This window comes from Lissotriton vulgaris, chromosome 10 (genome assembly GCF_964263255.1).
Source record: "Lissotriton vulgaris chromosome 10, aLisVul1.2, whole genome shotgun sequence".
NCBI classification, from domain to species: domain Eukaryota; kingdom Metazoa; phylum Chordata; class Amphibia; order Caudata; family Salamandridae; genus Lissotriton; species Lissotriton vulgaris.
This window is the reverse complement of record NC_141698.1, coordinates 89,231,258-89,375,436: the sequence shown is the minus strand read 5'-3', so window position 1 is coordinate 89,375,436 and position 144,179 is coordinate 89,231,258. Positions and strand designations below refer to the sequence as shown.

At 43.6% G+C, this 144,179-nt stretch overlaps 1 protein-coding gene across 1 annotated transcript; it reads right to left on the bottom strand.

The window, feature by feature from the left end:
* Nucleotides 1-38,669: 38,669 nt before the first annotated feature.
* LOC147684723 (cytochrome P450 2K1-like) lies at nt 38,670-139,687 on the bottom strand. The gene is made up of 9 exons (XM_086940567.1): nt 139,487-139,687; nt 107,062-107,224; nt 82,177-82,326; nt 79,994-80,154; nt 75,623-75,796; nt 57,921-58,062; nt 48,587-48,774; nt 41,780-41,921; nt 38,670-40,215 (listed from the first exon to the last, which is right to left on the bottom strand). The coding sequence occupies exons 1-9, from the start codon at nt 139,685-139,687 to the stop codon at nt 40,019-40,021; spliced, it is 1,518 nt and encodes a 505-aa protein (XP_086796693.1). The 3' UTR covers nt 38,670-40,018.
* Nucleotides 139,688-144,179: the final 4,492 nt, after the last annotated feature.

Below are 144,179 nucleotides of genomic sequence, written 5' to 3'. Positions count from 1 at the left end.
CTAGCCTGTTCATTCTGCATGTGCACTTATTAATGCCTTTGAAGAAAAAGATCTGAAACAACAGAGGAAATGAGTACAAGAAGTGATGGATTTAAATCACAGGAATGAGCTCTGGTAAACGAGATATGAGGTGTAACATGTGCATGAAACAGTGTATCAAGATCTCTCAGCATCACAGTGCAGGTTCTTAAGGTTTTTGCAACCATGTGAACACACATAATTAGCTATTGTTAGTGTTCCACTGCAAACCGATAAAACACGACAAAGTGAAATGTTAGAGGTATAAAGTTACAAGAAGTGCTTGTTATCCTACCTCTGTGGAATGTGATAGTACCACACTAGGAAAGGCAGGTCACATGCCTCTATAGTTACACTCTGTATGTAGGCATTGAAATGCAAAAGAATTTCTTAGTTAGTATTTAAAGGCTCAGGCTAAGGCAATTCCAGTTAAAGAACCAATCATAGGACCAATCTTAGTCCAGTTTGTGGATAGCTTTCCAATCCAGAAAGCAGAGCACACACTAACACTGTCTATAAATTCCTTTAACGTATTTGGATGGGTCATAACCGACGACAGCAGGTACGTCGGTTACGGCTCCTGACCGATGTCGCACGGACCTGAGTCTGTCCGACATCGGAATAGACCCCTTAGTGTTGCACACTGACTGGATTTGAAATTATCTTAATTTTACAATGTAGTTGATGTACTAATCTATTGCATGACAGAATGCACAGTTACAGGAGGTCACAAAACCTTGTTCCTCATTTATATTTATGAAGCAGGCGGAATTTTCCACCCTCTTTAAATGACAGCAAATTCAGGCACAGAGGCCTATTAGAGACAACAGACCTCCATCCCTGTGCTGACATGTCTGCATGTGAATTCTTTTTACAGTATTACAGCAACCCTTGTCCCTTAAAGTGAGAAAAAATGTTCAAGTGTATGGGATGACCCATATCTGCTCCACCGAAGGCCACCCAACACTATTTTCAAAGCTGAAGCTGACAATAGTGGAATTTCATAGCTGTTTGGTCAAAATATCTACAATAAAATATTGTGAAACCATAATATTGTGTCAAGAATATCAAGATGTCAAAAATATTGTGGGCAGCAATATCGAAGGTAAGAATATAATTTTATGCGCTTTTAATATCATATTTCATCGTATTTTGTTTTATTTTAGCTGTTTGGTAATTTATTTTTGATTAGTGTGTTTAATAAATTATGTTTTTATTTATGCAAATTATATTTTTTGTAAGTTTTATTAATATATATATATAATTAATGTTTGTTATTGTGTCAAGGTATTGGGATGTTGAGCTTTTAGAGGATAAGGGTGGAGACATTTTTAAAATGTGAATATTCAAATTTGATCTTTTGTTTAATTATTAATATGCAAATTAATAATCTAATATTTTGAAAATGTTAATTTTAATTTTAAAATTAATTAATTAAAATGTATTGATAATTATAACAATATTGAGCATTTAAGGGCCGATTCCGATTCGGTAAACCAATCGTACGACCAAATCGAATCCGTAGCCCTTTCCGTACGACTCGTACAATTCCGCCCGAATCGCGTAGTACGATTCGTTTGAAAAAAAAACGACAAATCGTTGCATATCGTACGAAAAGCAAGGGAAAATCTATACGACACGGACTCTCACAGTGAACCGTACGAATTGTAAACATGCTGTACGACCCGACAAGTACGATCCGGACCGGGGAATGAGATTTGTACGGAAAACGTCGCGTATGAGCGATTCGTACGGAGAGCCACACAATCACATTCGCACCGTACCCCTGCAATCATGGGGTGTACACACCGTACCCCTATGCACCATACCCCGGCAATCATGGGGTGTACGCACCGTACCCCTGCAATCATGGGGTGTACGCACCGTACCCGGGGGGGCCAGTTTCATACGCGGTTCGAGTTGAAATCTGCTTTTCTGGACGTTTTGAGCTACCCGCGTTTGGTTACAACCTGTGTGTTTCTTGGCATGCGGAGTCCCCGGAATCCTCGCTCGTGTGTTGTTGTAATTCGGCTAAGCATGTGTTCCATTGTGCAGCTATGGGGGTTTGTCTTAAACCCAGCGTTTCCTCCTGACTGATAGAAATACCCTCTGCTTTATCCCATGCAAGCAGGGAATGCCGCCATGCCTGCGCGTGTGGTGGATCTGATGCTTTCCATCTTTTTGTGAGTAGTCTCTTAGCCACTATTATTCCCAGGTCTAGAAACTTGGAAGTTACGTTGGTGGTCGCTGTTCTCCGGAACATGTGTAGGAGGTATACAGGCCAGGTGAAGGTATCTCGCGCCCTGTGCAGGTGTGTAGTTGCTCAGCAATTGCGGTCCAATATGCGGCAATTTGGGGGCAGCTCCACAGCATGTGTATTATGTCGGCTCCCACCTCTGTGCATCTGGGGCACGCTGCATATATTCTATTAAAATATCTGTTGATGTTGGCAGGTGTGAGGTAGGCCCTGTGTATTATGTACAGTTGTATTTGTCTGAACCGCATGTTTCTGGGTATGCGTGTCACACTTTCTAACGTCTGTGCCCACTCTTTGTCGGTAAGTGTGTACCCCAGGCCTGTCTCCCATGTTTTATGGAGGGGGTTCAAACTAATCGCGGAATGGACTCTAAATGACGCAGCAAACTAACGTATAAGGTGTCTATTGTGCCCCATGATGTGCAGGTATTGCATCACTAGGTGTATCGGTCGTTCCCTAGCCATGTCACCCCACTTAATTGTTAGTGTGTCTATCAGTTAACGGTGTGTGATAAACTGTCCTGGTGGTGACCCTTCTTCCTCTACCAGAGTCATGTAGGATGTAAGCTCTCCGTCTCGATGTAGGTCCCCTAGAGTTTGGACACCTTTGTCCTGCTATAACTCTGTTGCTTGTGCTGTCAGTGCTGTGTGGCCACTAGGGGTTCCCACCAGTGGCATTGCTGGTGCTTAGGAGGTTACAGACCGTGTGATATATAAACTTCTGCGGAAACATTTGTATGCCATGGCTAGCAATAGTGGCTTAAGTGTCTTCACTTTGGCGTTTGGGTGAAAGAGTCCTATGGCTTGATACAGTGTAATGTAATGTAATGTAATGTAGTCTTGTAAAGCGCACTGCTGCCCTGAGGCATTGTGGCGCTGTAGACCGCTGGGGAACCCGTCCTGGCTATCCCTGTGAGATGGTCCCTACTGGGTATCTCCAAGGTGAAACCAGGCATCCACGGCGAATGTGGGGGGCCGTTGTAGAGATGAAGCAAGCTAATGCCCGTATGGAGACTGTGTAGTTGCAGTGTCTGTGAGATGTCTATCAGCTAGCCACCGAGCTATCCACTGCAATTGAGCAGCTAGATAGTAGTGCTCAAAGCAGGGTGCAGCTAAGCCCCCCTGATCCGTTGGCAAGTAAAGCTTTCGCAGCTGCATTCTGTGTTGTGCTGTGCCCCATATGAAATCTCATATCTGCCTCTCCAGTGCAGCAAAGAAGGAGGCTGGGATATACAGAAGCAAGTTTGTGAAGTAATACAGGAGCTGCAGGAGGACAACCGTTTTGGCTAATGCTACTCTTCTGGTTACTGTAAGTGGGAGTGTATCCCAGAACTGCATTTGCGATCGAATGGCCGTCATCGCCCTCCCCAGGTTTCCGTCAAGCAGATCCTGTGGTCGTCGGTAGATCCGGATTCCCAAATAACGAAAGGCGCCCTCTTTCCATGGCACTACTCTGCCATTAACGGCGAGGCCTGGATCATGACATCCTTCATTGAATGCATATATGCAGGACTTTCCGACATTTACCTGGAGTCCAGAGATGTCTGCGAAATTCTGCAGTAGGGGTGCTAACTGACTAGGGACCTTTTCTATGTCCCTATTGTAGACCAAGATATCATCAGCGTAAAGGGTCACCTGGTGTACTGCATCCCCTAGAGGTATACCGTCTCCTAGTCTAGAGCGCAATGCTTCAGCTAATGGCTCTATTGTGAGGGCGAAGAGTAGTGGGGACAAGGGGCACCCCTGCCTGGCACCTCTCCGCACTGGAATGGCTTCCGAAATGTAAGCTCCCAGCCTGACCCTGACGGTAGGGTGATGTACAGCAGATTGATGAGCTGCAAGTACCCCAAACCCAGATCATACTTCTGCAAATCCTCTGCCAGGTAGTTCCACTCTAGGGAATCGAAGGCTTTTTCCAGGTCTAGCATGAGGCAACCTGCTCTTGGCCAGTGTTGCCCGACGTCCGACACTACCCTAAAGAAATGTCTCAGGTTGAGGGAAGTGTTCCTGGGTGGTACAAAACCATTTTGGTGAGTGTGGACCAACAAGGAGACTAATCGCTCCGCTAATACCTTTGCTAGAATTTTGAAATCTGTGTTTAGCAGAGTGAGGGGCCTGTAGGAGCCCAGTTCCACAGGGTTTTTCTGGTTTTCGTAGGGATACCACGTACGTCTCTCGCATTGAGGGGGTAGTCTTTGCTCTTCCAAAGCTGTGCTATACAGGGCCAGCAGATGTGGTGCAAGCAGATCTCTATATGCCTTGTAAAACTCAGATGGCAGGCCGTCATACCCGGGTGTTTTCCCGGAGGCTAGTGTTTTAATGGCCTCACCTTTCTCATCCAGCGAGAACTGTTCATTAAGCGCCTCCTGGTGTTCATCCGTTGGTGTGGGTAATTGTATGGTCTGGAAAAACTCATCCAATCTTCGCCCATCTCCTCGCCCACAAGCTCGATAGAGCTGCGTGCAGTGTTGTACCATTGCTTGGTGTATTTTCTGTTGGGTGTAACACATCCGTCCTGTATCGGCGCGTATGGTCCAGATGGCAGCACGGGTGCACTCTTGTTTAATCAGCCTGGCGAGTTGCCGGCCAGCCCGGTCTACTGAGGCATGAGTGCGGGACGTATGCGCTACATAATTGTGGCATTTCAGGCGTTCTAGTAATTCAGGATATTCAGCTTGCAGCTGTTCTAAGTGTCGCGGGTCCTTACCACACCCCTCCTCCTCTTGTTCCAGTCATAACAGTTGGGATTCAATTTTCTTAAGGGAGGTGGAGAGGTGTTTTCGAATATTCCATGTGGCTCCCATACAGTGCCCTCTAATCGTCGTATTAAAGGCTTCCCATTCTATTGCAACATTACTTGCTGTGCCCTCATTCAGCTCAAAATATGTGTGTGTTGCCGTTTCTAGTGATGAGCGAAACTCTGGGTCTTCCAGCGTGGGTGTCTGAAGGCGCCATGTCGGTACTGGGGGTCTACCTGCCTCCCACCCAAGTTGCATCTCCAGTGGGTTATGATCAGAGTGTGCCCGTCCTAAGTAGTCTGTCTATTTGATTAGCGGGAGTAATGAGGGTGAGCCTACGATCCTATCGAGGTGCACATGTAACCCATGGAATGCTAAGTAATACGAGTATGCTCTCTCCGGGTTAATGGCTCTCCAGCGATCTCCGAGTGTCCAGTGTGTGAGCCAGTTTGTTGGATGCATTGGATGCAGCTTTTGTTTTATGCAAAGGCGGCAATGACCTATCGAGGTCTATATCTAATACCAAATTAAAATCTCCTCCTATCAACCAGGGGAGTCTGGCCCAAGGAGCTAGATTCTCTGAGAGGCTCACCAGAAAAGATGCTTGGTCTACGTTGGGTGCGTGTACAGAGCCCAGTAGCAATGACTGACCATTGAGGCACCCTTTAACAAATGTGTATCTGCGGTCAGCATCTGTGAAGTGTTCTTCTTGCACAAACGGGACCCCTGCCCTCACCCATATCAATGTGCCTCGTGCGTGCGCCGACTATGTAGTGCCAAAAACCTGACCTCTCCATCTTCTGCACAACTTGTCTAGTTCTGTGTTTGTCATGTTTGTCTCTTGTAGCAGAGCTATGCCTGCCAAGTGGCAATGCAGGTAAGCGAAAATTGAGTATCGACGCGTGAGTGTGTGCATGCCTCTTATATTCCATGTGAGTATATTAGTGTGCGTCATGTCTGGTACTTATGTCTGTTGAGAGGGGAGCATGTCGAGCAGAGTATATTGTGGTATGTGGTGCGGGTTGAGAGTCCCTAGGTTGCCGTACATAACCAAACTTCAATTTAAACATTACCGTACGTAACAACATGGGGCGAACTCTACAGACATGTCCGTCCAAACTTTGTCCAACAGTGACAGAAACTAGTCCAGTGTAACGTCTGGTAGGGGTATGTGTGCCTTGTGTTGGACTTTGTTACAGTTGTTCCCTCCGTGATCAACTTTTGCCACCCGCCATCCAGGTTCTTACATGTGACTTGTGGTGCCTCCACTTATGTGCGACGAGCCCCTAATATGCCCCTGATAGGTAGTGTTGCCGACTATTACCCTATCTTATGTGAAGGGAGATCACCTATTATTTGCCCCTTAACTAAGGGTTTGGCCTGAATTCAGTGTGTACACTTTGGTGCTTGCTGTGTAGCCATCGGGTGTAGGGTGTATTTGGAGGTGTCGGCTCACCAAGACATGTGAGGACCACCTCCCAGTATCGGGCCTGGTGGTGTATGTATTTCACTCTAATGGTTTCCCATCCCTGTCATGTTGGCAAGCGCTGTTGCATCCGCAACTAGGGTTACCGGTCATCTTTCGAGCTATTGCTCTAGGAAGTGTACAATTGTGGCTGCGTGTTACGCCTGCACGTGGGTGCTATATGTTTAATGTGTTTGTCTATGTCTAAGATAGCTATAGTGCACTCAGCAACAATTGAAGTACGTCACTGATAACAGTTTAAATGAGTCTCTACTTGCGTGAAAATCTTCGGTCAGTGTTTGGCATCTGTGGTCTCTCAAATGATGCCATCAGCAGTCTGCGGGGTGACCACTGGCATCTAGGTCATTTGGTCCGGGGGTTGAAGAGACACTGATTGTCGCTGTTTCAGAGGACAGCTCCCCCTGGTTCTCCCGTTGTATCATGGTAGCAAGCGCCGTGACGATCTTAAGGGCTCCTTGTCTCTCCCTTCTGCTCTGTTCCGGGCTAGGTGCCATTGTTGTTGAATTCCAGTGCTCAATCTTCCCACGCCTTCCTCGTCGTCTTGTCTGTCAGCCCGCAGCTCTGTTGAGTTCAGAGTACACGGGCCGAGGCCCAATCCATCGCCCGACTCTTCCAGCCAGTCCCATACTTCTTTGGGCGACTCGTTAAAATGGACCACACCATTTGCCACTATTCTCAGTTTGGCAGGGAACAGGAGGGAGATGGTGATTTCCAGCTCACTGAGTTTTTGTTTCAGAGCTGCGTAGATACTCCTGCTTCTCTGCACTTGTGCTGTGTAATCGGGGAATACCATAATGGAACTGCCGCCTACTTGAAGGTCTTTGATTTTCCCAGTTTCTCGCAGGACGGCATCCCTGTCTCTGTAATTTAGTAGCTTGAAGAGGAACAGGCATGCTCTGGCTCCTGGCAGTGGTTTATGGGCCGGCACCCGATAGGCTCGTTCGACCGCAAAGTGCACTGACAACGTTCCCGGGGGCAGTATGTCTTGGAGCCATCGTTCAGTGTATTGTTCAGGATTGCGGCCTTCCTCTTCCTCTGGGAGTCCCACGACACGAACAATGTTGCGGCGGGAGCGTCCAGCCGCGTCTTCGACCTTGTCTTTGAGCACATGCATGCGGTCTAGGATGACTTGTAGCGCAGCCGTGTGGCTCTGAGTGATTGGTTTCAGTTCCATTAGCGATTGATCTTATCTTGCTGGTGAACTCGCTCAGATAGTTTATGATGGTCAGCACGTAACAGGGAGAAGTCTGACGTGACCTTGTCGATCCTAGATTCAAGGGACAACTTTGTCTGTTCTAGTGTGACCCCTATTTTTTGGACGGCTGCCAACACTGAGTCTAGCTTGACTGCAAGTGATGCCTTTAGTTGATCACCGCTCAATTTCCCTTCTGCACGTGATGCCTCTGTGTTACCAGCCCGCATGGCGCCCTGCCCCGTGTCCGTATCCAGCCGGCCCATGACCAGTTGTTGCGCAGTGCGCATTCATCGATTTCGGGCAATTGCAATGTGGTGACTCTCTTGGTGTCCCGACCTGACCCCTGGGTCTATACTGCGTGGTGCATGTGCAGGAGGCTGTTTAGGAGCGTTTGACGCTGAAGTCACCGTGGGCGTCCAGATTTGTCCCACTGTGTGGTCCTGATATCCCCCAATTGGTGCAGTTCAACTTCAAAAGCGTGAGTTGTCCATGACATGTTACTATTCCTGAGTGCTGTGCCCAGCTATCCCTAGCTAGCGTCCGCAGGTTTCAGGAAAGGTCCACTCATGCCCGATGGGTGCATACACGGGCCACAGGTGAGGGAGCAGCTCTGTTTTCTGTAGTGTCTTTTGGTAATGACTTGTCGCAGTGTTCTTCTCAGGACCTGTCAGTTGTTAGGACCTCCTTAAGTCCTAGATGCCACTCTAGGGAATGCTTCCCTATGAAGTCTCTTTTACTCTCATCACCCACTACGGGGTGGGGGGATTTTTCGAGTCTCTTCTGGCCGGTGTGGCGCTTGGATCGTAATTAGTACCTTGTGCGTGTTGTCTGTAGCGTTCGCCTCTCCTGGTTGCTACTTCTCCATTCTTCGCAGCTCAGAAGTGCTCATCTTGAGCCTGCGAGGGCCCGGCTGATCTATTGCTGCTAGTTCGCTGCACCAGCTGTCCGCCAGGTGTACCCCTCAGGCGCAGAGCCTTCTGTAGTGGTTACTCCATGCTACTAGGCACTGGAACTTCCCCAGCCCCCGCTGTGGCCCCAGTCTCTGCAGGCATGCACCTGTTCAGGCCCAGCTTTTACGTCCGTGGCTCCTGCTGCCTTGTTGGAGATCAGGCCCTGGGCTCCACATCCGCTGCGACTTCCGTGCGTTGTGGCTACAGCGAGCGTTGTCCCTCTGAGGCAGCAGACAGAGAGATCAAGTAGGTTGCTGCAGGGGTAGTCTTGGGCCACCTAGTAGGGTGTGTGGTTTTAGAGGTGTACATCAGGTTTCCCGGTTTGCCTGTCCGCTGCTCAGACGTTCGGCACTAGGCTCAAGCGGGCATTGTTTCGTGAGGTCCTCCCCGGGCTCCGAGCATGGGGGATGGTGGGGGTGGACTAAAGGCCCAGGAGGGGCACTTGCACAGCGCAGGTTAGGAGGGCACCTATCGGTGTACCTGTTGTGAAGGTGCAGTCCACGGCAGAAGGTCGCCATTAGTGTTGTCTTGGGCTGGTTCGCGCCTTGTCACGCTGTCTGGTCCATCAGGCCCGTTCACCACTTGCAGCGACGTCAGTACCAGATAAGTGCATCTCGGCATTTGGTTTCGCGGCAGTGAGCAGCTAGGATTGCCTCAGTGATACAGGCCCTGGGTTTCAGAGATGCGCTGCCTCAATTCAGGTCCTCACAACAGCCAGGCCCTCACTGATCGGTGTCTGCTCCCGTTCAGTTACCAGGGTGGACACAGAGCAATCTTCCGGCATTCAGGCGTGTCTTGCCGCAGAATTGGCGCAAGATCTACCTCAACACTGATGCCACGTTGGCGTGGTCGGCATCCGGCGACGTAGGCCTCAGACCGTCGCCGACAGACGTCAGGCTCACTGGGAGGCCCAGGTCGCGCCTCATGGTGCGTCACTCAGGTCGTCTGTGAGACCGAAGGGGCAGCTGCCATCGTCTCAGAGCCTCCGGGCAGCACCCCAGGGGTCGCAGCAGCCGCTGCACTTCAGGTGGTTCGCGCGGCTAACGCAATTGTTCCAGTACCAGGTCTCAGCTCCACCCACGGCCCCTCTCCAGGTAGGCTGCAGGGCGTCTCCCACCGGTATTGCAGCTCCTGTCCAATTGCGACACGCTTAGAGGGTATCAGCGGGGACCGCAGGCCAATATGTATGTGTTCTCCACATTTACCGGATCGGATGGGACAGATGCAGGATTTCAGTCAGGAAAACGAAGGGATGCACTGTGGAGCGTTAGCAAGTTGTGTCCACCATGTTGGCTCGCTAGCCACACCCCCCCAAAATATATTATTATTTTTGGTGGGCGGTTGTTGTTTCTTTTAATTTCAATGTGGTTTAATAGCTCATAGTAAGTGCTACATAGTTTACTAGGTAGTAGGCCATATACGAATGGTATACTTGTGTTTTGTGTTTCCATGTATGGAATATATTTGAGTGAAGGGGTTGGGGCACATTTTTGAAGGTCCCATCCATCATCCATGCAGTGCTTAATTTGTAAAGAAAATAATGGTTCTATTAGGATGGCGATCGTGAAATTACCCCAACCGCTATGGTGGCGAGAAAAGACCGCCCGCCATGGCCGCAGCATAACCGCCTGTCCAATTAATATGCTCTGCAGTCAAAATCCGACTGCAGCGTTACGATCGTGGCCTTTAAAATTGCGGCGGTGGCTGCTGCCAACAGAACCACCGCGATCTCAAAAGGAGCATGTCCTGCATATCCCTGCACTGTGTGGCAGGCACTGAAAACCATGAGCCACTCGCAATTCACAACCCCATTCGGAATGGTAGACCCTCCCAGGCACGGTGGCCTGCTGGGCTCGGGAAACCTCTGTGTCTGGGACTGCTTTTAAATAAAGCATTTCTTTTTTAATGCAGCCCGTTTTCCTTAAAGGAAAACGGGTCGCTGCAACCACTGCCTGCCCTTAAAAAATATTTGCAACTTCATTACCATGTCCATGACCGGTCGCTATTAGGAAGAGAACGCCCCTTCCTAATAGCGAGTCGCAAAACCTATTTAGCGAGTCGCAAATAAATTGCCCATGAGGTTTTTAGCATGCGTAAACAGGTCACAAACCTGTTTGCGCATGCAAAAATGGGTTGTACTACTGGCCCTTGATCCTTTTGCTTCTGGTTCTCCATTTTTGGGTCTCTGTATGCCTAGTCCTCTTTGCCCTGGCCCTCCCGGAGATCCTGCCTCCTACCTTCTCCTAGCTCTTCCAGTTCCTTCCTGGACCTCTTGACCATCATCTGATTCCTGCTACACCAATGTCTGAACCAAGAGCACCCAGGACTAGGGGTGCCCAGAGGACCAGAGCAAGAAGGATGAGATAGACTAAAAGAATCATGACAAGGCGGCCTGAAAACAGAGGCTAGGAGGTCCATGAAGATCAGGACCTAGGTGACCAGGCTCAGATGTCAAGTGTAGTAGGGCAGTCAGCTAAGGTAGCAGGAGCAGGGTGAGGAGGATCATATGTAAGAAAGCCCACCGCGTCAGGAAGACTAAGGTGACTGGTCAGTGGTGGCCATGGGGATCAGTACCAACATCACCAGACTTAGGAGGACCCAAAATAGGAGAACCTGGATCAAGAGGGCCAGTGGATGCACTACCATTAGGACCAAAAGGACAAGGAAAAATCCAGGTAGACTAGGGTAACCCAAGCCATGAGGACAAAAACTAAGAAGGCCGACCTCGCCCTCTTAGTACTTGTTCTGGTTTGAATCTCCTTGGTCCTCCTGTCCTGTTACAAACTAGGTTTGTCCCAGCTCTGTACGAATGTAATTCAATAGTCAGAGCTAAAAAGAAAAGGAGTTACTTAAAACAATCCAGAATGCTAAGAATAGCAAAGAAAAGGTCTTAGCTGACAAATGTCTCCCTTATAAAAATCGGTTAATAACTAGGCCAATGTTCTCACTGAAAAGGTTGCAAAGATCAGAGGGGAACTTATAACTGACCTACATAATCCTTTAGGGCAGGACTTGGCTGGACCGCCATTCTAACTGTTAGCAATAGTCATCTTAGCGCTTTTTACACCTGTCAGTGTGGAAGAGTGCAAAGACCTGGTGTGCTGCAGTAAGACGTCCAGCTCTCTGTTAGACATATGTCCTACTCACCTTTTGATAGGCATCTTCTATTGCAGTCATTAGTTCGCAGTCTCTTTCCTGGCATTCTCTTCGAGCTGGCAGTGATGTCACTACCAGATGATCTAGGAATGTTGCTGGATGAAGCTGGCTCCAAGCAGTGCTGTTGATAGATCTATTGGCTGATTTTGATATTGTAAACTATTGAACTTTGATTCAAAGACTAGCAGAGGTGAGATTATGTGACTCTGTCCAAGGCTGTTTCTTCAGCCTAAGTAATATAGCAGTGGTCCTTTAAGTCTTCCTTGTTCCCTATACATTTTTAATCCTAGATGATGGGCAAGCTTGAGGGTGGCTTTCAAGTTACCACATGTATGTTGATAATACACGGTTAATGGTCAACTTCAAAACTAACTTGACTACCTCAACTCATTGTCTGATTTGGGCTTTGGTGTACATAAGGAGCTAGATAGACTTGAACTGTCTTGGGCATCATAATGAGTGGACTGATAATTTGCCAATATGTGTGATACCTCCATTTTTGGTGCAGTAAACATCTGCAGGTAATGCCCCATGTTATTGGCACAATTCGTAAAAGGTGATAATTATCAAATCTGAAAGATTCGGACCACCACAGCATCATATTGTATTGATGGCTGACAACACTTTTTACCTATCCGGTTTACAGCTGGTTGAGCCACTCAATCTTTCCCCTCGCCAAAGCCTCCAGTGTCTTCCAGTCAATGTCATAGGTGAGGGCATGCCGGAAGAGCCCGACGAGCAGCAGCAGTACCCATGCCATGGCAGGGCGAGCGGTCCTCTGACCTGTACCTGAAGCAGCAGGCGGAGGAAGTGAGGCAAGGAGGAAGCTGAGAGTGAATCAGTGCCCGAGTACCACTTCAGAAAAGCAGATGGGCCAGTGTGTGGAGGAGGGCAGCAAGGAGGAGTTCCCGAGAGGTGGTGAGAGGCAAGTCCAGACACTCAGAGGAGGAGTTGGGATACAAGCTTATATAAATGCACAATTAGCCTTAAACGTTAGACTTCTATGTGTGGCTGCATTGGTGCTCTGCATTGCTGGGACTAGCAACAGGCACCGGCTGGCTAATGTGACTGCTGCCTGTATGTGTTTCAGTCATGTGCACATATATAACCCCTGGATCTCTCTCTCAAGGCACTGGGCTATTCAGACTACTTGCGCAGTCCGTGACGGCTATTGACAATACATCAACAGGCAATTTCTGATGTGCTGAATGCCAATTTAAGTGCTTATCATAGAGACTCTTAAAAAAGCCACCTTCTCTCCCTTCTGAGCTACACTTTGTGTGCTATGGCTTCCTTCTCTCCCATGGCTCACAGAGGGTGAAGATCCATCTTGGACTGCGTGGGAGGTACCTAGACTATTTGTGTTTCCCTCAGGTAGGGCCTGGGCACCGGTGTAGCCACGGACAACAAGGCCACGTTGGCAGCTCTCAGTCGCATTTGCTTGCATGGCAGAGCTTTTGCTCCAGTTTGCTGATGCAGCCTATTAATGCGGACTCTGAATTGAGGTTGTTGCCAAACCTACCAGAGCACCCACCAGGATCGCGACTCAATGGGCAATTTTAGGGAACCTCATTTAGCAAGTATAATGTGAAATCCTCAAAATTACGCAAATTATGGCAGCATACTTTACATTTCTTGCAGGCCTACTTATAAGGTCCTTTTGGGCTAGGCTTGGTCATTTTGGGCTTGGTCTGTTCTCATTGAGCCTTGATGCTCTGGCTGGTTATCCAGGTTTCCCTGATTCCTGTCAGCATGGTCTTGCTACCCCAGTTCCAGGTTCTCCTGCCTCAGTTGGTTCACTGGGTCCTGGTCCCCTTGGTTCCGGCTGCCCAGGTCCCCTTGGTACTGTACTAGGTCCTGATTATCCTTAATCTTCTAGTCCACCTAACCCCCATCCATCTGACCCTTGGTCCTAAATGCCCTTAGCCACCTGCTCCTGATCTAACTAGTTCTCCTTCTTCTCTTCAATTTTGCAATGATACTCTTGGCTCTGGTCCTGCTGCTCTTTGTAAATTCTGGTTTTGAACTAACATGTCCACTACGTCCTGATCCTTCTGGTTCAGGCCATCCTGGTTTAATACAACTGGTTCGGTCATCCTGATTCCTGTCATCTTGGCCCCTCTTGTCCTCCTTTTCCTCCTCATCCTGGCCTTATCTGTCCTGTTGTGCAAGGTCTTGTTCCTCCTGTGACTCTGTGACTTGATCTCCCTGATCTTTCAGGTTATGGTCCCACTAGTCCTCCTTGCCCTGTTCTTCTTAGCTCTCACCCTGCAGGCTGTGGTTGCTATGGTATCTGCTCTTGATCCTCCAGGTTCTGTTCTCTTAGTCTTCCTCACGTTCAGTCTAGTTTACCTATTACTGGTATTTCTGTTTATGGTCCTCACAGTCTGTGCTCTGCTCCTTGGTTTGTGCCCACTAGACTTCATCCTTTTGCTTCTGGTCCTCCATTTTTGGGTTTGTATGCCTGGTCCTCTTTGTCATGGCCCTCTCAGAGATCCTGGCCCCCCTTCTCCTAGCTCTTCCAGTTCTTTCCTGGTCCTCTTGACCCTCATCTGATTCCTGCTAAACCAGCTTCTGGACTAAGGGCACCCAGGACTAGGGGTGCCCAGAGGACCAGAGCAAGAAGGAAGAGATGGACTAAAAGAATCATGACAAGCAGACTGAAAACAAAGGCTAGGAGGGCCATGAAGATCAGGACCCAGGCAACCAGGCTCAGAATATCAAGTGGGGTAGAGCAATCAGCTATGGTAGCAGGAGCCGGGTAAGGAGGATCAGATGTCAGTAGGCCTTTCAGAGTCAGGAAGACCAAGGGGGCTGGACAATGGTGGCCCAGTGGGACCAGGACCAAAATGACCAGGCTTAGGAGGACCCACACAAGGAGAACCTGGATCAAGAGGGCCAGGGCCAGTGGGTGCAATACCAGTAAGACCAAGAGGACAAAGAAACATCCAGGTAGATTAGGATAAACCAAGCCAGGAGGACAAAGACTAGGATGGCCGACCTCGCCCTCTTAGCACTTGTCCCCCTAGTTTGGATCTCTTTGGTCCTCCTGTCCTGTGACAAACTAGGTTTGTCCCAGCTCTGTACGAATATATTTCAATAGTCATAGCAAAAAGAAAGGATTTTGGTGCAAAACAATCCAGAATGCCAAGAATTGCACAGAGGAGGCCTTAGCTGACAAATGCCATAAGAAGCAGTTAATAACTTGCCCAATTTAATCACTGAGAAAGTTGCAAAGATCAGAACAGGTCTTGGCTGAGACCACCCTTCTAACTGTTAGCAATAGTAATCGTAGTGATTTTTTCACCTGTCAGTGTGGAAGAGTGCAAAGACCTGATGTGCTGCAGCAAGCAGTCCAGCTCTCTGTTAGACAGATGTCCTACTCACCTTTTGATAGGCATCTTCTATTGCAGTCATTAGTACGCAGTCCCTATACTGGCATTCTCTTTGAACTGGCAGTGATGTCTGTAGCAGATGATCCAGGAATGTTGCTGGATGAAGCTGGCTCCAGGTAGAGGTGTTTCCAGATCCATTGGCTGATCTTGATATTGTAAACTATTGAACTTTGCAGGGCCTGCTTTAACACTGGTGGTGTCCTGTGCGACAATCAGGCACATGCATCAAGCGATTTGGGAATCGCAAACGGTGCGAATCGCAAAATTCGGCCGTTTGCGATTCCCAAATCACTATTTGGGATGCATCAACGTAAAAGTGAATAAATCGCTATTTTAGCGATTTTTTCAAGTGCGATTGCTTTTAGAAATCGCAAATTTGCGATTCCTTAAAAGCAATGCATGAAACTAAAAAAAATTGCGAATTCGCAATTAGAGAGAAAAAATTACCATGAGGTTGGACCTCATGGTAATTTTGCGAAAAGTTAGAAAAATGCAATTATTTGCATTTTTTTAACTTTCATGTTGTGCACACACATGCCCTTAGGGCATGTGTGTACACAACATATGTGCATTGTATGATTTCAGGGGTGCAACAGGGTGTCCTTTGGACACCCCTGCACCCTTGAAATCGCAATCTCAATTTGCGATTAGCTAATTGCGATTCGCAAATTGAGATTGTCTTCCCATTCATTCCTATGGGCCTCTAGGCCCATAGGAATGAATGGGAAGGGATTCCTTAATTGCGATTCGCAAAATGCTAATCGCAATTAAGGAATTCTAAGAAATCGCAATTTATTTAGCGATTTCTTGATGCATAGGCATTTGCGATTCCTTAATTGCGATTCCTTAAAAATCGCAATTAAGGAATCGCAAATGCCGAGTTTGATGCATGTACCTGTATGTCTGTTGGTGCCCCCCAATGACCACCTCTGCCACGGATTCCCTCACTAGCACCCTTTAAAAGTGCCCCTCATGTCTCCATGACCACTGTTTCTCAGATTCATTTAGTTTTATAGCACAGCTCATACCAGTATGAGGTGTCGGAGCACTTTATATCACACACAATCATACGTGTGTAAATCAGTGCATAGGAAATGTTATATCAGAAAGGACTACAAGGTGTAGGAGTGACATGTCATTGATAATCGTAGGCAATAAAGAGTCCTTATTCTGGAAAAGCACAAAATCAGAATTTAAAACGTAACATCATTGTTAGGAGTTCTCTTTAATAATAAGAATTGTTTTCAACCCAAATGAACCCTTTTTGCAAGATTAGGATGATAAAAGACTGGTCAAAAATACATGTAGCTCTAACATATACCTTGCAGTTTGCATGCAGGCATTTGATGACAGCTAATAGCTCAATGTTCTATATTAGGATGTTGACACACCTGTAAACGTCTTTTACAGAAGAAGTAACCCACTGACCTATTTATATATTATATGCAGTTTGTTATCTGCATGGCACACGTTCTTAGCCGCAGGCATTTTAACCCTCTGCACTACCTTAGGATTATTCAAATCTTCCACTAGCCAAACCTCCGGTCTCTTTCCACGAAGAAAAAAATTGCTGGAAGCCAGGAACGCGGCAGCAGGTGCTTTTAAAATGATAATATACTTGTGAAAATGACACCCCCACCCCAAGTCAGTGCCCGGTGCGGTGGCACCCATCGCACCGCCCTAAAGCCGGCAATGGAACTTTGATTCAAAGACTAGCAGAGGTGGGACTAGGTGACTGTCCAAGGCTGTTTCTTCTTCTTCCTTGCAGATCCAGCATAAGTAGTACAGCTGTTGTCCTTTAACTTTTCCTTCTTCCCTCTCTGATTTTTATCTTAGGTGGTGGGCAAGCTTGAGGGTGGCTTTCAGGTTACCGCATGCATGTTAATGATACGAGGTTAATGGTCAACTTTAAAACTAACTTGGCTACCTCAACTCATTGTCTGATTTGGGCTTTGTGTACATAAGGAGCTGGATAGACTTGAACTATCTTGGCCATCAGAATGAGTGAGCTGATACTTGACAATATGTGTAATAACTACTGTAAGAGGTGATAATGATAAAATCTAATAGGATCCGAACACCACACACAGCATCATATTGGATATAATGTCATAATTACCACGTGTAATGAGAGCCTTTAACTGAACCATGTAAAATCTGTGAGTCACTTTAATCCCACTGAGTCAATATCTGGGAAGAATTTGTCAGGGCAACTGCTGTGCTCCAGTGCAGGTTAAAAGGAATCTTGGAATTTTGATGCATGCCAAATTCAGTTTCAACACGCTTATTGCCTCAGTGGCCAAAGCTAGCTTCCACCACCTCTGCATCTTGAAATTGATATTGCCAATATGCATATTCAAGCACACCGGGATTTCAGTAATCCAGTTTATGTATGGATGCCGAATATGAGCATCCACAAATTGTAATTCATCCAAAATGCAACTGAGAGACTTCTTTTTCACTTAGCTCATTTAGGGCCAGATGTACGACCGTTTGCGACTCACAAATTGCAAAACATTGCGAGTTGCAATTTGCAAAGCAAATGTACAACAGTGTCAGATACACTGTTAGCGATTCCCAATGGGGTCGCAAAATGCGAGGCTAATGAATATTAATGAGCCACTCGCAATTTCTGACCCCATTGGGAAAAGCTGGCCCTCCCAGGGATGGTGGCCTGCTGGGCTCAGCAGGCCACCATGTCTGGGACTGCTTTTCAATAAAGCAGGTTTTTTTTCCAAATGCAACCCGTTTTCCTTAAAGGAAAATGGGATGTATTTTCTTTTTTAAATGAAGCATTTTCGTTTCATTTTTTAAAGGCAGGCAATGGTCCCTGGGACCACTGCCTGCCCCCCAAAAATATTTTCCCCTGCATTTGCAAAGGGGAAAGGGTCCCCTGGGGACCCCTTACCTTTTGCGTGTGCATTACCACCCTCTTGAAGACAGTGATAATTTGCAAGTGTTTTGCAACCGCAATTGCAGTCGAAAAACATTCATACATTGCTTTGGGGTCCGTTCCTAATAGCGACTCGCAATTCCTAGACAGAGAGATGCAAGTAAATTGTGACTCGCCTTTTGGGAATTGGTCATGGCGCTGTGCCATTTTGCATGTGCAAACGGGTTGCAAACCCATTTGCACATGCAATTTAGGGTTGTAAATCTGGCCCAAAGAGTTCTATCTCTAGGGAGCACTAAGAAGGTCCAAGAGCGCAAACGGTTGTTTTATAAATAAACTTAAAAACATAACTATAACTGGTCTTCTTTGGTCACTACAACTTCAACTGCTATGCTACCTGCTGTTATCATTCTTCACTGTAATTTGTGAATTTTAAGAATTTCGATGACATTTTTTTCACAGAAAGAACACATGTTCAGAACTGAGAGACCAACCAAAACAAGATTTAGGAGAAGGAGAAAAGAGTGGTAGTGGTGTCCCTCTAAGAGGAATATCCGCACAATCACAAGCACGTGTAGAGTTGAGAACAGTTAGGAGGACAATAAATATTAAACTAGTATAATAATACTAGCGGATTGCAACAACAGCCCACGTCACTCACTACCAGGGGTGACCAATGTGTTGAGAAAAAATCTCAGCATGTAAGTATCAAAAGAGAACTGGGTTTAAGCGTGCCCCATCCTAAGTAGCAGTAAAAAAAAAATTGGGGAATCTAGTAATCACCATGACTAGTTACACCATACTTGTATGTTGTGTCAACTTTGTACACGAGGTGTTTGAGTTCTACTACCTTCTAGGACATCTATCTATTGTTTTCCTAACAGATGATTCTTGTATGACACTTTGGGTCATTGTTCACTCTTTTTTATCTTGGGTTTTTGATTTTTGGTAATTTTACTCTCACTGTTTCTTCTCTTGGGTTCAGCGTTTTCTAGTTTCTTACATCACAAATCTTTTACTCTGTTTCTTAGTATTTATGATCGATTACTTTTTCCTTTTGTCTTTCAGACATATTTTTATATGCTTACATTATGAAATGTGTATATATTGATTGTTTGTATCTTATGTTACAGCCTTGAGAAAGTTATGGTACCTATCTAGTACCTACGAAACACGTGTCGGCTGTTTTCATTATGATGATTTGAAGAATAAAAAGAAACGAAGATTCTCAGATTCTGAAGGATTTTGACTGATTCTTTCTGTCCTGTATTATTCATTGTTACAAAATATATTGCTTGATGGTGATTACTAGTTTCCCCCAATTTTTTTTTACTGCTACTTAGGATGGTGCACGCTTAAACCCAGTTCTCTTTTGATACAAAATAAGATTTACATCGTATTGATAAAGATCTGTGCCCCAGCAAGGTAAATGCCCAAACATGGTGCACTTTATAAGAAACACAAAAAATTATCTGCACCAAGATACTGACAACAATATTCACATGTCCCATAAGGCACCACGATGTGCACAGTGGTGAAGTGTATTTCAGGCTATCTGAAAGATGACGTGGACAAAAATATTGCCTTGCCAAAATATTGTGGCAAAAATATTGAGGACAAGAATATCGAGAAGGTGAGTGCAATTAACCCCTTGCATGCTGATGACGGCCCCCGTCCGTCATGCATCACGGTGGGTGTGTGCTGATGACGGCCGTCATGAACCCGTCCCACTCATTAAAACAGCCGCATAGGTGCAGAATCACGGACGCGCCCAAGGGGTTAAGTATGTATAGATTTACTGTTTTAACTCCACATCTACAGTGGCGTAACAAAACCTAAGAGCGCCCCCTGCAGGGTAAATAGAGGGGCCCCCTCCGGATTCATCCAGGAGCTCCCAGGCCAGGGTACTGTGCTGAGGGGGCAACCTGGGGCTCGCCCCCCCCCGCACCCCTGGGTCTGCCGGGTCCTATGTCATGTCACTGCACATCTACTCAGCTTAAAGATCTATATAACACTCAAGTTACTTATATGTGAAGTTAATCATAGTAAAACTTTGCCTGCGTCCTAGAAACTTACCTTCACAATATTACTTTCCTTGATGTCTCTACCAAGAAATTATGGGCACACTATTTTATTTTTGATGTTTTTATCAAAAACCGTATTTCAAATACTACATGAACTGGGGGTTTAACCTACATTATATTGTCAAAATCTTTTTTTTTTAACCCCCTAGAGTTTGAGTGGGCTGATAATTGCCAATATGTGTGATAACTCCATTTTTGGTGCAGTAAACATCTGCAGGTAATGCCCCATGTTATTGGCACAATTCGTAAAAGGTGATAATTATCAAATCTGAAAGGTTCGGACCACCACAGCATCATATTGTATTGATGGCTGACAACACTTTGTACCTATCCGGTTTACAACTGGTTGAGCCACTCAATCTTTCCCCTCGCCAAAGCCTCCAGTGTCTTCCAGTCAATGTCATGGGTGAGCGCATGCCGGAAGAGCCCGACCAGCAGCAGCAGTACCCATGCCATGGCGAGCGGTCCTCTGACCTGTACCTGAAGCAGCAGGCGGAGGAAGTGAGGCCAGGAGGAAGCTGAGGGTGAATCAGTGCCCGACTACCACTTCAGAAAAGCAGATGGGCCAGTGTGTGGACGAGGGCAGCAAGGAGGAGTTCCCGAGAGGTGGTGAGAGGCAAGTCCAGACACTCAGAGGAGGAGTTGGGATACAAGCTTATATAAATGCACAATTAGCCTTAAACGTTAGACTTCTATGTGTGGCTGCATTGGTGCTCTGCATTGCTGGGACTAGCAACAGGCACCGGCTGGCTAATGTGACTGCTGCCTATATGTGTTTCAGTCATGTGCACATATATAACCCCTGGATCTCTCTCTCGAGGCACTGGGCTATTCAGACTACTTGCGCAGTCCGTGACGGCTATTGACAATACATCAACAGGCAATTTCTGATGTGCTGAATGCCAATTTAAGTGCTTATCTGAGAGACTCTTAAAAAAAGCCACCTTCTCTCCCTTCTGAGCTACACTTTGTGTGCTATGGCTTCCTTCTCTCCCAGGGCTCACAGAGGGTGAAGATCCATCTTGGACTGCGTGGGAGGTACCTAGACCATTTGTGTTTCCCTCAGGTAGGGCCTGGGCACCGGTGTAGCCATGGACAACAAGGCCACGTTGGCAGCTCTCAGTCGCATTTGCTTGCATGGCAGAGCTCTCACTCCAGCTTGCTGTTGCAGCCTACTAATGGGAACTCTGAAGTAAGGCTGTTGCCAAACCTACCAGAGCACCCACCAGGATCGCGACTCAATGGGCAATTTCAGGGAACCTCGTGTAGCAAGTATAATGTGAAATCCTCAAAATTACGCAAATTATGGCAGCATACTTTACATTTCTTGCAAGCCTACTTATAAGGTCCTTTTGGGCTAGGCCTGGTCATTTTCGGTCTGGTCTGTTCTCATTGAGCCTTGATGCTCTGGCTGGTTATCCAGGTTTCCATGATCCCTGTCAGCAGGGTCTTGCTAGCCCAGTTCCAGGTTCTTCTGCTTCAGTTGGTTCACTGGGTCCTGGTCCCCTTGGTTCAGGCTGCCCAGGTCCCCTTGGCACTGCACTAGGTCCTGATTATCCTGAATCTTCTAGTCGACCTAATTCCCATCTATCTGGCCCTTGGTCCTAATGGCCCTTGTCCACCTGCTCCTGATCTAACTCGTTCTCCTGCTTTTCTTCAATTTTGCAATAATACTCCTGGCCCTGGACCTGCTGCTCTTTGTAAATTCTGGTTTTGCACTAACATATCCTCTAAGTCCTGATCCTTCTGGTTCAGGCCATCCTGGTGTAATACACCTGGTTCGGTCATCATGACTCCTGTCATCTTGGCCCCTCTTGTCCTCCTTTTCTCCTCATCCTGGCCATATCTGTCCTGGTGTGCCAGGTCCTGTTCCTCCTGTGACTCTGTGACTTGATCTCCCTGATCTTTCAGTTTGTTGTCCCACTAGTCCTCCTTGCCCCGGTCTTCTTAGTTCTCACCCTGCAGGCTGTGCTAGCGCTTCTGCTCTCGATTCTCCAAGTTCTGTTGTTTTAGTCTTCCTCACTTTCAGTCTAGTTTACCTATTAGTGGTCTTTCTGTTTATGGTCCTCACAGTCTGTGCTCTGCCCCTTGGTTTGTGCCCACTAGACCTGATCCTTTCGCTTCTGATCCTCCATTTTTGGGTCTATGTATGCCTAATCCTCTTTGTCATGGCCTTCCCAGAGACCCTGGCCCCCTTCTCCTAGCTTTTCCAGTTCCTTCCTGGTCCTCTTTACCCTCATCTGATTCCTGCTACACCAGCTTCTGGACCAAGGGCGCCCTGGACTAGGGGTGCTCAGAGGACCAGAGCAAGAAGGAAGAGATGGACTAAAAGAATCCTGACAAGCAGACTGAAAACAGAGGCTAGGAGGGCCATGAAGATCAGGACCCAGGCAACCAGGCTCAGAATATCAAGTGGGGTAGAGCAATCAGCTATGGTAGCAGGAGCAGGGTGAGGAGGATCAGATGTCAGTAGGCCTTTCAGAGTCAGGAAGACTAAGGGGACTGGACAGTGGTGGCCCAGTGGGACCAGGACCAAAATCACCAGGCTTAGGAGAACCTGGATCAAGAGGGCCATGGACAAGTGGGTGCAATACCAGTGAGACCAAGAGGACAAAGAAACATCCAGGTAGATTAGGATAAACCAAGCCAGGAGGACAAAGACTAGGAAGGCCTACCTCGCCCTCTTAGCACTTGTCCCCCTAGTTTGGATCTCCTTGGTCCTCCTGTCCTGTGACAAACTAGGTTTGTGTTAGACCTGTCTGGCTTTTTGGCGAAGTCCCTCCTAATAATTATTTATTTTGTCCCCTTTTTGCCCCTCATACCCTTATTAACTTTTGTGTCTACTGACTTTTTGTAGGTGTTGGCCAGGGGGATAGGTGTTCTTTTCCCCCCTCATAATCTTTTACCTCAGGCCCAGAGGCCTGTTCTGACAGGAAAGTTGGCACCACCTAAAATGGTGGCCACCAACTGCCCCAACTGTCACCAACAGAACTTGGCCATAGTCTAACATAGGGCATTCCAGAACCTTCTGGTCCATCCTGGACCACTGAGAGGGCAGCCTATATAAGGCGGAATGCTGGACAGCCATTTTGTCTGTCAGTGAGGAGCAGCTAGAGTGAAGGCTGAGGTCTAGTGGGGGTAGGATTCTGAAGGGTGGTTCCCTCTACAAGAGTAGCCCTCTGTCAAGGTTTTTCCACCTCCTTTGTCCTGTTGTCCTAGCCAAGTTAGCTCATCCTGCTGATCCTGGACAGATAGGTTAAGGGGTTAACTTTAGTAGTCCTGGGAGCTGAGCTGAGAGTTCCCCCGTGCCCCTAGTCTGCCCAGTAAGGAGGAATAGGGGGTTGGTGCTAAGAAAGTACAACCTGACTTTATCCTGAAGGAGCCCCCCCCCCTCCCCTCCTCTTCGTTTTGGTGAAGAAAGGGAATAAATCCATTGAACAACTGACAGCATTCCCTACCATTGACTGGTCCTGTGGCGTGTGGCCAACCCCTCTGCCAGCTGAGTAGAAGTTGTGAGGTGAACTGTGACCTTGTTAGCACCGATCGTGCTCTGGGCCAGCACCCTCCCGGGATCCACTGAGCCTGGGAAGCCTGGCGAGGCTTCCCTTTGTGAGCGGGACCCCAGGGGCATCGATCGCGTTGGAGTCGCGTTGCCCTGTCCTGAAGGAACCGGAGGCGTTACTGCGCACGCCCCGTCTGCGCAGCTATCCCCGGAGGGAGGGGCCGTGAGGTGAGCAGGCCCGAGCGAGTAGCGTCTCTCCCTGGAGCAGGACCCGTGGGAGGCGGCCTCGGCGAGAGCGCTTCCGCGCATGCCCGCCGGAGAAGCGGCTGCGGAGACCAGCGCTGAGAAGAGGCGCCGGAGTGTTCTGTGGCTGATTGAGGAGTCGGCGCGCTCCTTTCTGCCCGAGCGCCGCGTTGAGGAGCCGGCCTGGGCAGGGGGGGAAGAGGTAGAAAGGTACCGGCAGGGATCTGGGGATTTGTGGTGCCGCCCTGTCCATTGCCAGCGCGAGTGCAGCGCGAAGGAGTCGGCCTGAGGCGAGGGAGAGCCTCTTCAGCCTTGGTTCCCCGGGCCCTCGCTCCTTTTAACCCTCTGCAGCTGGTGCAGAACTATCCAGCAGTCACAAGTAAGGAGAAAGTGTGGGGGATTGGCTTCCACAGATTATTGGATAAATTAAGACTCTGACTCTGGGAGTACAGCGTCTATGTGGAGTCCCTGTCAGGGTTCATTCTAATTACAGCAGTCCTATAGAAAGGTGTCTGAAGTGGTGCTTAAACGATTCCTTCCTGCACAGGAATAGAGTGAGGACTGTAATGTTATCCCTGTACAAGAAAATGTGTTCTAATCTGTTTTGAGTGCTGATTTGACCAAAAATACAAAATAATACAGTGATAAGAAATGTTATACAGTAAATAGAGTACAGTAGAAGCCTAACTGAGCCCAAAACAAGTGTCAGAGTTACCTACCAGTCTTGGGTTAAGAGATCTATCTATTCTATAACTGCTGGTGGTCATTAGGATTTAGAATTGGGAAGTACTTCTGCTTTATTCCCCACAATCTGCAGTGTAATTGAATTGTGTATCCTAGAGTAAAATGTGTAAGAGTACTGACAATTTGATTGAGTAATTGCTTAGCAGCTTAGTAATATAATTGCTGATACTAAAGTGTCTGGAAATGTTCTGAGCTATTTATATTTGAGAACAGAGAGTATATTATTTTTATATAAAGCAGTACGTATATTCATACATTTTTTGGTGTAGTGTTTTCTTTTGAGTGCTATTGCGTGGAATTACTTTTGGGTGGTCTGCAACCTTTACACTGTGCCTCTGTGATGCTAGTCTTGCCCTAGGCCAGGCTACCTAATTCCAACATATTGGTGCCTAGCGGTGGGATTGCGGACTTGGTTGCAGCTACTTACTAGTAATTTGACGTAATACACCCAACCTACACCAGGAGTTTTCTCCTTGCGGCCCTCCTAATTAGTCTTTTTGTTTTTTCTAAATTTATTCCTGGTGGTGGGTGGAGTTGGCTTTAGGTTGCCCTTGCCACTCTGAAATTTCTGGTGTGTATCCAGGTTTGCCTGACTCACAATGGAGTTCGCGGTGGAAAACCTGGAAGTCTATTCCGTGTACCAATTGAAAATGTTCTGCCAACAAATGGGGGTCTTTTTCAAACAGGGTGCCAGGAAGGGGGAGCTCCAGACTAGCCTTAGGGCCTGGGTGGAGGCACACCAAGAGACGAAGGAGGAGGATGAAGAGGTCGACCAGGACACGGTGGGGAGGTAGAAGAGTTATTCCGCCATGAGGGGGAAAACTTACTCACCGGACCAGTGTCCTATTCCAGAAAGGGCAGTAGCATCTCTGGGAGAAGCCTAACGGAAGCCGAGCTCACCGATAGGAGGGAGAAAAGACAGTTAAGGTGGGAGTTGGCTAAGTTGGAGCAGGAGAAAGAGGAGAGGAGGATGGTCCACGAGTTTAGACTGAAGGAACTGGAGCTCCAAAGTCTGCGACGGGGGTCCTCTCCTGTTAGGAATGGTGGCAGCGAACCAAAGGAGTCAGCCAGGGAGACCAAACCCTATATCCCAAAGGACCTGATAGCGAGCTTCAGTCAGGGGGACGATGTAGCTAAGTGGCTGGCCGCTTATGAGGTTTCTCTGAAGGTTCATGGAGTGCAGGAGAAGCACTGGGGGGGTAGTTTGTACAAGTACATGCCTCCTGCTGGTCGGGACACCTTGCTGGCCCTGGATCCAGAGGAACAGACAAACTACCCCACCATGAAGCTGGCGTTGTTGAGGAAGTTCGGGCTCACCCCAGAAAGGTACCGACAGAAGTTCAGGGGGAGCCACAAGATGAGCACTCAGAACTGGGTGGACTTCCTTGATTACGCCAGAAAGGCCTTAGAGGGTTGGGTCAAGGGCAGTGAGGTAAAAGATTATGAGGGGCTGTACGATCTGTTTTTGAGAGAACACCTCCTCGAGAAATGTTTTCCCGAGCTGCGCCAACACCTGGTAGACAGCAAGCTGACCAATCCCCGGAAGCTTGCAGAGGAGGCGGACATCTGGACAAGTACCCGGGTGTCCTCCAAGGGGACTGGTGGGGAATCTCAAAAAGCCGGACAGGGCGCCCCCCAGAAGAAGGAGGGGGGGAGAAAAAGAAAGAGTTCTCTAAAGGTCCCCAAAATAACTTCCAAGGGAAGGGAGCAGGTTTCACCCCTAGGGCAAACCCGCCCCGGAACCCTCATCCTGGCCAAAGCCAGCAGCCCAGGGTTCTCCACTGTTTTGAATGCGGTGGCGTTGGACATTATAAGGGAGATGTCAGATGCCCAAAGAGACCACCCCCTCCCACCGGAGGAAAGTCACCGGGAGTAGCTAGTGTAGCGCTCGGGGAGGAGTTGCCCTTAGATAAGGGGGGTGAGTGGGCGGGTGTCACCTTAGTGTCCCTGGGAGAGCGGGAGATGGTGCCAAAGATCCAGGTGCCCCCAAATACTACAAAGTATGGGCAATGGGTTACCATCAATGGCCAGAGAGGGGAGGCTCTGAGGGATACAGGAGCCAGTATGACTATGGTGAGAAGTCAGCTGGTGTCCCCAGAGCAGGTTGTTCCTAATGTACTCCACCCGCCGCGATGGCTGATGGCAGAATGGGCCACTATCCAGTGGCTGAGGTTCCCTTTGAGTGGGAGGGGGTTGCAGGTTCACTTCGAGTTGCCGTAAGCCCTGCCGTGCCAGTCGATTGTCTGTTGGGGAATGACATGGAACACAACACTTGGAGAGAGGTGGAATACCGGACGCATTCTGCGATGCTGGGTACACCTGACTGGGCCTGTGTCAGCACACGGTCTGCGACTGCCCGGAGAGGGAGTTCGCCTGGGTTGGAGCCTGGAACAATGGCCCAACCCGCTGCTAAGAAGGGACAGACCCGGAGACAGAGAAAGCCTGCTCCGGCTTCCACACCCCATGAGACAGATCGGCCACCTGCGGTGGTGGACCAGGAGTCCGTGGAGGGGGAAGTAGACTCTCTGGAGGATTTACCCATCCCTGCGGAGTGGCATGTGGAGGGAGGTCCTACCAGAGAGGAATTCTGTAAGGGGCAGAGGGAGTGCCCCACCCTTGAGGGACTGAGGCGACAGGCTGAAGCCCAAGCAGCAGGTGATGTTACGGGACATTACAATATTTACTGGGAGGATGGACTCCTCTACAGTGAACCCAAGGTACCCTCGCCTGGTTCATCGAGGGCCTTGGTAGTCCCGCAACAGTACCGAGCCTTTCTTTTGGAATTGGCTCATGCCATACCCCTGGCAGGACACTTAGGCCAGGACAAGACCTTTGCACGGCTTGTCCTCCACTTTTACTGGCCTCAGATGAAATTGGCGTCCAACACATACTGTAGGACATGTGTAACCTGCCAGGCCAGTGGGAAAACAGGGGTGAAGCTAAAAGCTCCCCTGGAACCACTTCCAGTCGTTAGCACCCCCTTTGAGAGGGTGGGCATCGACATTGTAGGGCCTTTGGATCCACCAACAGCAGCTGGTCACAGGTTTATCCTGGTACTGGTGGATCATGCCACACGGTACCCAGAGGCAATACCTCTGAGGACGGTCTCTGCACCTGTAGTGGCAAGAGCCCTAATGGGAATCTTTACCCGAGTGGGATTTCCCAAGGAAGTTGTGTCCGACAGGGGGACCAACTTCCTGTCAGCTTACATGCGGGCAATGTGGAAGGAGTGTGGAGTGACCTACCGGTTCACCACTCCTTATCACCCCAAGTCGAATGGACTGGTTGAGAGGTTTAATAAGACCTTGAAGGGCATGATCAGAAGTCTGCCCGAGAACCTGCGGAGGAAATGGGATGTCCTCCTACCCTGTTTGCTCTTTTCCTACAGGGAAGTGCCCCAGAAGGGAGTGGGCTTCAGCCCCTTTGAGCTTCTGTATGGGCACCCTGTACGCGGTCCTCTCAGCCTGGTGAAGGATGGTTGGGAGAAATCTCCCAGGAAACCCCCCCAGGATGTGGTGAGCTACATGCTGGCCTTCAGGAGCCAAATGGCGAAGTTGTGGAAGCAAGCTTCTGACAACTTGGAGGCCAGCCAGGCAGTCATGAAGGAGTGGTATGACCACAATGCTCACCAGGTGGAATTGGAGCCTGGACAGAAAGTGTGGGTGATGGAGCCTGGAGAGCTTAGTGCCCTCCAGGATCGCTGGACAGGCCCCTTTGAGGTGTTGGAGAAGAAGGGTAAGGCCACATACCTGGTGGATCTTAAGACCCCTCGACAGCCCCTACGGGTGCTGCATGCCAACCGACTCAAGCCCCACCATGAGAGGCCCGAAGTCATGCTAATGATGGTGACTGACGGGGAAGAGGAAGCGGAAAGCGAACCTCTCCCAGATCTCTTTTCGTCCCAAGAGAAGGATGGGTCAGTGGAGGGAGTGATTCTCTCTCCTACTCTAACTCCTGAGCAACGGGAGGACTGCCGCCAGATCCTGGAGCAGTACTCTTCGTTGTTCTCCCTTGTCCCGGGAAGGACCCACCTGTGTACCCATGATGTGGACACAGGAGACAGCCCACCAGTGAAGTCCAAGACCTACCGGCTGTCTGACAAGGTGAAGGCTAGCATCCATGGAGAAGTTGCCAAGATGCTAGAGCTGGGAGTAATTGAACCTTCCAACAGCCCTTGGTCCAGTCCGGTGGTGCTCGTGCCAAAAGCTGCACCCCCAGGCACCACACCTGAACTGAGGTTCTGTGTGGATTACCGAGGACTGAATTCAGTGACAAGGACTGATGCTCATCCAATCCCTAGGGCGGATGAATTGATTGACCGGCTAGGAGCTGCCCAATATCTAAGTACCTTTGACCTTACTTCAGGGTACTGGCAGATCTCCTTGACAGATGGAGCAAGGGAAAGGTCAGCCTTCTCCACGCCTGAGGGACACTACCAGTTCTGTGTGATGCCCTTTGGGCTCAAGAACGCCCCTGCCACATTTCAGCGGCTGGTGAACCAGGTCCTCTCTGGAATGGAGAGTTTCTCTGCTGCTTACTTGGATGACATTGCTGTCTTCAGTAGCAGTTGGGAGGACCATCTGCAGCATTTGCAGGCCGTTCTCCAGGCCCTGAGACAAGCTGGATTGACCATCAAAGCCAGCAAATGCCAGATTGGGCAGGGGTCGGTTGTGTACCTTGGACACTTGGTGGGTAGGGGGACTGTGCAGCCCCTGCAGGCGAAGATTGAGGCAATCATGGCCTGGGAACCCCCCAAGACACAGACTGAGGTCCGAGCTTTCCTGGGCCTCACAGGATACTACCGTCGCTTTGTGAAGGGGTATGGCACTATTGTAGCGCCCCTCACAGAGCTCACCTCCAAGAAACAACCTCGACGGGTAGTTTGGACAAAGGCTTGTCAGCAAGCCTTTGAAAAGTTGAAACAGGCAATGTGTGCGGCACCGGTCCTGAGGGCCCCAGACTTCTCCAAGGAGTTCATTGTCCAAACAGATGCATCAGAACATGGCATTGGGGCAGTGTTATCGCAACTGAATGAAGAGGGCCTGGATCAACCCGTAGTCTTCTTATCCAGGAGACTGCTTCCCCGGGAACAGAAGTGGAGTGCCATTGAGAGGGAAGCTTTTGCGGTGGTGTGGGCTCTGAAGAAGCTGCGGCCATACCTCTTTGGCTCGCACTTCCTGGTTCAGACTGACCACCGACCCCTTCGTTGGCTGATGCAGATGAAGGGGGAAAATCCCAAGTTGTTGAGGTGGTCCATCTCCCTACAGGGAATGGACTTCCGGGTGGAACATCGGCCTGGAGTGGACCACGCCAATGCAGACGGTCTCTCCAGGTATTTCCGCCTTAGTGATGAGGACTCCCAAGGGGTTGGGTAGTTCTCCCCACTTTCAGCTGGGGGGGACACGTGTTAGACCTGTCTGGCTTTTTGGCGAAGTCCCTCCTAATAATTATTTATTTTGTCCCCTTTTTGCCCCTCATACCCTTATTAACTTTTGTGTCTACTGACTTTTTGTAGGTGTTGGCCAGGGGGATAGGTGTTCTTTTCCCCCCTCATAATCTTTTACCTCAGGCCCAGAGGCCTGTTCTGACAGGAAAGTTGGCACCACCTAAAATGGTGGCCACCAACTGCCCCAACTGTCACCAACAGAACTTGGCCATAGTCTAACATAGGGCATTCCAGAACCTTCTGGTCCATCCTGGACCACTGAGAGGGCAGCCTATATAAGGCGGAATGCTGGACAGCCATTTTGTCTGTCAGTGAGGAGCAGCTAGAGTGAAGGCTGAGGTCTAGTGGGGGTAGGATTCTGAAGGGTGGTTCCCTCTACAAGAGTAGCCCTCTGTCAAGGTTTTTCCACCTCCTTTGTCCTGTTGTCCTAGCCAAGTTAGCTCATCCTGCTGATCCTGGACAGATAGGTTAAGGGGTTAACTTTAGTAGTCCTGGGAGCTGAGCTGAGAGTTCCCCCGTGCCCCTAGTCTGCCCAGTAAGGAGGAATAGGGGGTTGGTGCTAAGAAAGTACAACCTGACTTTATCCTGAAGGAGCCCCCCCCCCTCCCCTCCTCTTCGTTTTGGTGAAGAAAGGGAATAAATCCATTGAACAACTGACAGCATTCCCTACCATTGACTGGTCCTGTGGCGTGTGGCCAACCCCTCTGCCAGCTGAGTAGAAGTTGTGAGGTGAACTGTGACCTTGTTAGCACCGATCGTGCTCTGGGCCAGCACCCTCCCGGGATCCACTGAGCCTGGGAAGCCTGGCGAGGCTTCCCTTTGTGAGCGGGACCCCAGGGGCATCGATCGCGTTGGAGTCGCGTTGCCCTGTCCTGAAGGAACCGGAGGCGTTACTGCGCACGCCCCGTCTGCGCAGCTATCCCCGGAGGGAGGGGCCGTGAGGTGAGCAGGCCCGAGCGAGTAGCGTCTCTCCCTGGAGCAGGACCCGTGGGAGGCGGCCTCGGCGAGAGCGCTTCCGCGCATGCCCGCCGGAGAAGCGGCTGCGGAGACCAGCGCTGAGAAGAGGCGCCGGAGTGTTCTGTGGCTGATTGAGGAGTCGGCGCGCTCCTTTCTGCCCGAGCGCCGCGTTGAGGAGCCGGCCTGGGCAGGGGGGGAAGAGGTAGAAAGGTACCGGCAGGGATCTGGGGATTTGTGGTGCCGCCCTGTCCATTGCCAGCGCGAGTGCAGCGCGAAGGAGTCGGCCTGAGGCGAGGGAGAGCCTCTTCAGCCTTGGTTCCCCGGGCCCTCGCTCCTTTTAACCCTCTGCAGCTGGTGCAGAACTATCCAGCAGTCACAAGTAAGGAGAAAGCGTGGGGGATTGGCTTCCACAGATTATTGGATAAATTAAGACTCTGACTCTGGGAGTACAGCGTCTATGTGGAGTCCCTGTCAGGGTTCATTCTAATTACAGCAGTCCTATAGAAAGGTGTCTGAAGTGGTGCTTAAACGATTCCTTCCTGCACAGGAATAGAGTGAGGACTGTAATGTTATCCCTGTACAAGAAAATGTGTTCTAATCTGTTTTGAGTGCTGATTTGACCAAAAATACAAAATAATACAGTGATAAGAAATGTTATACAGTAAATAGAGTACAGTAGAAGCCTAACTGAGCCCAAAACAAGTGTCAGAGTTACCTACCAGTCTTGGGTTAAGAGATCTATCTATTCTATAACTGCTGGTGGTCATTAGGATTTAGAATTGGGAAGTACTTCTGCTTTATTCCCCACAATCTGCAGTGTAATTGAATTGTGTATCCTAGAGTAAAATGTGTAAGAGTTCTGACAATTTGATTGAGTAATTGCTTAGCAGCTTAGTAATATAATTGCTGATACTAAAGTGTCTGGAAATGTTCTGAGCTATTTATATTTGAGAACAGAGAGTATATTATTTTTATATAAAGCAGTACGTATTTTCATACATTTTTTGGTGTAGTATTTTCTTTTGAGTGCTATTGCGTGGAATTACTTTTGGGTGGTCTGCAACCTTTACACTGTGCCTCTGTGATGCTAGTCTTGCCCTAGGCCAGGCTACCTAATTCCAACACTCCTGTCCTGTGACAAACTAGGTTTGTCCCAGCTCTGTACGAATATAATTCAATAGTCAGAGCAAAAAGAAAGGATGTTGGTGTAAAACAATCCAGAATGCCAAGAATAGCACAGAGGAGGCCTTCGCTGACAAATGTCACAAGAAGCGGTTAATATCTTGCCCAATTTATTCACGGAGAAAGTTGCAAAGATCAGAACAGGTCTTGGCTGAGACCACCCTTCTAACTGTTAGCAATAGTAATCTTAGTGATTTTTTCACCTGTCTGTGTAGAAGAGTGCAAAGACCTGGTGTGCTGCAGCAAGCAGTCCAGCTCTCTGTTAGACATATGTCCTACTCACCTTTTGATAGGCATCTTCTATTGCAGTCATTAGTACGCAGTCTCTATACTGGCATTCTCTTTGAACTGGCAGTGATGTCTGTAGCAGATGATCCAGGAATGTTGCTGGATGAAGCTGGCTCCAGGCAGTGGTGTTTCCAGATCCATTGGCTGATCTTGACATTGTAAATTATTGAACTTTGCTGGGCCTGCTTTAACACTGGTGGTGCCCTGTGCGACAATGTCTGTTGGTGCCCCCCAACGACCACCTCTGCCACGGATTCCCTCACTAGCACCCTTTAAAAGTGCCCCTCATGTCTCCATGACCACTGACTCCCAGATTCATTTAGTTTTATAGCACACACAATCATATGTGTGTAAATAGTGTATAGGAAATGTTATATCAGAAAGGACAACAAGGTGTAGGAGTGACATGTCATCGATACTCGTAGGCAATAAAGAGTCCTTATTCTGGAAAAGCACAAAATCTGAATTTAAAACGTAACATCATTGTTAGGAGTTCTCTTTAATAATAAGAATTGTTTTCTACCCAAATGAACCCTTTTTGCAAGATTAGGATGATAATAGACTGGGCAAAAATACATGTATCTCTAACATATACCTTGCAGTTTGCATGCAGGTATTTGATGACAGCTAACAGCTCGATGTTCTATATTAGGATGTTGACTTATAAAGGACAAGTTACAGCAGCAGTTAACATCTTTTACAGAAGAAGTAACCCACTGACCTATTTATATTATATGCAGTTTGTTATCTGTATGGCACACATTCTTAGCCACAGGCATTTTAACCCTCTGCACTACCTTAGGATTATTCAAATCTTCCTCTAGACAAACCTTCGGTCTCTTTCGACGAAGACGATGACGATTAATCACCAGAGTTATCTCGATGTTTTAAGTGATGCCTGAAAATTGCTGGAGGCCAGAAACGCGGCAGCATGTGCTTTTAAAATGATGATATACTTGTGAAAATGACACCCCCACCCCAAGTCAGTGCCCGGTGCGGTGGCACCGATCGCACCGCCCTAAAGCCGGCCATGGAACTTTGATTCAAAGACTAGCAGAGGTGGGACTAGGTGACTGTCCAAGGCTGTTTCTTCTTCTTCCTTGCAGATCCAGCCTAAGTAGTACAGCTGTTGTCCTTTAACTTTTCCTTCTTCCCTCTCTAAATTTTATCTTAGATGGTGGGCAAGCTTGAGGGTGGCTTTCAAGTTACCAGATGCATGTTAATGATACGAGGTTAATGGTCAACTTTAAAACTAACTTGGCTACCTCAACTCATTGTCTGATTTGGGCTTTGGTGTACATAAGGAGCTGGATAGACTTGAACTATAATCTTGGCCATCATAATGAGTGAGCTGATACTTGACAATGGGCCACATGCATCATCGGGACATTTTGCGAATCCTTATTTGCGAAAAATAGGGAATCGCAAATAAGGAATCGCAAAATGGGATGCATTAATTTATTCGCATAATTTTTGCGATTCAGTGAAAATCGCAATTTTTACCGAATCGCAAGGATTATGTAAATTCTAAATTGCGATTTCGCAATTCCCATTGATTCCTATGGGCCAAAAGGCCCATATGAATCAATGGGAAGGCATTGACATTTTGCGAATTTCTATTTGCGATTCGCAAAATGTTCATGCATTACATGGGTGCAGGGGGGTCCAAATGACCCGCCCCTGCACCCCTGAAATGCATTTTTAAGTGCATGTTTCACACACACATGTCCTAAGGACATGTGTGTCTGTAACATTACAGTGTTTAAAATGCAATTTTGAGCATTTTTAAACTTTTTCCCAAATTACCACAAGGTTCGACCTCGTGGTAATTTGCACCCCCTAATTGCGAATTCGTAATTTAAAATGCAATCATGCATTGCTTTTAAGGATTCGCAAATTTGCGATTCCTTAAAAGCAATCGCATTTTTGGAATTGGTTATTAATAGCGATTTTCCAAAAAATGTTTGATGCATCCCAAAAAGATATTTAGGAATCGCAAACGGCCGAATTTACCGATTCGCACCGTTCGCGACTCCTAAATACCTTGATGCATGTGGGCCAATATGTGTGATAACTACTGTAAGAGGTGATAATGATAAAATCTAATAGATTCCGAACACCACAGCATCATATTGTATATAATGTCATAATTACCACGTGTAATGAGAGCCTTTAACTGAACCATGCAAAATCTGTGAGTCACTTTAATCCCACTGAGTCAATATCTGGGAAGAATTTGTCAGGGCAACTGCTGTGCTCCAGTGCAGGTTAAAAGGAATCTTGAAATTTTGATGCATGCCAATGTCAGTTTCAACACGTTTATTGCCTCAGTGGCCAAAGCTAGCTTCCACCACCTCTGCATCTTGAAATTGATATTGCCAATATGCATATTCAAGCACACCAGGATTTCAGTAATCCAGTTTATTTATGGATGCCGAATATGAGCATCCACAAATTGTAATTCATCCAAAATGCAACTGAGAGACTTATTTTTCACTTAGCTCATTTACGGCCAGATGTACGACCGTTTGCGACTCACAAATTGCAAAAAAATTGCGAGATGCAATTTGCAAAGCAAATGTACAACAGTGTCAGATACACTGTTAGCAATTCCCAATGGGGTCGCAAAATGCGAGGCTAATGAATATTAATGAGCCACTCGCAATTTCTGACCCCATTGGGAAAAGCTGGCCTCCCAGGGATGGTGGCCTACTGGGCTCAGCAGGCCACCATGTCTGGGACTGCTTTTCAATAAAGCAGGTTTTTTTTCTAAATGCAGCCCGTTTTCCTTAAAGGAAAATGGGATGTATTTTCTTTTTTAAATGAAGCATTTTCGTTTCATTTTTTAAAGGCAGGCAATGGTCCCTGGGACCACTGCCTGCCCCTAAAAAATATTTTCCCCTGCATTTGCAAAGGGGAAGGGGGACCCCTAACCTTTTGCGCGTGCATTACCCCCCTCTTGAAGACAGTGATAATTTGCAAGTGTTTTGCAGCCGCAATTGCAGTCGAAAAACATTCATACATTGCTTTGGGGTCGCTAATAGGAAGCGAGCGCCCGTTCCTAATAGCGACTCGCAATTCCTAGACAGAGAGATGCAAGTAAATTGTGACTCGCCTTTTGGGAATTGGTCATGGCGCTGTGCCATTTTGCATGTGCAAACGGGTTGCAAACCCATTTGCACATGCAATTTAGGGTTGTAAATCTGGCCCAAAGAGTTCTTTCTCTAGGGAGCACTAAGAGAGTCCAAGAGCGCAAACGGTTGTTTTATAAATAAACTTAAAAACATAACTATAACTGGTCTTCTTTGGTCACTACAACTTCAACTGCTATGCTACCTGCTGTTATCATTCTTCACTGTAATTGAAATAAAATATTGCCCTTGAAAAACTATCCACTACCTTAACCCCTATTATCTAAGGCTTTCATTGTTCGAATAATTGTTAAAAATGTCGGGAATATTTTACTTAATTATGCATATTGAAAGAAATGTGACATGCCAATATCTCCAGGACCTTTTATACAAGGAAATAAATATCTTGCTAAAATAGTCACATGAGGTATCACCAGGATAAAGGTTCGAGCAAAAATGCCTCTCTACAAGACATTAATTATTTTAGCAAACAAATATTCAGCAGGTGAAAACCATGCAATATCTCAAGGTAGAAAATAGTAAGACATTTCACAAATTTTGCACAACATGAAACTTGTGAATTTTAAGACTTTCGATGAAATTTTTTCCACAGAAAGAACACATGTTCAGAACTGAGAGACCAACCAAAACAAGATTTACATCGTATTGATAAAGATCTGTGCCCCAGCAAGGTAAATGTCCAAACATGGTGCACTTTATAAGAAACACAAAAAATTATCTGCACCAAGATACTGACAACAATATTCACATGTCCCATAAGGCACCACGATGTGCATTGTGGAGAAATGTATTTCAGGCTATCTGACAGATGACGTGGACAAAAATATTGCGTTGCCAAAATATTGTGGCAAAAATATTGAGGACAAGAATATCGAGAAGGTGAGTGCAATTAACCCCTTGCATGCTGATGACGGCCCCCGTCCGTCATGCATCACGGTGGGCGTGTGCTGATGACGGCCGTAATGGACCCGTCCACTCATTAAAACGGCCGCATAGGTGCAGAATCGCGGACGCGCCCAAGGGGTTAAGTATGTATAGATTTACTGTTTTAACTCCACATCTACAGTGGCGTAACAAAACCTAAGAGCGCCCCCCTGCAGGGTAAATGGAGGGGCCCCCTCCGGATTCATCCAGGAGCTCCCAGGCCAGGGTACTGTGCTGAGGGCGCAACCTGGGGCTCGGGCCCCCCGCACCACTGGGTCTGCGTGGGCCTATGTCATGTCACTGCACATCTACTCAGCTTAAAGATCTATATAACACTCAAGTTACTTATATGTGAAATTAAGCATAGTAAAACTTTGCCTGCGTCCTAGAAACTTACCTTCACAATATTATTTTCCTTGATGTCTCTACCAAGAAATTGTGGGCACACTATTTTATTTTTGATGTTTTAGTCAAAAACCGTATTTCAAATACTACATGAACTGGGGTTTTACCTTATTGTCAAAATCTTTTTTTTAACCCCTTAGATCATTCTATATTTTGCAGTGCCACAGACAATCAATCTGGAAGAGAATGAGATTAAAGAAAAAATACAAAAGAGCTGTTTAAACAAATCCTTTTAATGTTAAAATTCTAGACCACTAGGTGCAAACGTAAACAAACATTAATTGCGCAAAATCCAAGGGTACAGTTTGCTTCTGGCTGCAAATTAAACAGCACTAGCTTCTGCCTGTGTGCTGACTTTCTTTACGACCATTCCATTGACATATTGTGAAATAAAACTGACAATTTTTGCTTTAAACAAGGCCTTGCTCCCTTTGTAAATGTACATGCCTTTTTAGGTAATAAAGCAAGCCTTTCATGTAGTTTACAACATGTTTGCTTCAAGTGAAAGATTGCAGTTATAGCGACATGATGTAACATTTTAGCAGCAAGGGTTGAAAATGAGGTGGGCTCCCATGCCTGAGATGAGAGTAGATCCTGCAGGGAGTCAGTTGATTGCTTTGAAGGGAGAGGACTCTGCATGAATCAGGGCAGCAGGAGTCCTCCTGGAGACCAATGAAATGCACTGATTTTTGGGAGCACCATTTGGGATTTTCACAAACACTCAGCAAGCCATTAACCTACTCAACTAGTAGGAGTAAGTCAACAACATGTTTTCTTGTTTTGATAGCCAATGGAGAGGTAAGAGTCCAATAAGGAATCCAATATGTGTAATCAAACACCAAGGGCCCGATGTAGGTAAATCTAATTTACCACTTCTAAAATACTGAATCATACCGATTCGGTATTTAAGAAGTGGTAAATTAGAGGGGGGGGGGAAATGTAGGTAATTCTGATTCGGTAAATACCGAATCTGTAAGATTCGGTATTTACCGATTCTGTAAATATCGAATTGGTATCCCCCATTGATTCCTATGGGCCTTGAAGCCCATAGGAATCAATGTGGAATACCGAATCGGTATTTACCGATTCGGTAATTACCTATTCTTGCAAGGGTGCAGAGGGTGTCACTTTGACACCCTCTAGTACCCCAGTTACAGCCTAGTGTGCCATGTGGCACACATACATGCCCTAAGGGCATGTCTGTGTGTCACATGGCACAGGTGGGCATGCACAGATGTGCATGCACACCTGGATTCGGTATTTTACCACCCAATTGGATTGGGTGGTAAAATACCGACTCTTGAAGGCCTGTGGCACTCTTCAGAGTGCCATCTACATCTCTATTTACCGATTCTGTACATTTACCGATTCTGTATTTTACCGAATCAGTAAATTTACAGAATCGGTAAAATTACCGAATCTGTACTTATGTAGCCCCCTACATAAGAAAACCGTAATACCGGTCGGAAACGGCCGAATTCGGCCGTTTCCGACCGGTATTAGGGCTCCTACATCGAGCCCCAAATGTTTATTATTTTTTCTTTTTTCTTTTTAAATCCAAATATAAATCAACATCCAGCCAATGCGTTTCCTTCCAATTGAATTTAGAACTTCACCAGGGCTTAATAGAATAGAGCGCTAATATATCAGGGTATATATAGAATGAATATGTGTAGTTCCATTCAATGTTACACGGTGTATATATATAACCCAATATGAACTGTGTCATCACTCTCCACGGTCATGCGGTCATAAATGTATGATAATGAATAACGCCACTGAAACCTACGTCGATTGAGCAAATTAACACTTATCAAGGCTCCTGTGGTGTTATTCAAGGGTTCCAGAAAAAATAATAAGAAATAATGAACATTTGGTGCTTGATTACACATATTGGATTCCTTATTGGACTCTTACTGGTGCACATCTCCATTTGCTATCATGCTTCTATATTGCTGGCCAGTGGTACCAAACAATGGCAGATACCAGATTAGTAGTGCACAGAACTATACTGACTTTGTACGTTTTGTGAATGAGGTGCTTTCCCTTCAGTCCGCCGTTGTTACAAGTGTTTGTGTTTCATACATTTTCAAGTTTTAACAAATGCTTATGAATTAAGTTCTTAGGTTCTTTAAACACATAGGGGCATATTTACAAGGGCTTTTGGCCACCGGAACGTCACTTTTTGCCCTTCGCCTTATTTACAAGGTGGCGTTGAGCCATGTTAAGTGGCTTAACGCCGCTTTGTAAATAAGGCCCCTTTTCACTCAACACTTAGTGTGAAAGGGGCAGGCAATGAGTGTTGCAGTGGGGGTTCCGCCCCAACACCCATGGCTTTTGATACCGCCCCCAATTTACAAGGGTAGCATAAATATGGGGCAGTGCCAAAATTAAGACCAGGACTTAACCTGGAGAAACGAGTAGAAATGATTAATTTCTCCTCGTTTTGCTGTTCCTATGTTTGCTGTATTCTGCAGCACACATAGAAAGAGCAAATCGCCACTAGTGATTATTGATGTGCAGGAAGGTTTCTCTTCCTGCGCATGAACAATCATTAAATAATGACGAGTTGCAACTTCTATGTGTACTGCACAAAGCAGCACACATAGAAGTTACAAATCAGCCTTAGCAATTGTTCATATGCCCCCTTCCTGTTTCCGACTGGCTTATCACCTTCTTGAAGTAGGTAGTAACTGTGATTATTTTGCAACTGCATTTGCCGTCGCAAAACAATTGTACATACCAGTGCAACTCACTGTTAGGAAGGGACGCCCTTGGCACACCTCTTCCTAATTGCGACTTGCAAACCCTATTTTGCGAGTTGGTATAGGTTACCGACTCGCAAAATAATGTTTGCACATACTACAACCCTTTTTAGCAGTCGCAAACGGCCCGATTTTCCATTTGCGACTGCTAAAAATGGTCGCACATCTGGCCCCTAGAAGTGTCCCCACTACAGGCAATGTTTATTCAGAGAGGGTCAGTGTGCTGCGTCCACTATTGGTTATGCAATTGGTTCTCGAGGCACAGCACAGACTCTGTGAGGCTTAGGTGACAAAGTAAGGCTGACCTCCTCGGTCAGGTCAAGGTCCGCCTCTGTCACTCCAGGCGGTGGGCGGAACGTGAACTTCTGAAGTAAACCCGCAAAGAAGAGAAACAGCTCCATCTTGGCCAGGCTTTCACCCACGCAAGCTCTCCGCCCTGCAAAGTGAAACAAATTCAGTTTTTTATGAAGTAAGGTACAGTACTGTAGCATAAGAAATGCTGTATATGGTGTAGTATCAAGAGTGTGAGTATTCATAATAATAATGGAGTTGGGGATGTGCTCCACCACCAGGCTGATCTGCTCTCTTAACCCCTTCGGGGCTGATGACGAGCTGGGTTCGTCATCGCGTAGCCTCCTCGCACGCTGATGCCGAGCCCAGCTCGTCACGCAAAGTGCGATTTTCGAATTCTCAGCGCGCGAACGGAATTCCGCTAGCGCGCATGAGGTTAACTGTAGAGATTGGGCACTTTTTAAGTCACAGGTATTTTGCAGATATATTCTGCTCCCCACATTTGACACTGCTACATCAACGTACAATTTTAAAAAAAATATAGGGGAATCCTACATCCCAAAGCACTTAGGGAAGAACATCATTAAACAGTAAGGTTTTCGCCATGATAAATTGTTGATGTAGCATTTATATGGAAGTGAAGTCTGTGCAGGAGTAAATTAACTTGAAAGGGTTTCATGGGTCCAATTTATACAGATTTTGTGCTTGGTTTGCTTCACAAAAGTGACGCAAACTGCACAAATTGTTGATTTGGGGATATACTTTACAACGCAAAACATGTTTCCCCTGGAAAGTAGCATTAAAGGAATGCAAAGGAGCTCTTTGCATATCATGAAACTTTGCGTATGATAGGTGGAACGTGGACAATCCCATGCAACTATCCACCAGCTTTGATGGAAATCCCTGCCTACTAACATTACTAGACATGGATGTGCACCAAAAATCTATGCCTCCTTGAGGAAGGCATAACATTAGAGAAAGGGTTTCTTTTCTCTAATGGTTTCTAACACAGTATGTGTATTGTACTGTACAGCACACATACAAAGGTATAAAGTGTTCTACTATGTCAAAACAATATTTTCTACTTGTAGGTACTCATCCAGTACTAAAACTATGCTAGGCAGCCCAAAGTGCACCAGTGCAGGAAGAGAGAGAAAAATACCACCATATCTTAGTAGACATGACACTGCTCTATTCTCTCTATTTCATTTAATGAAGTGTGCATGACATTTTTGCTCTATTGCCAAGTAGGTACTATTTACAACTGCAAAAAAAGACCATTAGCTTTCCCACTTTGTAGGGTCCATCTACTACCTGTTGCAAACTAGACAGCTGTCGACACTTCGTTGGCACTAGAACCACTAGTACTTATCTTTGCCATGAGCATGCTATTGGGTACCAAATAACTACGAGTAGCTTTCACTCTTATTTAATGGTGTGCAGGAGAAAGATGTACAAAATCACACTTGTATAGAAAAAAGAAAAGCATGTATAAAGCAGTGGAAAAACCACATTCTTAAAAGCAGAAATGCTTTTGGATTAAAACAGAATCATTCAATATTAAAAGCACTATGAAAGACCCAAATTGTTTGCATAAGTACAAACCTGTAGAGCATTGTCACCCTAACTTATGTTTTGCAATTTTTGCAAGAAAATGTGCAAAGACAACGAGTAAATACTTTGCAGCGTCACACTCGTACTGTCCTTACCTATGGAAAATGGCATAAAAGCGTCCTTCTTCACAAATCGGCCATTGGCATCGAGGAAGTGTTGGGGGTTGAACTCGTAGGGGGTCGCCCACTGGGTCTTGTCTTGGAGCACAGAGATCAGCAGGGGGATCACCTCTGTTCCCTGACAAAGGAATACAGCGTAAGTTACCTCAGAAGAATTCAATTGAATTGAATTAGGCTTTTATATAGCGCGACTGCAACCCTACGGGTATCCTGGCGCTCAGACTTAAATAGATCAACAAGAATCCACCAGCGGTAAGACCCGTATCCTTCTTGAGGTGCACCGCACGCTCCACCTTTGCCTTCCCTGGAGACACCCATTGCAATCTTTTTTCCAACTGTCTTAGATAAGTTTAAACAAGATTCAAACATCAATTGGAAGCATCGGGCGAGTTGGCGTGTTGTGAAAAATGACCAATGACACAAGTTGAAAAGAGAATTACCTGAATCACTATCCATGCTTCTATAGACCAAACATAGCTACAAAGCAACAGAACATTGTACAAGATGGGCAATATAGAATACTATAGTGGAAGGAGGTGGGTAAGAAGGCACAGGGAACAGGGGCGGCTCCTCCACAATAGAGGAGAAGTATCGCCCACTGACTGGCGTGTGCAGAGAGGGGTGGGGCCGGGGTATGGGAGGGGTGAGGAGGAGTGCTATGCGCACGTCTAAGTGTGCGTGTGTGTTTGGCCAACCATCTTAGGCCAGTCAAACACACATGCGCACTTAGGTTTCTCCAACCAGGCTGGATAGATCTGTCCTGAGAGGAGCATCTTTTCAGCCCGCTCAAGCCAAAGAAGTCTAATGCTGCCCCAGTGCCTTCTGGGACCAGGAAGACCAGCGCCCGACCTGGGAGGTGACTGGCAGCTCCAGGTAAGTGTTACTTTTTAATTATTAACCCCCTCCCCCATGCTCACCCTCCAGCACTCCCCCGTGCCCCCTTCCTTCACCTATCCCACCATCTCTTCACTGTTTCGGCTGCCACTGACATGGAATAGGAACAGGGGCTGGGTGATCAGTGTCGGAGGTGTGAAAGTTTCTTATAATTCTTAATTTTGGGTGACAATTAATTTTGAGTTCTAACATTTTGTTGTGAGAAATGTTGAATTAATAAGATTGCAGTTGAAACAAGTATAATATGACATGTAGAATTGTGATCATTGATGCAATTTAGTTTTTCTGAAGATTATCAAATGGCGCCAAAGCTCTTAGCAAAACAAAAAACTGTTTTCCTGTGAAAGCTAGGTCCTAACTGTACCTACCTACTTGCAACTGACAGTACAATATATATTTACCAGGGTAAGGTAGTTTTTAGGGTTTAGGGGTGGGTGAGGGTATTGGGTGGCAAGGGCAATTTTAGAGTTTAGAGTTAGTAAAGGTATTTAAGTGGGAAGAGTATTTTTAGGGTTTAGGGTTGGCAAAGGCATGGGGTGGCAAGGGTATTTTTAGGGTTTACGGTGGGTGAAGTTATTTGGGTGGCAATGGTAATTTTAGGGTTTAGGGTGGGTAAAGATATGTGAGTGGCAAGGGTGGGTAAGGGTACTCAGGTGACAAGGGTGTTTTTTAGGGTAGGTAAGGGTGTTTGGGTGGCAAGGGCAATTTTAGGGTGGGTAAGGGAATTCTGGTGGCAAGGGTATCATAGGGTTCAGGGTGAATGAGGGTATTTGGGTGGCAAGGGTGTTTTTAGAATTTAGGGTGGGCAATGGTATTTGTGTGACAAGGATAATTTTAGAGCTTAGGGTGGGTGACGGTATTTGGGTGACAAGGGTATTTTTTAGGTACTGAATCAGAACATTGTGTTAAACACAATGGGGTGTGCTTGTTTCACAAGGATTGCAAGATGAAGTGTTGGGGACAGGGATGTTTGATAGGTCTGTATTCATTCTCATCCATTCATGAATTAATTCATCCATCTGCTCCTCTCCCTCCAAACTATTCATTCAGTTATTCAGTGATGTAGTCATGGTTCAAAATCCATTCTTCATTCAATGATTAGACAAGGTTCTAAAATGAAAAATGAGCTGCAAAATGTGCCATATTTCCAATCAAAAAAATCTTCTTGGTTGGAGAACCACCACCCTCCAATACTCCCATTCAAAGGTCAGGCTCTCTCGCTGTGCTAGCTCGCTATGTGCAAAATGAGGGGTGGTCTGACAGAATTTGTCATGGCGGCTTTTACTTCTCAGTCCGACCCCAACAGCCGCTCTTCTTCTGCCACTCTTGTGCTCTTCAAAATGTTTTTTTCAACATTTTTCCATTAAAGTAATTTTCGCCTGAGGACATCGATGATTTGTGCCATATACTAGTATGTTTGACATTTGTCTCTGATTCAAAAGGAACATCTCTCTTGAGTAAATTTGGAACCTCAGAGAACATCAAAGATTTATAGTAGCTGCCATATGTTTTAAAGGATTTGTAGTGAAACATATATACAGATGTCTCAAAGGTCTGAGGTGCCCATATACAAAAAGTTATTCCCAAATATGTATTCTGATGTACCTTGGAGATGCTGCAAACTTCTTTATCTGTATAATGCAATTTTTGTGACTATGATTTAGGATGATCACCGGCATCTCCAAAAGACATATTTGTTAAGCAAGATGATTACTTCTATCTGTAACAGGATGACTAATACAAAACAAAGTCTTGCCACTTGAAAACTATCCTAACGTACTTCCAATACAAGTGTCTCAGAGTGTGATTTTTAACCCCATTTAAAGGGAAAGGTTTCGGGAGTTCTAGCCCTCCCTCTTGTCACTGGCAAGAATTTCAATATTCACCTATTACACCCTTACATATTGACTGTTTATAAAGGATAATATAACATGAATTTGTAAGTGGATGTTCACCTTTTGGGATATCCTAGTGCTGAATAACAATATGTATTGTCACCTTCCTGACTGGTACTCATTTTATCAACGGAGGAAGGATGAAATACTGAGGAGACCGAACCGGACTTAAAACCTTGAGATCAAAACACAAGTTTCTGGAGTATGCCTGGCTGAATGAGAGAATTATGACTGGACACTTAATTAAGTTCTTTCTCCTACAGCCGACGTTCTCAAAAACAGTGCTGCAACATCATGACTCTAAGAGTGTACTGAAGACCGGAAAGTGTATATATTTAAATATTTTTGAGTTGTTGATCGGCATCAGGAGTACGATGGGAGACCTCAGGTTAGCGCTCATTCAAAATGACCACTGGGTGGCGCTGATGAGATCTGTGTTGATGGTGTGGCTAGACTTCTGATACATCTGCCCTGAACTCCTAAATGAGTTCCTTCACAGGCTACAAAGGGTTAAACATTAGGCTGCTGTGTGCCAAGTAATTCCCCACTTTCCAGTAGGAACTGCACGTTTGTTGGGCAACGTAAACATAGGGCTGGTGCCAGACTGATTCCTTGCACCCCCGCAGGATATGTCATCCTAGTGACCAGCTAGCCCACAGTGCAACCATATGCACCCCTAAACCTAGACAGGTAGTAATATGAAACAACATATATATGTATATATAAGATACTACTACTATGCATTCCTTAACCTAGGCGCCTACGGTGTAGGTATGTGTCCTGCCAGGAATTCCCCAGTGGATGATCCAACCCCATTACCCATAGGGAAAGAATGTAGATCCGCGTTGTGGTCACAATTTGGACATCCCTAGTCGAGGGATCAGCTAAAAGCTGGGCTGAGGTTTCAGCATGTTGCAACCTCGCAAATGACAGCAAGTGCTCCCCTGCCCAAACCCGGAGATGCTTGTTTATGTGTGATAGAAAGCATCCTTACCTTGGGCAGAGATTCCAGTCAGGCTGCCATTGTTTATGTTCTATAGATAGCTGTGTTGCTGCATGGATGAAAACAATCACATTTGCACAATGTATGTACAGACCTTGTACGCGATGTTCAAGGTATCATGATAGTGTTCTTGCAAAGTTGATTTCGTAAGCAAGTATAGTTTCATGGAAACTAATCCTCACTCTCATGGTCGCAAATGTGTGTCAAAAGTCATTGTGTGACTATGAAGGAAACTTAGTAGAAACCCATGTGTATGTAAAATGGCTGTGTTTTCTATTGTGCCTAACTGGGACACATGACATGGGTTGTGCTTGAACTCAAGCACAGGATTGCATCAGTGGTTCTCTGTAGATCATGTGACAATCATTTATTTGCTGCATTCAAATAGCATATTGTGCTAATGGTCCAATGTATCTACAAAATGAATAAACACATGGCACATTCAATTACCAAACAAACCCGAGTAACAACAAGCAGCGGGGTAGACCCCTTGGAGCCCAGGGTCCCAGACTGTTCAGTGCTCTGACCCCATGCATCACAGCAGAGCCCATCTGCTGGCATTTCACGAAATACTTGAAACACAAAGGCCCATTGCCTTTGTCACCAAAGTCTAGTGCAGCAAAAACAGACTCCTAAAATTCAACATAGTAGTTTTGGAAGGCTATGCTGCCTACATTTAGAAAAACATTATTAGAGTTAGTAGACGCATGGTTCACACATATACCATACCTTATCAAGCACCTACAAAGCCAATAGGTCTGGTGTTGGCCAACAGTCATTTGCCTTAGTCAAAGCTTGCTTTGTTTTGCACTGGTTTTTGCCAAACATTACTATTGGAAAAGCTGCTGAACTTTGCTAAAAGCAAAACATTTGCCACAGTTGCTGCTGGCAGTGAAGGCAACTGCTTTGGGTTCGGATGTGCTCCTTGTGAATGAGCAGGATACTGTCACTCACAATGAAGTTAGCCAAAGGCTTAAGTGGACTGGCCCACTGCCTCTTGCTGTATGATGTAGTGGGCAGAAGAAACATTTGAATGACACAGTAATAGAACAGTGGATGAAAATGTATGACTGAAAGCCCTTGCACATAAATATATAATGTATACAATTTTAGTAAAACGAAAAGGTCTTGGCTAGTGCCAGACCAACAAATTAAGCAAGAATGGCATCAATTCTATGTCCTCACTAGAGTGAGCCATGACTCCACCCTCTCCATCATTAACCCCTTCGATGCTGGTGACGGAACCATTCCGTAATCAGTCACGGTTGAGCTGTGCTGATGACGGAATGGTTCCGTCACGACCACACACATTATCATTGGGGCCCAGCACAGGAGGAAAATATCATCCGCAGCGATGAGGTTAAGATCCTCCTGTGGTAGAGACTCTCTGACCACAAGAACAATTACTTAAAGGGACCTCTGGGTGGGGTCTCTGTATGACATCACTTCCAAGAACCTTGTCAACTGCACAGCTGATACAAACTTCATATAATCAAGCACTGTGCAGCCAATTAAGCAGAGGGTCCCCTTTGTAGCAATAGCAATGGCTCATAAAGATTAGGAAATCACTGACACAAGCGTGTGCTTTCTACGGTTCTGCCCTCAAAATATGGAACTCTCTACCACCGAAAACTCAGCTGAACCCATCAACCAGGGTTTTTGAAAGGGAGGTCAAAAGGATTTTATTGAATACATTTCTCCTGGGATAAATTGACCTTGAGTCAGCAATGTAACCACACTACAATAACATAGGATAACATGTGTATTTGTAAAGCGCACGTTCACCCGGAGGTATCTTGGGGCTAAATAACAGATGTTTCTTGTTACCCAACTCAATGGTACTCATTTTATTGACCTCAGATGGATGAAAGGCTGAGTGGACCCACTGGGATTTGAACCTGTGACCATGAGGTCGAGGCCCCTGCAGTGGTAGCATTAGTCCACTGAGCCACCAGACCCAGCTAAACTTGGTCGCCTCACCACAAGCCTACAACGTCATCCCAGGTGACCCCTGATCAGACCACGAGGACAATGAACCTCAGAAGTGCTCAAGCAACGTAGTCCTCATAAGGTGTGGGCAGACAACTTTATCTTTCATATGATATGGATAAGATTCTCCAGTTGTTTTTGTAAGATGTATGTAACGGAAACTGCCTTTACTCTGTACAGCACTCTGATACCTTTGGTCATGTTCTGTCTTTATAAAACCCTCAAAAATAATACAGTAATTCATGGGACTTCCCACCCAGTTGTGAGCTTGCAGCAAATGTCAATATACACAACTACTTGCTAGCTGCGGTCCAGCAAAGGAAAGCAAACCCTTAACAGAGCACAACCTTGAAATGCAGTATAAATTAGGAAAACCCTTTACCATCTGCAAAACCTAAATAAAATCCCCTCAGTCTATGGGGCTTTACCTAAGACATTCACGGTACTACTCAAAGTACCAGTCACTGAGGGGTGATTCAGTTTCATTAGACTATAAATTCCCCATAGATTTCAATTGCATTCACTTAAGGTGCTAAGCTGCAAAACAATGACTAGAATTCTCAATTGGTATTCACCTTGCAAAACATCATTGGATTGCATCCTTAATCTATGGTCCATGGTTTCCAGCTATTAACCTCATCAGGTACAATCTTTATGATACATTCCTTGAAGCTTGCTAGTAGCCTCAGATTTGGCTTGTGCATGATGGGGAGGTTACACTGTTACATTTCCAGTCCCTTTTTCTTGTCATTAGTGTGGTGTTACCCAGGAATCACAGTGGCCAACCCGTATGACCGATAGTATAGTGCACTACAAATAGTGTGCACTTAGACTGCACTCAAAGTGATGAGTGGAATGCTTGAAGTAATATATGCTATTATTAATTAGTCCAAGGTTTTTTTAGCCCGTCCATGTCATTCCAGATAGTCACCACCCATATGACAATGACTCTTAGTCCAACCACAAAGAGGGCAGTACACAGCAAACTAACCTTAAACTTACCTTAGGTATGCAGTACCCTCTGAAGTGCACATCAGTGGTGGTGACACGGGATAAATTCAATGGAAGAATATCTGCAAATCTCTGTATTTCATGTACCACTGCATCTGTGTAGGGCATGTTTTTCCGATCTTCTACCCTGGGGACTTGTCCTGGTTTAATAGCACAAGTGATTTCTTCTTGAACCTTTCCTTCAAAAGAAAGCATGCATTCCTTTATTTTACTGCCATAACACACCATGCTTGCATGCTGACTTACTACTAGATTACATACTTATTGAAATTCTTAGGTAATTTCTTGATTTAATTTTTTTATGAGCAAGGTCTGGATTTTGGTGATGCCTCAACAATGGAACAAGGCAACAATATATAAAATTATAACCAGTTAAGACATTAATGATGATTGGAGAACATCAGTGGCTGAACACAATTTGGCTTATCTTTATGATTTTTTCTCCAAGAAGAACATGAGCTCTATCTTGACCACTGTCAGGGCTAGTCCAATGTAAATATGTGATGTGGTTGGTGGGCTCTTAGGCCCTACTGCGGGTGACTGTGTTATTCTTTTTTTTTCATTATTATACTGTGAATCTGAAAAAAAACTACTTTATCAATTGAGAATATCAGAAAATTGTCCAGGCTTCTCCTTATTGGAGATTTTCGGAAACTGAGGCCTGGAAAGCAATTTTATTCTCTCTTTCGTAAGGAAGATCATCAATTTATTGATCTACAGCGAAAAGAATGCAACACTAAGGGGCTTATTAAGATTTCAATTCCAGCTGGTCGGAATTGAAACCGGACGGTCATTCCTGCTGACTTCCAATGGGCTCAAGGAGCCTCTTGTCCAGTTGGAGGCTGGTTCCTCGTGACAAAGGGCGGTATTTCCGCCCGTGGGATTACGACACTCTGTCTCCGGCAAGCTTTCTATGCCGGGCTTTCTGACATGGATAGCCTGTCAGAGAGCGAGTATTGCGGCCTCTGGTTGGTGGCTGAGGGGGACCTATGGTGCCCCCTGTTATTCCCTGCACCTTGAGGCAGGCACGGGGTGCAGGGATTAACACCACCTGCCATTTCCCTTTGGGGGCATGTACTAAGGCTGGTTTACGGCTGTAACACATGCTCCCATAGGGAAATGTTGGATTGTGACCGAACAGTGTTCATTCGCATCCTAATCAGGAGGTCGGTCCGGCCCGACATTGTAATATCCCCCAAAAGTGTTGTGACTTGCTAGTAAACATGAATTTGAAAAAAATATTTATAATCCATCTGGGAAAGGTTTAATATTTCCTGATGATCGCTATCAATCACATTGGCAGTGCAGAGGAAACTCTCATGCAAATAAGCTCTATAAATGTATAATTAGGAAAAATATTTGAATATAATTTACAGATTAGATATTATTGGCAGAGTTCCTTTTAATGTGAAGAAATATAGTTGAGCATTACACTTAAAGGCCATATGTACAACATTTTAGACAATCATAATTCCCCAACGGTTGCATTATCTGACGTAGCTAAATAAGTTACCAACGGGAAGAATTTCAACCCTATATCTGATCACATACAGATCATGGACTAAGAAATGTATGCCTGCCTCTGTGAGAGAAGGCCTTATATAAAAATAAATCTTGAAAATTACTACCACAAAAGAAACAAATTGAAAACTTGTGACTGAACACAAAACAAACACCACAAACAACGGAGAAGTATGCAATGTAATTCAGGAGAAAGGGAGAGGGGAAGTGTGCAGAATGCAAACTAGCCCTGTAAACTGTGAAGAAAGAAAAGCACTACAAAAAAACGAGATAAGACAAAATAATATTTTATATTTCAAAAAGGAGCAATAGAAATTGAACCTAAGGGAAAACCCCACACACCTAGGGAGGTTGAAATCATGGTACCAATACATGAGCAACACACAGGAAAGAAACGGAGGTAAGAGAAATACCATAAATCAAAATAAGAAACGGAGGAACAGAAAGTGAAATAGATGATAAGAAGAAGGGGAAATACAGACAAAGTAGAAATATCAAAAGGACGATAGAGGAGGGTCCATCCAAAACCAGAAGGAGAAGGGGGAAAAACTACAAAAACTAGTAAAGCAAAAGGACACTCAAAGAAGAGGGAGAAAGACAAAAACACAAGGTCAAGGTGAGAGCAAATGCTTACAAGGCTCAACACATTATATGAGTCATTTTGAATACAGTAAAGTGAATATTTTAGACTACAAATAAAAGAATGAAGATACATGATTAAGCAATAATTGTGTAGTGCACATGACCCTATGCTTTATTGTAAGAAAGTGCCCTCTTTTTGCATGGTTGCCACCACTTTTTGCCAAACTATTGATGTGCTTTGACTGAGTGTGCCCTAGGTTCCTGCCAACCAGGTACCCAGGGCCAACCAGGTACCCAGGGCCTATGTTCTTTCCCCAAACTGCATTGATACAAAACCCAATTGGCTCTCTTTGGCCACATGTAAGTCCCTTGTGAACGGTACCATAGGTAACAAGGGCACTGTGGCCAGGGAAGGCCTCTTAGGGCAGCAGCACTTATTGTCTCACCCTTAAAGACACTGTACCTTTACAAACACACTGCCCTTGCAGGCTGAGTGTTTTGGTGCAGAACAAAGTGAAGAGTCGACATGGAACGCATACCTGTGTGCCATGCCTACAAGCCACTGCCCTGGCATAGGTAAGCCACCCCTCTAACTGGGTGCACCATACCTGTGGTGAGGGTATAGGTGCATGAGGCCCCCTGGACCCCTACAGTGTCAAAACCAATTCTTAGACATTGTAAGTGCAGCAATGCATTAAGAGCATATGGTGCTGGGAGATTTTCATTATGAACTCCAAAGCACCATAATGGCTTTACTGAAAACTAGGAAGTTTGGTATCAAAACGCTCAGCACATTAAACCTACTCGGATGCCAGTGTGGAACTTAATGAAAAATGCACTCAGAGGGCATCTTAGAGATGCCCCCTGAAAAACGACCTAACTCTAGTGTCCTGACTGAGTGGCTGCTCGCCAACTGCCACCACCAGACATGTTTCTGGACGCCTGGGTCCAGAGCCTGCCGCTCTCGGGGCCTCAAACAATGCACGTTCTAGGTTGAGGTGCCGAACCTCCTCCCCAGGATGGGCAGGGACCACGAAGGGAAAGCTTCAAAGGCTTTCTGCCTTTGTGAACTTATCCAGAAATTAGCTTCCCCCGCCGATTCTTATCCCCACTTTGGGAGGGAGAATCGGCAGGAAACCCAAGTGAGGAAGGGAGGTGTGCCCACCTTTGCCAACCCCACCCCTCAGGTGGGGAGGCAAGGTGAAGCACAACTCTCAGTCCCCGCCATTCTACCGATGGAGGGACCCAGCCAACCAGAGAGAGGCATATGCCCCCCTCCCACTGAAGGGTGGCATAATAGGGGGTGTACCCATCCCAAGGAAGGGACCCATAGTCCCGACCTGTACCTAACTGTAACACCCCTAAATTTAGTTTTTTTGGGACAACCCTGAATCTTGCCTCCTCAGACAAAAACCGACAAGAGAAGAGAAGAAGGTGGACAGAGGAAGCCGTGCTGAAATAAGAAGAGGTGGACGCCCAGAAACTTAGTCCCAGCCCTAATGGCCCATCCCAACCTCGAACCTGCTCCAGAGAAATCCTGGTGTGTCCTGAAGCCAACAGGCCCCAAAAACCCAGAGGACCTGCCCAGCCTTCCCAATGCAAGACTTTGTTTCCCTTGAGCACCGGATTTGCTCACCCACAGACTCTGCCTCTGGTCAAATCTGAGAGTCTGCACCACTCTGCACCCGACGCCCATGGCCTAAGTTCGAGTGGTCCAATACCACGTGGAGGTCTTCCCTGCAATCCTGACCTGAGATCTGGTGATCTCTGACCTGCCTTGAATCTCCAAACGACACCTGCAGCCCCTTTCTGGAGGACCCCCGATGCCTAAAGACACCCCTGCACCCGACGTCCCAAGCCCTTGGGCGGCAAACCAATGGTGTCCCAGCATCCCCAGGCGTCCCAACTTACCTCTCCAATCAGTGGTCACCTCCGGAAGATCTTTGCCACAGAGCCTGCAGTGTTTGTTGCAGCCGGAGAATCCCCATTGAAATCAACCGGGTACCCAATGTCAAATCAGCACCCTGCACCTGGCCACCACTGTGCCGCTGAGTGTGCACTTTGTGTGCTAAATCAGATCCCTCTTTGCCCTGAGCCTAACATCAGGAGCTTTGCTCCCACAACCTTGTGGCCTGCTCGTGAGCAGCCACCAACAGGAGGCCCCCTATCCCCTATTGGATAACATTGGGCCTCAGTACTCTGCACCCGGCCGCACTAGTGCCGCTGTGGGTTTTTTGAGAATTTTGAACTGTTGTCTTACCTGTAAATAAACCAATTGCAATTGAACCTGCATTCAATTGTAATTCATAGGATAAACACTTGCAAAGTATTTTTTCATTTACCTGCACCAGGCTTGGCTTGGTTATAGAAATAAAATAACTAAATAATGTTTTTACACAAACAAAATTGGCCTGAGTTCAGTCTTTGAGTATGTGACATCATATCTTGCCTGAGTTTGTACAATAAATGCTTAACACTACCCTCTGATAAAGCCTTACTGCTCCCCCACACTCCCACACATAGAGAGCAAGATATTATCTATGTTTACCTCTGCCTACTTTTGGGGTTCCACTGTACCTTTCTTTGGCTACTAGTATATACAGAGCCAGCTTCCTACACTAATTCCTGGAGTAAATACATACTTATAACTTCTAAAGTATCTCTGAATGCAAGGGCCATTATATTTTTAGAATGATCTTCTATAGATCTGTAATCCACGCCTAGCACAAGGACACTGTAATAATTATAAGAAATTCAGTCATTGCTGAATGTTCAGTTATAGAAAAGTATGATCAGCATTTTATTTTCAAGTTGCAGGCTTCATTGCATTAATTATAAATGATTAGTAGCAGTTATTTATTGAGCTCAGGCAAATTGCACAGATTAAAATTGAAATGGTTCTCTGCCAAGTGGATTTGCATTGTTTGTTTCCCTGGAACTTAGGTGGAAGTCCCTGTTTGTCTAATATTGAGAGTTACTCAGGAGTTTGAGAGAAAATCAGATTATGGCCACTCCAGTGGGACTGTTTGTGTTTAATTAAGATGGAGATTTCAGTGCTAATGTGCACTGCGTGGTGATGGTCGACAATGGACTTGAGAAGGTGCTTCAGTGCTGAGGTTGCCTTGCTTTATAAGCCGGTCTTGCAAGGCTGAACCTAGGTTAGAAATTCAACCCTCATGTAGGCTACAAAGGAGCCCTAAACTCCAATCACCTTTGAACCCTTATAACACCTCACCACCCCTAAACTCCAATTCCTCATCTCTAAAAAACCTTCACTACCATAATACTCCATTCATCCCTTAATCCTAAAAAACCCTCTCCATGTTTAAAGTCCACCCATCCCTGCACCTTAATAGCCCATCATCGCCTCTAGACACCACCCATTCCTGAACTTTTAAAGTTTTTTCTGACCACAAATTTCACCTATCCCGGACCTCTAAAACCTCTCACCACCCCTAAGCTTCACCCATTCCTGAACCGTAAAGGCCCTTCACTGCTCCTAAACTCGACTCATCCATAAACCCTAAAAACCCATCAGCTCCGTGGATTAGTAAAGCCAGCCTTTACCAGTGCTTTAAAACAAATGTATGTGAGAAAGTGGCTATGGAGAGATGAGGGGCACTTTTGCTGGGTGGTAGTGAGGGATTGGGGTGGGGAAGAGGGGGTGACAAAATAGATTGTCGTACCAGGTCCAACTAGTGCTAAAGTCGGCCCTGGATGAGTTGGGCAGCTGCAAACAGCAACCAGGGAAGGGGCTAGTAACAACCTGGAGCTGGGTGGAAATATACTGAAACACATACACTCTTATGGAGTGCTGAAACTAAAAGAAAAAAAGTAGCTCCAAAAGCATGAGCAGTGGAAGGACACAGGGCAAAGAAGCAGTACTTGGGCCATGTGCTAGGGGAGGGACAAATACATGAAGAGGAAGTGAAACCAGCACATTCTGGCCAAAGATAAAAGCAAAAAAATGGAAGTGACAATGAAGGCAAACAATGTTAAGCAATGGGTGGGGTCTAAGCCCCCAGTAAGTAAACTTAATGTCTTGCAAGTGACAGTGAATCTGCTATCTCACCATGGTGCAAGGGTGCCTGCGTTTGCTCGGACGATTGCTTTTGTGCAGGAAGGGACACCTTCCTGCACAAAAACAATCACAAGTGATTTTCTTCTTTCTATGTGTGCTGCAGAATGCAGCCATCATAAAAAAAGGAAAAAACAAGGAGAAATGAAAGCATCTCTCCTCATTGCGCCTTCCTACGCCTCTCGTGGGGAGGGGTAGAATTCTGACACATTTCCAGGTTTCCGATTTCCTGTAAATCTGGAAATGTGGCAGAATCCATGGGTGTTACGTGGGAACACCCACAGCAACACCCATGGCACGCCCCTTTCACGCAATGTGATGCGTGATAAAGGGCCGTATTAGAAGGCCACGAAAAGCCATGCAAGGTGGCTTTACCTGACCTTGTAAATATGGGGCAGCAGACTGCGCTGTTGGTGAGTCAGAAAAAGTGGCCCAAGGGCGGTGCAAGGGTTTTTTTAAATATGCCCCAAGTTTTTTTGTCCGCCGTAATTGTAGGCTTGTGTTTGGGGAGCCTGTTTGTGTCTCTGGGTAAGAGTGCAAATGCAAAACACAATACAAGCATTCATTTCAGCTTTGAGAGTGTTAAACAACAATGAAATACAGAACCTGACAGAAAAAGACACACAACCTCAAAGGCACTGATACAAAACATACATACCAACACACACCTAAATGTCTACATACAGATGCTTAGATATACACTGATACAAACAAGCACACACACATTTACAGAGACATACAAAGCCAATCACAAAGAAAAAACACATGCACAGATAACATTCACACACCCACGTGCAGACACTTATATACAAATATCCACACAAACACAAACACTCACACATACAGATACATGCATAAAGATGGAGACATACGTACAAACACGTGGTTAGTTTCTAAAAATAATAAGTACCAGGGCTCTCGTCAGGAGGCAGCTTCCACCAGTGCATTTCTCCTGTTTGCGCTGCCTAACGCATAACCAACTACTAACCATGAAACCTTGCAAGTGGGGAGAGGATATGGCATAATGACTAGAGCTGCTGACTTCAGAGCTGGGGAACCAGCTTCGAGTCTCTGCATCGGATCAAAATCCTGTGATTCTGGACGAATCACTTAGGGGTATATTTACATTTACTGGCGCATCCCTGCAAACTGTGTGCCATGCCTCCGCCACCCATGATGCGCCGCATTTACAATGTGGCGCACCATGGGGCAAAAACGGCACAGATGCGTCACGCATCTCTGCCGTAAAGGTGTTGCATTGCTGGAGTTGCGTCACATGCGCGATGCAGCTCCCGCAATGCTCTGGGGGGCCCATTCTACCAATGCTGCGTCAAGCCTTACGCCTGTTTCAAGCAGGCGCAGGGTTTTGACGTAGCATGGGCCCAAAAGTGACTGAGTGAAATCTTGTAGATTTCACTCAGCCACTTTTAGGAGGCGTTCCTGCACCAGAATGCTCCCCCCCCCCTGCACCGGAACGCCTCCTTACGGCGCAGGGCTTTACAACGTGACGCATCTCCCAGATGCGTCACGTTGTAAATAGCCCGCACCATGGGGTATCTTTTGCAACAGCGGCACAAAAGAGGCGCAAGGGGCTTGTAATCTGCCCCTTAATCTCCCTGTGCCTACCAAAAATGAATGTTTGCTCAAGCGCCGTTGTTGATGATTAGGTGCGGGTGCTGAGCACCGGAAACCACAGGCTCAAAGTAAGCAAAGGTACAACCCCATACACACAATTTTAAAAAAACTATGAAGTGAGTCATGGCAGGGCAATCATTAAAGACAGGAAGACGTGGCTTCTCATGTCTATGTTCATGTCTAAAATCCTCTCCTGCTTTCAGAGAGTGCCTTTCCAACCTTCTCCCCACCAAGTTTCCCAGGCCCATGCCTGACCAGATGCTCCAGTCCGAGTTATTTTCTTTCAATAATGGGACTTGTAGTCTTGTTTAGTCCATTAGGAAGCTGGGAATACAAGTCTCAGAATTCAAAGAAAAAACTTGGACTAGAGCAGATCATCACGCATGGAGCTATGCAATGTGCAAGGCAACATTTCATGAAGCCGACAGCAGTGCTGCAGCCAAATCTAAGAACAGGACAGCGCCATGCATGGTCTACATTCAGGTACATGTCCATGCACTATTTATACAAAAAAGGCCTATGTTTTACATTTTGTGAATCATTCTCCTGTTCGCTTCATTTCAATGACTGCATTTGAACTGAGATCGGGGACCTATGTGAATTCTCACTGCAGTAGTGGTCATTTCATAGATATAAAAGTTATCTGCACTCCATTTCCCAGAAACCCTTCCCTGATTAAATACTTTTGCAGGTTCTTTTTGTGACACATGCCATGTATCTATTTTACAAGCAGGCCTTCTATTTTTTGCAAAAGTATTATCCTGTTTTTGAACAGTATTTGATTGCAATAAAGCATGATTAAACAGGTGCAAGCAATAATGCGGCACTGAATGGGGCAGGAGGCGGTCTGCTAACACAGTGCTGCAACTAAAAGAAAAAAGTAGCCCCAGAAAGGCCAAGCAGTAGAAGGACAGGGGCAAAGAAGCAGTACTTGTGCCATGCTCCAGTGGAAGGAAAAACACACAGAGAAAGTGAAGCAGGCACGCACTCACCAATGATAAGCAATGAAACAATGGTGATGATGACCCCGACCAATGGTAATCAATGGGCAGTCTCTTAACTACCTGCAAGTAAACAAAATGTCTAGCAAGAAACAGCAGATATTCTGTCTCAGGAGAGACCTAAGAACGAAAGAGCAACCAGACTGATGCATCGAGGAGTATACAACTGTTACAACAAAGTTTTTACCACGCACTACCATTACAACGCAGGCATTACCACGCATACCATTACAACGCATTGCGCTGGGGGGCGCTCTAGGATAGGGAATAAGTATAATTTTATATCCAACACCTTCCCTAGTGTCCACGGGGACTGGAGTTGGAATATAAAATTATACTTACCACTATCCAGCACCTCTAAGCGCTATGCGTTGTAACGGTATGCGTTGTAAATACCGCGTTGTAATGGTATGCGTGGTAAAAGTATGCGTTGTAACGTCATACATCCGCATCGAGGATCATGTGATGATCTAAAACATGAGGCATAATTTTTACATTCAGTTCTTACTTTGTATCTCTGGATATTTCATCATTAGTAGAAGAGCCCATCGAAGAGTTGTAGAAGTTGTTTCTGTGCCTGCTCCAAATAGGTCCAGTGTGCAATGCTCTAGATTTTTATCATGAAAATGAGTGCTAGAGCTTTTCGACTCCTGAAAAAGGTGCAATGCTTAAACAGTCAAGAAAGCAATCACCCAATGGATTTCTGTATCATATAAAGAGATGCACCAACCAAGCCAAAGGAAAGCAAAACATTGATCAAATTCGATAAATATGCAAATCCACACAGAGAATGTATTCATTCAATTGTAGGTGCTTCTGTTATGTTTTGTTTTCATAACATGTTTGAAAATGAAAATCAGACATAACTACTAGTGCAAAATGTCTTATATCCAGATATAACATTAGTTTGGAATGGAAGGCACCACGTGGTTTAATTCAGGATGAAGAATTGACATTCATTTGGGGAATTAACTATTCTGTACTAGTGGCAGTTTTCTTGTTATAGATGATGTATTGCTTGATGTATTGTTTGGTAAAGTTTGGCTTGTGTTTTTTTAAATTGTTTTCTTTACCATGTTCTGCTGTTAAAAAAATTGTGTTTTAACCTTTTGAATATTTTTTACAGATTGATGATCTTAATTCTTCACTTGGACCGGTTCCAGGTGGATTCCTCTCTACACTTCCTTTCTTCACTACTGGGATAGTATTTGATATGGTTGTCATGGGAAGTATTTGCCCACTTCAGCATTGAATATGTTTCAGATGGGATTGTATAAATGTATTTATTTCTTTGTGTTACTTCTCGAAATTTAGATTTTTGTATGTCTGAATTCCGCTCTAGTCACCTTACAGGATATGAGATATATGTGCCTTTGATGTTTGGTCGTTTTACTATTTAGTTTAATAGTTTATGTTTGGTGTGATACTCTTTTCTAACCTAAACCTAACTTTAGGTTGTCTTCAGAAAAGGCTTGAGCTATGATATTTATTTTCAGTGTCATTTTATGAATTATTATATTGTATTATCCATTGTCACTATATGATTATTTCCAATACATTGAGCCTATTGACTTGCCCCCAGTCCAAGATGGCGCCTATGTTTATATATGTATGTATTGATGTTTGTTGTCATTTTACTGTTTTAATAATCACCTTTCACATTTATTGGTTGTGATGACCATGCTACCCTACCCGTGAGCAAAGCGTGAGCCAAAACATGCAAAGAAGTTTGTGTTCTGCACTAATAAAGTGCCATAATTTACCTCCTGGGAGTACGTTTGTGATTTGGACTTTTGATCATGTTTCCTGATATGTGACAGGTTTCTCTCGTCAGGCTGACCTACGCACAACTGACGAAGGGGTCTGCTGTGTCCCTATTGAAACAGATCATATATATATATATATATATATATATATATATATATATATATATATATATATATATATATATATATATATATATATATATATATATATATATATATATATATATATATATATGTATATATATATATATATACTAGCAGCCCGTCCCGACGTTGTCCGGGGATGAAAAGTAAAGTGTGTAATGTTATTAGTGATGAAGAGTGACCTTATTGTAAGATTTCGCGGTAAACAACATTTTTAGTTTCATTTGAATGAGGATGTAGAATAAATTGATTTTTGGCATTACCGGTGCGAGAGAGTGCAACATATAACTGGCCATGAGTGAAGCAGTCTTCTAGTACGTCGATGCCTATAACTTTGTATGTTTGACCTTGCGATTTGTTAATGGTAGATGCAAAGGCAATGTTAATAGGGAATTGCAAACGTTTAAATTGGAAAGGTAGATCTGTTGGGATCATGGGTATGCGTGGAATGTGAGCTAACTGTCCTGCTGCAGGTCCTGATAGAATAGTTGCTTTAATGATATAAGGTAAAAGACATTTAATTTGTAGTCATGTTCCATTGCATAGATTGGGTGGATGTAGGTTGCACAATAAGATGATGGGAATGCCTATTTTTAATTGTAGTACATGAGGCGGAAGTCCTGAAGGGTTAAGCGAATTGAGGAATTCTTGAGGATAATGTACTGCGTCTTCAGTATCTAATACTGTGTCATGGATTTATATATTTTATTTTCACCTGGGACTTGTTGGAGTATATGTTCATTGATGTGGTTAACATTTGTGTTTCTGGGTACAACTATAGCTCTTTCACAAATCCATTGGTAGTGTTTGTTAATAATCAGTTGAACGTCAGGGTATACATGTTGTATGAGTTCTTGTAAGGTAGAGACAGCCTTTCCTAATTTCTCAATGTTAATGTTATCATTTATGTTTGGGAATTTGCCATTACCAACTTGTAGTAGAAGATCAGCAAACATATTATCTCCACCTCCTAAATGTGTTCTCATGTTAGTGCGTAAGGTAAGAGTTTGTATGGAGTCGCATAGGTGTGATGCTTTTAAACATGTTTTAAGTATATCGGCACGTGTTCCTCTTGGGACAACAGGAAGAGTCTGACGGAAGTCACCTGCAAAGACAAAAGTGACACCACCCATGATTTGATGAGAATTTCAAATGTCTTGTAGAGTTCGGTGTACGGCGTCTATATGTGCGTGGTGTGTCATAGTGCATTCGTCCCACATAATAAGAGACACCCTTTGAAGCATGGTGCCTACGGGTCCATTTTTGCGTATTGAGCAAGTGGATTCTTTCTCAATGGAAACCGTTAAAGGTAGTTTAAAGGTGGATTGTGCTGTTTTTCCTCGTTAGCAAAGTGGCAGCTATTCCAGAAGATGCAACTGCAAGAGCCAGTAGTCCTAAAGACCGTATTTTTGCAAGTATTAGGTTAATTAAGTACGTTTTACCAGTCCCTCCTGGTGCGTCTAAGAAGAAAATTGTCCCTTTTCTTTTCCACACTTTCAACAATGGTGTTGTATGCTATTGTTTGATCGTGCACTAAGTTTGGTAAATGTTGTGCAACGTAATGCATTAGGTTGTCTGTAGAGTTTTGCAGATCTGTATGATTGTACGGTGTATGTATATTTCTATTTGTTTGGGGTAGTTTGAAATCTTTTAATGTTGTTTCACTTAGTACGTACAGCGAGTCTTCAATTTCAATGAGACCTTGGTTAAAGATGTCATTAGTCATTGGTAGTGATTCATCATTTGTTTGTTGTCGCCTATTGTGTAGTATATCTTCACACAAATCTTCTTTGTATTGCCCCCATAAAGTAAGAGATCAGATGGGTTACAAAACAGCAGAATAGTAACAAACAGTTCAAGTAGCTTAGATGGGGAATGTGAAAGTGCAGAATCACCTAATGTATGTTTCCAATGTTGGTCGTCTTCAATGAGTCCAAGTTGTTTACATGCTGCTTGATAGGTAGGCATTAGTTGTCCATTAACAGTTAAAAGAGTGTCAAAGTCCGCGAACATGTTGTAAAAGAATGCGTAAGTGGAGACACTTCGATTGGTTTGGGTGAATAGTGTTCATTCTACCAAGAGCTGAGTCTTTTTTTACACCAGGGTGTCCTAATACTTGCTGTCCACGTTTTCGCTGTTTAAAATTTGAATTTGACCATGTATAGTATTGTGGTACTTCTTGGTATAGCAATGTTTTTGCGAAATTGTCGGTGGCACACAATTGGAAGAAGCTAGTAAGCGTTGTGTGCGTTGGGTTCTGTGCTACATGTAGAATGTTCTTGTCATTGAAATAGACTCTTTGACCATTTTCAAGATGCACAGCTAGATGTGTGACAGTGGTATGGCGTTCATGAATGTGAAACTCTAGAATGCGCCACACTGCTTCGGAAGTGTTGATATACCGTCCATTTAGATATGTGTCTATTTCATTGTGTTTGTTTTCAATAGCAGCAGTTGCTTGATCCGAGCCTTTGTTAATATATTTGCAAATATATTTGATTGCTTTAACAGATTGGCAGTATTCAATATTAATGTGAGCATTGAAAGTGTGACAGAGTAGTGGTGAATATGGAACAACCCACTGATTATTAACAGTGACTTCCTGTCCTCTAACTGTCATTGTGACAGTATGTCCACCATGTTCGGTGTTCCTCCTACGATAAATGGGGTAGCCATTAACTCCAGTTTCAGTTTCATTAATGAGAGGGCGTGGGTATTTTTTGGTGCAAATCCCATTTTTCATACACGGTGAAAGAATGTTGTGTTCACCACAAGGACCATGTATAATGTTTTTCTTGACAATTAGAAATAGTTTTGGATCGTTAATAGGATCAGGCAGCTCTGCGGAGATAATGAGATCAACGTCATCGGCATTCATTTTTGGGTCAAGCCATAATAGTATGTGTACATGAGGTAGTCCTCTCTTTTGCCATTCAATAGTAAATACGTAAGCTTTAGTAGATCCAAAGATACCCTGTTGTGTTAATAGTTTCATTAGTGTTTTAACTTTTAAATTGAATACCCGTGCAACTATGTCATGTCTATCGCATGGTTTTTTTTTTGGGAACAATTTATCTTTAATTTCTTGCCAGTCTGGATTGCATGTGAAAGTAATGAATAAATCTGGTCTGCCATAGTGCCTGACGTATGTCATCGCATCTTGTGTTTTTTCGTACATGTACCTTGGTGATCCAGTGAAGGTAGCTGGTAAAATAACGTGCTGTCCAATGTCTTGAGCTTGTACGTTGTGATCTTGATTGACAGCATCTTTTAAATTGATGTAGTTGTCTGCACGTAGTTGTTTTTGATTGTGCCTGATAAAGTCTAGTCTTTCTGTGATCATTCTGGCCATCATATCTACAATGTATTGATTGAAGAGATTGCGGAACCAATGCAAGGTATTGAAAGTTGTATTTCTAACCATAAGAGTATAGGCATAGTACTTCATGCATGTAACTGTTTTGTTTGTTGCAGAGTTTGTTTGTGGTATATTGAGACAATAACCATCTTCACCTGTAGGGAATAGGATGGGGTATTGTAAAGGATCATAGGATCTATGTAATTCAGATACTTTGCGTAATACTCCCTCTCGGGTATGTAATATGATGTCGCGTGGTCCCTTGTTTTCATTATCTAAAAGAACTTCAACTTATTCGGTAGTTGGCGCATTATATCTTCCTGCATGTGTATTTGGTGGCCAATTATCAGCGTGTATAATAATGCGCAAATCTTCCTCTTGTGAATTTATTTCATATTTGTACTTTAGTGAACGAATGTATGTGTTATGATGGTGCAATGTGTCTTGTAGTAGTTGTATAAGGTGTGTGTTTAAATTTGGCACCATGTGTGAGCGTGCGTCTATTTGTTGTTGTTCAGATAGGAAATATATTTGTAGGAACTGTGGCGCTTTCCCTTCCATTGGAAGCATACCCTCCAATCAAGTGGTATAACTGTCCCTGTATTTTAAATGTTGGCATGAAATTGCCTTCCCTAACTTAATTTGCACCAAAGGATGTCATTTGGAATAGAGTATTGTAACGGTGTGTGTTTGTTAAGAAATGATTTGAAAGTGTGAGTGCCATCTAGTAGTTGTCTAATGAGTGGCGGTGGATCTTGAATGTTGTTAATAAGTACTTTTCCTGATGAGCAGCAAAGGCCTTTGGGTTCTGCCTTCCATTTAAGTGCGTTGCAGTGAGTACAGACATTGTCCATGTCTCCAATTTTGACATGTGGACTGTTGCAGTAGTCATGAAGTGGGTTGTAGTTGAATGCAGATCTGAGAGTGTGTGTGTGTTGTACTGTATGTTCTTCTTGTTGTGATTGCATATTTGGAGTTATTAAAGTTTGCTGTTTTTGTATGTGAGTGGTGTCTTTGTTGGTCTTGTTAGTGTTGTCCACCTGTGTGGTATTAGAGGTTGTTGGCTGTGGAGTACTGTTATGATGCTGCTGTGAATGTGTTGTATTTGTTGTTTGTGAAAGATATGAGGTTGATGGTGCATCGATGTTATGTAATGTTTCCTCATTATTTGTCTGTGTCAGCCTTATGCGCTTGTTTGTGTTTGCACGTTTTTTGTATGTAGTCCGTGAAAGATGTGTTTTCCTCTTCACCATATTGAAATGTATGTGTTTTAAATATTTACAAAAGAGAGAGTAATGTAGTTACGTTGATGTTCACTGTTGCTTTCCCTAATTGTTTTTGCGTAGTAATATCACAGTTGTCACTTTTCCCTCATGTATCTTAACGTCTGCTTTTGTAATCTGTTCACGTGTAATGTGCTCCTTATGTTTCTTGTATCCTGCACACTTGTCACTGTTTCTTCCTGGCAGTTTTTGCTACCTCATGTAATTTGTTTGGTCACAATTGTCACTTTTCCCTCATGTATCTTAACGTCTGCTTTTGTAATCTGTCCACGTGTAATGTGCTCCTTATGTTTCTTGTAACCTGCACACTTGTCACTGTTTCCTCCTGGCAGTTTTTGGTACCTCATGTATATTTTTTGTTTACAATTGTAACTTTTCCCTCATGTATCCTAAAGTCAGCTTTTGTAATCTGTTTGCGTGTAATGTGCTCCTTATGTTTCAGTTCTGTTAGTTGCACACCCCGCTTTTCCCTTGTAACAGACAGTATTCTACCTGTCAAGTACCACCATTGCCTACGCAATGTTTTTTCTTGTGCCTGAGTGTGGAGCATATATTGCAGGATTATACCTCTAATTGTTCTTTGTTTTGTGTTGTAACCTGCACACTCGTTAGTGTTTCCTGCTGTCAGTTTTTGCTACCTCATGTATTTTGTTTGGGCACAATTGTCACCTTTTCTCTCATGTATCCTTAAGACAGCTTTTGTAATTTGTTAGCGTGTAATGTCCTCCTTATGTTTGTTCTCTGATGCGCTCTGACGCCTTCGGGTAATGTCGGGGCTATGTAAACGCGCCTTCGGCTAAGTTGAGCGCTCTGTAAGAACGGGTACGCGCGTGTAATGTCCTCCTTATGTTTGTTCTCTTATGCGCTCTGACGCCTTCGGGTAATGTCGGGGCTATTTAAACACGCCTTCGGCTAAGTTGAGCGCTGTGTAAGAACGGGTCCGCGCTATGTAAAGACGTCTTCGTCTAAGTTCAGCACAATTTAAGAAGGGGTTCGCAGTATATAAATACACCTTCGACTAATTTTCTCGCTATGTTTCAAAAACATAAATGAATCCTCAATAGTGTTTCTATGTGAAGAAACGGCGCCTTGTTTTCTTCCTGTTTTGCCCCTTTATGACAGCGTTGGCCAATGGTTATAGAGTTGTTATATTTTTATTCGGAAGTCGTTTATGTGTGTTTTTTGCTGCGTTGTCATTGGTCTACAATCTTATTCACCCTGCCCCCTGTGTGACGTAATTGTAGAGTCATCGTCTATGGAAGGCACGGCCGCTTTTGAATGCAATGGGAGTACGAAGGCGTGAATGTTGTGAGGGTAACTACGAGGAATGTGTGTATATAGCGCGCCCCTCTTATACTGCGCTGATTTTCCTGCGCTGATGGCTGTATGTGTGTATCTAAATCGCATTTCCAATGTATTTGCTCCCGCGCTGATTATAAGTATATTTGTTATACTGCGCTGATTTTCCTGCGCTGATGGCTGTATGTGTGTATCTAAATAGCATTTCCGATGTATTTGCAAATGTTGTAAGTATATTTCTTATACTGCGCTGATTTCCCTGCGCTGATGGCTGTATGTGTGTATCTAAATAGCATTTCCGATGTATTTGCAAATGTTCTAAATGCACATTGGTTGTTTGATACGCCCACGTTGTTACACACGACCACACCCCCGAGGGACTACTTTTACACTTTTGGCGTTTTGCTTTTGTAATGTATATGGTGTACACATCTATAGCCTATGTCCTTCTGCTATATCTCCCCTTTCAAATGGTGTATTGGGTGTAGTGATTGGTGCATTACTTTTGTAGTTTACCTGGCTCAAAGGTTTGTGTTCTCTCTTTATAATAGTAGTATATATACATATATATATATATATATATATATATATATATATATATATATATATATATATATTCACCGAAAAAACCATAGGTTTCACACACGTTATAGTTAGGAATTTGCATTTTAAAAACCTTTGAAATTCACTGAAAAAAACATAGGTTTCACACCAGTTATAGTTAGCTGGTCATTTTGCTCATACACAACCTTTTAAATTCCCCCGTTATAGTTAGTTCAGCTAACTATAACTTACGCGCCCGCAATGCACTGCTAATGATGTCACATATTACATCACTCATGACATGGTTAGTGACATCACTCTTGACATCTCAAATGACATCACTGATGACATCATCCTTTTGAAAGAGTAGCAGACCTCCTCTCACCCTAATATAACTTTTGATACACACATTCAAAAATAGAAACTAAAATTTTCAAAAAAATGGAGATACCAATATCAGTTACAACAACCAATTCAGTAATTCCAACATCTACATACACATCTACTCATTCACCAACAGTTGTATAAAGTCACTCATACATGTACTCACTCATCATATGTACTCATACACCTATACATCCTGTTACACACCGATACTCATCCATGGAGTTAGTCACACACATATTCACACATGCAAATAAACTATCAAACATCCATTTACTTGCATATACAGCTATACACACACTACTACACTTACTTCTACATAAATATACACATACTTACTCTCTTAAACAATCACTTTTAAAAACACATACTTAGTTATACAGGAACTCTTCCAATCTCTCACTCTCATATATACTCACTAATATATACATCAATACTCACATATACTAGTTTAAAACATATGTACTTACTCATAAAGATAGTATTGAAACAGTCATTCACTCACTAACATACCCATACACACACTCATCCACCCACACAGTCCTGCACACATTCTGTCTTCAAAACACATACAAACAGTGAGTCACTCATTCATGCATCTATGCGCTATGTAATATCCCCCACCAAACCATGCAGACACTCATACTGATACTCAAAAAAACAACTATTAACCCACATAGACACTCATGTAGTTACTCACCAACCCATGCAGCCACTTATACACAACGTGAGACATTGATACAGATATATACATATTTAAACATTACTCGCTAATACATGTATTCATGTATTTATTTTGCAGAAAGACACACATTCACTGGATGATGTCATCAGTGATGTCATCAGTGATGTCATTTGAGATGTCATCAGTGATGTCATCAGTGATGTCACTGACCATGTCATGAGTGATGTAATATGTGACGTCATCAGCAGTGCATTGCGGGCATGCGAGTTATAGTTAGCTGAACTAACTATAACAGGGGAATTTCAAAGGTTTTGTATGAGTAAAATGACCAGCTAACTATAACTGGTGTGAAACCTATGGTTTTTTCAGTGAATTTCAAAGGTTTTTAAAATGCTAATTCCTAACTATAACGTGTGTGAAACCTATGGTTTTTTCAGTGAATTTGCAAGGTTTTTTAAATGTTAATTCCTAACTATAACGTGGCTGAAACCTATGGTTTTTTCAGTGAATTTCAAAGGTTTTTTAAATGGTAATTCTTCTGTTAGTGGAATTATGCATGGATTGTTAATGGGGTATTCCGGCCATTTGAGGCCCACTCCAGTGTTAAAGGCCCGAGCTGAAGACAAGGAACTTTAACAAGGAAGCGGGACTTTAATAGCTGGTATAGCCCAGCTACGGAGGTCTATAAGGCTATTAGAACATTCTGCCACTAGAGGGCAGAATGTTCTAACAAATCAAAACAAAGGACTCTTGGAGCCCGAAAAGGTTTAAACCCTCATGATCCGAGAGGCTTTTGTTCACGGCAACAGCTGTGAACAAACACAAAATGGAATGGTGCTACACAGGCTTTTACTGGCCCGTAGAAGCACGGACCACTCCATTGTATTCAATAGAGTGCTCCACATTCCAATGTTCTAATACTCTTTAATGCCCTTTGTGAATACCGAAAGTCGCAAAGTTCGACTTTCATCCCAGTTTACCTTTGTGAATCGACCAAAAGGGTTATTAACACAGAACAACAAAGAAGAGTAATAAAGAACCCCTCCTTAAGTGCGGGACTGCATTGCTAAATAGTGAGCCCACATTTTAGCGCCCACAGAAAGGGCTGGAGAATGAACAGATTGTGATATAAACCTAAACCCTAAGCTAGTGGGCTGAGGTAATGGCCTGCACACTCAAGCAAGACATGCACACAGGGACATGGTCAGTTTTTTCTCACAGTTCCATGTGAATAGCAAGTGTATCAACAAAGGGACTTTAGAGAAACACAAAAATCAATATCAGACACATTAGAGGCACACAAAAACTAAACAACAGCTGAGGGTCTACACCCCATATCATTGATGCAAAATAGAGTGAATCTATAACAACACATGCTTGGGTACAGTCAATGGGATGAGAGCAGTACATGCACATTCATCACAATCAACTGCATTAGGCTGTCAGTGGATCATCTGACAAGGCACAGACACATCCTGTTAAATAAGCATACAAGCACTACACCACTGTTTCTAAACACGTCAATCCTGCCTGGCTCTTAGTATGGCCTCTGTTGTGTCCCTTAGTAATAATAGATGTGTGGATTTCAGAAGGATGATGATTATATCACTCCCGCGTCTGGTGGACTTGTAGAGCTCACTGTTGGAATTGGTATCTGGCAGACATCCCATAAAATCCTCTGGCTTACCTCTGCACTGGTGTGTCTTCATGGCGATCCTATTGAGGATTACAGTTATTGCCTTTTGTACCTTCCCTGGAGGTGTGCAAATAACTCTCCGAATAAAAAAAAAGGAATCCTGGATGTTCTCTTATAGGGCTGGCAAGGGAACTACCAGGATTCCCATTTTGATGGTGTTTTTTGAAAACTCTAAGAAAGGTAAGCTTAAGGTTTACCAGTATGTCCCTTGATGCATGAGTGATGGGAGTCAACCGCCCCTCCCTGGGACACAGCTAATGCTGAGGGCAGGCAAGAGGGAACTACACATGCACTACCTGAGCTAGGTGACAAGGTGTAACACACAAATACTAAAATGTAGCAGTGTATGGATCAATCACACAGCTTATTAATGCTAAATTAGGGTTGGGAAGTCATTGTTACGACCATTAATCACTCTTATGTACAATGAGTGCTGCTGGCAGTATCTGACACCCTGCTACTCAATCAGTGTCACATGTGTGGTGTCCTAATAATTGTTTACATCCAAAATCAAACTGTAGGGTGACACAGGAGCATGGTAAAGCAGTAGTAACGCTTCATTGTAGTCCAATCATGCATTTATCATCTGCCAGGTTTTTCTTTAGGTATCTAGTTTTCAGCAGGAGAGGAGTTGGCCTAACGGTTAGGGCGCTCGACCTCGGACCTGGGGATCTGGGTTCGAGTCTCGGTAACGACGCCAAAACCTCCTGTGATTCTAGGCTAATCCCTTAATCTCCCCATGCCTAAAATGAATGTGTGTCCTCATGTAACGTAACTGGTGCTATACAAAGCACTCTGATACCCGATTCGGTCCGGGTCTAGTTCGCGCTATATAAAACTCTGCAAAAAATAAATTCATAATACAAGCATTGAACAGTCAAGACGTGTTTCGCCTGATACAGACTTTTTCAAGGCTGTAATAAGTATAAAATACATGATATATTTCTACCTAGATCATCTATATATCACGGTGCGCCACACTTTCAAATGGTCCCAATCATGCCCAGCCCCAGATCACAAAATAAAATGTTGGATGGGAGTGTTAAAACATTTCAAACACTCTCCCTCAGTCAGAGATCTGGGTTTAATCCATTGTTATTCAGCTCAGCACGTTTCCTCAGTTTGTACCCAGCCATATGCAAATCATTCTTGCCCCTGCTCCCCATGGGGACAGTCCATCCCGAGCTGCCACGCCCTCCCTGGAACTGAAACAAGCATCCTGGGACCGGTTTCAGGTTATCACCCTTCATCAGCCAGGCTAGCTTGAATACAGTGATGCAGCGAGCAAGGGACCCACGTTTGGGCAGTCACAGATCTGGGTTTAATCAATCGTTGTTTTGCTCACCACGTCACCCCAGTTTGAACCCAGCCATATGCAAATTAGTCTTAACCCTGGTCTGTCTTGGCATGTTAGTGTTGTCATGTACAATATACGGGATACGAATGAGCAGTAGGGTAAAATAAGAGGAGTGACAGTGTTTGATTGCAAAAATTGGCTTTTACAGGAGGAGTATTCCATGCACTCACTCCACATTTTCTTTGATTGAAGCACAATATTCGGTGCTGTCTATTTCCTTTGCTTGTTGGTTAGTCATGATTGGCACCGTTCGCTGGTGTGGTGCACCATGCTATATAAACGATGTAGGTTGAATTATCTCATGCATTGTATACTTATTACAGCCTTGAAAAAGTCTGCATCTGACGAAACAGGTGCCAGCTGTTCGATGTATGTACTTTCTGAAAACTGGAAAAATAGGGCCCGATTGACAAAGATTACCCACAGTTGTGGCGGAGCCTCTGCACTCCTGGCAGACTCTCCGCAATGCCCATTCCTGGCAGAGGCTCTGCACTCATGGTGGAACTTCCACAATGAGAATTCTCCCTTTGGAATTCCGCCACGAATGTGGAGACTATGCCACAACTGAGGAACCTCCGCTGTGACTGAGGCGGCTCTTTGTGAATTGGGCCCCTAGAGAATAAAACATAGAAGAATGTGAATGCCTTTTTGGTGTTCAAATATTTTATTGTATTTGAGGACAAGAAGAGTCTACAATCGAAGATTACTGCGATACAATATGGATGAAATACACATGACAACAAAGTGATTATCATATAATAATAGTCACAGCAGACCATGCATTCACTCTAGGGATGTGTTACTTCGTGCAACTATTGCTTTACACTGCTCCAGTGTCACATAACAGTTTGAAGTCGGTTTGCAAGATGCATGGAGTGACCTTCCCTCAGAGCTAGCAGGCCCCACAACCAGTCCACTCAAATGCTTCTGCGTAGTATCTCTGTCAGAACCAAGTAGCGTGTTCCACCACCACATTCTGAAATGACCGGTTCTTGAAACACAGTGGGCAGAGATGTTGGAATATATCCCACCTTCTGATTGGGTTATTCAATCCTGCTTCCTCACTTTGTAATTGATGGGAAGAAGCAAGGGGAAGGACTTTGGAGTCCAGGCAGTGGCGTAACTAGCTGTTGTGCTGCTTGTCGCGGTCCCAGCTTTTGGTGCCTGTCGGCTGCAAGGAAGAGTGGGGGGTGCTGGAGATAACTGTGACAGCCGCCCCACATGGCTGCAGGTTAGATGGGGGATTTGGCCACGGTCCCCAAAACACGTGCTGCCCGGGGTGGATCCCACCCCCCAACCTCCCACTTCCTACGCCACTGAGTCCAGGAGACTGCTGTGGCCCTCCACCAATGTCTAAATAGAAAATGGGCCTGAATTAGAACTTGGTGGATTGAATATAGCCTTATAGCCCGCCATAGAGGGCTATACCAGCTATTAAAGGCCCTCTCCAGCGTTAAAGGCCCCGAGCTGAAGGCGAGGGCCTTTAACAAGGGAGAGGGACTTTAATAGCGGTATAGCCCATCTATGAAGGGTTATAAGGCTATTAGAACGTTCTGTCACTAGAGGACAGAATGTTCTAACAAAAAAACAAAGCCTTTTGGAACCCTGAGGGGATTGGAATCCCCTCAGGCTCCCTGAAGCCTTTGTTCACAGCCAGAGGTACTTGGTTCTTTGCTGGGAGCAAATTATTTCTGGTGTATTTATTGTGCGGTATGAAAAAATGTAATCTGCTTTGAATGAAGAGACTGCGTTCCTGACCACACATCTTACTAACTAAACTTGATGCTGGTCTGTAGGTCTGGTGTTTGGGAGAGAAGGGTGGATTTGCCCCAGGATTGGAGTGCATCGGTACATTTAATGTATGAGAGGGGTCTGGGTGCGTCCCTTGTAGTGTTGCAGGTGCATAGATGGGGAGAGATGCGTCACATCTTCCCATTGGCTGGGTACCAGGTCTGTCAGAGGCTACTGGGCGGTAACTGTGAGGGTGCCCTAGGGTGGGGCACAATATTTGCACTCAAACTGAATCGCCCACTACTCTTTCACCACGTGACACTTCCATGTTGTGGGTGGAGAGGTCGTGGCTAATTCACTGCAGTGAGAGCGGAGCGATCAAGGTGGCTGGTTGAGGCTTGAGCGGTAGGGCCCAGGGGCCTCCTTCGAAAGACGTTTCACCTCTTCTTAAAAGGCAGGACAGCTGTATCTTCCTGTTTAATAACATGTCATAGGCCAGGCGTGGGCCTTAAACCTCAGTTACAAGAGGTGGCGTGGCATTGGCAAGAGTTTGCAAATTATTGTTTACTGATATCACTAATCATAGTTCGGTCCTGGGACCCAGCAGGTGTTCTTCAAAACGAGCTTCATCATGAGTTCATTCATCATTCCGCTGAAACATGTGCATCAGCCTTGTGATCGCCTTGCGCACCACTGCGGCTAGTGGCGTGGCTGGCTGCAATAAATAAAAATAATTAATCATGATGATTGTCATTGTGACAATCATCATAATTTAAAACCACATACCATGAGCATAGAGAGATAATAGCCACATACTATTGGGGAGCGGGGTGGCAGTAACTGGTATCTGGAGGGGGGGGAGCGCAGTAGCAGGTACAGAATTCATAACTCCTGGGCCAGACCCCATGAAAAACAAGCGAGTAAGCCTAGGGACAGAACTGGCCATGAGATTGATTCTATGGGGCTACAGTGGGAAGGCGATTGAGAAGCGTGACATAACGGGTGGTCCCTCTTGGGGAGAATATGTAGTGGTCTTGTGGCCAAGATGCATACTGTGGATCGAGGAGACCTGTGCACAGATCATGGTTTCCCCACTACAGCACATTTTGTGATACTGGCTTGGGTCATTTGCTTTATTTCTCCATCCATCCGTTTATATATCTGCCAATATTGAGGGAGCGCTTTCGAATGAAATATTGCAGTGTTATGTATGTAAGTGTGTATTTGCATTTCTTCCATCAGCGTCTACTTATGATCTCTGGTCATAACGGTAGATGTCACGGCCTTTCCATGTTGAACCATGTGGATTATTTTCTTGTCATGTGTCCTAGCTACTTACATTCTGTCTGTGAGTCTAAAATGTATAAGGTGCCCTTGAGCCAATCATGGACAAAGAGCAAGAACGTACTGGATAACTCTGCAGGTTCAAAACGCTCTTTAGTCTCCTTTTCAGGAGGTCACTAGTTCAAGTATCACGCCACAGGCAGCTCTGCAAACAGCATGTTAAGTTAACAATTAGTTTTTTGGTGTAAGTGGTATCGCATGATCAGCCGCCTGTAGTTCAATCTCCCTGTGCTGCTGGGCATGGGTGCAGGCTGAAGGCTCAGGCTGCCAGTGGGCAGTGGGCTGCCCGCTGCAACCAAGTGTGTGCCTGAGGCTGGCTTGCCCAAAATCATGCACGGCGGACGGGGCATGCTGTAGTTTGGTGCTGTAACGAAGACTGACCATGAACCCAGCTCCACTTAAGTTCCTGTAGTGTAGCTCCATAACATCTTAATGAACAGTGCTTATGTATTGTTATGGTATTATTGCTCTTTGTTTTAGATACCTAATAATCACAATTGAAATGTATGTTGCACCTAAGCAAGCTAAATAATTTGGCAGCAATGCAGCAGGTACGAGCGTACATTATTTCAAGTGCTTGTTGGCAAATGCAGCCGGCTTTGTCGCAGCCGTGCTTGGTTTGTATCTTGGGGGTAATTTAAAACAGGTGGGTCTTTTCTGACAGTCATACTAGCTGTTGGTTTTGCTGTGGGATTACTGCACTGCTCCTGCCTCAGTCTGAGGATAATGCAGTACTCCCAGTATGGTGCCTATCTGTGCCCAAGTCAGTGTCACACTTAGGCAGATAAGATGGATCCGTGTGTTGCAACTGTTCATGTTGGGGCAACCGTCACTACCTCTTTTTGTACCGCTTTTGGCCGCTATAAGTGGGGCAGGGTATGCTCCGACGTAAGTCCCTTGCTCACTTTGCCACAGGATTCAAGCAAGCCGGGCTGAAGACGGCTGGAATGCCAGAAACCGGTCCTCGGAAGCTTGTTTCCGGTCCAGGGAAGACATGGCTTGGCAGTTCGGGCTGGACTGTTCCCATGAGGCACAGGGTCAGACTGATTTGCATAAAGCCATGTCTGAACTCAGGTGGCAGAGTGGGCTAAAGAACGGTGATGGATTAAACCCAGATCTTTTGATTGGGTGTGAGTGTTTGATTGATTCAGATGCTCCGTCCGTCACCTCCCCCTTTTATACCGCTTTTGGCCGCCATAAGTGTGGCAGGGTATGTTCAGACGTGAGTCCCTTGCTCACTTTGCCACTGGATTCAAGCAAGCCGGGCTGAAGACGGCTGGAATGCCAGAAACCAGTCCTCGGAAACTTGTTTCCGGTCCAGGGAAGACATGGCTTGGCAGTTTGGGCTGGACTGTTCCCATGAGGCACAGGGTCAGACTGATTTGCATGTAGCCATGTCTGAACTGGGGTGGCAGAGTGGGCTAAAGAACGGTGATGGATTAAACCCAGATCTTTTGACTGCGTGTGAGTGTTTGATTGATTGGTCAGTGGTAGTGAGGGAATTCATGGAAAAGGAGGACATGGTGGAGGGGGCGCCAAAAAAGACTGTTGCACCATGTGCTACCAGTGCTAGGGCCAGTCCTGGCTGGGAGTGGTAGCTCCCCTGAAGTTCGGGTCTAGTAGTGCCCCCTGGTTTCAATACCTCAGCAAACTAAGGACTTTTGTTCTTGCTTCTCTGATCTGAGGCTTAGGTTGGTGATGGCCGCTGGGGATGCAAGGGGTAAAGCTAATGTGTGAATGGGCACAGGTGTGCCACCCCCAGTGCCACACCTGTTTGATCTCCATAGTATAGATATGTCTATCTCAGGACATTTTATGATAGTTCACGCATTTTGAACCATGAGTGAAAGCTCAAAAAGTTGAATATGAACTTTGATTTTTTTAAGCGCACTGCTATGCTAATACAGAATTGTTCACCATGTTAAAAATAACGAGTTGCCTGAAATGTATATTTTTTGTAGCAACAGTGTTTATAATGTGATTGCACATGAGTCTCTTACTCCTCTCAGTATTGATATGAATTATTCACTGAATGTGCAATATTCATCTATGATCTGCTTTCAACTCCTGCATTCTTGGCTCTAATCAGCCTCACTGTTGTTCTTCAGCCATAGGCAGTTCCTGAGGCAATAGGATCGCTCCTTGGCATCGTTCTGATTGCTGCCTCAGTTAAATAATCTGCTTTTCACATTATTGTTACAAATGGCATAGCTTGTATGTTCAGAGGGGTACCCACTTTCTCATTAGAACTTTGAGAAAAACAAGATAGAGGCGTTTAATATAAATGTTCGAGGTTTCAAAGCAAAATATGCCAGTTTTTCGGGTGGTGAGGCAAAGTGGAAGGTAGTGCGCCAGGCCATCGGGGGGAAGGGGGGGGGGGACGGGGCCTCCATGTGCTTTGCAGGGGGGGGCCCTCAGGTTTCGTTATGCCACTGGACCCTTCATCTCATAATAGAGGACAAACCAAATAAATAAAAGTACCTAAATCCTTTCTTCAGGAAGACCGTTTAAAAGTTGAATGGAGATAATTTACTTTCAGCATTTATTGGTGAAAAAACAAGTACTGTAAGCTGCCCTGGGGCAACAGTGGCCATCCATTAACACACATGAATGTACATACCTGCTCCTGCCTCAATAAGTATGCATCAATAAATCCAGTGATGTTGTTTGCATCAAATTCCGTTTTGTGTTCTTTGAAGAATCCTTTAAAGAACGCAATTTGGTCATCCGTGTTTTGTCCGACAGTCTTGTGAGCCCCGAATAAGAATCCGAGGGAGGGACAAAAATTATACAGCTGTAAAAAAGAAATATTTATTTATTATTTTTTATTTTTTTAAATTTATTGTAGCATAAAACTGAATATTAGGTATTTAAAACTGAATATTAGGTATTCCTATACAACTAAAAAAGGGAACCAGCTTGCTGCCCGGATGACACTGTTCTTCAAGCAGCTGCTAACTTTCTAAAAAGTTTCATCTCCTGACTGTCCAAGGCCAGCAGGCATGACATCAACATGTCCATAAATATTGTTCACTTATCGGATATTCCAATATATCCTTGAAATATCAAAATCAATAGTATGGATTCAATCAAACTATTTTTCTCGGGCACCATTTCCAATATGCATTTACAAGTAACAAAATTAATTTGTAATGCTGTTTGCACTCGTTTTCTCTTTAGTATACGGTGGTATACGTATAGATCAATATAATGCAAAGGATATAAATGTCACACTCTTGAAAGCCATGCTTTTCTGGCGCAGATGTATGATTTGCTAACCGGGTAAAATACGCACATGAATATTTTCGTACTTCAAGTTAATATTAGGAAGAAATGGATCATAATGATATATCTTTTCTATCTATTGTTTAACTGAGTACTTTTAACTACTGGCGGTGAGCTTAATCAATGATTTTCATTGGAGACTGTTGCTTAATGTTGCAAGTATTGCTTCTTTCTATTATGTAGTTTGTGACAGTATACTTTTGAGATAAAGGTAAAGGCAGGGAGAGCACAAGGACTTAGGGCATTCTATGCATATGCGTGGGGATGTAGGGAGGCAAGTGTATTGGTGGTGTGTGGCTTGTGTGTGTACACTTCTGTGGATGTGTGGTGTCAGCCTCAGTGTACATGTGCGCCTAATTGTTTGTGCTGTGTGTGTGTGTGTGTGTGGGTTTGCATGTGAGTTTTAGTTTTGTGTGTGTCTGTGTCTCTAGGCATTATTTTGACTCTGGCGGTCCCACGTCATCGACCCGCTCCGAGATTACCAACGCCAAAATAGACCACCCACCAGACTCCAACTTTTAAAGTCTCTGGCTGGCAGTTCTTTGGCGATCCCACACTAGTGTCCTTGAAAAAGGCCTCGCAATGGGATCATCAAAGTTAGTTCCTGTAGGGCAGGGTTTGTCAAGTTCATGCCCTGCAGGAACTGGCTACATGCATACAGGGGGTCACACAACATATGCCCCCTGCATGAACCCCATGGCGCAGAGGCAACAGGGGACCCTGTAGGGCCTCCTTTGTTTCCTCGCACCACATCTTTCCTCGTGATGAGGAAACCAGTAATATGCTTGGTGGTGCCATATTCTTGGTGGTGCCACAGTGGCTCTGCCAGTATTCTATAAGCCTCAGACTGCTGCAAGTCCGACAGGGATCGCGGATCCCTGACGGCAGCAGTGGTTCTGTGGCGTTCCGACTGCCATAGTCAGAAATATGGTGGGTGGACCGCCACCACGACTGTGACAATCCAATGGACAGCCATAGTCGTAATAAGGGCCTTTGTGTGCAAATTTGTGTGTATATATGTGGAACATGTGCGCACATGGGTGCAAACACACGTGTGAGAATGGGTGTGAGAATGTACGTCATTTACATTTCTGTGTGGTGGGATGTATATAAGAATATTGCACACCAAAATATTGGGATGTAAAAATATCATAGTAATAACATTTATGAGTGAAATAAAGTTAATGTAATAAGTATGTATAGGTTAATATATATTTTCTATTGCGGACTCCACAACTATGTAGCTCGATGACAAATATATTTTCAAGGTATGCGACTTGTCACAGTAAATGTATGCTCGCTTAGATACACTTAACTTTGTGATATTTTTGCAGTCGATATTCTAGCTACTCTATTTAAAACTCTATATTTTGTTATGGTATCCTGGGGTGTTTAAATCTCACTGCTTTATCTTTCCTGTTGAGACAGTCTAGTTCCACAGAGCACGACCAACAATGTGCTTCAGAACAGGAGCATTACTATTCCAGAAATAATGCCAACAGGACTGCATTTGTCAGTACAAAACACACAACTTCTCCACAGTAAACTAACCTGCTCCATAGGGTATGCCTAATTTTGTTAGTAATAAACCCAACTGTGCCAAAAAAGAAGGCACTCTACTCAAAGAGAAAAAGGGTAACACTACAAGAAAATAAATCTAGGGGACCAAGAGAATGATCCCAAATGTAGTGCAATCTAAGCACAACTATAGCTAATTGACATTTAAAGGGGTTTTTAATCCATCAGACAGACTCCTTTAGGTTCTAAGAACATTTCTTTACAATATCAATGTTTCTACCACCCATGGCGATGGAAGGAATGGTGTTCATCCCTTATCATTAATCTCATGTTTACTTTTTAGTGTTGCCTCTGACTACAGAAATACTTTTCATATCAAAATGACAGCGCCCCCCTGCAGAATGGGATCAGTGGCCAGAGTCTCCTACATTTCAGAGATATTCCTTTGTATTAGTAGGTCTCATTTAAGGGTTGGGGGCCCGTTGGAGGGTTTGAGCCCCTACTGCGCCGCAGGGGCTGCGGGGGCCTGTGTTACGCCCATGCAATGGCTGCATGCTCTAAATGCGTTTGCACAGATATTCCAAACTTTGAGTGTGATTTCACAAATATGTATTGATTGCATATGAGTTTCATGTACGTTTTTTAACACATTAAAGCATTTCTATCAAGACATACTATAATATTAGTTCTTAATAATAATAGGCACACCATTCAGTAGTTACCATTCTTTACTTCCGAGATGTAGATAAACCTTATTTTTACCGTTAAGTGGTACTCTTAAAGCTCTAAATGTGGCTACTAAATATAAACATTCAAGTGCCCAAGATGGCGGACTCTATTGAATACTAAATATTAGACACACAAGACCAGGCCAAAGAGCATGTTTGCTTCAGACAGGTACTTTCTGCAATATTTTCTCTCTTGACCTAAGAGCAATTGAGAAGTAGTTGTCTCTTAGGTGGGCAATGAACATTTTCTTACAAAAAAAATGAAGTCATTTGTGGTGTCTGGGCATTCTTCAAAACCCATTCACTTTAAAAGCATATGGAGATGGAAAGATATGAACCTCACTCACTTCCATTGTCTTACAGCATTCTCTAGGAATTCATTCTGGGCTAAGGATTACTAACTTATACATGGGCTCCCGGAGCAGCATAGAGTGAATATTGCAGTACCCTTCCTAACTCCTGCACACTTCAATAAGGTACAAAGATGGGTTAAAACTATCCGAAAGACCACTTCGGTCTGGTGTCCCTCCATATGTGTTTGTGCCTCTTCTACACCCGGCAATCCCTACTAGTAGTTGTTGGTCCCTTTTCTTGCTATAGTGTCTCATCTGTGGCTCAGGCCATTAAATCAAGGATAAGGCCTTTACTAATCACTGTGGGGCTATGCAGGGGACGATAAAACTAAAATAGTGAAGAGTTAGTTATTCATTGAGAAAAGAGAAAACCTCTTAAATTTGCTGTGGTGTAAGGGTAGGAGTCTCTACATGGGAAAAATATTGCCCTTAAGGTGGAAAAAAATTCTACTGATGCACCCAAAATAAAACACATCTCAGCAGGCACAATTGCACACTACATACAATTAAACCAGCAGACATCCCAACACACACACAACAGGAATTCACAAAATGTTCCTTGACGACTGGCAGGAAAGTTGGCATTGCCACAAGTTTCTTGGAGCAACGTCAAATATTTTGTGAATTACAGAATGTCTTACATGTCCTCCCATGCAAGGACGTAGACCTACAATCTTCTTTTGTGAAAATGGCCCACTGAGCACAGGAGTCTGTGGAGTAGTGTTTGGGAGTAAATATCTGGTGAAGAAGGTCAATTCTGGCAGTAGTCAAGCGAATGGATGGGCGAGAGTGGTACACGGTATGTTTTAAAAAATTGAGGAATACATTAAACTACAAAATTAATCCCAGGATATGATGACTAATAACTCTTCAGTGATAAGATGGTGGACAGAGCAGAGCAATCATAGACGACATAAGACATATCTAAGATACATTTATTACCAAAGGCGTGTTGGTTCCAGAAATTTTACACCTTTGAAAATATCCTTAATTGTACATACAAATCAATACAATGATCAAGTTAACAATGCAACAATAAGGTTAACCCATTAACATACAACAAACTGGAAACAAAAACCTATATTGTATAATGACACTGACAATTACCTGCACCTGGGAAGAACCTATCAATCTGATATTTTCGCTCAGGAGATGGATCAAAGTCAGAAATGTTGTATCTTCATACTCGAACCTCTTTCCAAATATTATGGAGCAGATGACGTTGGATACAGCGCTGTTCAATATAATCCTGGTATCAAAGGGTTTTCCTACATTCCAATTCATAAATAAAACTTTAGGCCTTTTTAATACTGAAATCCTTATGTCACTTAGACATTTTCACAAGAAGGGGTATTGTTTTTCCACTGGAGTTGCTACTTTGTAAATGTTCATGGATGCTCTCATTGAATAAGGGAAATCAACAATCAGATATTCACAGTCATGTCACATCTAGAGGTTTTGGAATCTGGCAAGTAATACTGAATTAAACATTGATTATGTATTGGAATCATGGGGGATGAGAGAATAGATGAAAAGGTTTTTTCATGTGCAAAATTATAAGATTTCGAAACAAATATTTTGTAAAATAAGAAATATTGACAGCCTTCAAATGCGACATCTAAAAAGATGTGTTTTGTACAAGCATGTCAGGATGGAGATTTTTGAGGGTTTCATTTTAGTTACAGCGTGAAAGATCGGAGTGTCTGAAAAGATCATGCACCACTGAATGGACCACCTTTAAGAAATGAAGTTTGAGAATATAGGACAAAGCAGCTGAAAATAAGTGGCGGACATGCCCCTTGACTCACCAGCTCTCTAAAATCTCCTTCTCCATGACCACTAATCTTGTGTTCTACCTTCTTTGTACAGCACCCTGGTGCTTTGCTGCAAGGTTCACTCTCAAGAATCCTATCAATACAGAGGGTTTTTTGTCTAGGGCTTGCCTTCCATGGATACTACTAAGAAGTGATTTCTTAATTTATGCTTCAAAATGTCTCTCAAATAGGAGTATGGTCTTGTGTCTTCTTTAAACTACTGAGATGCAAACCCACTAAGTACAAAACATTGGGCTTCACCCACACTCTTAGGATGGCTGATTAAAAGGGAAGCCATATTTAATCATCCTCAGGCAAACAGTAAGAGAGATCAAACAATGCACTATCTATAGGAAGACAATGGCCTATATTAATAACCATGACAAATGATGGCACTGAGAGAAGATGAGTACTATAGGATCTCAGTGAGGAAGACAGACAGTGACCAAAGATCAGGGAAGTGATGTAACAAGGACCTGCACCGTACACGGAGAGTGAGGGAGACAAGGGTAACTATAATAGTAAAATGTCCTCCAAGTCTTGGGCCCGTGTTCAGAGGAGAAGAACCTTGGTGGGCTAGAGACCAAATAGTGTAGTTAAGATAAGATAGAAACATGGTTGAGTTCTATGAATCCCAGGAACCTTACGCCCTTTCAGTTATCCATTTTGAATGTAGACCTGCATGTTAAGTTGACATGATTGCTTCACAGGTAAAGTTCATGGTGAGATAGGCTTATGTTATTAACAAAATTACATTTCTTTCTAAAGTTGCTATCAGTTGTGCATGATCGTTTGAGAAGGAATTCTAGATGGTATTAAGATGCTTTATGTCTGTTTTGCAGTTGTATTAAAATTATGCTAGGGGGTCATACTGTTAACATGGTTTTTGTGTACTATTTTGGACCTAAAGACTTTACAAATGCATGTAAAATAGCTGTTCCTGTTTCAGACATTCCTTAGATAAAATAGAGACATATCATAGTCATATACATTTACAAATATGTAAATATAGTTGTTACATTTGCAGGTAATCATTTGATAAAAACAAGAACATAGCATATCAACATAACTTTACAATAAAGCACATATGTTTTACTACTTTATGCAATCTTTTTCTAAATCAGGCATGTACGACCTCCAGGTAATAAGCCAGCAAGAGTGAGTAAACACTTGCTGTGATCTGAAGGTCTGTTTCAGCCTGATGTGTGCAACACTTAGAAATGGCAGAAGTGTATTTTGAAGTGTTATAAGCATAACATAGTTATTTTAATCTTTACATAGTGAAATAACTATCAGATACCCATTCAAAGACAATATCACAGGACAATACTTCTATGTACATGGACTTCTAAAGATGTATATTTATACACTCTTTCATCCACTGAAAGAACTAGAGTGCAGAGGACTTCACTGAGTGGCTCCATAAAATCTCACAATAACCATAATACCATGAAAATAAAAGCACCCATGACTTACCCTTATGAGATTCGAAATGTGTAATAAGGGCCTGTAACTCATCCAGAATTTTGTCTTCTATGGTTTTCTTGCCCATTCCAAAATCACGCAGCGTGGATAAAGTAAACCTCCGCATAACTTTCCATGGCTCACCATGGCTGAAGACAATTCCTAGAAGACAGACATTGATAAATGTATTTAATACTTCTTTCAGGACGTGGAATAAATACTATATTATAATCCAGTTAATCTCCGCCACAAACATTGATCAAATACCAAGGGTCTGATGAGTAACTGTGCTAGGTCCACACTTGGGCAGCAGCACTGTGCCAGCCTTGCAGAGCACACACACTAGGGCACATTTACAACAACAAAAATCCACACTTGTGGATTTAAATCTGCTTCCCACTGCAAATGAACGACTTCTTAAAATTCACAAAAACTTCCAGGAATTTGCACAGAACGCTGCGCCTAGCACAGTTTCCACCTGGAATGTCATGTGGTTTTCCAATCAGGATCCCCCTTCCGCTACATGGAATTCTCTATACCATCCTGTGCACATTTTTTTGGGGCGGAGAAACCATTTTCCCAAGGCCCTGTGGAAATCCGGGGATATTTCATTCCCCTTCATGCCCTTGAAAGGGTATTTATGCCAGCAATGTGCTGGAGTATAAATCCAACCTTGCCCAAGCTGGAAAGGGGAAATATAGTAATTTGTGAATGCCCACAAATATAAGTGTTTGTGGGCATTCACAAACATCCAAGGCTAATCACACCTTGGGAAGTCCAGAAGTGCCTGTATTCAGATTCCTTGAGTGGTTTTTACAGATGAAGAAATCGATACATTTGTCAGGGTTGGACTGGGAATCAGTCAAGTCAGTCAGTCAAAGCAAGCTTTATTCGATTGCATTTAAAATCATAAAAGCAACAAAACGACATATATTAAAAAAATGTATTACAATTTTAACAAAATTCATGAAGTCAAAAAACAATCAAGGGTTCAAATCTGTCAGGGTATCCACTGTACATACATATGAAGGTTCAGATCAGTATAAAAAGTTAAAAATGGTTAAAAAGTCAATAGCGGGAGTACAGGATGATAAAGTCACCCTTCCAGTTGTCTCGGGGATAGCGTCCTGGTCCTTGTACGCATGGCTGCGACCAGGAAGCTAGCAACCCCGAAGATTGTCCTGGTACTACCTAATAACTGGAGATAAAGTAGAGCAGGCCGTACCTGGACGAAACCTGCATCTCTTAAAATGGGTGCCAAGAACCTCAATCTACTCTCTTTGTAGTGGCTACAAAACATGACAAAATGCATGAGGGTTTGCTCAGAAAAGTTATCGCAGCTACACGGGGTAGACTCATCAGAAATACCCCACACAGGAAAATCACCCAGGGAGTATTGGATTATGTTGAACCTAAATCTAATGAGTAAATGGCGATGAAATGGTCTGCTCACGATTTTTAGATAAGGTTCAATTTGGGGCGTGGTCAGAAGGAGAAAGTTGGCTCTAACTCTAGGTTTAGTAAGTTCTTTCTCCTCCCGTGTTTGAGCTGCCCTCCTCATAAAGTTTTCTTTAATCCATTTTCAAGTCTTCCTTAAGTATAGTGTTTGGGGACTGGGAATCAAAAGCAGCCCTGGCTAAAATGGTCTAACCTGTCCTCCTCGCTCATCTCTCTCTCTCTCCCCTTCTCACTCTTTCCTCTCTCTTTTTCTTCTCTTTCTCTCTCCTGGACCCCATCCCTGGACCACACAGATTCTTGCAGTGTTGTTAAACTGAAACAAAAGCAGACAAACCCCACCTCTGTGAAGGCCAGCACCCTATAGAAATTGGTTCCTGTAGCGTGTTTAGGTACTTTTGAGCAAGTGCATCAAAAAAACAAAAAATGTAGTTATATTTGCTTCAGTCAACTAAATAACCGACGCAGTATGAAGGCAGCGTGGAGTAATAATAGTAAATACACTCTCCATAGTGGCCATGGTGGGAATACCAAGTGAACGAATTCCTTATTATGGGAAGGAACCCTGGATCAGAAAATGTGTGTCTCGACCAAGTACTTTTGGTGACTATTCTCATTCATTAAATGCTATATAGAAGCATTTCACTCTCAAGGCACTAGGCCCTCTCTCCAAAGAAGAAGGGTACAACAATAACATTTCTGAGACACCCTCATGCAGTGAGACCTCAAAACATGTGATCTGGTCACTTATCAATGCAGACAGATGATGTGGCAATGAGGTACCACGAAGGCTTTAAGTATTTTTATTCTCTTATAACTCTCACAGGAATGCCGTTACAAACCCCCGGTGAATGTTATTTCCTTTCCCGAACATTCTAATCTAACAGCACGTGGCACCCCTCACGCACACACACATAAATGGGAGGATGAACTGGGTGGGGAAGAGTGGAGAACAATGGTGTAAATACAGTAATCTATTTTCCACATATTTAATCGTCTATCTCTCATCGAATATTTATTCATGTACATGGAATTTGATTCGAAGAAGAGAAGCACCATTTCTTTTAACTCTTGGATGGTCAGTAGAATTGGCCTCTTCATTCTGACAGGAAATGTTGATAGAATACTATAGCCTTATAGCCTGCCGTAGCGGGTTATACGGTCATCAAAGGCCGACTCCAACGTTAAAGGTTCAAGCCAAAGGTAAGGGTCTTTATCATGGAAGCTGGGCTTTAACACCTTGGCTGCTAATGGTTTTCCCCTCCTGTGCTGAGTGGCTTTGAAAGCCATTGTTCATGACGAGCTCAGCTCGTCATGAGTGTATGAGAGGTGTACATCATGACGAGCTGAGCTCGTCATGAGCGTCGAAGGAGTTAAAGCTGGAGGGCTTGAAGGCTATTAGAACATTCCACCACTAAAGGGCAAAATGTTGTAACAAATAAAAACAAAGGTCTCACGGATCCCGTGGTGGTTGAAATCCCCTAGAGCTCCGTGAGGCCTTTGTTCCCAGCAACAGATGTGAATGACAACTTTGCAGTGTTGGAGCGTCTTCTACCAGCCATTAGAAACCCAGAGCACTCCATTGTTTTAAATGGAGCTCCCAATATTCCAACGTTCTAATTATCATTAGTTCCTTCACTACTCAATCCTTCATGCATGCTGCTCTTTTCATTACCAGCTGCCTCAACCATTCCCTCTTGTTTTAACATGGACCCGCCTAGAGATTCAGTGAGTGGGTCAACACCTAAAATATTCAATCCATTCCACCACTGACCATTGTCTAATAGGACTACAGAACCCTTGGTTTTGACTACTCACCGTGGTTCACTGTATTTGCTCATATTGGTTCATTTCATGGGGTATTTCACTTGTACTTGATCACCAACTCTTACAGACATTTTCTTTACAGATTTCTTTGCATCATAGTTGCTGCACATTTTACATTGACATTTAGACAGTAGGCTGCACATTTGGACATCTTTTTCTGTTTAGCTCTTACCTTCCCAATTTTTATATACAAATGACCAGTGTGGTGGAAATTATCTAATAGGCATCCTACCCATAAGCAATAAAAATGAAGTTCTTCCTGTTGCGGGGAGCAGTGAAGTATGACTATAATCTTGTTCTGAGGGCAGCTTTAACTGAAATATGTGGCCTTAACACCATTTGACATAGCCATTGCTTTGGGGATGACAGAAAGAATGCTTTATATGTTCTACCCCATTGACCTTAAAGAAATTCACTATCTCTTGGCACACAAACTGCACCTCATTATTATTTACCAATTGTGGTGGAAATTCTTGGCAACAAAACAATTCCCTTGAGAACTCAATTACTTCTGAGGTAATTGTTTGGGACAGAAATGTCACCTCAACTTTAATCCTTCTGGTAACTCAAAAGAGGTTATGGAACGTTTATTTGTCAGCAAGGTTTTATCAGCAGTGCAACAAGTGGGACATTGATTGACATAGAAATCAACATCATGGTCCATTGAAGACCACCATTATATTGCTCAAAGTTTCTTTTCAGTCATTCCAACATGACCATCATGAGCTAGAGCTATTAGTTTTCCTTTCAAGGATGACAGTGCAATTAGGGTATCAACACATAACACAAACTCATCTACCAGAGTGATTTCATCCTTTATCTTCCAAAATGTCTTAACCCTTTAATTGCTGCCGTCTGCCATTGGCTGACGGCAGCACTACCTCCCCAGTGCTGCCGTCGGCCAATGGCCGACGCGGACCCACCCGCTCACGGAAACGCCCGCACCACGGGAAAATCGGGGCCGCAGTAAAGGGGTTAAATACCTCATCAAACAATAATAATGTTATCTTTCACCTTAATTAATATGTTGTCATTATTAATAACTGTCAAACGTTCTTCCGGTTTAATATTTATGTCCAACCCCTTGCTAAAATAGCAGATAGGTTGTTCTTATCCATATATGGAGGACACTCAGATTATTGTTTATTTTGCTGCAACAGATGACAGGACCACTTTGAATCTGTCTACCAGCCTTCAAGAAAAACTGAGGTGCTCATTCTAGACAGCCAAACCCAGATGTGGGGTCCACATTGTTGGTCGGAAATGCTGCACATTTGTCCCACCCCTAGTGAGTCAATTAAGGACCTAGGTTTCTGGTTAGATGCAATTGTACTATGAAGCAACAGATTTACAAAGGTAGCTGCATGTTGTTCTGGACTATTAAGATCTTTGAGAAGCATCATGTGGTAGTTACCTCCTAGCCTGCAAAAAACATAGTGCAGTCCTTGATAATTTCAAGTCTAGACTATGGCAATGTATTATATTTGGGGGTCATGCAGTCTCGGCAGAGGCAATTTCAGACTGTGTAGAATCTTGCAGCTCGTTATTGTAAAATTGATACTTGTATAGCGCACTACTCACCCGCAAGGCTCGTTTGCTATGTCACATTCCACAGACTGATTAAAAACATATGCATAACTTACACTGGCTCCCAATTGTCAAACGTATCAAGTTTAAGACGTTCTGTTATTTTAAAAGCATGAGATTGAATGGTTCCTACATATATAAACTCTGAGAGAGCGTAATTTGAATATAAAGTATATCGTAGCCATATTTAGACGTATATGTTATAAACGTAGGAATGAAATACATATCGTAATGTGTAGTTGATGACTATAGCATAAAGTCAATTAAAATGATATCATGGTATAGGAAATGTATAACTGTATTCATATTAGAATGTATTAGATTTAGAAGGCCGTATACGTAGTGGGCTAATGTAGAAATGTTTACGAACAGTAGAACGTGCAGAGTAGAATTCATGTACGTGTGTAGCTTTAAATACAGAAACGGCAAGAGAAATGTAACGTGGAGAAACGTGCAAGGAGCATACATATAACGATGTAACCAATGAGAATATAAAGTTAGGTTCCATGTATAGGGTTTATATTCTATGTAAAATCGTATTCGTTTAGAAGAAACGTAATTGCTAAAAGCGTTCACATATAAATGTATGTTAAAGGTTATACTGTGTAGAAGAAGTTTGTAGGAATACTAGAAGAGTTTAGGTCATTTGTGATTATAACCTGACTAACCGAGGGTTCGCAAGAGTGTGGTCCAATGTATGTAATTTAGTGGGCTCACAGGAGTCGTGAACAGTCTTTACATGAAGGTGCGAGCCGAAGAGTCTAGCATTTGTTAGATTTAAGGTGACAAATGTCGAACAAAGTTTATTGCCTAAACATGAGAGGAGGCGATTGGAATTTGAGCTTTTGTTTTTGAATGACCATTCACAGGATCTCGTAAGGTCAAAGAAAGAGTTGTAATGTTAAGGTCTTGTTTAAGGTTATCTGACTTTGGATGAAAGTGTCAACTAAAAGTCGCCAACGAGAAGATGGAGATGACATCTAAGGAGAAGGGTCAACCTAACGGACGACGTGAGGAGATGAAGCAATGGAAAGAGCCAGAAACTGACATCATCGGGGAAAGTCCGTGGTGGGCGTCAAGGGGCGTTCCACCCACACTGTGATTGTGTATTTTAGGGACAGCACCCCGGGGAGGAGGTAGCAATGAGCAATTGGAGATTAGGAACAGCGAGGTGAATTGCTCAGAGCGAAGGCAAGGGTAGATGCCTTGAGCAGATGCGCTGAGAAAGATCAGAGCGCAAGGGAGCAGTAGGCCGAGGACCCTTAGAAGAGTGGATGGGTAGGCAGAGAGGGTACTGCTTCTTAGACTTAAGTTACCTTTAGAGGTTAAGAGAGTTTGAACTTCTTTGGAAGTCAAACTGCTGACACCTTTTTAGGGAAGAAACTTGCGAAGTAGGGATGTCACCTAGTATAGAGTAGGGACAGATTTAACTTGATTATTTTCTCTTTCTGTAGATGACGCAAAGGAACCACTCTACATCGAAGCTTTAAATTGCTGAGTTTGGAATTGATTTTGTATTCTTTGTATACTTTGAGATTTATCCTGAGAGGATTGTAATTTGCATTCAGATTTGACTTTTATATAAAAATACTTAAACTTTATCAGTTGTAAGTGGTTCTTCAGAGTGGCGTCATTTAATGGGGATGACTAAACCTGTGTGGGGGTGGTCTTTTACTCAATGACAGATACGAGCGGTCCAAAAATTTCGAATGAGATAAACTATTAAATTGATTATAAATTGATACCAAAATCTCATTCCCCGCAGTTGGTAGCAGAGTATGATGGTTATCTTCTTGAGGAAGACAACCTAGGCCAGGTTTAGTTTACCCCAAGGTCCCTAGTCATCGACGACCAGAAGAAGAATCCCTGCCGAAGAAGGTGCTGACGGTGCGTCGAGAGAAAAGCAGCAGAATCGGTCGAGAGTGAGTATAAGGGTCATGCGTTGTAAGATTGCGGTGTTTTATGTTGTTCCTGTGTCGTAATGTCAAGCGGAGTTGAATGCCTGTAGTGTGATTGAGGGAAGGTTGTGAGCGCGCGCAACCGGATAAAATCTTATGTCCAGAGGGCTTAAGCGGTTCGGGTGTATCGAACACCCAGAGTAATTTGTCTACCATTTAATGGGGGTCATGAGGTACCATTGATCGCCCACAGACCGATGATAGGGGGAGCGTTTGAGTGAGTGTATGAGTAAACGCATGCTGGTCGTACGTTTACTGTGTGTAAGTAACCTATCAGTTGAGGTGAACGTCTGACCGTACGAGGAAAGACGTTTCGCCAGTTGAGGTGACAATTACAGTTAGACTGTGGCCGTACAGTCAGAGAAAAGTGATCGCTTGGACGGAAGTAGTCATTTTTCGGCGTATGAATGAAACGCATGCAAGATCGCGAGACGAGTTGAGAAACGAAGGAAACTGCTGTAGAGGGAACAAGTGACGTCAGCGTAGAATCGCGCTGAGATTGGTCAGTCGGCGTAGAACAGCATTGGGATAGGCTGACTAGCGAGAGTCGCACCGGGATTGGTGGTGGTCATCGGGACGTAAATAAGGAAGAGAATTAATAAAAGGAAAATCGTAGATCATCAAAAATGAAGTGCTTTAAGGGTTTAAGAAAGATCTTTAGGAAGAATAGAATAAACTTATATGCTGGAGAAGAAGCTCCACCAGAAGGCACACCAGCTTATCATATGGCAGTAAATGTAGGCTTACACTCAATATTATGGATTTCCGAGTGGAATAGGCTAACAGAAGGAGAAAAGGAATTGACGTTCCCGAGATTCGGAACGTTTAAGCTAGACGTGTTGAACCAATTGAAAGCGGTAATGCTTGCAACAAGACCTTTACCGAGGCCGACACAATTCGAAGCTCTTAGTGCATGGTTTAAAGCAGCACACGCAAAAGGCGTAAAGAGGCGTCAAGAAAGAGTGAGACGATCAGTAAAGGCATTACAGGATGCTAAATGGGATGAGGAAGCTAAGAAGTGGAGAGTGCAAAAGATAGAAGCAGACAAACTGTTCACCATGATAGAAGCTACGGGAGAAAAGAAACCCCTAGAAGAGGAAGACGAGGATAGCGAAACGGAAGAAGAACTGTTAGAGAGACTGTTAACAGAGAGACCACCTCCGTATAGCGGTGAATCCACAAGTCCCATATTACAGCAAGGGGAAGGAGCTAGATGGGGAGAATATAAATCGATCCCAGTAACAGAGTGGGACTCCAACAAGAGTGAGGAAATACCCCAAACTAGTTCCGAACAGAGAGTAGTGGGAAGATTTGTGGTCCAGAAGGTGCCAGAGACGCAATGTGCAAGGTCGTACCAAATGCCAGACGCTTTACAAGTACCTGTTACCATAGGCCCTATTGTGTCAATCTACAACCCAGAGGGGGTCCAGCAGGAGGAACAGGCACGATGGGACAGGGAAAGGGCAGAGATGGAGAATAGGAATAACATGATGAATCCTCAAAGACAGAGATTAGCACCAGTAAGTCGAAGTACCCCATTAGATTCCGCAACGAGTCCCTGGATAGAACAAGGGGGTCAAAGAGGATCGATGGATTTGAGGGGACCAAAACCAAAATCCTATAAGGAATTAAGGGAATATCTGAAAGAGTGGGATACTGCCGAGGAGGCTAGGAATAAAAGTTTAGAAACAGGAGCTGAATGGAGAGACCAGGATAACAAGGTCCTCTCTCATTGTGGAGCTGGCGAAAGCAGCCCAGAGTGGGAGAGAGGGAGTCAAGGAAGCAGAAGAGATAATTGTCCTACCATTAGTGGCATTAGGCAAATGTGCGATGACAGGAGTGCAGGGTGTGGCGAAGTGCCCCGCGTCACTTTCAATGAGGGAGAACGAAGGACGCAGGAATATCGGAACACTTTCAGATGCACACACCATACTCCGGATGAAAATGTTCAACATTGGAATCACGGAAACATGGAGAGTCGCGAAGCGTCTCGACATGCATCCGGTGATAGTGGACGAAGTCATGAGAATTTAGGGAGTCGCGAAACGTCTCGCCATACATCCGGTGATCACGAAAGAGATCGCGGGAGCATGGAGAGCCATGAAGGACCTTATCGTTTGTTAAGTGATACCAGACAGCAAGCGAGTTACAGTGGTTTAGAACAGCACGGAGGATCTTATCTTGTATCTGGAGAAACCGAATTGAAAAGACGGAATGTAGGGTTGAAGGATGGAGCATTGTTCCACCACACCCCAAGGGAAGATGGGAAGGCTTGGGATTTAGAGAGGTGGGAACAAAGAGATGGAAGAAAGATTCCTCATAACTCACCTGTGCTCAGGCGTAGGGCGCATAGTGGAGGAGAGAGGGATGCAAGAGAACAGCCTAGGACAGACGTACTGAAAGCCGAAATAAAAGCAAGACGCATAGATGTAATGAGTTTAAAATCAGACTTAGATGAAATAATTGACGGCACAGTGGCAATCGAGAGGTTAGAGCTGTACGCTCCAGATGAGATACTGTTTTTATCCAAGGATGTTACTCGAAAGGCAAGAGCAGCTCATGAAAAGTTATCTGAACTGGCCGACAAGTACATGATAGACATATCACGAACTAAGGCTTTGCAGGCCAATCATAGGCTGAATTGCACGGATCTAGACTTAGATGAGCGCAGAACGATTGGACTGAGAGTACACATAAGGGAATTGGTCATGTGTATTAGAATATGGAGGGATCTGGATAGATGGGAGGAAAGATGGTCCAAGAAGGGATCTGTCAGACGGAGTACACTTGTGAAGTCTCAGGATACAGACCTAATGCGAATGGAAGCTTTCCCTTTGCGAGAAATCGCGAACGGAAACTACGTGCATGTACCATGGAGTAGGGGGGATTTAGCGGCATTCACTAATTCCTTCCCGAAACTTAGAGAAAATCCCGTTGAGTGGTACAAGCAGGTAGAAAGATTCGTGAAGATCTCTAAGGTTCTCTGGATCGATTTGAACACATTGTTCGATATCGTGGTACCCGGAGACTTGTGGACGGCATGCAAACTTAGCATTGAATGGCCCACTTGTGAGCCTCAGAGAGATACACAGACAGGTGGTCCATCAGACAGAGTCATGGAGAAATACGAAAGGGTAATAACATGGCTGAAAGAGAAAGTGCCGGTGCAAGACATAGACTGGGTTAAGATAGATCGAACAACTCAGGAGCCTAAAGAGACAGTTCACGAGTTCTATGAGAGGTTACTGAAAGCATTCAAACAGTACAGTGGGTTGGACGTAATGGATCCTAAAGACATAGGACAGTTTGTGTCAAAGTTTGTTCTCGGATTGAGACCAGACATTAGCCTAATGATTCAACAGCACTTGATCTGTTGGCAGAACAAACCTTTAGACGAAATTCTGAGGTATGCTAGGTACTGTAGCGATGAGATAGACTCGAAGGCAAAGAAGTTTAAGGAAAAGTTAATGTTAGTACAGATGCAAGCAGCTGGAAAGGGCGGACAGCGACAGCAGGGAACAGGAGCGCAGGCAAAGAAACAGAATAATCAGACCAGAGAAGAGGAAGAAAGACCGAGACCGAGAATGGATATCGCGACACTGAAAAGAACAACCAGGTGTCATCAGTGTAACGAGGTGGGACATTGGAGACGTGAGTGTCCTTACAATATTGAGACAGGGGAATTAGAACAGGAGGAGGAAGAGGTACAGAACAACGTGGTTAAGGGAGCAACAGTCCCGAAGGGAAAGTTTATCAAAGGGGGGACTCAGACTCCTCGAGCCCCGTTTCCTCAACCGCCTCGAATTGCGAATGGAGGGAAAACCTACAGACAAATGCCATTGTTCGTAGGAGGAGAAGAATGCTACTACGTTGATCCTCTTACAGGGCAACGAGTGAATAGGGAAGAAGATTGCACCTTAGGAGCAGCCCTGGAAGTAGATCAGAGGGGACCATACGTAGAAGCTGAAGTAGCTGGATGTCCTACAACCTTTTTGGTGGATACGGGAGCCACTCGATCCACGTTGAGATCAGCGGTAGTCCCAGGTCTGCCGATATCAGGAGAAATGATTCAGGTGGTAGGAGTCGCAAACAAGAGGATGACGAATCCTCTGACGGAACCAGTGTCAGTAAAGATAGGGAATTACAGTGACGAACATCAGTTCGTGATCTGTGATTCTAGCCCGGTGTGCTTGCTAGGAAGAGACCTGTTGTGTAAACTGAATTGCACAATACATTGCACACCTGAAGGAGTAGAAGTACAGACCAACGATGAAGATGCCGATTTCAAAGTTGTGAACTCGCAGGAATGTGTGGAATTATATCCTACCTTAACAGTGGAGGAGCTTCCACAGGATTTGAGGGAGAAAGTGTCAGCTGAGGTGTGGGATTTTACTGGAGAAGAAATAGGCTTGATTAAAGGAGTAGAACCAGTAAAGATCTTGGTAAGACTCAATGCTGAGTACCCAAGAACACCACAATACAAGTTGACACCAGAGACGATTGCAGGAATAAAGCCTGTGATCGAATCCATGATTAAACAGGGAATACTGAAGGAGATCGTGGGTAGCCCATGTAACTCCCCGATCATGGGTTTGCAGAAACCTAGTGGAAAATACAGAATAGTACAGGATCTTCGAAAGATCAATAATATTGTTGTCTCATGTTGTCCAGTGGTACCGAATCCATCAGTGATATTATTTCAGATACCGTTCCAAGCTGAATGGTTTACAGTGATAGATTTGTGCCAGGCTTTCTTTTCGATTCCTTTAGATGAAGAGAGCCAGTATCTTTTCGCTTTTAAGCTGGAAGATCGCGTTTTAACATGGTGTCGTATCCCTCAGGGGTATACAGAAAGCCCATCGATTTTTAACCAGCTTTTAAAGAGAAATCTTGAAAGTCTAGTGCTGCCCAAGAACTCAGTTCTAGTCCAGTACATAGACGACCTCCTAGTTGCGTCAGAAACAGAGGAAGCTTGCAGAGAAGACACCATAACCTTGTTAAATCACTTGGCCGAGAATGGACACAAGGTGTCACCAAGTAAATTGCAATATTGTAAGACTGAAGTGCAATACTTGGGTCACAGGATTGAAAAGGGGAAACGGAAGGTGTCTCCAGACAGAATAGAGGCGATTATGAAAATGAACGCGCCTACAACACAAAGAGAGGTCAGGATGTTTTTAGGCATGGTCGGTTATTGTCGACAGTGGATAGCCAACTTCTCACTGAAGGCAAAGCCGTTATTACAACTGACGCACAAAGGAGTGAGTGATCCGGTACCATGGGACCAAGACTGTTTGATGGCATTTTTGCAGCTGAGGGAGGACTTATGTCGTGCCCCGGCTTTAGGAATGCCTGACTATACAAAACCATTTTTGCTTTACTGCTGCGAAAGAGAGGGATGCGCTTTAGCAGTTTTAGCTCAGATCCACGGAGATGCGCGTAGGCCAGTAGCGTACTTTTCGGCTACATTAGAGCCAGTAGCCGCAGCGTTGCCCGGATGTCTCAAATCCGTAGCTGCAACGGGTGTCAGCATTGAAAGATCTGAAAGCGTGGTGATGGGACATCAGTTAGTGGTGTACGTACCGCATTCTGTGGAATTGTTAATGACCAGGACTAAGACTCAGCATCTGACGAATAGCAGGCTCACACGCTATGAGCAAGTCATACTGGCTGCCGAGAATGTGACCCTAAAAAGATGCTCTGTCTTGAATCCTGCAACTTTGATGCCACTTCCGAATGAAGTGGAAGATGAAAATTGTACAGATCATGACTGCCTCGATGTGACTGAACTATGCACCAAACCGAGACCCGATATCGTAGATGAGCCATTGACTGACCCTGATGAAATTTTCTTTGTTGATGGTTCATGCGTAAGAGACGATATCGGTCAGCTGAGAGCAGCTTATGCAGTTTGCACGATTACCAGAGTTATAGAAGCCGCCTGCCTGGAAGGAGTACACTCCGCACAGGTAGCTGAAATTGTTGCTTTGACTCGTGCTTGCTTAGCAGGCGACAAACTTCGAGTCACCATATACACCGATAGCCAGTATGGTTTCGGGGTAGTTCACGATTATGGGCAGTTATGGTCTCAAAGAGGTTACATGACCTCCTCGGGTTCTCCCATTAGGAATGGAGAATTCGTGAGATTACTGTTAGAAGCATTGCAAGGTCCGTCAGCCATAGCCGTTGTCAAATGTGCCGCGCACACGAAGAACGTAGACTTTGTGTCGCAGGGCAATCGCTATGCTGATGAAGTAGCGCGTTACTGCGCAGAGCAAGGATATTCTCACACTAATGTGAAAGTGGGGGGAGTACAGGAAAGAACTGAATTGACCATGTTGTTAGACACAGTGGATACGTGGGATGAATTAAGGAGTGTTCAGGAGAATGCACCAGATGTTGAGAAAAAGGGCTGGGAAACAGCGGGTTGTGAGAAAAGCGAAATGAATTTTTGGGTTTCTGCCGATGGGAGAGCAGTTTTACCAAATGAGCTTGTTAGTCCAATGGCAAGGAAATTGCATGGATCAGCACACATAGGTAGAGATGCCATGGTGAGAGTATTCAGACAAACGTGGTTTAATCCTAAGTTTAGAGTAGCGGCAGAAGCAGTATGTCAGCGATGTGCGATTTGTCAGCAACTAAACGTGGGAAAGAGAACACCAGTTACATTGAGTCACATTGGGAGGTCTGGGGGGCCTTTCAATAGAATGCAGCTTGATTTTATAGAAATGCCTCCATACAACAGACTCAGATACGTTTTAGTGATTGTCTGCATATTTTCTAGATGGGTTGAGGCTTACCCTACACGTAGATGTGATACACTTACAGTAGCGAAACTGTTACTTAGAGAGTTAATACCGAGGTTTGGGGTGCCATCCTCTTTGGAATCAGACAGAGGAACTCATTTCAACAGCGAAATAGTGAAGATGTTGTGCTCAGCTTTGAATATTGATCAGAAGTTACACTGCAGCTATCGACCAGAAGCTTCAGGGATTGTAGAACAAATCAACAGTACAATCAAGTCCAGACTGGCTAAAGTTTGCTCATCGACATCCCTGAGTTGGCCAGACGCACTTCCAGTGGTTCTTATGAGCATACGTAGCACACCTGATAGGAAAACAGGCCTCTCTCCACATGAAGTGCTAATGGGGAGAGCTATGAGATTGCCATCGGTTCCGACTGCAGCGCTAGTGAACATCACAGACGACTTGATTTTGGACTACTGCAAGGGACTATCTGATGCCATTAATTCTGTGTCCCTCCAGGTCCAGGCTGCAGAGGTTCCATCAGCACAAGACTTGTGCCATGACCTGAGTCCTGGAGACTGGGTCTTGGTGAAAAAGCATGTCAGGAAGAACTGCTTAGACGTGCGCTGGAGAGGACCGTTTCAAGTCATACTTGTCACGAACACAGCGGTGAAGTGTGGAGGCCTGCCAAATTGGATACATGCCTCACACACCCGAAGAGTGCCAACACCTCTAGAAGAAACAGCTCCTCTCTCGGATGAAAATCCGGCGGAAAGCGGAGAAGCCATAGAGGGGGAAAACCAAGCTGTGGAGGTGATCGAAGAGGCTGAACCTGTGTTGGAACAAGTCGACGAAGGTCAAGACACTAGCGAGACCGAAGTCGCCTCAGGAGAAGAAAGTAATTGGGAGACTGAATCGGATACCGAACAAACTGAGAGTGACCAAGAGACTGGTCCAAGAACAAGGAGCAGAAGAACAAGGAGTGAAGAAGCCAGTTGGCCGGAGAGAAAGAAAAGGCCAAGCTCGGAAGAAAAGCAAGAAAGAACTCTTGTCCCGATCGCTGAAGAATCGGATCAGGAGGAAGAAACGACAGACTCAGGAACTGAGAGTCCACGAAGGTCGAGAAGGGGACGTGTGCCCTGCAGAAGGTACGCCACCCCAGAGTGGACTTATCTAGCAGATGTCTTGGTGACAGAAATCTGGGAGAGTGAAGAGTGTGAAAGTAATCGATCTCGATCCATTTGTGGCAGTGGAGATATGGATGTTGACGCCGGGACTCGAGACTGAGGGGTTACTGACTTTCACACTTCCCATACCCCCATACTTGAGTCGGATTAAGGATTTAGTGTTGAACAGATTACAATTTCCAACCTTTGGTCATCAAATATCAGAGGAAGAAGACAAAGTCATTCGTTTTGAATTATTGGAACTTGTTGCAAGAGCTGCAGGTACGAGAATAATTGTTGATGTATAGAGACTTTTGTATATAAGCTATAAAGAAGAAGATAACCTAGCGCCGAGTGGAAAGAAGAATAAAATTAGGGTTTACATTTAGAGGACGGAGAAGGGTTAGGGTTGTCTGTTGTTAAAAATAAAGAGACACTGTTGCGAAAAAGAGACTTTTGTTGATAAAAAGAATTTTACAAATCGAGAAGAAAACAAGGCAAGCTAAGGACTGAACTGATAAACTTTTCGCAAGGGAAGGAGTCACGCTGTTTTGACAACATGGAGAACGGCAACCCAAACAGAAAAGCCAAATGTATAGTAGGTAGACTTATAGCGGTAGTGATATTTCTCATAATTACAGTAGTGACTATATCATACATAGTAGGACATGAAAGTGATAAAGAAATAGCAAATGTAAAATTTGTAACGACTTTGAAACCTGCTCTTGTGGGAAAGAAGGAGGAGAGCAATGTTATACGTGAAAAGGCATTACTAGCAGATGAAACTCGTAGACTACACGTAGATGAGTCACAGGGAAACTTTAGGTCAAATGCATATGCAAAACTATTATACGAATATATCGATGCCATGGAGGCCAAAGATTGCTACGTTTGTATGCAATTGCCGGCTTCTGTAGATGAGGGCATTCGATATCATCATCTCCCATTGACTTATGGGATAACATGTAGCTTACTGCTTAGTATATTTTATGGTAGAGAAGGATTCGAGTACTACTTTTCGAATTATGATTCGGTACTGCCAGAAGTTCCGAATTATAAGCAAATGAATAAGTGGGACTATTACAAAAAGGAGGATAGACTAGCCAAATTCTTCCTTCCTTGGGATACGTTAGATACATCATATGCACGCAGAAATAATCTGACTTGCATGGTGTCAGAGGTAGAAAAGAAGTTTATAGGACAAGTAGATGATCGGTACAGAAGGCAGAAAATTTTAAAAATGTCAGGACAGTGGAAAACAGATTGGACAGAAGAAGAGAAGGCACATAAAAGGAAAGGTAGCAATGGTCCAATAGCATTGGATAGAATGCAGAAAGGAAAGTTATGTTTAACTCGAAGCAAGACATATTATGAGAGTGAATTCGTAGGTGAAGTTAGTTGCGAGCACTCTTTTAAATTAGAGTACTACACGAAAGATTTTATGAAAGGGATGCAGGCTATTCCTAATGTATATTTTGTATGTGGAAGAAATGCCTATGTAAAACTGCCTGACAATTGGTATGGTTCGTGTTACTTGGCAATTGTCTTCCCCAAAATATATCATGCAAAGGATTTAGCGATAATAGAAAGAAAGGCTTCGAGAAGAATGAAAAGGGAAGTAGGAGATGCAGAAGTAGTAGGAGACGTATTTGGAGCGATGTTTCCTATGTTGGGTTTAATACTTAACGATGTTAAGATCAGGAGACTAGCTACAGTCGTAGATAGATTATCTGCAAGTACTGCAAGATCATTAATGCTAATAGAAGGTGAGATGCAGTCGATCAGAGCAATGGTTCTTCAGAATAGACTTGCTCTTGATGTAATATTAGCAAAAGAAGGCGGAGTTTGTAAATCTTTGAAGGTTCAGGAATGTTGTACTTATATTCCTGATAATTCAAAACCACTAGAGAAGGTTATAAGAAACATTACACAGATTCACCGAGAAATCGAAGATTTGACAAAAATAAATGTTTGGGAAAAAGTAGGAAATGGAGTAGGAAAAGTTGGGAGTTGGTTTGCTAACCTTGGCAAAAGTATTATATGGTATATAGTAAAACCTGTACTAATAGTATTAATTTGCATAATCTCATTGTTAGGATTTGTGAAACTATATAAATGGTATAGGACGAACAGGTTACAAAGATCGATGAAAGATCAGGAAAGGAGACTAGCTGTTTTACAAGATCAACAGTATAAAAGTTTGAGAGCACTTGAAATGATGAAAAGAGGAAATGATGTAACTAGTTCTGTATAAAGGATTGTATTCAAATTGCTTTTAGTGATGACTCCTAAAAGTCATCAAAGGGGGGAACTGAGAGAGCGTAATTTGAATATAAAGTATATCGTAGCCATATTTAGACGTATATGTTATAAACGTAGGAATGAAATACATATCGTAATGTGTAGTTGATGACTATAGCATAAAGTCAATTAAAATGATATCATGGTATAGGAAATGTATAACTGTATTCATATTAGAATGTATTAGATTTAGAAGGCCGTATACGTAGTGGGCTAATGTAGAAATGTTTACGAACAGTAGAACGTGCAGAGTAGAATTCATGTACGTGTGTAGCTTTAAATACAGAAACGGCAAGAGAAATGTAACGTGGAGAAACGTGCAAGGAGCATACATATAACGATGTAACCAATGAGAATATAAAGTTAGGTTCCATGTATAGGGTTTATATTCTATGTAAAATCGTATTCGTTTAGAAGAAACGTAATTGCTAAAAGCGTTCACATATAAATGTATGTTAAAGGTTATACTGTGTAGAAGAAGTTTGTAGGAATACTAGAAGAGTTTAGGTCATTTGTGATTATAACCTGACTAACCGAGGGTTCGCAAGAGTGTGGTCCAATGTATGTAATTTAGTGGGCTCACAGGAGTCGTGAACAGTCTTTACATGAAGGTGCGAGCCGAAGAGTCTAGCATTTGTTAGATTTAAGGTGACAAATGTCGAACGAAGTTTATTGCCTAAACATGAGAGGAGGCGATTGGAATTTGAGCTTTTGTTTTTGAATGACCATTCACAGGATCTCGTAAGGTCAAAGAAAGAGTTGTAATGTTAAGGTCTTGTTTAAGGTTATCTGACTTTGGATGAAAGTGTCAACTAAAAGTCGCCAACGAGAAGATGGAGATGACATCTAAGGAGAAGGGTCAACCTAACGGACGACGTGAGGAGATGAAGCAATGGAAAGAGCCAGAAACTGACATCATCGGGGAAAGTCCGTGGTGGGCGTCAAGGGGCGTTCCACCCACACTGTGATTGTGTATTTTAGGGACAGCACCCCGGGGAGGAGGTAGCAATGAGCAATTGGAGATTAGGAACAGCGAGGTGAATTGCTCAGAGCGAAGGCAAGGGTAGATGCCTTGAGCAGATGCGCTGAGAAAGATCAGAGCGCAAGGGAGCAGTAGGCCGAGGACCCTTAGAAGAGCGGATGGGTAGGCAGAGAGGGTACTGCTTCTTAGACTTAAGTTACCTTTAGAGGTTAAGAGAGTTTGAACTTCTTTGGAAGTCAAACTGCTGACACCTTTTTAGGGAAGAAACTTGCGAAGTAGGGATGTCACCTAGTATAGAGTAGGGACAGATTTAACTTGATTATTTTCTCTTTCTGTAGATGACGCAAAGGAACCACTCTACATCGAAGCTTTAAATTGCTGAGTTTGGAATTGATTTTGTATTCTTTGTATACTTTGAGATTTATCCTGAGAGGATTGTAATTTGCATTCAGATTTGACTTTTATATAAAAATACTTAAACTTTATCAGTTGTAAGTGGTTCTTCAGAGTGGCGTCATTTAATGGGGATGACTAAACCTGTGTGGGGGTGGTCTTTTACTCAATGACAGATACGAGCGGTCCAAAAATTTCGAATGAGATAAACTATTAAATTGATTATAAATTGATACCAAAATCTCATTCCCCGCAACTCTTTCATTCATCCATGTCCCCAGGTGAGCTCTATGCTCTAGAAACACTAATTTAGTCTCTATCACAAGATTCAAAAGTGCTAGGTGGACGCTATTTTGTTTATTTAGGTCCTAAGCTATGAAATAGCTTACCAGTTGAATGGCGATTATGCAACTCTTATGTTTTGTTCTGAAAGCTACTTAAAACCTTGCTTTTCTGAGCTTGTGTGGGTTGTCTGGTCTTTTCCACTAGCGCTGGCAAACCCTAGTTGGGTAGCCATGCACTTCACAAATCTGATTGATTGATAGCAGTGTTTGAGTCCCCACAGTCAACCAGACATAATACTGTTATATCATCATTATCCTCGGCCTCATCCCTATCTTGTTCTTGATCACAAGGAGCTTGGGGCAGGTAATCTGCTGAGACATTCATTCTCCCTGTATTGTGTTCTATTCTGAACTTGTATTCCTGAAGCTTACATGCCAACTTGGCGATTCTTGGTGAAGTTTAACCTGGCCCATCACCCTCTAAGATGCTAACAATGGGCTTATGGTCAGTTGTGATTAAAAATGATATTCCCCAAAGGAAACTCTTAAATGTGTTACCTGCCCATACACAGGTCAGTTACTCCTGTTCTATCACTGAGTAGTTGCATTCTGCCCCTCTCAATTTGTATGGTGAAAACACAATAATATTTTCACTCTTAGTAGACCGTTGACTGAGTACAGCTCCTAGTCCTATCTGGCTTGCATCCGTGGCTACATTGTATTGCAGTTTTCCATCAAACTTTTGTAGTGAGGGAGCTTGCTCCAATTCTTTTTGTATCTCCTTCATGTTGACATCACATTCACTACTCTATACAAACGCCACACGCTTCTTAGAGATCATATGCAATGGTTCTACATTGTCTGCAGAGAGTTGTATGAACTTTGAGAGAAATTCACACATGCCCAAAAAAGACAACAATTTATCTTCATGACGTGAATAGGTTGAATTTCAAATCGCTGAGACTAACGCAGTTTTCAGACAAAGGTCATTTTCATTAAGCATTAATTTATCATTTAACCCCTTGTATGCTGATGACGGATCCGCTCCGTCATCAGCTGCGGTGGCGATGTGCTGATGACAGAGCGGTTCCGTCATGGCCCGCCCGCCGCTCATGCACGGCGCGAATTCCGCGCCTGCGCTGAACGTTCTATTGAGCGGGCGGGGCCGTGACGGAACCGCTCCGTCATAAGCACAGCGCCACCGACGCTGGTGACGGAGCGGTTAAATCACCAGCATGCGCCCGCCGCTCTTCCGCCCCGCACCCTTAGCACTGCGGCGGAATAGCCGCCGCAGTGAAGGGGTTAAAGTTGCATTTTGGGAATCCCCTTCTTGAATTCTTTGTAATACTAGTTTAAAATTGATTTTCTCTCAACTGTTTTACTATTAATTAGCATGTCACCCTGGAAGGCTCTAACACCATGCATGCCTGCAGACAGCTGATTCATGGCATGTTGAAACACAGCAGAAGCTGAACAGAACCCAAAACATAACCTAAAAATTTGGAGTGCTCCTTCAGGGGTGACACATGCAGTGCATTTCTTGTATATTTGCTCCAGTTGTATCTGGTGCTAGATTGCACTGACGTTTTGGGTTGTGAAGATGTTAGCTTGGTTCAATGTCATCACCATCTCATTTACTAATGTTAGTCATTGGCAATCTGCCACTTTAGTGCGGATGAGTTGGCAAAGGGCTATGCATAAATGTATCAAGCTGTTTTTTTTTTCGCTATCACAACCAAAGACAACCATTCTGGAGCCTTGATTAGCTCTATCACTTCATTGTCACACCATTCCATTATTATAGTCTTCACTTCTGTGCATACTGACAATGGTATGTTTACAATATATTGTTTGACTGGACGAGAAATAGTTTTTCATTTTTTTCATGTTTGACATATTTCAGACTTCCAAGTTTCTCGTCAAACACTTCTCTATATGGTTCAAGAATGGTGTCCAATCCATCTTCTACAATGCCGAACACATAAGGTTGTTGAAATGGGTTTATTACCATTCTGAGCTTCTGCTGTTCTAGCCATCCTAGGATGTTCACATTGTAATCCACCACAAATACCTTTGTAACAATATTCTTGTTCTTGAAAGACAAGTTTGCTTCTTATACTCCCTCCAGTTTGATCTTATGCACAACGTAAGCACACGGAATGATTCTGCTGTGATCCAATGCCTCTCTGTTACATAGAGTATTGTAAGTATCTTTTGAGATAATACTAATTTTTGACCCAGTGTCGACTAAGACATCAACATCATCCCCATTAACTTGTACATTACATTTTGGTTGACTCACATCTACTTTCTTGTTGTTGATCGCTACTAGTAACACTAGTTGTTCCATCAACTAATTTTCATCACAATCTTCTTCTGAATAACAGACTTTCACACTGTACACTCTTTTGCCATGTGATGTTCTACATACTGGGTGAAACTTGTCAAGTGCTGGACAATTGTTGCTAGATTCCAGATGCGAAGTTAATCTACAATGGTAACATAAGGATTATCATTGAGAGACATAAAATCTTTTGTCTTGTTGAATTTATTCTACATATTCTTAGCCAGTTCCCTTTTTTTCAAACTAGGTTCACGTCAGAATGATGGCTCTCAGGCTCACGTACTAACTTAACTTTCTCTTATGGATCTTTCTATATATTTGAAATCACATTGTCAAGGCTCTAATTTCTATGACTTAGAAGTATCTCTTGCACCTTCACAAATGTGGTATGCATTACCAATTGGTCCTGAATCATTTCATCCATTTCTCTAAAAGAACATGCAGTAGGTAACATCCTTAAGGTGGCAACATAGGATTCAAGGGATTTGTCAGGTGCTTGGTAACTATAATACAAATTATCTTTCCATCATTACACTCATAGTTGTACCCAAGTTATTTTGAAGTTTACTTTTTGCTTCGATAAAAGCGTCCTATTCTTGGTCCTCTTCCTCCTTATCCACTGGTGCGTCAAATAGCCTTTTACCTTTCAGTCCCAAACAATTGTACATCACAGCTTGGTTTCTGGCTGAATTATAATTAGTTCCATCAATTGCTCTAGATGTTTTCAAAAACATCCAATCCATTGGGTCCAGCTATCAGCAGGGGGACCAGGAACTCCCAAAAAGATAAAAGGCATAGACGACACATTCATTACTCATGCCATGGTTCAATGTATTCTTAACCAGTTTAATGAATTAACTATACCAGAATCACACTTTCAAATCAACAATTTGGGAAGAACAGCCAAAGGCTAAGCACTGTGACAAGACGATATATAAAGTAGAGATGATCATATATGTTCTTTTTTAAAGAATTGGCTCCCCTGGTGGACAAAACAATTAAAATCCTCCTCTTGTATGGTAATAGTGGGTGTGAGCTTCCCTGCTTCTCCCCAGGTGACCCGCCATCGGAGATAACTCAGTTCCTGTCAGAGACGAGTGCGGCCAGTGTAGATCCTGATGCAATTTTAAGTACTTCACCCAACAATGAAATTGAATGGAAAAACAACAGTATGAGTAGGGGTGAGCGGTAATACATTCTTGGCAACCAAGCTTCATATAGGATCCGAAGATCGGAGCCAATTTTTCTAGCGTAAAAATTAGGTAACGCTGTGTTTTAGTATATTTATTCTCCTATGACTCTCGCAGGAATGGTGTTACAAACCCCTGGCGAACATTCTCTCACAGTCTCACTCCCCCGACATTCCAATCAAGCCGTTCATGGCATTCCACATGCACACACATATATGGGTGTAAGGACTGGGTAGGGAATAGTGGAGAACAAAGGTGCAAATTTGATATGCTATTTTCCATATTTTACATGGAGCTATACTTGAATTGCCATAGATCTAACCCTTCCTAAGCTGACTCCTCTGTGGGCCAGGGCCGACTTCATGGCTGTCACTCTTGACTTTGGAAGTGGAGTTGACTTGTAATCGCTTTCTAACCTTCCCCCTTTCTGAGTACGATCCCAGTCATGCCACACACATCAGAGCTGCTTCTCACTTGCCATAACAAACACAAGGAGATGATGGATGGAAGCAAGAACTTTTCAATCAACCCCAGTCACTATTAGATCTGGGTTGAATCCATCATCATTCTTTAGCTCACTTCGCCACCCTGCCATAGACAGGAGTACTGCACGAACAGGAGAGCAAAACCTGGTTTCATGGACTTACCCTTAGATATATGCATTCCAGGCTTTATGGCCATCTGCCTGCATGAACATTCTGTCTGTTTCTCTAGTCTATGTCCATCCATCCTTGTACCCTCAGCACGGTGCTTGGCTAACACACTTTCTTAAGAGGCATTTTCAAATTCTAACCCTGGGGGTAATTTTTATCTTACTTGTTTATTATGTTTAAATGTTCTTAGTGTATTTTCTAGAAGATGCTATGTCCAGAGAGCTAGACAGAAACACCAAGAGCTGCTGGGCTCAGTTTGCTTTCAGAGCTCCTCATTGATTCCGGGTTGCAGGCTCGCATTACCGCTGCCTGAAGACAAGGCTCCTCTTTCAGGACAAGAAGCCATTTCAACAAGTTGGGCATGTGAACATGCAGCAGATGGCACATAGTGGCCTTGCGACTGGCGCACCAAAGGTGCACCTAATGTAAACTCATTATATGCCCAACTGTGTACCTTTTGTGCTCAGTGACAATGATTCTGCCCCATGTGGCCCGCCAGACTGGTCTACACTAAAAATGAGCTTCTTTCACTTAATTCTGGTAAGTCAAGTACTTACTATCTGTTTAACGGCAACAAAACTTGATTTCTGCAAACGGGTTGCTGCTGACAGTTTTCTACAATGCCTGATACACCTGTCTCCCGGTACCTCCACCTGCTCCTTCAGCTCAGCATCACTTTGAGCTCATCCCTGAATTGGGCGAGGGTAACTGTGGCACTGAACGCTCAATCCCCACACTCACTTAAAATTCATGAACTTGGATGCTCACCTTATCTATTGCTGAAACGTGGATGTAAGAGATTGCAAGACCATATTTAGAGGCAGTCTGCTTTCCCAATTTCTGGACCTTCCATCCTTCCATGTAGGCAGATATGGACAGGGCTAGGCAATTATTCACAGGGATTTCACCAGTATGTCTCACCTACCAATGGAGGCCTTTTCTTATGCTGCAATTCTTGGCCATTCTATGATGCTTTCTCCATCCATCTCTTTTGCAGGCCTCGTCTGTTATCACCCTCCAACCAACTAACCTAATTTTGTTCATTTCTTGGACAACTTCCTGGCTCCTTTAATAATTATGCAAAAGAAACACTTGATGGACAGAATGCTGGACAATGCAAACATTCACCCCCAGTCACAAGGATTTGGGTTTAATCCATTTTGCTCACCACACCATCCCAGTTTGGACCCAGCCATATGCAAATCTGTCTTGACCCTGTTCCTTGTGGGAACAGTCCAGCCCAAACTGCCAAGCCAGGTCCTCCCTGGACTGGAAACAAGCATCCTGGGACCGTGTCAGGGCATCACCATTCATCAGCCAGGCTAGCTTGAATCCAGTGGTGTAGTGAGCACGGGACCCTCGTCTGGGCATACCCATCCCACTTAGGGCGACATATGCAAAAGAAACAATTGATGGACGGAATGCTGGACAATGCAAACATTCACCCCTAGTTACAAGGATTTGGGGTTAATCCATCATTCTTTTGCTCACCACATCACCCCAGTTTGGACCCAGCCTACTACAAATCAGTCTTGACCCTGTTTCTTGTGGGAACAGTCCAGCCCGAACTGCCAAGCCAGGTCCTCTCAGCAGGAACACCACAACCCTTCTTTAAATGAGCAACACATTCACCATAAATATATCCTTTAGGCCATAGTGTCTATTGTATATCCAGGAAGGTGGAGTCCATGCCCAATTTTCAAGATACCTGCTAGCTCCATTTAGAGTTATAGTTTGCAAATGTATCTATGTGAATATCCTGAAAATCAGTCATGGGTGGATCAGAAGTACTAAGTAATGTAAAGGGTACAGTTACAATCAAAACATTAATTCCAAAAGGTTCTATCTATAGACATTTAACCATCACCTTTCACTGAATACACATTGATCCTTGTAAGAACTATTCATGATGTAGAAAAGAAGCAGTCAATGTTTGTGTAAGGAAACAAAGATCAAATAAAATGAAGTCAAGGGCTGTTTGCTCTGAAGTAAGCAAGTGCGGTTGAGTTACCATGCCCTCCAGATATTTTTTGAAATATTGGTACTTCCGCTCTTTCTCCAAAGTCGTCAGCCTGATTAACTAGAGCATCCTTTATGGTTTCATATCCAGTCAGCACCACCATTTTCTTGGGTCCAAAATGTACGGTGAATACGTTGCCATGTTTCTCAGAGAGCTGAAATAAAAATATAAAGAGAATTTGAACTGTTGACATGTAGATCAGTTTTAAATAGAAAACAATGGCATGAACATCAGAGACCGTGAGCCAAAAGTACAAAAGTGGATTGTGGTTGTGAAGCCTGCGACTCACAAAGTCACAGGCTTTGCCCATGCAAAACACAATCACAAAATACAAATGGGACTGTGCGAGTCGAAAATGTCTTTCCCGCGTGCAAAGTAAAATCTGCAACCTCTTGAAAATTTGATGGTCGAAGGGGTGTGAAATGCCTTGTTGTAAATCCTGCCTTTTCTGGTAAGAAAAGCACTTTCACGACCAAAGATGGCTTTCTCAGTCAGGCCATTATGATTTCTTTTTGATTCCAGGTGATATCCTCACACCCAAATCTGGCTCTTCCAAGTTAATCAGTCTAAAATGGGGAATAACAGGCTGCACTGGTTTTACCAGGTTAAAAATCACATGCTGATCTCTAAATCGGCTGAATAAAGCAGAATTGAACCACACACAATAGATTAGGGTTATGTAAGGTCTGAACATCCACAAGCTCATGAGCTCTCTCGTATTGGCAGGCTCCGATCTATCAGTTCACGTGCATGTCCACAGTGAATACATTGGGGGTTTTACTCCAGCAAATGGCTGGAGTAACTGTTGCTCCAGGATGGTAAGGGGAATTGATCTGCTACAAACTTGATGGGAATTTATGAAAGTAACATTGCCATTCAACAGAGTGTGATTGTACATTGTGTAAAATTATGTGGGAGCAGCAGGCCTTTACCATGGCATAGTTAGAGAATAGACTGCAGTAAAGCTGAAACATGCAGTAAAGATGCAAACCAGAAACATTCACCTCTTCTCAATGCATGTTAATGTACCTGCTAGGCAACACACCAATATAGAAAGAACTACACAAGAGGAAAAAAGATAATCTGCATGGAAATATTCTGAGGCATATGTGATTGGACTAATCTCGTGGTTTGATGTTTGGTGCCTTGCTGGGAATTTCACTACAGTCAATAGCGCGCTGAACATGCCATGCATGGTATAGAAATCTTCCTCGGACTTTTACATAATTTGCAATGGTTGTGTGTGGTGTGAGTGTGGATTACTAGATGGAAGATCAACCAAACGTGCAATATGGTTGCCAGTTTTATTTAATGGGACTAGGTCCATACAGTGCACTAAAGGTGTGATTTCTTTATCTTCCTTAATTAGGACTTTGGATGGTCCAAAGTGAAAATCTAGAGAAGGGATAGTTTTGCTTCTATGGGAAGGTGGTGACAACATTGAATATTTCACATTCTACTCTCTCCTTTACATGCCTCTTCTTGGCCTCAACTGAAAGAAATGAAGTAAAGACATTTGGAGGGATCTGAGATTCACAGGTACTCATGAACACAAAAATATCCTAATGGATTGGATCACAAAGCCATGTTTAGTCGTCAAAGCACAGGATTTACGATTGCTACATTTTCACAAAAATGTGATCCCGTAGCCACAAATCTCATTCATAATATTACCCCAACATTCTGTTATAATTTTCAGCATTAATCCCACTCAACGAGATGGGGATTGGGTGGTTCAATATACCACTGGGATGTTTAGTCAATTGCCTAAAGTCTACAGATGTGCAAAAGAGTATGTATACCGGTGTTCATTTATGACTTCTTTCTAAATCTGATACTAGCAATTTTAGAAAGGTAGTGGTGAACTCACTGATCAATTCCAGGTTGTACAATTCCAAATAGGTATCATTAAGAAACAAGTGAAACATCTTCAGGTAGCTAAAAAGGCAGGGGTGAGGGAAGCGGGGGAGACATGACCACATATTCAATGAAAAACGCAATATACCGTGGTTTAATGTTAAAGAGAGAGCTTTGTTTGGACAGTTCCATTTCTTGTGTTGTGCTTATTGAAATTCAACACTAGCTACATCCAAAACACAGTAATTCATGCCCAATCACTTTGGAAAATTAGCTCCAAAGGGAGAAAATCTACTTATTCCTGCAAAATTCCAGTGGTTTACCTTTGGAGGACAAAGTTTTTCAGTCATGCCACTTAACCATTTGAACACAATAGCTCTTTTGCAGCTTACTGTCTCCCTACCTGAAATACTGTAAAGACCTTGGGACACACTTAGTAACCTACCACCTTAATTTCATGCAGGAAATTAGATGTCTAACGATCCCCACATAACTCATGTCTGTGACATCATTGCTGGATTAGCCGACATCATGATATTGGGTAATTTGTTAAAAGGAGAAAATTTATGATTGAGGCAACCGTATAAATTAAAGGTAATACGGAAAAAATGTTTCAATTCACATCTATTTAATTTATTAATTTCTTATTATTCATATGGCAACTGCTACAACAGGAACAGAACCCTTATACATAGGGAACTAAAGCTTTTTGTAGATTATGGTGTAAAGTGGGTGACACTGAAGCAAACAGACCTGCTGAGGACTGGAAATGTTGAGCCAAATGTAGGGATTTCATTGTAATTCCAATTGTACTTGTATCGCACTTACTACCCCTGATGAGGCGTTGAAGCACTTTTTGGCAAACAGCACACCACTCTGGAACCCAAATGATTAATGGTGGATTAGTGTAAGGACATATAAGTTGCTAATTTGGGCAGTGGACATGTGAGTCTGTTAGTTTAATTGAATAGGATAAAGGAGAGATAGAGTCTAGAAAGGATTAAATGGGAGATCAAGTATCAGAAGGCGGTTTGGAGAGAGTCAAGGTGGGACAGAGGGGGAAGAGTTAAGAAATGGTATAAGGGAGGTCTTAGTAGTAGAATAGAATGTTAGGGAGTCAGACAGTGCAGGTAGACGGTAGAGGATAAATTGAGAGAGGTATAAGATATGACATAGAATAGAGCATTAGAGGGAATTGAAGGCTTTTTTCTGTCTTTCTACAGTACAAGTAAAGTAATAAATGTATAGATACCTAAGTACATAGAAACGGTAGATATGTATGAGTAAAATAATAAAGAGATATCAAATTGTATTGTATAAAGTTCCGTATGTGCAAATATGGATAGATCATTAGAAAATCCGACTTTCAGGTGTTGCTGTATGTATAAGCGAAATTATTTGTGTATTTATGGTTCCTCAATATTTCAGTAGCCAAGCACTTACAGATGCAATTGTTAAGATCATATTTATATATTGTGACAGATAAATAAAAAAACAGAGATCCATAAGCATCTAATCAAACTCTAATCAAATAACCTATGTGAAAACTATGCAGTGACCTATATACATGTTAAGCATTTAAAAATGTATATATATATATATATATATATATATATATATATATATATATATATATATATATATATATATATATATGAACCAAGTAATCTTCAAATAAACCACACTCCTGTCGTGGAAACGAAGACACGGACCCAATGGCTGCAGTCAAGGAGATCTTTAATAAAAACCTCGCTGGTTACGCGTTTCGAGCACCTAGTGCCCTTGGTCACACACCGCGCACCAGGTCAGCTACAAATTTGTACATTTTTTTACCAGTGATGCTCCACCCATTTTCGTGAGTCACAAGGTGTAGACATCGAAAAAACACGTATTTCATTATAAACTACGTGCACACCTCTATTTACAATCGAAACAAATACCAGTGTTGGTGGCATTAAGAAAAATTATATCTGCATGAATGCAATTATTTTGACTCATTAAACCATGACCATGTACAAAAAATATATATATACAAATACATATATACTGTATACACACCTATCAATCCCATACAGAAACGTGTCCATTAGATTCAAATCTATCTATATACACCTAGAAAAATATATATATACAAACTATCTATGTACAGTATCCCAGCGTTATGTGAAAAAATATATATATATACCTATACATATATACATATATCCATATTTTACAAAAATATACACTCCATTCTTATTTACAAATCTACATCCATTACATACCCAATTTAGAGCTTTCATGGCATTTAGATGGACAAATGGACACATATCAATGTATAATTCATAACAATAATTTGGAAAAATGTATAACATCAATATGTACATGTACTTATAGCATGGCAACACTGATATTGGATTAACCCACTAGTGATAAATCATGATATGATCTATATTAAAAAAATAGTGAAAGTGCGAAATCGTGAGATAAAAACAAGTTATTGGTTGACTTAAGATTCATTAGTCCCCAAAATATTTTTAGAATGGATAGAAAGATAATATTTACAAGAAGGCAATACACATCAAGGTCAGTATGATAATTGAATCCTTGCTGGACTCCCATATGATGCCTAGTCGGCGCCATCTGGTATCAGTTGTTATTTTCAGAACGACCTTGAGGAGAAAAATATGGAGAAAACCACATGAGAATATTGAGATTAGTAAGACTACAACAGATGATGTAAGTCTTCAGTGGTGTTTAGCCCATTAGGGTACTTGCTGTCTAATTCAATGATGTATTCGGTTTCTTTTTTTCGTAGCAGTCTTTCTCTGTCGCCTCCTCGAATGAGGGGCGCAACCACATCAATAACATAATAAGATAAGTTAAATAAATCATTGTTATGTGTGGACTTGAAATGACGTGCTACTGGGTACGTATTGTCACTGTTCACGATGGCACGTAAGTGTTGCAAGATCCTGGCGTGCACCTGTAGCTTGGTACTGCCCACATATCGTAGGCCACAGGTACACGTCAGGACATATATTGCAAACTCACTGTGACAGTTGAAGTATCCCCGGATGGCTTTCCTCCTAGGACTGAAAGGTGTAAAATAATGAGATGTATTAACACCGAATTTACAAGCCCTACAGGAGGAACATTTGAAGAAACCTTTTTGTTTAAGCCAAGCGCTACTGTTACTTAGTTCAGGGCTATTTTTGACTAGACAGTTATGCATGCTAGGTGCTTTTGTGTACGTTATAATAGGGGCACTGGGGATAATATCGCCCAGGACACTGTCTGTTCGAAGAATAGACCAGTGCTTCTTCACAATGGATCTTATTTGTTTTTCTTGTTTACTGAAAGCCAGTATGAGTCGAGGGGCAGGGTTATCTGATTCCAGTTCAACAGTTTCAGATGTCAGAAGGGATTCCCGAGGCTTTGCTCGGCATCGCCTAAGGGCACTGTTTAGAACCTTATTATTATATCCCCTGGCTCTCAATCTATCCATCGTGATCTGTGCCTCTTGTTCAAAGGTTTCAGGAGTGCTGCTGATTCTCTTAACTCTGAGCAACTCCCCATATGGAATATTGGTGATTACGTGTTGGGGATGCTTACTGCTAGCGTGTAATATACTGTTGCCAGCCGTCGGTTTTCGATATAACGAAGTGGCAACAGTATTATTGGCAATGGTAACATGTACATCTAGGAAGTCTGCTTTCTCTTTGCTGATGTGGGCCGTAAAGAACAGATTATCATTGTTCTGATTCAGAGCATCAACAAAAACTTTAGCGCTTTCCTCATCCCCCTCCCAAATGCAAAACACATCATCAATAAACCGTTTCCAGTATTGAACCTTCTCAAATCCGGGAGTGTTGGTGAGGCCGCGCTCCTCCCACCAGCCTACATGCAAGCATGCATAGCTGGGGGAGAAGCACGATCCCATCGCCACACCTCGTACTTGTCTCCATACATCCTTAGCAAACATAAAGTAATTGTTATTCAAACACCAATGCACTAGTTCACACAGCATCTTATTGTGTGCATAATATTCACAAGATCGGGAACCAAGATAGTGAGTAATGGCGTTCAATCCTTTTGTGTGGTCTATGGAGGTGTATAAAGACTCAATATCCAAAGTTAAAATACACCAATTTTCACGCCACTGGATGGAATTGAGTTTATTGAGAAAGTCCCCCGTGTCTTTTAAATAACTGGGCAAATCTTTGACAATGTCCTGCAGAAAAAAGTCTATATATTGTGAAATATTCTCCCCCACACTATTTATGGCCGCTATTATAGGGCGGCCCGGAGTGGGAATTTTCTGCTTGTGAATTTTAGGGATCAGATACAGTATTGGTATCACCGGATGTTCTCTGTGCAAGTAGTCAAATTCAGCTTGAGAGATCAAATTTGTTCTTTTGTAAGACAATAACATTTTTTTCAAGTTGTCTTTGGCTCGTTTGTAGGCCATCCCATTTGATCTTTCATAGCAGGTGGGGTCATTTAACTGTCTCATGGCTTCGGCCATATACTCTTCCTTTTTCCATAAGACAATATTGCCCCCCTTATCGGACTTGTTAATAACAACTTCCTGATTTTGACTAAGTTTTTTCATTAGAGTATTATATTGTATGATCCTAGCATTGTTTTTGTTAGATTGTGCCTGTATAGTACGGTTTAGTCTTTTTAAATCTTCCGTCACGCACTCGTGATAGATATCAATTGCATCTTTAGGCATGACGGGTAAAAAGGTGCTTACCGGTTTGAAAGGACTTTCTCCAGCTCCTTTTTGGCGAATGTCCACATTAATCAGTTCTCTTTGGGTATTTGGAACTCCTTTGTCATCCGATGTCGAGGCCGCCGCATTTCCCAGATCACACAGGGTGAGCAAGAGTCTAGCATCTCTCGCTGCCGGGGCTGCTGGAACTGTGGCAACGGCAGTGGCAATGGCACTGCTATTTACTATCGTGCCAGTGGTACGCTCCCTATTTTTGGTTGCGGTTTTGGATGCAAAAAACTTTCTAAGCTTAAGCTTGCGAATAAACTTAAAAACATCCGCTCTTGTGTTGGTATAATTAAACGAACTTTCTGGACAAAAATTGAGTCCTAGAGCTAGTAATTGCTCTTCTGCTGTGGTAAGGGTGACATCGGAAAGATTGGTAATGGTACAATCCTTTATTGTTTCTTCTTGTTGAACCATTGTTTCTTTTTCTTTTGCTGTTGAGGCTGCTGTTGCTTTCCTCCTTTTGCGTCTTGCGTGGCGTCTTGCATTACGCTTTTTGCGTTGTAGTTCTTTTTGTGCCTCGGACGCAAAGTTTGCAGCCGGTCGTCTACTAAAAAATCCATTTCTTCACCGATTTCTAGAATTCTTCCCGGTTGTGTTTCTGTGTTACTAATTTCAGACAGAGACATACTAGATGAGCTGGCCAGAGAGACTGTATCTGGATCCGAATTTTCCATTGCATCATCCTGTTGATTTACTTTCGCCAAGTTGTTACTGCTTGCTCCCACTTTGGCAGCTTGTTTGGTCAATTTAGCTTGCTTGGCTCGATCATACTTTCTGGCAAACGTATAAATTTGCCCCGTCTCATAGTCCTTCAAGTCCCTCGCGAACTTGTGCACTTTTCTGATTTTAATGCGCTCCTCGTGTTTATGCAGTCTCTCACTTATTTCTTTGCGCATATTGGTAATTAGTAACTTAGTTTCCGGGTCAATAATAGCATCCAACTGCTCGTTGATACCCTTAATTTCCTCAAGCAGTTTATCGCGGTCTATGACCGCATATTTAATGAGCACTCTTACCAAGTTCATTGACGCATCCAAATTCAGCTCGCCCCACTCCTTTAACATTGCTGGATTGGGGTCCTCGAAGCTGGGTGCCAGCATGATCCGCAGACCACGCGGAACTGGACCGGCTTCTACGTATTTGGTGAGAGACTTGTGCTCCCACCACTTCGTGATCTCCGATTTGGTTTTTTTCTCCAGGATTTTCAGCAACTGTTTGACGTCCTGTTGCGCTTCGTTGGGCTGACTATTTGCCGCATTGACTGTTGGAATGTTCTTCCGTATATTGCTGAAGAGTGTTTCAGCGGCGTCCTCCCTCTCTCTCTCCAAACTGGCTGACATAGTGCGACTGGAGAGGTTTTTGTTTTTGAAATCTGTAACCCGGCGGCTCGCGCCGCTGCCGGTCTCTTGACTGCACACCAATTCTCCCCACCTGAGAATTCCAAATGGAAGCCCCGCTGCGGTTGGACACTGCTCACCGACCGCTAGCCACTAGGACCCGCCGTAGGAATGCAGTCGTCCGCCAACACGAAGGCTCTTACTCTCCGCTCAGGGGGTTCGGGTGAACTTTTTCCTCCTCGGAAACAAGCGTTGCTTTGCAGCTGTTGTACTCCCGACCTCTTACTGGCGAGTGGGCTCCGTAAACGAGGACAGCTGCTCCCCGTATAACATGAACCAAGTAATCTTCAAATAAACCACACTCCTGTCGTGGAAACGAAGACACGGACCCAATGGCTGCAGTCAAGGAGATCTTTAATAAAAACCTCGCTGGTTACGCGTTTCGAGCACCTAGTGCCCTTGGTCACACACCGCGCACCAGGTCAGCTACAAATTTGTACATTTTTTTACCAGTGATGCTCCACCCATTTTCGTGAGTCACAAGGTGTAGACATAGAAAAAACACGTATTTCATTATAAACTACGTGCACACCTCTATTTACAATCGAAACAAATACCAGTGTTGGTGGCATTAAGAAATCAAACTCTAATCAAATAACCTATGTGAAAACTATGCAGTGACCTATATACATGTATGTAAGCATTTAAAAATGTATATATATATATATATATATATATATATATATATATATATATATATATATATATATATATATATATTTTTTTTTCTTTTTTTTCCCCTTGAGGATACAGTTGGAGTATGTTTTGGTTGAGTTTCCATTAGCAAGAGAAATGAAGGGAAAAGGGCAGGTACGAATGTAAGATGGCGGAATTCGAGAAAATAAGGAGTACAATCGCACAGGGATAATGAAACGATTACAACTTCTCCCAGAATGAAGGCCCATTTAGGGCAGAATAAGGAGGGGTATTGTGTATTCGGATTCGAAATTCGAAAATGGAAACAAATTGTAAATCAAAAATGTCAGTAGGGTGTTTAGGAAAGTCCATACAGGGCTCAATTGTGTATAAAGACATGAAATGCCAAATATGAAAATGCAATGCAATGTTTCGATAAAATTGAGTATCAAGTGGGATTATATATATCTTGAACAAACACTGATTATAATAATGGAATTTTAACAGTGATGGTGATGAAAATATCTGTAAATAAGAAATGAGAATGAATGAATTTGAACCTTTCTAAGATGGCCACCACATTATAACGGACATGATGCAGTTACTGCCGGCTTTTCCTCCTTTTGATTAATGAAAAAAATTGAGTTTTCCTCCTTTCTCTATGTTGGTTGTTAATTTTGTTTTAAATTTGGCATTGTTTTTTAACCCATTGACATTGAGGAAGGCGTGCAGCCAAAACGCATCTGTCCGTATTAAATTTGTGTGGCAAATAAATATTTATAATTTACCTCTCTAGTGCACACCTCAATATGTGACCGCAGAGCGAAGGTCACAGGTCACATCTGGGATATATATATATATATATATTTTCAGCAATTCAAAAAATACACCGCACTCTTCTCGGATGATTAAAGCAATTTAATCCAGTTCAGTAAAACTTCCTCAGTTTTACTGAGCTGGATTAAATTGCTTTAATCATCCGAGAAGAGTGCGGTGTATTTTTTGAATTGCTGAAAATAATCCACGAGTCTTGTCCTTGACTCGTCACCTGCACCAGCTGGTTGGTCGCTCCTTCTCCAACAAGGGACATTTGCTTTTTTGAAATATATATATATGATTTTTAGAAGGGTCAGAAAAGAGAAAACTAAATTAAGTTTGAGGATTCAACATCTGAATTTTATGATTTACATATTTATATATTTATATGTATATAGTCATGAAGTTTTTTATACATACTTATTTATTTGCAATTTTGCACATATATGTATATACTTCTGTTATTTTACCCACTATGGGTTTTATTTTCAATGTACCCTTTTGAAAAGCACTTTCTTGAACATGGTGGCCGGTATATAGTCCACCTTTTGTGTCAATGAAATTGATAATAAATTCCCAAGTAACTTTGCGATCACATCATGTGATCAAGACAGTGGATACTGTCGAAACGCGTAATGGCGGGCATGCTGGGCGAGACTGAGCAAAAATAAACGCACTTGTTTGGCACCATTTCCTGGGTTCCTTTCTTCGTTTGTCCATGGCTGTGTGAGACTTTGGCAGCGTTGGATGTTGGAGACGAGTATTTCCCTAATGTATTGCACCTGGAGGCTTCCGTTGGTGCGAGAGGAACCCCTCCCCCTTTGAAGCGGTTTGGCGGCTGGAAGCAGAGAGTTTCTTTTACGGGACTGTCCTTACAAAACTTCGGCTTGAAGTTAACTGCCGAGAACCCTCGGACGCTGAAGATTCCTGCCTGGGTTTCCGGAATCGCGGCGCTTGGTTTTGAGCGGACTAACTGCACGGCGATATTCCGACGAGGTAGGCGAAGAGAGATTGTCCGGTGGGGAGTGTGCCGAGGGCGGCGTCCACGATTTAGCAAAAAGCATTTTGCCTTTGTGAGCGCGTGTCCAAGTCTAACAAGTACGGCTCTGAATATACAAGCCACAGCAGAAGCATGTCCGCGGATGTGTTGCGGAGCAGGGAAGAGGCGGCTGGCCTCGTATTTGTACAACCCCCGGTGGGGGGTACTGACTCCACACGGCCTTTGTCCGTTGTAAATACAAATCCGACAGTTCGGGATTTATATAGGAAACTTGAAAAATTAAAAATAAAGGAACAATCCAAATGGTGGGAAAACAAATCGTTGACGATGTATCTGCAGGAGGGACGGGTTCCTAGAGGGTTACGAATCAGCCTAGCCCCTAGTTACGAGACACCCGATCCAGATATGCTCACTGAATGGGCAGAGGCAAACTTAGAATCTTCAGCAAAGCTAATGAAAATATTGGTAAAATATGCTGAATCCGATCGCTGTAAATTACAAACGCAGATTGAGACTTTGGAAGAGGAGATAGAAGGCATGGGAAGAAGTGAAGCGACGGATAAAATGCGGGCAGAAATGCAAACCCGTCTAACCAAGGAGGAAGATATTATAAAGAAACGGAAAGCCTACAAATTCGAGCGGGACCGCTTGGATTACTTACATGGGCAAATCTTCACCTACGCCAAACGCTATGAAAACATCAAGGCGAGGGCTAGAAAAACACGGGTGGTCGCTCCTGACAATGCTCCAAGTATTCCTTCCTCCTCAGATGCAAGTTCAGTGGGCAGCGGATCCGATAATGAGGGGGCAAGAAGCATGCCGTTGGGGTTTACAGCACTCTCCAAGGCCCAGGAAATGAGCTGTATGTGTCAGGATCGCCGAGACACATTGAGATCCAGAGGACAGACTGGCGGTCAAAACGCCAAAGGGCCAATAGGAAGCGAGGCGAAAGGAGAAAGTGCAACAAAAGGCAAAACAAACAGCAGCCAAAAGAAAAACCGCTGGAACAACAAAAAAGCGGCAAAAACACAAGCAGCAGCCCCAACACAGTAATGAATCTGACCACTTTGAAATTGACTGAGAAAGAAACCAATATTTTAAGTCTAGGTTTATCGTTTTGCCCTCCGTGCAACTTTAATTATGCAGACACAAGAATGGATGCTTTCCGCTTTGTGAGGAAATTAAAGTTGAAAAAATATTTTAAAATGCAACCGGCGAGAAAGAAAAGATTGGGAGCAACTGAAATAGACTCTGTCACCTTGGAAGCGGGGGACAGAGAGGACTTTGAAGAGATATGGGATTTGCAGGAGGAAATTAATCCCTCAACAATGTTGCCTCTAGTCAGGTCAGGAGTTGATCAGGCTTCTGGGGCTACTCCATTCAAACCAAAATCAGTATTTCTCCCTATAATGCCACATGATAATATTGATGTGTATCAAGACTTGATTACAAAGGACTTGAAACAACTTTATATTACCACTAACAAACGGCGGAGAGTGTTGAGCAACCAAAATCTGAGTTTCAACACCCTTGTGAAAAAGCTGGAATCAGACAATACCATTCTGGTCCGCCAAGCAGATAAAGGTGGTAATATAGTACTGTGGCCACGCCAGATGTATATCGAGGAAGCGGAGAAGCAATTACAGGACCATTCATGTTATAGAAGGAGCAATTTGGGAGCTGTAAGGTTGGCTTGGGAAGACCAGAAGGCCAAACTAATTGCATGGAAATGCAGTAGTCTAATAACAAAGGAGGAACTGGGGTTTTTGAAAAAGGAATTCCCGGTTATCCCTTCTTTTTACCTGCTCCCAAAAGTTCACAAGAACACTGAAATCCCCCCTGGAAGACCCATAATCTCAGCGATTAACAGTTCCACTGAAAAGATGTCGATTTATATTGATTATTTTTTACAGGACAGTGTTAAAAATTTGGAATCTTACATACAGGATTCTTCAGATTTTGTCAGGAAATTGGGCAATGTTGTTTGGAATCAGGACTGTGTACTCATGAGCTTAGACGTTACATCCCTATACACGTCTATACGTCATCAAGACGGTATCAGGGCAGTAAACTATTTCTTGAATAGGAGATCTATCAATTTTTCAGCTCACAATTCCATGTTAACTGCTATGATTAAGATTTGTTTGGAGCAGAATTATTTTCTGTTCAACAGTCAAGTGTATCAGCAGGTCAGAGGGGTAGCTATGGGGGCCTGTTTTTCTCCCAGCCTAGCGTGCTTGCACATGGGCTGGTGGGAGGAACAGGTCCTCATGGTGCAGCATCAGGCCATTATGAGGAGGCATGTACCGGTCTATTTAAGATACATAGACGATCTCTTTTTTATCTGGCAGGGAACCTTGCTTGAAGCCCAGGAATTTGTGTTGGCATTGAATTGCAATGATCTTAACCTAGAATTCACCTCCACTATGAGTAAAACCCAGCTCTGTTTCCTAGACATAGAAGTATATATACATGAAGGAAGTTTAGCCACACGGCTATATAGAAAGCCAACTGCAGGTAACACCATCCTGCACGCAGCAAGCCAACACCCGCATCACTTAATACAAAGCATCCCTTTCGGGGAGATGCTTCGTATAAAAAGAATCTGCAGTGATGACGGGGAATGCCTAAGAGCCATGGAAGGAAGCAGATCACGTTTTTTGGCTAGAGGGTATTCACCAAGAGTCATCGCCAGAGCCATGGAACGTGCTAACAATATGACAAGGGCACAGATCCTGGCTCCTAAACCGAAACGTGATACAGACCAAATAGTAACTTCCAAAGATAGCTCAAGGGTAGTGGTTACATATAACCAACAACACAATGAGATTAGGCGCATCTTTAGCCGAAACTGGAACCTGGTGACGGGGGACCCCGTCATTGGTGGGACAGTGGGTAAAAGACCAGAGTTTTCCTTCAGAAAATCCCCCTCTATGTCAGACAGGCTAGTAAAGAACCACTTGGAACTTTTAAAATCCAAAACCTTTATGGATTTGAAGAAAGGTTTTATAAAATGTTCCAGCTGCAAGGCCTGTAAAAATGGATGCAACACAACACGCTACAGTATCCCATTTAAAGAGGAACCTGTGCTAATAACTAAACAATTGTCTTGCAAGACGGAGTTTGCCGTTTACGTGCTGCAGTGCCCCTGTGAACTTAGGTATGTAGGGAGTACCCGGCTTCCGGTTCACAGGAGAGTACTGCAGCACTTTAGGGCAATCTCCAATAATGTACAATCCTACCCGGTGGCACGTCATTTTCAGGCGGTGCATGGGAGTGATCCCAGGCACCTCACCTATTTTGTTATAGACTGTGTGCCACCCCTTAGGAGAGGGGGGAATAGGGATGGGCTACTGAGGGTCCTTGAGACCCGGTACATTTTGGAACTAAACAGCCGTGCCACTGGAGGTCTTAACGCCAGTGAGGACTTATACACCTGTCTGTAGTTCATATCATCTGTAGCTGTACCCAACCCCTGATCATCTATATTGTTTTGTAATGACACAACACTGCCTTGTACAAACTTGAAAAGATGCTTTGTACAAACTTGAGAAAATAAGATAACATGACATTGAAACTGTTTTGTATTCCCGGATGGAACTGTGTGTTAACATCTGTCAGCTTAAAGAATTCCAAAGGGAGGGGCTCTTCCCTTTTTTTAATAATTTTGAACAATTTCTGTTTGCACTTTTCACCTTAAATATTTTTCTCTTGCACTTTAGCAAATGATGGCTGCTCCTTGTTACACTATGGGAATCTATTGATATAAATTGCCAATGTTTACATGAGATTATGTTTACATATAGCACTTGACACTTTATTGAAAAATCCCACTTGGGATATATTTTCTAAATTGTGATTTTTAGAAGGGTCAGAAAAGAGAAAACTAAATTAAGTTTGAGGATTCAACATCTGAATTTTATGATTTACATATTTATATATTTATATGTATATAGTCATGAAGTTTTTTATACATACTTATTTATTTGCAATTTTGCACATATATGTATATACTTCTGTTATTTTACCCACTATGGGTTTTATTTTCAATGTACCCTTTTGAAAAGCACTTTCTTGAACATGGTGGCCGGTATATAGTCCACCTTTTGTGTCAATGAAATTGATAATAAATTCCCAAGTAACTTTGCGATCACATCATGTGATCAAGACAGTGGATACTGTCGAAACGCGTAATGGCGGGCATGCTGGGCGAGACTGAGCAAAAATAAACGCACTTGTTTGGCACCATTTCCTGGGTTCCTTTCTTCGTTTGTCCATGGCTGTGTGAGACTTTGGCAGCGTTGGATGTTGGAGACGAGTATTTCCCTAATATATATATATATATATATATATATATATATATGTGTGTGTGTGGTTTTTTTTTTTTTAGCCCCCTCCAGGTCTACAGGGCCACATTGACCCTTCAGTCTCTTAATCTACCTTATTGCTTCCCAGCACTGTTCTATCTGCTACTGTATTTGAAATGGGAGACTCTTAAGTACGACAATCTCAATGCAAAACACGGAGGTAGACTTGCATTTGATACGCTGTCTCTAAAGTCAAAAGGAGGCAAAGATGCTGCAAAGACTAGAGAGCTTTCTGGATATATTGTATCAAGTGGATACAGCCTCGCAGCCGGGAGTGAAGGATGTATGACATTAAAACACAGACTAATACAACACATACTTTTACAACGCGGTTTTTACAATGCATCTTCCATTAAAACGCATGCCATTACAAAGCATATTTTATTACAACGAAAATTACTTTTCTAACACAGCCGGGTGCGTACCTCAGGGAAGGTGCTGGTCAGTGAGGAATATGCGTTGTAAAGGCATGCGTACCAATGGCAGGCATTGTAATGGAAATTGCGTTGTATTGTGCGCATTGTAAAGGCATTGTGTTGTACAGACTGCGCTGTAATGGATGTTTCCTGTGAGTTAAAGGCGGCGCAGGGTGCATAAACAGTTTTGTGAGTTTTATTTTATTTTAAATAGTCTTATGAATTCTGTATTTTCCCTTTGCAGTTTGGACTAACTTACTATTATAGTTTATGTCTTTGGACAGTTGCAGCCAGGATGACTCATGGGTGGGGGTTTACGCTGGAAGGGGGTCACGCGGGGGTTTAATAAATAAAAAAAGTTAACTTACCTTCACGGCCTGGTCCGGTCCTGTCTCGTCTCTGTTCCTCACAGGAAGCAGCCCAGGCAGCCTCCCTCCCCTCCCCTCCCCTAAGCCAATCACAATGCTGACACTAAGCTACATCAAGCAGGTACATTTTAAAAAGTTATTCGGATTCAACAATAAAAGAGGTGCACATTATTACAATAAGTGTGTCAAACCCGTCGAACACCAGTTGAGCCAGGAGAGCCGGTAGTCGGTTGCTAATCTTGGGTCCAATTCAAAACCACCTGCAATACCCACAGAGCACTGCACTACTACTTGTCCTCCTAATTAAGTGAGAAACTGAAAATCTCTGGGTTATTAATGGGTTCCAGAAATGCCCATTCCCTGCTCCTGGGCCCCCTTCAGTCGAGGACAGCACATGACCCAGTCATTCTCTGGTAATGCCACAAGAATTTGGAACTCCTTACCTCCCTCCTATGTCTAACAACCTGCATAGTCATCTTCAAAATGGACCTCAAGCTCCTCCTATTTGATAAACACCTGGATTAATCACCCTCAATCATACCTAAGTACTCTATTCAGGAGATGAACTACCTCCATTGTGTATCCCCACCATCTTAATCAATCTTTGAACCGTGTACATCCCTTGTACAACGGCTGCATTTGGCCTGGTCGCAGCTACAGAGTCAATATGTCTGAATGCAATTATTGTAACTCTAACTTGCTGAACTCTTGCATCATGCTACTGCTGTGAAGCACTCTGATGCCTTTGGGCCATGTCGGCGTTATATAAAATTGCAAAAAGACTTAAGCTGAGACCACAGAAGCGATTGGGCAGCCCGTGCCATGCCAGGGAAGCCTAATCCAGTGGAGGCCCAACCCCACCCTGCTCCTCCATTCCCAGACCGCTCTCCCTCCTTCGCGACACTGCTAGGATGAAGGTTGGTGGTGAGTTCTGGGATGGGGCAGTCGGTGAAGGTGAGGCGGGATGCAGCAGAGCGAAACAGGGGCCAGTATAGGGACCCACTCAGGCGTGCTGAGGGTGGCAGGTGGTCAACATGCGGATTGCGATCCGGCCTGCAGAATCCCACAGTAGGATCCCAAATTAAACAAGCCCAGGTACCGCACAGCGTTCCTTTCTAACACGATTAAAAAGCTACAGCCACATAAGGGGAAACATTAAAAAAGAAGGGAAAGAAATGTCTTGCAAAACAGCAGAAAGCTCATCGAACAATGATAAGTTATCATTAGCAATCAACAAGCATTGCACCTGTAAAAAGGACACTACTAAATACAAACAGTATATAAACTCCTCACAAACCTTTCCTGCTTAGCTCCAAGGTAACAGAGCAACACAGAATATTAGTTTGTCTGGACAATCAACAGGAAAAGATTAAATCCCCACCAGAGTTTGAGGCTAGCAGCCTCGTCATCGATATTGACACCCTAATAACCAACTGTCAATGACACAGCAAGTTCTTTCATTGTGCCCATTATTACACCCACCCATTAGACCTTTGGTGCACTTCTTAAAGCATCCACCTCAATTTAACAACTCACACAATTGGGCACTCACCTCTCATAATTCCTGCGCCTATGTCACAATGCGCGCAAACAACTTAAGGGTTACCAGAAAGGGCATTTCTAAGAAGAAACTGAAACTAATCTCAAGAAGAACTCACACCACGCATATAAGAGATCTCATAACTTGTATATAACTAAATAAAAGCTCTCTGGTTCAGATGCCACAACTAACAGAGCAAGTCACCACCTCGACTCAAATCAGACTTAGTGACCCAGCAATCAGCTTTGACCAAATCGAGGTACAGGAAAAAATAGGAAAAACTGAAATAAATCCTCTTTTGACTCCAAAGAAAAAGGCATCGCCTATGATCACTTCACCAGTTCTCAAAAGGATTCGACAATTCTATAATAACAATCTCTCTCTAAAAGCAAATGACAGCGAAACAGGTTGCTTTCTCAAACAAACTGAGCACCAGCCGCCACCTTCCCCAGAAGGAAATTCAAAGCCATTTGGAAAAGATTATTCTCCACCTTAGACTCAACAGTTAAAGTACTAGACTTCCAGTCAAATAGAATTGACATCAAGATAGCCCCATTGAAATCTCTTGTACAACACATCAGATATTGACACTAGTTCAAAAATCAAACTGAACCTCATGGGAATAATATCCTGCATGACGCTTGGATCGAATACACATCGCAATGCCACCCTTTATGGAGAATCGCTGTTCCAATAGGAAGGCCACACCAGGCTACCAGCCAAGGCACTTTTTCCCAAACAGTGGTATGCCCGCCCAAACAAGTATGAGAAATCCTCACGAAAAGCAGAACTGATGGAGCACCAGGATCAAATGGCCTACCAGCCTCTTTAAGTATGACAACAGTTTTGAATTCCAACTCTCCATACCCTAGTCCCACACTGCCTTACAACTATGGCGATCTCAGACTCATTGCGTGGTATGATATCACAACCAAATTACAAGAAAGGCCTCAGTTCGGACCCAAGGTGCCATAGGCGCCTAGCACTCTTTGGTCATCTTGGTTGATCATAAATACTTATAAGCAATGCCCTCCAAAAAATATCTGTCAGGACCTTCTTCAACATACTATAAGAGGAAATTCATGCAACTTCGATTTGGCTACATTGGCAGAACCAGAAAATGGCTACGCACATTTTTTAATCAGCATCAAATCAAGCTTCTTGCCGTTAACTAACCTTTAGTTTTAAAGCAAACCACCCTCACTTTGTGACTGGATTAATGACTTGGTTACTTACCCGTAATCTGCATTACTCCGAGTCATAGTCTTCCTCGTCACAGTCCTGTATCCCTCTCTCCTGCCCTTGGGATTGGGGGGCGAACAAAAGTGAAAATGGTCCATTCTAATCAATGCACAAGTTGTTTGGTCTTCTTTGCTTTTTCTCATTTTATTTCATTTTTGTTGGTTTGTATTTATGATCTATTGGATGTGGTTTAGGTTTGCCCCATCTTTATAGGTCAGGTGACAGGTACTTTCTGTCAGAGCACAATGTTGGGTGGAGACTTTTTTCTATGGTTGAATGCTGTACCTCGAACACATAGGGCCTGATTCACAAAGGTAAACTTATACTTTTGGTCTACACATAGATCAGATGCCTAAGTCTACGAGTCTGGGAATTCACAAAGGGCATTTGCGAGTACTATCTTTATGTCCACACTCAGGTGGAGATCTAGCCCAAGTGTATACATAAAGATAGTACTCATAAATGCCCTTTGTGAATTCCCAAAGTTGAAAACGTAGACGTTTGGTCTAACTTTAGACCAAATGTCTAAGTTTACCTTTGAAAATTGGGCACATACTGCTCAAAGGTGGCTCTGACAAGGAAGACATAGGAAGAAGGTAATTAAATGTATGACAAGCGCTCGAAGGTTTACACCCATGTTAGATTATTTTTTCTTTCAACTAGATCAGGTTAATACTTTAAGTCTCACCTGGGTATGTTTCATAGTTGTTTTTTTTACCAGGTTCTTATTGCACCTCAATGAAGCACTTTATAACCAAACACAGGAAACCTACCCCTAGAGACTATTAATCAAATGATACAGTACAATGCACTTTATGAACTGGTTGCAACTTAGAGAGTCTGCTGACTATTTTAAATGTATGCTTTTATGTTTTGTTTTTTTAAACATATTTTATTGTGTCAATAGTTGTACAAAGATGGGCAAGACAGAGCGTCATCATATGAACAATATTGTACAGTGAGACACTTAAGATACCAGCAGCAATTTTATACCATTTATACAAGAACATAACAACTTTAACCTGTTGTGCCATGCTAACATTAAAGTCACGTGCTAGGTCGTCCCCTGGCCATCTTAGCGGGTCTATCTATCTCTAGGTTGTAATCTGGTAAAATTTCCCACCTCCCTTTCACCCCTACAAGGGGCTCCAGAAAAAGACCTCAGTAATCTGTCCATCTCTTCCATATTTTGGGGTGTTTTTGTGGACAACCCCTTGCTTTGAATATAGGAATCTCCAGTCCCATGCAGAAGTCTAATCCTTTTTTCCAAAGCCCCAGGCCCTGGCATGTCTCGCTTTGCCAATGTTAAATCCAGGAGCAGTAGGTGGCGCTTGTATCTATTACCCCAATTTCCACCATAATATGTAGTAGGGATAATCAGTGAAGATGTTTAAATTGTATAAGCCTTAGGCGCGATGCAATGGCTGCGTCTCGCAGGGACGCCAGGGTCTCTGTCCATTTATCGCTGTCTAATGGGCCTACATCTGCCTGCCAGGTTTCTCAAAGTGCAGATTTTATGATTTTTAATATCTGAAATAAAATACATTTTGAATTTGGAGCCAAGCACAGATGTATTAATTCATGGAATTCCACTCAGGCTGATTCAAAGCCGGTTGTTTTTCCCGCAAATGTTTTTTCAGGGCGTGGGAGAACCAGACCGGGGAACAACCTTTACAACAAAGGTTTTACAACTCGGTACTGTTACCACGCAACTTTTACAACACAAGTCATTATAACGACTTGTGCTGGGGGGCGCTCCAGGATAGTAAATAGTTTACTTTACTATCCAACTCCTTCCCTACTATCCACGGGGACTGGAGTTGGAATAGTAAATTAAAATATTTACTATCCAGCATCCCCCAACGCAAGTCGTTGTAACGACTTGCGTCGTAAAAGTTGCGTAGTAACGGCACGCTTTGTAAAAGTACGCGTTGTAATGTCGTACTTCCAACCAGACCTGATCTTACAGTGTAGTAATTCCACATGCACAATCGCATGAGACTTTAGATACAGCAGCAGCCAAATCTCATTCTAGTTGTTTTTTCTGACACTGGGGCTCAAAGCCCCCCACTGCCATCAGGCACCTTCCTTTTGCCTCCTCCACTACCACTGTCATATGGATACTTCATTACATATATTGCGTTAAGTTAGCATGAGTGTATTACATGTTTAAACAGCTGCTTTGCCTTCGGCTTCAGTTTTGCACACGACACGTACTTGTTGTTGTAGCTTTCACCCTAGAAGCGGTGAGGTGTTTTATTTGAGAATAATATGTTATTCCTATGCTATCAGCTTTGCCTCGTACACTTGGTACAACTGTCTGCACACTGAGAGCTGCACACTCTAAGATTAACCTAACACAAGGTTGCTGGGAAGTCTGATCCTCGCACCACATTAGACATTAGACATAACACAAATAATGTTGATGCCACATTTTGGGCTCTACGCGGGTTTAAGATAGAGTTACACGGAATGAACGCGGACACTTGGTGCTGCGCATGGAGAGAGCTGGTAGCTGTTGATGTGAACTGCTCCTACTGACATTGAGAGGTATGGGGCCGCCCTGCTAAAGCCCGAATGAGACCTTCTTAGATATAAAATAATATACTAGATAGGGTGCGCGAAATATAGGTGATATCGATTCTATAGGTTTTGCATTATAACATGCTAGCACCTTTTGCTTACTATGGATTAGTGACTATGCTGCTAACTCTGATTTTTATAATCTGCATTTTGGTATTATACAAGATACTGCGTTTGAGAACTTTGCATTGAATAATAAATATTTCAAACTTGCACTTGTGTTCTTTGACTCCCAGTTTTGGTTTGAAATGATTATATAATGAAAGAGTGTTCATGTGTTCCACGAGTCCTGAGGTATTCTAAAGATCATGTTCTGGTTTGTCTAAGACATGGTTCATTCCATAATGATCCATGAGACACTGTAGCTAGCTAGGTAAGGAGATTTCTGACACTGAGATGAGTTTTGGATCATCCTAACTCACTGAGGTTCTAGATCTCTATGCACAGTTCTGTGGGAGAACGGAAACCCTGCTACATGGCGCCCAACGGATTGGTTGGCCGTATTTCATGACACTCGAGTAGTATATCATTCAAACCTTAACACCTTCATTCCCGTTTCCGGTAAACGGTGGTGTCGGAAAAACCTACCTATTTTTGAAATAGGTCTTTTCAAGCTTGAATTCTACTTTAAACGGTTTCTTTGAATTACTACCCAGTTGTGCTACAAAGTGTTCTTTGTCCTTTTTTAACTTCCGGTGCTACCATGGCCGTGGAAATTGCGCAGCATAGCCGCGTCGCGGTTCGCGACCACTTGAGGGCATATAATGTCCCTGCGGAAGGTTTGGCTGTGGTTCTAGTGGTGAGTGCGGAACATGCGTACCCGTACGAATTGTTTTATTCCTGGGTGACGTTTCCGGAAGTGAACGCTAATTCGGGCGTCTACCACTCGTACACTGCCTCGGCTGTTCCGGCGGCTTATGCTCCGTACAGAGCACTGGAGGTACCAATCGATGCTTGGCAGCACGGAGTTTGGTTTGGTGGCGTCCTACCCCACTCTTTAACGGCTCCGAGGTTAGGTCCGTTGTCCATTCCGGGCACAGCCTGGCCCGCCTTGGGCGGATTTACTCCTCATCCTAATCGCGCCACTTGTAATGTGGTTGATTTGCGACGTCTGCATGATGTCGCGGTTGACGTGATTAGAGCGCTTGTTCATTACATTGGTCGTAATATACATGGCGCTGCCCCAGCAGGTGCGCAGCTTCGAGCGGAACAGGCTGGTTTGAAAATCAGTCCTGTCATGGTGAATTCCGTAATGGGCAGAAAGCCAGAAAATAAGGATGATTTTCCTTACTGGCTTGCCGAGAAATTCGACCAGCTGGAGGCTGTGTTTCCTAATACGACTCCGGGTGAAAAACACCGGATTCTTACGCTTAGTTTACCGAAGGATTTAGCCCCTGAACTTGCTGACTGCGAAACATGGGGTAAGACTTTTGCAGCGGTTTACTCGAGGTGCTTTGGCACGCCGACAGTGTCGAACCTGTCTGCGATCCTCAAACGGGTTCAAGATGATCACGGACCTGAGTCGGCGGTTGAGTTGGGTATGCGCCTAAACGGTTCATTTGAGACAGTTTGCGGTATTATCCTTGCCAATGTAAAAGGGGATGCTGTGAACTTTCAGGTGGCCAATGGTCTGGCGTTAATTCCCGATGCCGAGAAACCCCGTCAGCTGGCAAAAATTATTGTGGCGGCTTATAAAACGGTTGGCCGCAATTCTAAGGGTGCAAAGGTTTTTCTTGAAAAAGAAAGGAAGCAGCCCCAGGGACAGTCTTCGGAAACAGGTGGACAGCCCAAGTCCAAAAAACAAAATTGGCCTAAAAAGCAGAATCAGGGTAAGCAACAACAACAGCAAACACAGGTTTCGAGTCCAGCGCCTTCACAACCTGCGCAGTCAGAGCGAGTTTATGAATTGCGCGATCGCGCTACGATTAAATCGCCTGAGAGATATCAGGCATCTGACCAACGCTCTCCTCGTTCCTTTCAGGACTCATCGGCTCCGTCAACCGGTGGTGGAGGGGGCGGCAGGGGCAGGGGTGGCCAGCAAGGACGTGGCCAGCCCCGCACACGAAGTGAAGGGGATCAGCGGGACGACTCTACGCCAAAGAGACCGCAGTTTGCCAAGAAGAAAGTCGCTGCCTTAACGGCGCATCGATATGCCCCAGATAGTGAGAACGCGGCTTCGGAATCTGACGTGGGCTCTGACCTTGCTGGACAGCGCGGCGGAGATTACCATAGTGAGAGAGGCCCTCCGTCCACTGTTGAAGGTGACAGCGACTGAGACTTTTATTGTGATTGAAACGGCTGATACACATGTTGCTCCCCCTGAAAGACTTTTTGAAATTGTCCTGTTAATTGAAGGTGACATGCAGCGAACTGTAAAAGGGGTATTTTGGGAAAATCTTTCGGATACGTATGACATTTTGCTTTCGGAGGCTGACTGGCCCCCACCTTTTGTTCTCGCAGCTCCGCGAGGGGAGGAGGTAATCCTCCCCAGTTTCGCGCACACTGTGCCAAGAGTGGAAGCGCTGCATTTTGCAGAAGAGTGGGCTCTGGCGCTTGCGCCGGCTGTGTACCGGAATCAGTGTGGCTGGGATAAATTGTCCCCGAGCCATGAGATTCCGTTACGGTCACAGCCGCAGCCACAACCCCAATATCCCATACGGCGTGAAGCTAAGGCTTCGGTCGCGGCTATCCTTGAACAATTGGAATATCAAGGTGTAATTGAAACGTGTGTGTCACCGATGAATAATCCCCTTTTTACTGTTAACAAGCCGGACGGATCATATCGTCTGGTTTTGGATTACCGGCATTTGAACTCGCATTGCCGTAACTGTGCAGTACAGAATACTCACGGCTCTGCCCTAGTGAATAGTCTTGAGCGTAAACGGTTCAAAACCACGCTTGACATTTCCAATGGTTTTTATGCACATAGATTAGACGGTCTGAGTTCCCAATGGACCAGTTTTACATGCGGAGGCGTACAAAAAAAGTTTAATCGACTCCCAATGGGATATAAAAATAGTCCTGGAGTGTTTTCCGCCCGCATAGTCTCTCTTTTAGAGAGTTTCGATCCAGTTGCATGTTCATATGTGGATGATATTTATCTCACAGACGACGAGCTTTGGGTGCATCTGTGTCGAGTAAACAGCATAATTTGTAACTTTGCAGACATGGGTTACAAGTTTAACTTTGCAAAATCGCACATTGCGGAGTACACAGTGTTGTTTCTAGGTTATGAACTTAACCATGAAGGAAAGGGATTGGCTCCTCAGTTCCTGGAGAAGTGCGCGCAGTTGCGCTCTCCGACAACGCTGAAAAAATTACAGTCTTTGCTGGGTTTTTTAAATTTCGGGAGGACATACATTCCGGAATATGCCCAGCGTATCAAGCCTTTATATGCCTTGGTACAACCATCTTTTTCCAAATCATGCTGGCTGCCTGAGCATTCAGCCATTCTGCAGTCCTTGCAGGCTGATATGCTGGCTTCTGACTACTTACAGACTCGTGATAACCAGACCAACCTGGTGATAAGAATTATCCCTGGGACGGTGGGTTTCACGTACCTGACTTTTAATGAAGGGGATACTGTACCTATTGCTTACAAGTCACACTTGTACACTTCGGCTGAACTGCGTTTTTCCACTGTGGAGAAAGTTTTAACGGCTGTGCAGATGGCAATTCTTAAGGAACGTGCCCTGTCGCAGGGAAAGCGCATGTTGGTTGTAACCCCGTGTCCAGCCTTGGAGGCGGTCACGAAAGCCAGTGTACCAAATTCTAAAGCTTTGCACCCTCGGTGGATTCAGTGGGCTACATCCTTGACATCTCAGGATGTCACGTTTATTTTTGACGCCGCTTTACGGTCGCAGGAGTATTTACAGTATGAATTTGTTCATCCTGCTCCTTTAGCATTGAGACCGTTGGAGGATTTCCACTGTATAATTTACACGGATGGTTCGGCGCAGGTTGCGCATGGCTCTAAACATGCCTACGTTTCCGCTTGCGCCATTGTGGTCGGTGCCATGGTGAACGATGAGTTCAAGTCCAGTGTTGTGCACACGCAAACGCTAGGGGACTGCACCGCACAGTTGGCAGAGCTTCGTGCTCTTATGCTTGCATTGGAGTACGCTGATCCTTGTGTGACGACTTTAATCGTAAGTGATTCTTACTACTGTGTCCAGTCTTACAATGAGAACTTGTTCTTTTGGATTCAGAATGATTTTCGTGATTCCAAGGGTAGCACAATAAAACATAAAATGATCTGGGTCCGAGTGGCGGAACTTAAAGAGAAACTGCCGCTCGTGTTTGTGATTCATACTCTCGGCCACCAGCGCGTGGGAGTCCACGCTGTTGGCAACTCGCTTGCTGATGAAGCAGCGAAGTCAGCGGTATCAAAATACTTAGTTGCAGCGGTCACGAGGTCCAAAAGCAAAATAGATGATGACATCTTGGCGGCTGTTGCTGCCACAGCGAAGGGAGGTAAATATCCTGCGGGGTTCCCTTCGAAGTACACATACCACTTAAGTCCCGATAAGGTTCCTTATGTGAAAATTCCTGAAGTTGGAGAGCGTTTAGTTCCCAACTCGGATCGCAGAGCTTCTCTGATTACAGCGGCTCATGAAGGTGTGGCGTCTGCGCATGCGGGCGTCTCGGCCACTGTATCTCAGCTACAACAGAGGTTCTGGTGGCGGGGACTGTACAAACAGACGCGCGATTATGTCCTTATGTGTGACATTTGTCAGCAGATTAAGCCTTCTACTGCTGCGCGTCCGCCTCAGACACAGTTGTGCATCTCTAATAAACCGCTTGGTTGCGTTTATTTGGATCACTGCGGTCCTTTTTCTTCTGATACTGCTTGTAAATACATCTTAGTAGCAGTTGACTCATGCACACGCTTTGTATGGGTATGGCCGCATCGAAGCGCTGATTCGCGAACTGTCATTAAGGATTTGCGTGTCTTTGTGGGAATCTTTGCTTGTGGTACTTTCCATTCGGACCAGGGTCCGGCTTTCGCCTCTAAGGCGTATAAGGATGCTATGGTTTCGTTGGGAGTACAGGTGAAGTTTTCAAGCCCCTACAGGCCTGAGGGCAATTCTGTAGTAGAAAGAATGAACCGCGACTTAAAGCAATCTTTGACAGCCCGTGTTATAGGCACTGGTAGAAACTGGCTGACCCACCTCTATGGCGTGCAGCGTGCGCTTAATAATCTCCCTAGAAGGTCTCTGGGTGGGCGGACCCCATACGAAATGCTCTTTGGTATCAAGATGTACGTCCCTGACCTTGATGGTGCAGACTGCCAGGCCCAGGCCGCGGCCTTTGACGTAGATGATCATTGCAATGTTTTACAGGATCTACAAAAGACCAGAGACAGTCTTGCAAAGGAACACTTGCCCTCCACATCGGATGATGCGTTGCAGATCCCGGTAGTTGGCTGGCTACCCCAAGTTGGAGAACTGGTTCGAGAGAAGATCGATAACAAGAAAGAGTTTGGTCCCTCATATCGACCGCCGGTTCGAGTCCTTGGAGTGAAGGGCACAAGAACAGTCATTTTACCACCACTTCCAGGTCGTAAAGAAAACAGATTTATTTCTATTGACAATGTCAAGACACACAGGGTGGCCGATTCTTCATAGCATGACACCGGCTGCATCCTGTCCTTCCATGGTGAGGAACTCTGTGCTGGCTATTACATCTGGTACAGATCAGGAGGTGTCCCTCGAGATGCCTGCTTTATCCAATCCTTTATTAAATACTATTCCTCTTGCTAACATTGATGAGCTGACCTATGCAGATCCTGCTGATTTATCTATGTCCGACCTACATGCCCGTTTGGCTAACCAGTCCAGATTCTCTTTTGACTCTGATTCGGAACTTTCAAAGAAACCATCGACTATTGCAAAATATGCCACGTTGTTTAAAAAACATTTTCTAATTCCACCTTGGACATACGTTTGGCTGATACTATTTTCATTTTATCTTTTTATGTCAATTGGTTTTGTGTTTTATTTTTTCCGCATGATCGATGGCCATTATGTGATAGAAAGAACAGGAATTCGGTACCTTAATGGAACATTGGCCCCTCTGTCCTCCTCACATTCAGTACACAGACTAAAGAGAGACTTACATTCAGTACAGATTACTGCTTGGCCAGTCCTTGATGGGATTGTGTGGGATGCGGTTAGGTTTCAGATACATGGCCCCACAGAAGTTATTAATGTTCCTAATGTGCTTAGAGTAAACATGGGAGATGTGATTAAGCAAAATATTCATTCTGATGACTGGGATCTTCAGGCTGTAGAAGCATTATTCTCTGATTTGAAATATTATGCGGCCTTTGATGCTGAGGATTTGTACTTAGATTCTGTCAATTATGGTGATTTGTTTTGCTTTCAACATTATGGGAATCATTTCTTACACAAGACAAGTTCCAGGAGGGTTCCTGTGAATTACACTCAGTGGGAACATTGCCCTGCTCCTTTACAGGGGAGCTCAAGTACGTTTCTGGGAAAATACTCTTATTTTACAGACTTTAATCAATCAAATCCTGAGTCGTTTTATTTTAAAGTAAACCAGAAATTCATGCCCAAAGTCAGACTTACTGATACAAAATTGCTGTATTCAAAGTCCTTTCTAGAAAGGTTATCTGTAGATGGCTATGAGTTATGGAAGGATACTATTGACCTTAAATCGGTTTGGGGTACCAAAGATTGGCAGGTACAAGGCACTGAGGCTTTGCATCGTGCATGTCTCATCCCGAATCACATGTTGTTTTTAAATTCATCTATTTCCCAAACAACATGTTTTGGATTGGCTACATCTAAAAAGTTAAATACCCCTGCTAGCCCTGATTTGGAAGAATATTCAGGTTGGAGTAATTTCAGTACATTGTCCATCAGTGAGATACAAGCACTTTTGCAGAACTCCTCCTTTAATGTTTCCCATTTCGACCCGGAGGGGTGGCTCTTGTGGCAGAGGAGCTCTGATGCTTGCCAACGTCGTTTTTTGGGTTTGTCTGAAGGGTTTACACACGTCAGGCCAGATCCCAGGTTTGAAACAGATCACACTGTTACTACTTATTCAGTAGGAAAATTGTGTCAGAACTGGTTACAACATTCCACTTTGGCTGCAGTTAAACTGCATCTGTCCCAGTTGAATGAAAATATAGACCTAAATGATTTTATAAAAGGCCCAGCTAGGGGTAGATCTAAACGCTTTCTTTATGCTATATACAATGAGATTTGGAAATTTTCACAAGTTGAGGCAGCAAAGCGCCTGAGAGCTATTGATCAAGCAAATTTGGAAAAAGTGCTTGCAGTGGTCGATAACAGTATTAACATGCTTTCTTCCAGAATTTACACGTTGGATAATATTGTTTCTTCTGTTGTTGATATTGTACATGATGAAGTGTCCACGTTATACCATGGTCAAAATCAATTGCGTTCTGTGATGCAGTTTGCATGGACGCTACAGACTCTTAAGGCTGGTCGAGTTCCCTGGACCTCATTGAACGTTTCATCCCTTTTTGCTCCTTTTAATCTTACTGAGAAACAGCGCATGCTTTCAATGCGTGATGCTTCATTTTCTATGCTACATATTGAGAAGCTAGAGTCCTTGCCTTTCTCTGTTGCTGAAACCACTCCTGCCACGTGGCTTATTCATGGATTAATTACATTACCATTCCCTTTATATAAATTTACTAACTGTATGCGTTATATTGCTATAGGACGATATGAACCGCTAGGCAATGCATTCCTACATGAGGCATGGTCATTACCATACACATACAGATGTCTGAAAGATGGAAAAGAGGTTAATCTTAATGGTGAGGAATGCACACAGTCACCTGACCATTCATTAAGATGCAGACACATTCAGTTACACGGTTCTTGTAATCAGGACCGCCCAAATTTAGCATGTGTTTTAAAAGGCACGCCAGTTCCAGCAGTAGTGCCCACATTTACATTATTAGCTAATGGGAGTTATTTGCTTTTAAACAACGAATTATGTTGTGGTTTATTAATTGGTGTGGCTTATATAGTTACTGTATCAGAGCGTGTAGTGTGCTGCAAGAACGTGCTATACCCACCCACGCATGGCTCTTCAGATGTCTCCATCTGGCCACGGATCCCAACCTTGGAAGCGAAATTCAATGGTTTGAGCAGAATAAGGGCCCTTTTGTCTCAAAAACAAGTGACCCTGAGTTCGGCCCGGGAAACTTATGTCCTTCACATAGCCAACACCCGCACAGAGGTGCAGGCGCTCTTAAACACTGATTTGCCATTTCATTTCTGCGAGCTGGTACACCAGATTTTTAATGCTTCTTCAACGACTGGCCTTGCACATTTTTTTAAACTAGTAAGCAGTGGCCTCGTGACTACGTTTGAAAAAGTTTTTGGTATCATTCCCACGTTTTTCCACACTATTTTTTCGAGTTTGTTTGGTGGACTACCTGTTTTGCTGGCTGTGGCCGCAGGCTTTCTGTTGGTGTTTTTCTTCATAAAACATGGATGCCCATCCTGCGCAAGACGACGTTCAACGCCTCCTGACCCTGTGTCGTAATCGGATGCTCAATTACTATGGAACATTGCCGCTTGCAGCATTAAGCACGGCCTATAGATTGTCATTTCGGTTCACCGACTTCACGTGTGTCCAACCTGTCTTTCACTGCCTGAGCTGCGAGTTCGATTGGGCCATTGATTTATGCCTATGCTTGAGGACTGCTCCTGACGTCGATTTTGATCAGCTAATGCGTCCCGTTGTGGCTCACGAGCTGATCTGTTCTGGCGAGAGAGTTATGGCCTTGGCAGCAATAAATGGAGTTCTGGGCCAATGGGAGATCTCTGCAGCGGCGAATGCATTTCTGACACACAGCGAGCTGGTGAACCCACCGAGTTGTCCTCTGACGTTGCAGGAGGATCCGATGCTGGAGGAGCACGTATGTTCTTTCCCATTGCTAAATTGGATGGCTGAACTATTTTCGGATGATGGGAGTGATTTCATACTGGAGGCTGTTGCAACTTTCTTTGCATATACTTTCCAATCGTGAGATGCCTGGAGGGAATGCTTTGTTGTGATATATAACTTTCCCCTCGCTGAAGTGGAGGGATGGACTATGTTCAGCTGATGGAAAGTTCATTCACGTGATGTCGCTGGAGATAACGTCTAGGTGGCACATGACTTTGGATATCGGATAAGTGCCTTGGTTTTTTCTCTTACAAACATTTGAAAGGATGCGACCTGGTCATACATTTCATAATTTTTGGACCTGGCGGTAGACTTTTGGTTCAAGACTTTTGTTCTTTTTTTTTTGTGATTTGAGGCCACTGTAGGCATTCATACATATTCATTCATACATATTCATTCATACATATTTTTAGCTTATTTTAGCTCAAGATTATTGAATTTTGCTTTCAATTTTTGTATCTGATTTAGTATTGCCTTTTCCCTTATGATTGGCGGTGCTCGGACCAATGGGGGGGTGTCATATGGATACTTCATTACATATATTGCGTTAAGTTAGCATGAGTGTATTACATGTTTAAACAGCTGCTTTGCCTTCGGCTTCAGTTTTGCACACGACACGTACTTGTTGTTGTAGCTTTCACCCTAGAAGCGGTGAGGTGTTTTATTTGAGAATAATATGTTATTCCTATGCTATCAGCTTTGCCTCGTACACTTGGTACAACTGTCTGCACACTGAGAGCTGCACACTCTAAGATTAACCTAACACAAGGTTGCTGGGAAGTCTGATCCTCGCACCACATTAGACATTAGACATAACACAAATAATGTTGATGCCAACATTTTGGGCTCTACGCGGGTTTAAGATAGAGTTACACGGAATGAACGCGGACACTTGGTGCTGCGCATGGAGAGAGCTGGTAGCTGTTGATGTGAACTGCTCCTACTGACATTGAGAGGTATGGGGCCGCCCTGCTAAAGCCCGAATGAGACCTTCTTAGATATAAAATAATATACTAGATAGGGTGCGCGAAATATAGGTGATATCGATTCTATAGGTTTTGCATTATAACATGCTAGCACCTTTTGCTTACTATGGATTAGTGACTATGCTGCTAACTCTGATTTTTATAATCTGCATTTTGGTATTATACAAGATACTGCGTTTGAGAACTTTGCATTGAATAATAAATATTTCAAACTTGCACTTGTGTTCTTTGACTCCCAGTTTTGGTTTGAAATGATTATATAATGAAAGAGTGTTCATGTGTTCCACGAGTCCTGAGGTATTCTAAAGATCATGTTCTGGTTTGTCTAAGACATGGTTCATTCCATAATGATCCATGAGACACTGTAGCTAGCTAGGTAAGGAGATTTCTGACACTGAGATGAGTTTTGGATCATCCTAACTCACTGAGGTTCTAGATCTCTATGCACAGTTCTGTGGGAGAACGGAAACCCTGCTACACCACCATCTCACCTTCTTCTACCCCCAACCTCACCAAGCAGTTCCTACACAAAACATTACCCACCTACTCGGGCCTTAAACCCTATGGAACTGGGAATTTTCCCCAGAACTGGGAAAATCAGGCCCACACAGTAACTCCTCATTCCACCAGGTTTAACTTTTAATTGCACAGTACTTGGGGTGAATTTACTACAGAGTAACAATAAAATCACATGCGGTGTTGCCAGGTCACCAGTACCATGCAACTCAGACTGAGGGCCTAGGCAGGGTTCGCCAAAGTCGGTCCTGGAGGGCCGGATCCATGCCAGATTTTTAAAATAACTCCATTTATCTAAATGGGGATATGCTAAAAATCTGGCATGGATCTGGCACTCCAAGACCGATTTAGAAGAACCCTGGGCTAGAATGCAAAATAATCTCTTACTAATCTAGATAAATGAGTGAGCTCTGATGAAGAACGTTGTTTCTTATGTAAACTGCACTAGTGATTATTACAATCCACAGAGAACATGCCATGCATAGTAAAATCCATGTAAACATATGATGACTGCGCACATTTCAGCTTGGACACTTTTCTGTTCACCAGGTCAAAGGCAAAGAACACTACATAATAATTTAACATAATATTTCCTCTGTATGGAGTTTTTTCCTTCTGAAGTTGTTTGGAAATCAGACAGCAGACAGGAACTTAGTGTGCCTAGAATAGTTATTTTGAAATGTTTAGTAGCTATGTCTTTCAATACTTTGACTGCAAGCATACTCTAGTGGAAGAAAGTGGTTCATACTCTGTCCAGACTTAAAACATCACATGAGCACAAAGGACCAGTGGACTCTGAAATGGTCATCATACCGATTTCTGTGGAAATAAATTTACACCATTTTCTTTTGCCATAGAATGAAGAAATATACTGTGCAGGCACAATTTTAGCTAATATTTAGTGCAGGTAAAGATAAATAATACATTCTAGGCGCCATGTTTTTCCGCCCGCGGTCACGTGATGCTTACCTCCATTAGCGATTTGTGCATGTTCTTGAGATCCACCAGGTTGAGGTTACCAATGAAAGGCAGCGGGGAGGGTCCCGGGGGCATTCTGAGCACTGACTTTTTAGAGCCAGCCCAAAAATAAAATAAAAGTACTATACAAGTTACTAAGCACAGCAGAGAGCTGGTGCTCATGCTTTGTAGAAGAAGGTTTAGGACAGTCATTGTTGGCAAACAGAGGACTCCACCGTGTGCGCGACCAGCTGCTGGAGTGTGGTAACCTTACCTGGGCAGCCTTTATATAAAGGCACATTCCATCCTCCTAGAAACGCCCTCATCCTAACAGACCACATACTTAACTATTTCAGCGCTCACATTTGGAGTGTTACATAGACACAAGTTATCTGATCCAGTGCATAAAATGGGAAGGTACTGTCGGGTACTGAGTACCTGCACTTCTTTAATTTGAAGGGGGGTGTACTTGCACCTTTCAGCTCTGCAACAATACATTTAAAAGGAGAGTACTAACTCTTCTCAGGAGCAAAAAGTTACTCCGAATGAAGAGTACCAACACTTCTGTATTTCCATTTAAAGCACTTTTAGGGATCCTAATAACACATAGCGCTTTGGTACACAAAAAGGTCAGTCAATGAGGAGAGCTGCCAACTTTCGAACTTGAGAGCAAGGTTTGAACCCTGATGTCCACTCGCCATCCTGCGATTCTGGGCAAAATCACTTAATCTCCACTTTGCCTAAAAAGCATGAACTGAGCTTGTGTAATTAAACCTGGTTACATTAAGCACTACAATGCATGATTTTGTGTTATATAAAACTGCAAATAAAAGTAATAGTCTGCTCAAATAAAACTGTAAAAGTACTCAATTGAGAAGGTAGCATCTAAGATCTGTGACGTAAAAGCATCCCCTCAGTTTACACGCTTCATATTCATCCTGCAAAAGGGGATGTATGACGTTACAACGCATACTTTTACCACGCCTGCCTTTACAACGCGGTTTTACATCGCAAACCTTTACAACGCATAGCGCTTTGGGGTGCTGGATAGTGAAAAGTTTAAATTTCTATTCCAACTCCAGTCCCCGTGGACACTACGGAAGGTGTTTGATAGAAAATTAAACGTATTCCCTATCCTAGAGCGCCCCCCAGCGCAATGCGTTGTAATGGTTTGCATTGTAATGCCTGCGTTGTAATGGTAGTGCATTGTAAAAGTTTCGTTGTAAAGGTTGTTCACCTGCAAAAGGTCTCTATGCACACCACATGTACGCGCAATCACTCAATAGGCGCTGAGAGGAAGTTCAGAACCACTGGTATGGGGGACTAAATGCGTTTTCCACAAGACAGTTTATAGCCTCCCCCTGTAGTACCGGTAAAATGGTCTGTGCCCATGGTCATACAAATAAGGCTCTATTAAGAACTGGTCTGATTTCATAACCTGGCAAGGAGGAAGTAGTAGCCCTCTACCATGGACAGGAATACTCTTAGGGGTTGATTACAGTGGGGGGTGTGGCGGTCTCCCGTCTGCCTGTTTACAAGTGCAACGGTCCGACCGCCACAGCCCCGCTGCAGCCACCAGGGAACCGATGTTCCCTGGTGGTGTTGTGGCAGTGTAGACCGCCGCGGTCCCACCAGGCATATTATGAGTTTCCTCTCCGCCCGGGTTTACATGGAGGTTCTTACTCCATGTCAACCCTGACAGAGAGGGAACAAAGGGGGCCCTGAGAATGCACACCAGTTCCTGCGCGGCATGGACTTTCCAGTCCATGCAGGAACTGTTTTTGGCATTCCAATTGCTGTACCTGGTTTTTAAAGTCATCACCATGGGAACGCCAAAAAAAGCCTGCCACACATGAGTCACAATCATAATCTGGCAGGCAGCCTCACCACGGGATTGGTGATGTAACGACAGAGCGGACCCGGCGCTGTACCGCTAAACTCGTAATCGGGCCCTAAAGGTTCATCTCTAGTCTTTCAGAGCCAGGTGTTTTACTTTAATTCAAGATGCTGACACATGCCTACAAGACCCTCCACGATCAAGCACCTGCATACATCTACCACTGCCTAAACTTCCACCAACCCTCCAGACACCTGCGCTCTGCCTCCCTTGCCCTCGCACACACACCCTGCATCTGCCGTTGCTACAGTGGAGGAAGTTCCTTCTCTTACCTTGCCGACTAGTCCTGGAACAACCTTCCCCTTCACCTCTCTTCAGAATTCATAAAGGGACTCTAGACCTGGCTCTTCAAATTATCCCAGAAAGTACCTAGCAACTGGGTACCCGCGTGGGTGAGTAGTGGCGCTTTATAAATCAGAGTTAATGACTGACTGATTGGGCGCACCTCCTGTCAACTCAAAGACAATGAGCCTGTGGGCGGTAAAACACAGTCTCAGACACCACAAATATGAGGAGAGTGTGATACAAATGTGTATACTTTTACACAGTGTCAGTACTTTGCAGGTTGAAGTACTGAATGGATGATTGAATGAATGAAAGAATCAATAATTGTATTGTTCAGTTAATTAAAACTTACAATTAAAAACAGATAAAATAGAGTGCGTCATTAGTTAAGACCACAATAAACGTACAACAGTCCTTATATTTTAAGGTTGAAGTAAAAATAACTGAATAATAGTGGGGCACAGTAATTAATCCACAGTAAAATGGCATGTTAAGTGGGAAAAGAAGAGTAGAATCCAAATCTAATTTTCAAAGTCATTTCTTATATGGGCCTTTTGGCAAATAGACAGCTTGTGCAATCTACATGTTTCCAATTGAAGCTATGTATAGAGAGTAAAGTATAGAAGTGGATATGTAACAATGAGAGGTAATTTTAACATAAAAAACCATAGTTACACAAAATCAGATATTTTTTATTATTTTAGCTGCCCATCGTAGATATAGGACTATTATTTTCATAAGCTACTAACTACAGCACTTCTTATTAAATGTGCTGTCTGTTAGGTGGAATTCCCGGGCATGGGTGATGACTCTGTTCAAATAGACATGGACACTGGATTTTTGGGTTCAGTCCCTGATGGAGGACCAACCACTGATTACAATTTGTTGTAAGGCCCATTCAGTATTTGCTAATGCATAGAACACTTTGGTGACAAATGTTGTACTAAGCTATGCGAGAACTAATACATGGACCAACTGATTTTGTCATAAATTCAGCAGCTTCATCACACCTATACCTACTATCCCTACTTACACGTTGCTGCAAATAAGGTGGTTTCGTTATCACACCTGGTAAATGACATTATCTGGGGATAAGGCAGTGCTTAATTTGTGCTGGTGGTTTACAGGGCTCAGCACCGGCACTTAATTGTCAGCACCGGCTCTAATGACAGTCCGCCACATGGTGGCGCTGTCTTTTTCATATTGAGATGAGCACAACAACCGTGTTCATTGAGTCAGTATTCATTAAAAATGAAAAATAAATAGCTCTCATGCCATTATGATAGCTATGTGTGGCCTGAAATAGTCTGAATTGTCACACTTGTAGGAGTGTGATGGTTAGGTGTTATGCTAGTCCTGCAATTGGCAGTGCTGGCACAGTTTGGGCGGTGCAGGCTGCAGTGACCTTCTGAGAAGGGCCAGGGCACTTAGTTTTTTACAAATTAAGCACTGATAAGGTGTGGGAAAATGAAACTTGAAATGAGGCACAGCTCGCAGATATAGCATTTAACATACCACGTTTTGCTTTTTTCCAGGCCTTTTCATCCAATAAATGTCAGCAGGTTTGACCATTGAAGAAAGCATACTACACCACTCCAGGTGATAGTAGGGGCACTGGAAGTATGGGTGTGGGAGGTGCTGCTGCTCCGCAAAGTAGCCCTGCAGGAGTTCAGAAGGGGATTATGAGGCCTTTACATTTTGTTTATATCTTGTGTATTTGTTGTGACAAATTAATGCTTACATAACTTGGAGATTGGTGTTCCCTTTTCCTTTCCTTGATAGCGAATGGAGGACATTTTGTAATGTGAAACCAGTGAGAACCTTGCTGGAGTAAAAAAGTATGAAAGGAAAAGCCTGCAGGATGGCAATTTTTTTCTAACACACAATATCTAAATATTTACAAAGTATTATTATTATTAATTCTTTATTGTTTGATTAATTAAAATCTTACAATATTGTAGCAATCATTCCTGCTATAAAAAGGCCCAGTTCTAAAAAATAATAAAAACATGAATAGATAAATCAATCTTTCATATTATCAAATATGTTAGACTTAATAATATCGATATCATAATACAAATTATATTTTATATACATCCTATATAACATCTCAATTCGATTTTGCTGGTCTAACTCTGTTCTTAATATTAATAAAAAACGTTTAAAAAGCTGGGTTCAGTATTATATCGTCTCTAAACAGACATCTTATCAGTGCTTGTCTACAAGTCTGTATTCCTCGTAAGTTAAAATGCCGCTTAAGTATGGATTTTCTTTCAGTTTTAAGTTTCGGGCATAGCCACAGCAAATAAATAATGTTCTCTTCTCCCAATTTACATAAGCAACAAATTAAATTTACAAATATTTCAAAATATAACATCTGTCAGAAAAGTTTAAATGAGGCACATTTTCTATTTGTAATTATGAAGTTTGATGGAAACAAAGATCTTAGCAGAATCAAAACAAACCAAAACACTCTACTTGTGTAATGTATAAATGATAATTATGTGCAGAAACCCGATTTTC

What these genes read in the sequence shown, in the direction of transcription:
- LOC147684723 (XM_086940567.1), bottom strand. Translation starts at nt 139,687, where the DNA reads ATGACTGTCCTAAACCTTCTTCTACAAAGCATGAGCACCAGCTCTCTG. An exon ending in TGCACAAATCGCTAATGGAG is followed by an intron (nt 107,225 to 139,486) that starts GTAAGCATCACG and finishes TTTTTATTTCAG; the next exon opens with CTCTCTGAGAAACATGGCAA. An exon ending in ACTTATTGAGGCAGGAGCAG is followed by an intron (nt 58,063 to 75,622) that starts GTATGTACATTC and finishes CACCTTTTTCAG; the next exon opens with GAGTCGAAAAGCTCTAGCAC.